Consider the following 144179-nt stretch of genomic DNA (forward strand, 5'->3'; position numbering starts at 1 on the left):
CCAGCGAATCGGGCAGTCACAAATCAGATGTCTGACGGGCAGGTGGTATCTCCACTAAACGTCTGCAAGGCGAGCCATGGCCGTGTAAGATCTTCAAAATGGCCAGAGATTTTACTGGCCTGATGCAAGACATTCTGGGCCCCATGGTATTTGGCAACGAATCGCTGCACAACTAAATTGTGTGATTTTGCTCTAGTTCAGCACACTCAGCAGATTGGCACCGTTGTCACACACCACTTTACCAACTGACAAATTGAGCCATTGATTGGCCTGTGGCCACAAAGCTGAAAGAGTGCAGGACCGATGTGGTTGTTGGCTTCCTGACACAACAACCGAAGCACAGAATGGCAACGTCTCACCTGGCACATCGAATAGGTTCTGGGGAGCTTGAGGGGCGCAGCGGAAGAGGCAGTAGCAGTGGAAAAGGAGGAGTCAGCAGAGGAGGAGACAGAGGATGGAGTAGGAGGAGAAGAATAAGAGGCAGGCCTGCATGCAATCCGTGGCGGTAACACCAAATCCACACGGTGCCACGGGTTGCATAATTTTTTTTAAAGGCCTCCGAGTCCACTAGTTTATATGGCAGTAGTTGGCGGGCTAGCAGTTCCGACAAGCCAGCGGTCAGGCGTTGGGCAAGAGGGTTATCCGGCGTCATCATCTTTTTTCGCGTGAACATTTAGGCCACGGAAGCCTGCCTTTTGCCAGATGAACGCACTGTGGAAGGTGGAGTGGAGGACGCACTGTGGAGGAGTGGAGTGGAGTGGAGGTGAGAGGAGAAGGAGAAGAGGCAGGACGTGGAGCACCGGGAGTGTGGCTTTGTGGGTTCTGGCATTCTGGCTCCCATTGGGCTCAGTGATGGGAGGCCAAGTGCCTTCTTAAGGCGGTCGTCCCTAGTTGAGTGTTGGGCTTACCGTGACTCATGTGTTGACAGCACAGGCTGCAGATGGCAACGCTATTGTCAGCAGCGGATACGTTCAAAAAAGCCCACACTACAGAGCGATGTGTCGGCAACCTGGGAGTGCCAGATGTGACTGTGCATGGTGGATGGCTCATTCCAGATACATTAGCAGTCTGCTTTTTGCCTCCTGTGCACTGTAAGTTCTGCCTGCTTCTCCTCCTTCTCCTCCCTATCTGCCTCTCTGTCTCTCCCTCTGAACTGTCTTCATCTTCCTGTCTTGTGGGCACCCACGTGACGTCCATAGACACGTCATCATCGTCACCTTCACCACCACTGACATTAGAGATCTCGGAGTAGGCAGCAACAGCGTGGACCATCCTCCTTGGACTGATCTGGGTACTGTTATCAGACTGCTGGGTGGCAACCGTTGATACCGCCTCTTCCTGATATGATGCCAAGAATGGCTATGCATCGGTAAGGTCTGAGAATTGATGGCAAAATAATTCCTCTGACTCAAGTGGAGGGGAAATGGTGGTGGTGGTGTCTTTGGGGGTGCAAACAGCAGAGAGTGAAGAGGGTGCAGATAGAGAGGATGAGGAGGGTGTAGAAGCGTAAGGCTGAGTTAGCCACTCAAGCAAGTCTGATGCGTCCATTGATATAATTACATGCACCTTCTGAAACTTCCCACTTAGGCTCCGGCCTGGTGCACCTGCGGGACCCCTACCACCCCTGCGGAATGACCTGCCTCTTCCTCTGCCTGTGCTTTTCAAAATGACCCTGTGACAAAAGTCCCTATAAAAAAGCAGTATTTGTGCAAGAAGATATATCACACCCCTTCCTCAATCTGTTTTTTTGGGGGGCAACTGGTATATCACACCAGTAGAACTTATTTGTTCCAATAGCGTTTGTCACTCTGTGTTGCTGAGGTAACGCAGCAAAACCACAAACAAATGCTGCACTACCTGAAATGCACTATATAGAAAGTATATTATTGGTATATCGCACTCCTGTTTAAATCAGTTTTCTTGGGGGGCAATTGCTATTTTGCACCAGTAGAAATTATTTGTTCCAATAGCGTTTGGCACTCTGTGTAGCTGCAGTTTCGCAGCAGAACCGCACACAACCGCTGCACAATACAAATGCACTATAATATACTTTCTATGTTAGAAAGTATATTATAACAAAAATTTACTCACTGAACATTTTGTTTCCTGGATTCCGTAGGCAGCACACACCAAAGGGTTAAGTCCCCTAGGCACAATCAGAATAGAGACCAATTAGTAATCAATAAATTGATTAATTTCCATGGTACCTCCCAGTATAAAGCACCACAGAACACACAGAGCCATGTATTGTATGCAGCAATAATTTTTTTAAGGTTGGGCATTTTGTGCTGCCTACGGACTCCAGGAAACAAAAATTTCAGTGAGTAAAGTTTTGTTTTCCTGATCGTCTCTGGCAGCACACCAAAGGGATTTAAAGCAGTACTCAAAGAGAGGGAGCATTGGCCGCCAACTGTAGCCCTCGTTTGCCAAAAGAAGCCTCTTCTGCTGCCTGGATGTCTAGCCTGTAGTGTTTAATGAAGGTCGATGATGTAGACCATGTTGCAGCCCTGCTAATCTGCTCCAATGGGACTTGTGCCAGCTCAGCCCACAAAGAAGCTGTAGACTTTGTTGAATGAGCCATTAATAATAAACGACACTGTAACTCAGCCATTGAGTAGGCCAACTCTATTGTCTGTTTGATCCACCTTGCCAAAGTTGCTTTACTGGTGTCACGGCGGATGTACACTTTGTACAAAAGATAACACACCAACCAGGCTCTGGACGAGAGACAGGGGAAGGGTCACCTCCTAGCTTATCCCTGACCTCTTTTCCTGCACTGCTCAGCCCACAGCAGACCTTGAAGGTAGGTGTGCTAGTGTCCTCCAGCCTGGGCTAACAAAAATCTTGAACTCCCTAAGATGGTGAAGTGGGGAGATAGGAGCAGTCTGCTCGCACAGAACCTGGATGGACAAGAAGACACAAACTACTGAACTAGCAATGACACTTATCTCTGAGAGCAGGAAATGACAGCCAACCTTCTCTCCAAGCTTCCCAGACCAGAATGAACAGTATAATCCGCTCAGGACACTGGGCAGTGTGCTATTTAAACTAAAGACCCCACCCAGTGCACCTGAGAGAGGCGGATCCAGCACGGCTCCAAAGCAATCACTAAACTCGTGCTGCTATCCTGGCTGACCTCCGCACATCATCAGAGTGGGGCATGACAGTACCCCCCCTTCTACGGGTGACCTCCGGACACCCCAGACCAAACTTATCCGGATGGGACCTATGAAAGGCCCTCACCAGTCGGCTGGTGTTGACATCCGACGCCGGAACCCACATCCTCTCTTCAGGACCGTATCCCCTCCAGTGCACCAGGTACTGGAGGGAGCCCCGAAGAACTCTCGAGTCAAGAATCCTGGAGATCTCGAACTCCAAGTTTCCCTCGACTAGAACAGGAGGAGGAGGCAATGGCGATGGTACCACCGGTTTAACATATTTTTTTAGCAAAGACCTGTGGAAGACATCATGGATCCTCCAAGTCTGCGGAAGTTCCAGCCGAATCGTCACCTAAATGATCACCGCAGAAATCTTATACGGACCAACAAATCTTGGACCCAGTTTCCAAGATGGCACTCTCATCTTGATATTCTTAGTGGACAACCACACCAGATCACCCACACAGAGGTCCGGACTAGTCACACGTCTCCTGTCAGCCATTCGTTTATACCTTTCACCCATCCTCTCCAAATTCCCTTGAATCCTCCGCCAGATAGAGGACAAGGCAGAAGAGAATCTCTCCTCCTCTGGCATCCCAGAGGAACCAGACCCAGAAAAGGTACCAAACTGAGGATGGAAACCGTATGCGCCCAAAAATGGCGACTTACCCGTGGACTCCTGCCTACAGTTATTCAATGCAAATTCTGCTAAGGACAAGAATGAGGACCAGTTCCTCCTGATTCTCAGCCACAAAGCACCTCAAGTAGGTCTCCAGGTTTTGATTGGTACGCTCCGTCTGACCATTCGACTGTGGATGAAAAGCCGACGAGAAAAAAAGTTGAATGCCAAGCCGCGAGCAGAACGCCCTCTAAAACCTGGAGACAAACTGCGAGCCCCTATCAGAGACCACATCCGAAGGAATACCGTGCAATTTCACAATATTATCCACAAAGATTTGCGCAAGAGTCTTAGCGTTAGGCAGACTCGTTAGTGGTATAAAGTGAGCCATTTTACTGAAACGGTCGACTACCACCAAAATCACTGTTCTCCCGGAGGAACTCGGCAGGTCCGTAATAAAGTCCATGGACAAATGCGTCCAAGGACGAGATGGAATAGACAATGGAAGAAGTGAACCAGGAGGTTGAGTATGGGCAACCTTTGACCGAGTGCAGGTTTCACAAGCTGTCACGTAATTCTCAATACTCTTACGTAACCCTGGCCACCAGAACCTCCGGGACACCAGATCACAGGTGGACTTACCACCAGGATGTCCAGCGAGAACAGTATTGTGATGTTCCTTGAACACCTTGTATCGTAGGCCTTCAGGAACAAACAACCTCCCTAGAGGACACGAACCAGGAGCCCCCTCCTGAGCTCCCAATACCTCCATCTCCAATTCAGGGTACAGAGCGGAGACCACCACCCCATCCGCCAAAATCGGGACCTGGATCTTCTGAATCACCTCCCCCAGGGAAGCTGCGAGACAAGGCATCTGCCTTGACGTTCTTGACCCCTGGGCGAAAGGTAACCACAAAATTAAACCTGGTAAAAAACAATGCCCATCTGGCCTGTCTAGGGTTCAGACGCTTGGCAGATTGCAGGTAGGCCAAATTCTTATGGTCTGTATACTCCGTAACGGGGTGGTACGCCCCCTCTAACCAGTGACGCCATTCCTCAAAGGCCAACTTGATAACCAACAACTCCCTATCTCCAACATCATAATTCCTCTCGTCGACCAAGAGCTTCCTGGAGAAGAAGGCACACGGGATCCACTTGCAAGGAGAAGAACCCTGCGAAAGCACCGCCCCAACCCCCACCTCTGATGCATCAACCTCCACCACGAATGGCTGAGATACATCCGGCTGCACCAGAATGGGAGCAGACGCAAAACGCTCCTTAATAGCCGAAAAGGCCTGCAATGCCTCATCCGACCAGACAGAGACATCAGCGCCCTTCTTGGTCATATCAGTAAGGGGTTTGACTAGGGTGGAATAATTCAAAATACATTTTCTATAATAATTCGTAAACCCCAAGAACCGCATCAAAGCTTTTTGATTCCCCGGTCGGTCCCACTCCAGAACTGCCCGGACCTTTTCGGGGTCCATATGAAAACCGGAATCAGAAAGCACGTATCCCAAGAACGGAAGCTCTTGCACCGCAAACAAACACCTCTCCAGTTTAGCATATAACTTATTCTCCCGAAGGATCGTCAAAACCTGTCTCACATGATCCTGATGGGTCTTCAGATCAGGAGAATAAATTAAGATGTTATCTAGGTAAACTACTACGAACCTCCCCACCAAGTGATGAAAAATATCATTGACGAATCGCTGAAATACCGCTGGCGCATTCGTCAACCCAAAAGGCATTACCAGGTTCTCAAAATGACCCTCGTGCATATTGAAGGCCGTCTTCCACTCATCCCCCTCCTTGATCCTGATCAGATTGTATGCTCCCCTCAAATCCAACTTGGAAAACACCTTGGCTCCAACAATCTGATCAAAAAGATCAGAGATCAAAGGCAGGGGATATGGATCCCGGACTGTAATACGGTTCAACTCCCGGAAGTCCAAACACGGTCTCAGTGATCCATCTTTCTTCTTCACGAAGAACAAACCTACTGCCACTGGAGACTTAGATGGTCTGATATGACCCTTTGCCAAACTCTCGGCGACATACTTTCGCATGACCTCTCTCTCGGGTTGAGAGAGGTTGTAAAGCCGAGACTTAGGCAACTTAGCCCCTGGAATGAGATTCACTGGACAATCATAGTCTTGATGAGGGGGCAATTCCTGAGCCCCACCCTCCGAAAAGACATCCGAAAAATCCGAGAGATACTGAGGCAAGGCCGTAATGGACACTTCAGCGATAGATGTGACAAGACAATTATCCAAACAAAACTTGCTCCAACCAATGATTTGTCTTGCTCGCCAGTCAATAATTGCATGATTTTCCTAGTTTATGACGTAAAGTCATGATTTTATGAACGACATCGGAGGCGAATATTGCATTCTCAATCTTTACTGAAACCATAGCAGCAAAGAGAAAAAATACATCAAATCCAGTAACCCATCCCACAAGGATAACCCCTCCCATGGTCCAGTCCATAAGTAGAACCTCCCACCGGAAATCTTCCTCTTTCTTTGTCATGAAGAACTCCCAAACAGAATAACTGGACCGGAACAACCTTTAACTCAGGTCCAACGGGAAACTCAACCGAGCCGGGCAGGAACGCAAAAGGAACCATCCGGAACACCGCCATAAACGACAATCCTTGGAGGCTGCAGACAAAACCGCCACAGGAAAAACCCTTGACAACAGCAAGGCAGGACCTCAACCTAAAAGAGGGAAATATAAGGGCACATGGTAATCCGCCAGAAATCAAAGGACACCGGTATCATAGAATGACTGTAATAAATAAACAAACAATCAATGATCAAACGTAAATCAGAGCACGCAACAGAACCCAGAATAATGTTAAACATAAAAACAACAAACAATAAAACGATGATAAGAAAATTAACAATAACATTATTATTATTATTATTATTATTATTAATATTAATAATAATAATAACCACCGAACACCAGGGAGGGAACAAAACTTTATTAATGGAAGAAGTAATAAAGATAAGCCAAATCGGGAGGGGCAATACTCGCCTCCGTGTCGTTCATAAAATCATGACTTTACGTCATAAACTAGGAAAATCATGCAATTTTATGTCACGACACGGAGGCTCCTATTGCAAGTTTAAAGTGTAGACATAACAGACTCAAAAGCGTGAGGAGCTGGCAGAAAATAAAACTCCCGGAAAGTGGAAGATCTAGACCAGTCCGCCAACCTCATGATATCCTCCAAGCGAGCCCCCGCCATCGCCATAGAAGTAGCAGAGGCACCTCGAACCGAGTGGGCAGAAAACACAGCAGTGTCCACCCCGGATAAGGTAAGGCTCCATTTCACCCAGCGGGACAGGGTGACACTAGCTACCGGGCGGAAAGGTCTACGAAAAGAAATGAATAATTGTGGAGAAGAAGAAGAAGAACGGAGGGACGAAGTGCGAGATAAATATTCCCTCAGGCAACCCACCGGGCAAAGGGCCGGAGAATTAGGGAACTCCGGATAAGAGACCGACTTTATGTTAGTTTTAGTACGGCGGGAAATGTTGAAGGAAACTCCATGTGGGGAAAAAGAGAGAGCATTGAAGTCTAGCGCTCTGACGTCCGAAACTCTCTTGCAAGAAACAAGACAGAGTAACGACACTAGTTTGGCAGATAGCTGTCTGAGCGAAAGATCCGAATTGGCAGGCCACTGCGAAAAGAAATCCAGAACCAAATGGACATCCCAAGAAGAGGAGAAACGGGGCTGAGGGGGCCGGGAAAGGCGAGAGCCCTTGAGGAGACGACAAACCAGGGGATGCTGGCCAATTGGACAACCAGCAATACCCTGGTGGCGAGAAGAGATAGCCGACCTGAAGACATTCATAGTCCTGTAAGCTTTACCCTCGTCGAAGAGAGAGGACAAGAACATAAGAACCTCGGTAACAGGGGCCGAAACGGGATCCAAACTCCGTCCAGTGCACCAACGAGACCAGATGCCCCAAGCTGATCGATATGCCCTCCTGGTACCGGGCGCCCAAGCGCTCTCCAAGAGGAACTTAGCCGTTCCCGATACTCCAGCGACCTCCCATTGCGGCCCGATAACCTGCATCCCAGGAGACGGAGGGAGCCGTCCAACACGAGAGGATGATGCTGGCCCGTCGGGCCGAGGAGAAGACTCCGGGAAAACGGGAGGAGGCGAGGATCCTCCGTCAGAAGTTCCAGGAGCTGAGGAAACCAAACCTGAGCCCGCCAGAAGGGAACTATCAGGACCACCTCTGCCAACTGGCGACGAATCTGTGACAGAACTCGAGGGATCAGCATGAAAGGAGGAAAAGCATACGAAAGGCTCCCTGACCAGTCCTGCAGTAGGGCGTCCACGGCCTCCGACAGCGGGTCCGGTCTCCAGCTGTAGAACCTGAGGAGTTGGGAATTCCATCGCGAGGCGAAGAGGTCTAGGGTAAACGGGCCCCAAAGAGAAACGATAGAGGCAAACACCGCCGGATCCAACCTCCAATCGCTGAAATCCGAGGTGTACCGAGAACTCCAATCCGCGAAGGTATTGTGAAGACCCAGGGATATATTCCGCGACCACTTTGAAACCATTGTCCAGGCAATATGTCCAGAACTCTTTCGCCAACTGAGTCAGAACTGCTGAGTGAGTACCCCCCATGGCGTTGACGTATCGGACCGCCGATACGTTGTCCATCCGGAGCTTGATGCAAGCCGAGATCCTGTTGCTGGCAAAGCTGCGAATGGCGAACGACCCCGCCAAGAGTTCCAGAGCATTTATGTGAAGAAAGGACTCGTCCGCCGCCCACGGACCCCCCGTGGAGACTCCCTCGCAATGGGCACCCCAGCCGAGAAGGCTGGCATCCGCCTCTATGATGAGATCCGGTTGAGGGCCCACGATGGCTCTGCCGTTCCATGCATCGAGGTTGGAAATCCACCACACCAGCTCGTCCCTCGTTTCCTGATCCAGGGTCACCAAGTCCGCATACGCTGCTCCTGACTGAAGGTGAGCGATCTTCAGCCGTTGAAGGGCCCGATAGTGTAACGGAGCCGGGAAAATCGCCTGGATGGAGGCCGACAAAAGGCCTATAACTCGAGCCAGATGACGGAGCGAGACCTGGGGAAGCCACAGAGTATGACGTTAAACTTTGCGGATAGACCTGACTTTGGAACCCGGAAGACAGAGACTCTGAGTGGACGAATCCACCACAAACCCCAAAAATTCAAAGGACTTGGCAGGCTGAAGGGATAACTTCTCTGTGTTGATGATAAATCCCAGGTCCGTGAGCAAGGATACTGACATCCGCAAGTGAGACCGGAGGATGTCGGGGGATTGGGCCAGAATCAGGATGTTGTCCAAGTAAATTATTAGACGAACCCCCTGGAGGCGGAGCCAAGCCACCACCGGTTTCATCCGCTTGGTGAAGCACCAAGGAGCCGATGACAGACCAAAAGGAAGGCAGGTGAACCGCCAAACCTGACCGTCCCACAGGAATCGAAGGAGGTCCCTGGAAGTCGGAGCAATGGGGACCGTCAGGTACGCGTCCTTCAAGTCCAACTTTACTATCCAATCGTCCGGAATCAGAAGGTCTCTGAGCAGATGAATACCCTCCATTTTGAAATGGCGGTATCGTACAAAGTGGTTGAGATGTTTGAGGTTTATGACCGGCCGAAACTGTCCTCCTTTTCTCTGCACTAAGAAAGCGTCGCTGACGATTCCTCCATCCGGATGAGGGGCACGCTCTATCGCCCCCTTCAAATGGAGGGACAACAACTTGAAAGTACCCTCGGCTGCGGATAGGGAAGGAACAGAGGGGATACGGTCAGTTTGATGTGAAACCCCCGGATCGTGGATAGGATTCAAGGGTCGGACGTGATGCGAGACCAAGCATCCAAAAAATACTGGAGTCTGCCCCCTATGCAATGGTCGGAAAAAGACATTAGGTTCTGGTGACTTACCGAGGGGACGTCTTGTTCCTGAGAATCCTCTGAAGGACCGAGATCTAGCGGATGAACCTCTGGAAGGGAAAAAGGAGGATTGTGGCCTCTGGTCCTGGAACATCTGCTGCTGGTTGAAGGCGCCTCGACCGCCACGGGTCTGGAAGTGGGCACGGCCGGACAGACAGCCCCTGAAGCTGCCGGCCCTGGAAGAGACTCGTCCGTGAAAAACCTTCCGCATGGAGCTTTGAGCCTTATCCAACGCGGTGAAGGCCCCGACAAACTTGCCCAGATCTTTGATGAAAGTATCACCAAATAAGAGGCCCTGAGCCTCTTTGTCCGATTCCGTAAGAGCCATGTTGGACAACTTTGGCTCAAATTTGATGAGGATAGCTTTCCTCCATTCCATGGAAAGTGAAGCATTCACATTTCCTACCATACAGATGGCGCGCTGAGCCCAGCCGCGCAGTTCATCTGGGTCAATGGTGGTGCCGTCGGATCTGGCAGATTCCGCCAATTCGGAAATTTTTGTTAGTGGGCCTAAGCTATCCAATAATTTATCTTGGCAGGCACGAAGTGCCGAGTCAAGTCCTCTGCGAGGATTAAAGCCAGTCTTGGCCAAGAATTGGATCATTTTCGGATCCACATTGGGGGTTTCACAAACCTTATTAGGGACTAAGGGGCGCGGGCACTCGGCCTTTAGTTTACTGCGCGTCTCCTTAGAGAGGGGTTTTCTAACCCTGTCCTTCAAATACTGGGCCACATGTGGTGAGGGCAACAACTCAGCTGACCGCGGATGGTGTAAAGTATCCGGGTCGAACAACGGTTCGCCTAGAGGGTCCATAAGGGCTGTGGATGACCCTTGGGCCTCAGGGGCAGAACTATTTGATGGGCGTGACAAAGGAATTTCCGGATCAAAATCCTCATCCTCAACCAGTACCTCCTCTAGGTCTGGGTCAGAAGCACTATTGCCATCACTATACGCCTCCTCCTCGGACTCCAACTCTGAGTCTGAACTAGGGACGGGCTGAGCCCGTGCTGACTTCCAGGGGCGCGCTTTTTCTGCCTGGCGCGTGCAGGCTCGTTTGCGTGAACCAAGCACGCGGTCCTGTGATAGAACTAAGCTATCTGATTTAATAATTCTGGAGGCAGTAGCAGCAGAGGGATTAGGGGCAGGGTTCTGAGCCCTTAGCTCCTGAGCAATGGACTGAGAGATCACTGAGGACATAGAGCCCATAGCATTATTAATGGCCTCTGCGATGGACTGTTGTAAACTAGCCTGTGGTAAGGCAGGTGAGGGGCATGGCTGTGCAGCAGTAGGAACAGAAGCAGGTAATATGGGTGGGGCAGGGGCATCAGAAGCTGGCTGCTGAGGCAAGGACATGATGGGAGTTAGTCACTCCAGAGGACGCAAACCTGTGGGGCAAACAATGCTGGCTGATGGCGGCGGTCGGAACGAAGAAAAAAAAACAAAAACAAAAAAACTCCGCCCCCAAATCGCGCATGAGACAGATTAGACACGCCCCCGATCCGGCCTAAAGTGAAGTCGGCCGGAGGGAGGCGTAAGATGGCGCCCGAGAATGTCGGGGATGCCGGGACACGTAGTAGACGCCGAGATCTCGTTATCGTGAGATCTCGGGAGCCGAAGAGAAGAAGAAGCGCACAGCCCAGGAAATGGCGCCGGCGCGAAACGAGGTATAGGGGAAGAGAGGGGGGGAATGGGGAGGGGAGAGGAGGGCGCAGCAGACCGCACGGACGTAGCGGCGCACAGCCCAGGCAAACCAGAGAATACCTCACAAGATGATGACAGGGAGGGAACCCGATACACCCTAGGGAAAAAACGCAGGATTAACACAATAACCCCCCAAAACGGCAGTAGACGAATATATAAATATATAAATCACCCAGAATACAACTGAAAACTAAGCAACAAAATACAAGGGAAGAAAAAATCCAAAACCTAAGTTATGAAAAACGAATAATATCAGTCACAAAGAACCACACTTATCTTGCCATGGAAGCAGCAAAGAAAGAGGAAGATTTCCGGTGGGAGGTTCTACTTATGGACTGGACCATGGGAGGGGTTATCCTTGTGGGATGGGTTACTGGATTTGATGTATTTTTTCTCTTTGCTTCTATGCTTTCAGTAAAGATTGAGAATGCAATAGGAGCCTCCGTGTCGTGACATAAAATTGGGTTATGTCTAGAGAACCATGGCAACCCCAACACTATTGGCGCTGACAAATCCTTCATGACAAAACAAGAAATAATCTCAGCATTTGAATCACCCACCCTTAAATGAATACCATGAACAATGTGAGTAAGGCTCCTTTGAGAAAGAGGGGAAGAATCAATTGCAAAAACAGGAATCTTGTTCTCTAACGTGAAAGTACTTAGTCCCAGGCCCTGAAGAAAAAGAAAGTCAATTAAATTCACCCCAGCACCACAATCAAGGAAAACATGAACAAACACATTTCTAGACTCTAGCGCCACCATAGCTGAAAGGAGAAAACGGGAACTGCTCCACCACACCATCCATACAAGTGTGAGGGGAGTTTTTTTTTTCCTTTTTTCTTTTTCTCTTCCACCTGTGGTTTAACATAAGGACAAGAAAAAATAAAATGACCCTTCTTCCCACAATAGAAACATAGATTGTGCACTCTTCGAAAGTCTCTACTATCAGAATGGCCAGAAATCTGACCTAACTGCATGGGTTCCTCCCCTACCCCAGAGTAACAAGCAATATCATCCTGGGCAGCTGGTGAAACAAAACCACACGCAGGAGGAATCCCCTGCACAGAGGGACCCTTACACCTCTCTCTGATACGTCTATCCAAACAGTATAGCCAAAGACATTGCATTCTCCAAAGTATCTGGGTATTCATGAAAAGCCAGGGCATCTTTCAACCTTTCAGATAACCCCTGACAAAACTGACTACGTAACGCGGGGTCGTTCCACCTCGACTCAGTAGCCTACCTCCTAAACTCTGTGCAGTAAACCTCAGCAGTATGTTTACCCTGTAGTAAGTTATGTAATTTTGATTCTGCCATCGAAACTCGATCTGGGTCATCGTAAATCAATCCCAGGGCTTTAAAAAATTCCTCCACCGACCGGAGGGCCAGAGAACCGGGCGGCAGAGAAAAAGCCCAGGATTGCGCGTCCCCTTTAAGCAAAGACATGATGATACCCACCCTCTGATCTTCATTACCTGAAGAAAATGGGCACAATCTAAAGTACAACTTGCATGACTCTTTGAAACTGAAAAAATCATCAGTACCCCCTGCAAATTTGTCAGGAAGAGCGACTTTAGGCTCCCCAACAATTTGACCTGTACCTGTTGCCAGCACCTTCTGACACTGTGTGACTGAACTACGCAGATCCACAACCTCTAGGGATAAACCCTGCATGCGGTCAACCAGTGCATCAATTGACGCCATCACAAAAGCGCTGAGCAATGGCCGTCACAGTATGATGGATTATAATGTCACGGCAGACCTACACTTTGTACCAAAGATAACACACCAACCAGTCTCTGGACGAGAGACAGGGGAAGGGTCACCTCCTAGCTTATCCCTGACCTCTTTCCCTGCACTGCTCAGCCCACAGCAGACCTTGAAGGTAGGTGTGCTAGTGTCCTCCAGCCTGGGCTAACAAAAACCTTGAACTCCCTAAGATGGTGAAGTGGGGAGATAGGAGCAGTCTGCTGGCACAGAACCTGGGTGGACAAGAAGACACAAACAACCGAACTAGCAATGACACTTATCTCTGAGAGCAGGAACTGACAGCCAACCTTCTCTCCAAGCTTCCCAGACCAGAATGAACAGTATAATCCGCTCAGGACACTGGACAGTGTGCTATTTAAACTAAAGACCCCACCCAGTGCACCTGAGAGAGGTGGATCCAGCACGGCTCCAAAGCAATCACTAAACTCGTGCTGCTATCCTGGCTGACCTCCGCACATCGTCAGAGTGGGGCATGACAACTGGCCCTTTTACCCTTATTTGGGCCTTGATGCTGTAAAAAGAGATTTTCACATTCCCTGAGTAACAAAGTGACCTGCAGGTAGAACAGAAGTACTCTTCTGACATCCAGGAGATTACTTTGATCCTGGTCTTGAGTATTCACCTGGATTACTGGAAGCTATATCTCTTGGTTAATGTTAGTAGTTGAAGCAACCTTGGGTAAAAATCCTGGCATAGTGCGTAGAACCAAAGAATGGCCTAAGTCCCTAAAATATGGTTCTCTGCAGGATAGGGCTTGTAGGTCACTTATATGTCTTGCTGATGCAATTGCTAGTAAGAACAAGGCTTTTGCAGACAGATGTTTTATGGATGCTTCTTCTAGCGGCTCGAATGGAGCTTTACACAAGGCGGGCAATACCACCGACAGGTCTCAGGATGGAACTGGAGAATGGAAAGACAGATTAATATTCTTCAAGGCTTTAAAGAAAGTGCGGATCAACTGATTATTTGTAAACCTCCCTTGCTGCTGCGCATTTATCACAGTAAAAAGAACCTTCAAAGTGTTGGTTTTCAGACCTTTTTTGAAGCCTTCATGAAGTAAATGTATGACAGTATTTAGATATTTTCGGTCTTCTGAGCTGTTTTGACACCAGGTTTTAAAAATATGCCAAACTCTATTGCAAACTTTAACCGTAGCTGGTTTTGGTTTTCGAGCTGCCAGGAGTGTATCGATCACTTTCGCGGGAAGAACTAAATGAACTAAAGAATCCCGCTCAGTCTTCAAACAGACAATTTGAGGTTGCTGGGGTTTGGATGGAGAAGACCGTTTTGACTGAGGAGATCCCGTCTGGGCGGAATCTTCCAAATTCTCCCTTTGGATAGACGGAGAGCTTAGGAAAACCACGTTCTTCATGGCCAATAAGGCAGGACAACAATTGCTTCCGTTTGGTCTTGCTGAATTTTCTTGAGCACCTTTGGAATCATTGGAGCTGGTGGAAAGATGTATATCACATCTTTCTTCCAGCTGATTGATAATCTGTCGATTCCATACGCTTGAGTGGAGCGGTAACTGTAACAGAATATTTTGGTCTTGTTGTTCTGTTCTGTTGCCATAACATCTATACGAGGTTTCCCCCATCAATTCTCGATTTCTGGAAAAACTGCTGGATTGAGACTCCATTCTCCCGGATGAATTTTCTTGCGTCTGAGCAGGTCGGCCATGACGTTCAATGAACCTTTTATGTGGACTGCTGTTATTTCTTGGGTCCATACTTCGTCTCACTTCATCAGAAGACTGCATTCGCTGGAGAGATCGCTGTTTCTTGTCCCTCCCTGCTTGTCTATGTAGTACACTTGTAGATATTGTCTGACTGGATTAGGACACTGTGGATTTTCAGCTGGTCCTGAAAATGAATAAATGCTAGGCATACTGCCCTTAATTCCCTCCAGTTGGAGGACCTTTTGGAGTCTGCTGTGCTCCACTTCTTCTGCACCCACAGAGTGCCGACATGGGCACCCCAACCCCAGGAGGAGGCATCCGTAGTGAGGTGAATCTGGGTCTGAGGTTGCAGACTTCTTCCCTTTTGAAGGTGATTAGGTGAGATCCATGATGTTGACGCATTGACTCTGGTACCACAAACTTCCTGTTCAGGGAGTGATAACTCTTGTCCCTCGCTGTTAGGATGGCATGTTGTATCCCTCTGAAGTGGGCTCTTGCCCAAGGAACTGCATCCACAGACATGGCCCGTCGAAACAATACCCTAGGAAAGGAGATGCTAGTATCCTTTCTGCGGATAGCCTGACATTCATTTAATTCAAGTTTAGTCTGAATCCCAGATACTTTATCTACTGAGAAGGAAAAAGTTGAGACTTCTTGTGATTTACCAGAAACCCATGATTCTGGAGCATTAGCAGAGCCTCTTTGAAATCTTCTGATAGTTGAGCTGCAGATTTCGCTATCAGAAGCCAGTCATCTAGATACGGTATGCCACATATTCCTTTGAGGTGTAATGCTTCTGTCAGGACTACTGCTACCTTTGAGAACACCCTGGGAGATGACGATATCCCGAAGGGTAAACAGGTGAACTGAAGATGAGATGTTCCGTGTTGAGTTTGAATCGCTATTCTCAGATACTTGCGATGTGTGGGAAGGATTGAAATGTATAAATAGGCATCTTGGAGATCTATCGATGCCATGTAGCTGTTCTCCTCTAATAATGAGATCACTGATCGGATTGATTCCATTCTGAACTTCTTGGCAATATATTTGTTTAGGTATGTTAGATCCACTACTAGCCTCCACTTGGTTCCTGGTTTGGGTACCAGGAAGACTTTTGAATAAATGCCTTTCCCTGCTTCCACATACGGAACCGGCTCCTATGCCGCTTTCTCTATAAATTCTTCTAGTAGTTGAAGGATCACTGGATTTGTTTGATTTATAAGAAATCAATCTAGAGGGTATTTTGTAAACTACAGGACATAACCCCTCTGAATAGTGGAAATGACCCAGGAATCGCTCAACGTGTTCCTTCACACTATGGTGAACTCTTTTAATCTTGCTCCTACCCGGGGCTGAGTCCTGGGGTCATTGTTCTGCGGGCTTCTTATTTTTTCTGAAGTCAGGTCTCTCTTGCCTATTCCAAAATCTTCTTTGTCTGTCAAACTGCTGTCTGTTCTGAAAACTAGGGGAAGGCTTCTTTTTTGTTTCTGAAAATTTAGAAGCTTTCCCATCATTTAATGACTATAGAATCTTTTCCAACTGTGGACCAAACAAAGACGTGGGCTGGAATGGAAGGTTACAGAAGTAGAACTTCGACAAGAGGTCACCTGACCACTGCTTAATCCATAAGGATCTTCTGGCGGCATTAATAAGTGCCAATGAACATTATGCAAATTTTAACAAATCTAGTGGAGAATCACACAAGAATTCAGATGCATGTTTCATAACCAGAATACTTTTTAGAATTTACTTCCTTGGAACCCCATCTTCTAGGTCATGGGATAATTGCGAAAGCCAGATCCGCAGAGATCTTGCCACTGGTACAGAGGCTAGGGCCGATACACAGGAAGATGAAGTGGACGCATATGCTTTTTTAAGGAGGGACTCTGTCTTTTTGTCAACCGGATCCCTGATCAGGGAAGACTCTTCAGAGGGAAAAAGCACCCTTTTTGACAATCTACTACAAGGCTACTGGAAGATCTACTTTACAGACTGACATCCATTATTTGCATGTGTCGTCTGCTAACTTAGTCCTCATGCACACAGACTTTTTTTTTGCGGTCCGCAAAAACGTTTTCCGTTGTTCCGTCATCCATGTCCGTTTTTTCTTCAGTGGGTCTTCCTTGATTTTTGCTGGATCCACGGACATGAAAATAAAATCGAAGTCAAGTTTGCCTTTGAAATGATAGGAAAAAACGGACACGGATCACGGGCACGGACAATCTGGTTTCTTATCTGGCCTGTCCCAATCCTGCTTTAGCCAATCATTAAGCAGCGGATGCCCTGGTGAAGCATTGCCTCCTGATTTAGGAAAATAAAACAGTTTGTCACATTTTGACCGAATATCTGTCGGATTCAATAGTGTCCTTGACTGCTTTTTAGAAGACCCCCTAGTTTCTCTTTACGGAACAGCATAGTATCCTCCATATCCTCAGAATCTGAGTCTATTTCTCCCTCAGAAAAGGAGCTGTCAGAAGATAAGACAAACTGTGGCCCTGAACTTTTATGATATGTTTTTGTGTTCTTATTTGAGGCCCAGACTTCATAAAAAATAGAGGACAACTGATCTTTAAACCAGTCCAGAAAGTCATTATTCCGGAAGGGAGGAGACTCAGATTGCACAGAAGTGCAGCCCTGACACAGATCAGAAATAGCATCATCTGGCATAGGTTGTTCGCAAATCCTGCAGGAGCGGTGTTTGGATTTTCTTTTTCTCTTAAGAGATTCCTCTCAGGAGACAGACATCTGATAAATAAATAAGGAGTATCAGTAAAAGTAAAAAAAAAACTTTTTATACACCCAAACACCACCGAAGAGTGTGCTCAGAGGAAGAGACAGCAGCATTCAAACCTATGCCAGATCTTGCCAAGCATGTTATCACCGTACACTAACCTTACTTACCTCAGCATGCAGTGGGAGTAGCATCCTAGCAAGCGCACATGGTTACTGTGCCACGGAGTTAAATACTTCCGGGACGCGCCAGCGAGAGTGCGCATGCACGAGACGTTGCGCTTCCCCAGTATCATCTCGCGCCTGCGCCTCCGCCACAGCGCGCGTCTCTGCTGCATCAACCTCAACCCACATCCATGCAGAGGAAGGCAAGCAGAGAATGGAGCGAGGTGCTGCATGATGCACTGGGGAAAACACTCTCGCCTCCATCTTCAGGGTGAGGGACAAAAGTGTCCTGGGTATAACTGTGGGAGATGACTATTCGAGTTGTTACCTAGAGAAAAATAAAATACATGGCACTATGTGTTCTGTGGTGCTTTATACTGGGAGGTACCATGCAAATTAATCAATCTATTTCTTACTAATTGGTCTCTATTCTGATTGTACCTAGGAGACTTAACCCTTTGGTGTGTGCTGCCAAGGACGATCAGGAAAAGTATACACCCTTAAGTAAGTACACCCAGTGGCGTACCAAGGGGGGGGGGCGGGGGGGGGGCCGCCCCGGGTGCCACTCACAAGGGGGGTGCCAGGCCGCCTGTCTTTAAAAAAAATATATATATTTTTTATTCTTCAGGGCCGCACCGCCGATCGCCACAGGCGGCGAGGCCCTAGATGTAATTGCGGCCGTGCTGTGGGGCAGGGGAGGGAGAGGCGTGTCCCTCCCCTGTTCTTCTGATAGGCCGCAGGCACTAATGCCTGCAGCCTATCAGAGGCCGGCTCAGGCAGCGCGATGATGTCATTATCATCGCGACACCTGACTCCGGCAGCACACAGCAGGGACACAGGCCGGAAAAGGCTTGCATCGCTGCTGAGCTGATGGAGGTAAGTATTCTTTTTTTTTTTTTTTTTTTTCCTCTTTGCGGGGGGGGGCTGGCACTATGGGGGGGAGATCTGGCACTATGGGGGGAGGAGCTGGCACTATGGGGGAAATAGCACTATGGAGGGGCACTGTGGGGGAACTAGCACTATGGGGGGCACTATAGGGGGAGCTGGCACTATAGGGGGAGATGGCACTATAGAGGGAGCTGGCACTATAGGGGGGGCTGGCACTATGGGGGGAGATCTGGCCCTATGGGGGGAGATCTGGCACTATGGGGCAGCTGGCACTATAGGGGGAGCTGACACTATAGAGGGATCTGGCACTTTGGGGGGGAGCTGGCACTATGGGGGGGGAGCTGGCACTATGGGGGAGATCTGGCACTATGGGGGAACTAGCACTATGGGGGGGCACTATAGGGACAGCTGGCACTATAGGGGGAGCTGACACTATAGAGGGAGCTGGCACTATAGGGGGGGCTGGCACTATGGGGGAGATCTGGCACTATGGGGGGGGCTGACACTATGGGGGAACTAGCACTAGGGGGAGCTGGCACTATAGGGGGAGCTGGCACTATGGGGGGAGCTGGCACTATGGGGGGGCTGGCACTATGGGGGGGGAGCTGGCACTATCGGGGGGGAGCTGGCACTATGGGGGGGGAGCTGGCACTATGGGGGCATTTCTTACTGGCACATTATGGGGGGGCACCATGGGGGAGAAGAGCACTATGGGGGTATCTTTGGGCTTTTTTTTAATTATTGGCACATTCTGGGGGGCACTATAGGGGAGAGCAGCACTATGGGGCATCTGGTGTTACTATAGGGGCATTATTTGGGGGCACTATGGGGAAGTGGGGGCTCTAAAGTGGTCTTTTGTATTGGAACATTATGGGGGGGCGCTGGCATTTGGTGGCACTAAGGGGGCATTTTTTACTGGCACATTATGGGAGGCACTATAGGGGAGAGCGGCACTATGGGGGAGTGGAGCACTATTGAGGCATATGGTGGCACTAAGAAGGGGCATTTTTTTACTGGCACATTGTGGGGGAGGAGCACTATAGGGGCATCTGCTGGGGGCACTAAGGGGCATTTTTTTACTGGCATATTATGGGGGACACTATGGGGAAGGGGGAGAGGAGCAGTATGAGGGCATTTACTGGGGCACTATATAGGGGTATTTTATACTGGCATACATTATGGGGACATTAGCTCAACTGCGGGCACTAAGTGGGGGTATTTCATGTACTGTCATATTATAGGGAAAATTAGTACCACTAGGGGGTATTATGGGGAGCTTTACTACTACAAAGGGTTCGCCCCGGGTGCCAAATGCTCTAGGTACGCCCCTGAGTACACCCCTCAGTAAGTCACACCTATCAATAGCACACCTATACCAGTCCTTAAAAGGACTTTTATGGCCCTATTAGCTAGAGCTTTGGTGTCCCTAACAGTCTGTCCCTGCTCCACACAGCAACCTCTCCCTACACTGGCAAAAGACTGAATGTAAAATGTCAGCCAAATCGTTTTTTTTTTATAAGGTGAATGTGCTGAAACGTCTCAATTGGCTGTCCTGTAACACCTGATGATGTGTCATGGGTCAAAGTTCTTTACAATGTAAAATAATAATAATAATATTGCGCCGGCGGACATCAACAAGCAAAGTTTGCAGCGAAACGACGGCAAAGCCATCTTTACTTGCAAACAATTTACCTCATTGCAGGTATAAAAGTTGCTCTAGAATTGTTATTTCCCACAGAATATACATTTTTACTAATGCAGACGTATCATGAGAGGCGAAAAGTTTTGTCTAGGGGTCATCTCAGTAAAAACATTCATGATGTATCAATAGTGTTTCGTGAATGTACCGTTGTGGAGGAGGAGGTGGAATGATGGTGGCTCACATTGATTGGTAAAGCCTCCATTTATCTAGACGTTTCTGGGTGGCTCTGCTTGTGTTTTTTCAAGGACCCCTTTGTCACCCCCCAAAGCACAATGTTTTTTTGTTATTTTTTTCACTTATGAATCATGTGTGCATTCATATTTCTGCCCTATCTAGATAAATTCATCGAAAGTACTTTAACATAAGTGTCTTATCCTATCATACACTTGTGTACAACAACAAATGTATATGACAAGTACTAGTCTACAGAACATCAACAATATCACCTAAAACTATTACTGTAGCAGCTGCATCCTCTGCTTTTCACCAGAACACATTGAAAACACAATGTAATTATGATTCCTTTCAATGTCATCAAAAGATGAAGAGGAAATGGATATTCAGTAGCCGTTTCATTTGCTGTACTTGTAAGACCGATGCCTCATATGAAAAAATTGAGGTCAGTGAGTGGCAGCGTAATGAAGCTAGTTGTTGATACCCAGTAAAAGCTTTATGGTATCATATATATTTAGTATGATCCAAGTATCCCACATGTATCATATTTGGAGGACGTCCACGAGCTGCCACACACAGATTTGGCAGATGCCTGCAGCTTGTGGACAATGTTCCATCACAGCAGCACGGCAATCACAAAATCACATAGTAGCTTGGAGCCAAGACTCATCCCTGGGTTATGTGCTTGAGACGTGGACCATTAGTCAATTTCCCTAGAAATTTAATGATTATAAATGTAAATTTCACTTCAGGAGTGACGGTGTGTTTCTAAACTCTCTGGCATTTGGGCACGCTCCAGTTGTAATAAGCTTGCCCACATTCAGCTTTAATTTCCTTAAACCACTCAGGGCAAAAGCTGTTTAGAAAATTCTTGGCAGCTTGTACTAGCAAAAATGAAAGGAGTGGGGGAAAATGGAAAATGCCTTCAAAGTTCCCTCAACCACTGATATAAACTAATGGTAGTTTGCGGCAAAGAGATGAATGATGTCATTGACAGATTCCTCCTGCAGATCTGTCATCTTCTGGTGGCATGGATGGATAGAGACCAGGTTGAATTATGCACCCACACAGAAGAAACCTTTGTAATATGTCCATATTAAATGTAGAAGATTTTTTTTATTTTTTATTTGCACTCTTTCTACATACATATATAATAGCTTTTTTGAAGTCTTTTACCATAGTATAGCTTCTAGATAGGGCCAGGGACATTTTGATGGGGATTATGTATGGTTTCTGGCAAATGCCTTTCTATTACTCACCCTGCTGTGATTGCACTGAAAGATCCATTGCTTTTTGCCTCACTCCTCACTGAGATGTATGTGCAGCTATCTGTCAGTCATCTCATACCCTGCTCTGCACACAGCCTCTGTAATGTAAATGCTTTAGCCTCGCTTAACTTTGTAGAGTAAGGGACTTTAGTCAGCTGTAAATAAGTCCAAAGTAGTCTTTTTCAAGGATACAGACACATATTAATATAATATATCAGTTCAAAGGAATCGGTATTGAACCACTGCTATCAGCAGTTTTTTGTTGTGTAAATATATGTACATCAAATCTCTCCCAATTCACCATGCTCAGCTCTTGGAGTCTGTTCACATCCGCATCAAGTTTTCCATTCATAATGGAAACTACAACACACTGCCAGTTCTGTATTTCTGCGTGATGGATTGTTTTGCTTGTAATGGAATCCGTTGGCTTCCACCATTTTGACAGAAGTAGAAATGCTGCATCCAGTCCTATTTTTCCATCAAATATTATGAAATCTGCAATGGAGCAATCGAGATTATACCTCCACTACAGGTCTTAACAGAGCCATAGATGTACTGACAAAATGATTACTGTTTAACCCCTTAGTGACCACCCATATGCCTTTTTACGGCAGTCAATAAGGGGCCTTAGGCTAGGCCGCCGCTTTTTTACAGGGGAGTGGAGGCTCAGCTCTAAAAGCCTGTATTGGCAGGAGTTCTGATCCGGACTGTTTAATGCTTAACATGCCAGGTTCAATTGCTCGGTCTCCCTCTGTCTCTCATCAGCAGACTGCAAATGCAATTGCAGGGTGCAAATGCATTTAAAGGCTTGCTGGGGTCTGATATAGGCCCCAAATCAGCCTTGAGTAGTTTCCAGCAGTCTGTGTCTCTCTGGTGCAGCCTGCTCGTCAATGTCAGTATAGCACTGACATTAAAATGCAATGTACTATAGGGATAGTGCATTGTATTTTAAAATCAATCAAAATGTTGTCAGATATAGTCCCCTTGCGGGACTATTAAGTGGTAAAGAAAAATACATTTATTAAATAAAAAAATACAGTTAAAAAAACACCTATTCCATTGAATATACAATTTTCAATGAAAAAAATTGCAAAATAAAAATATCCCCCATATGTTTTGTATCGCCATGTCCATAACCACCCACAATACATAAACATTGTGTAAATTGTCACCCCTGGTTAATGCCGTAAAAAAAAAAAAAGAAAGTTACAGAATTGGCAATTTATACTTAGTTAAAAAACAAGCGATCAAAAAGCGTCATTTACTCCAAAATGATACTATTGAAAACTACAAGTTGTCCTGCAAAAATCAAGCCCCCACACAACTCCATAGAAAGAAAAATAAAAAAGTTATGGGTCTTGGGAAGCGACAAAGCAAAAAGATTTTCTTTCTTTCACAAAATGTGGTAGTAAAACACAAAAAATATATATTTATTTAGTATGTCAGTAATTGTACTGACCCATAGAATAAAGATATTATGTTATTTATACTGAAAAATTAACGCCATAACATTTATAATGTAAAAACTTGGTGGCAGTATTGCTGTTTTTCTCATCTCCCTACCAGAAAGAGTTAATAAAAATTAATCAGAAAGTGATGTGTACCCCAAAATGGCGCCATTAAAAACTACAACTTGTCCTGCAAAAAATAAGTTTTCATACAGGTAAATAGACAGAAAAATAAAAAAGTTATAGCTATTGGAAGGTGACAATGAAAAAAGGAAGAAAAACGCTTAGTCAGTAAGGTCCAAAACAGGCTGGTCACTAAGGGGTTAATATTGAATTGTAGGGGTGTGCTGAAAAATACCAGTCATCCCTATGTTTACATTAACCTCTTTCTGCCCAACGTCGTACATGTACGGCGCAGGAAGGGTCTTTGCAGACGGAGCCTACTTACGAGTGCAGTGGGCACCATAGCTTCCAGGTGCCTGCTGTTTTAAACACTAAAACACCTAGGGCTAATGTCTGCTATCAACAATAATAGTGATTGCAGACATTTAACCCTTTAGCTGCAATGGTTAAATGTGACCACTTCATCTGGGAGCTAAAGAAACCGGGAGTACAGGGATTGGGGAATCCAGAAAGTGTGTGGTGCAGTCTTGGTTTTCATGAATGATCCAAGGCTGCCTCAGATAAGTTCCTGCGGCAAAACTCCATAAGAACAGAGTGAAATTGTCATAAGCTAATGTGTTGGAGTCTACGAGAAAGAAGCAAGCTAACAAGTGCATGTTCAAGTTCCCTATGGAAACTTTAAAAAAGTTTGAAAAAGTTTGAAAAAAAAATAAAATAAAACTAATTCAAATAACCCCATTTCCCCCCAAATTAAAATAGATGAATTTAAAAAATAAACATCATGGGCATCACTGCATATGAAAACACCTATAATATTAAAATATACAAATATTCACCTCGCCTTCACCTCTCACAAAGAAAAAAAAATTAATAAAAAGTGATCAAAAAGCTATACAGCAGTGTTCCTCAACTCCAGTCCTCAAGGCCCACTTGCCAGTCATGTTTTTAGAATTCTCTTAGTATCGATCAGGTGATTAATGCATTAGGACTTGTCACAGATATCGCTCTGTGGGATGTTCTCAAATCATGACCGGCAGGTCGGTCCTGAGGATTGGAATTTAGGAACACTGCTATACTCACCCCAAAATGATATGAGTCTCAGAATATAGAGATGAAAAGAAAAAAATATTTTCTTTCAAACTTTTTATTTTTTCAGTACCAAAACACAAGAAAAACTATAGAAATTTGTATTTTAGTAACCATAGTGACCTGTAGAATGAAGGGAACAGGTGAGTTTTACCACATAGAGAACGCCATAAAAATAAAGCACTGTGGTAGAATTGCATTTTTTTTTTTTATTCCACACCATTTGCATTTTTTTGCAGCTTCCTAAATCATATACAAGTTTAAATGGTGTCATTAGAAAGTACAAAAAAAAAACAAAAAAAACAATTCATCATATGGCAATGTGAAGGGAAAAATAAAAAAAAGTTATAGCCCCAGAAAGCCAGGGAGAGAAAAAATGAAAATGGAAAAATGAAAAATGTTCCAGAGGTGAAGGGGTTAAATTAAAAATAATATTCACTATTGGCATCAATTTTGAGTGCCTTTACAATTGTTGCCCCAAAGAGTATATGTACCCCTTTTTATGTCCCACACAGAGCTTCCTAAACATTATGAGGGGCCAGTCAGATGCTGTAAAAATCTGCTGCATATACCATGTAAGAAACCACAGCAGTTTCTGCCATAGTTGTTCCCATCAGATGCTGCTGACCTGCTCACAGCTTAACTCCACTGAATGGAACAAAGCCACAAGAAGATTACAACAGCAGCTTCAAGCCATGGCCGTACACACACAGCACCAAGAACGGACTTGCTCAGCATATTAATTGCTGGCTCTTGAGTTTTGGAAGCAGCAGAAGATCCATTGCACAAGCACCGAGTCAGCTTATTGACTTGGATTGCACAGTGGATCTGATTAGCGCTGTTTCCTGAGCTTATCAGATCCACTGTGCAGGTGTTAAGTCACTGAACCTCGATGCTGGAATAAGAACATGGGGCTAGATGAAATGTCTAGCCATGTCACTCAAAGGGGAGGAGGGAAGTAAAAAGAGCATGGGGCATTGCATTAGTGGTGCTCCTAGTGCTATGGCCAGCCCTCTGGTTCTCTAAATAGGTAAATTAAATAAATATAAAAATGTAAATATATCTCATCAACTGTTAACCCTACAAAGAAAATAAATGTATTATTTCACCCAACATGATGAACCCTACCATAATAGGGTTGATTATGCTTACAAATGCTCTTTAACCAGTTCCTGGTGGTCAGGACTCTGGTTAAAATACATTTAATGATTTCTTATTAACCTTGCACTTCATTCCCAGATATAGAAAATTACTTGCCCAGACCAATTAACCCCTTAAGGACTGGGCTCATTTTCACCTTTATGCCTCATTCACATATCAGTGTTCGGTCAGTGTTTTTTCGTCAGTGATTGTGAGCCAAAATCCACAGATATAAAGTATAAGGGAAAGATCTGCACCTGTTCTGTGTTTAGAGCCTCACCTGGCTTCGGCCCAAAATCACTGATGGAAATCACTGATGGAACACTGACTGTGTGAACGAAGCCTAAGGACCAGGCCATTTTTTGCAAATCTGACCAGTGTCACTTTATGTGTGAATAACTTTAAAATGCATTAACTTATCCAGGCCATTCTGAAATTGTAATTTCGTCACATGTTGTACTTTATGACACTGGTAAAATGGAGTAAAAAAAAAATCATTTTTACTTATAAAAAATACCAAATTTACCAAAAATTTGGGAAACATTTGCAAATTTCCAAGTTTTACATTTCTCTACTTCTATAATACATAGTAATACCTCTAAAAATAGTTATTAATTTACATTCCCCATATGTCTACTTCATGTTTAGATCATTTTGGGAATGCAATTTTATTTTTTGGGGATGTTACAAGGCTTAGAAGTTTAGAAGCAAATATTGACATTTTTCAGAAATTTTCCAAAACCAACTTTTTAAGGACCAGTTCAGGTCTGAAGTCTAATAGAAACCACCCAAAAATGACCCTGTTTGGGAAGCTACACCCCTCAAGGTATTCAAAACTGATTTAACAAACATTGTTAACCCTTTAGGTGTCCCTCAAGAGTTATTGGCAAATGGAGATTACATTTCAAAATTTCAAATTTTTGGGCAAATTTTCCATTTTAATCTATTTTTTACAGTAACAAAGTAAGGGTTAACAGCCAAACAAAACTCAATATTTATTGCCCTGATTCGGTAGTTTATAGAAACACCCCATATGTGGTTGTAAACTACTGTACAGTCCTGGCCAAAAGTTTTGAGAATGACACAAAGTTTCCTGCTAAACTGCTTTTAGATCTTTGTTTCAGTTGTTTCTGTGATGTAGTGAAATATAATTACACAAACTTCATACGTTTCAAAGACTTTTATCGACAATTACATGACATTTATGCAAAGAGTCAGTAATTGCAGTGTTGGCCCTTCTTTTTCAGGACCTCTGCAATTCGACTGGGCATGCTCTCAATCAACTTCTGGGCCAATTCCTGACTGATAGCAACCCATTCTTTCATAATCACAGTTTGATTGTTTTCAGTTTGTCAGATTTAGTGGGTTTTTGTTTGTCCATCCGCCTCTTGAGGATTGACCACAAGTTCTCAATGGGATTAAGATCTGGGGAGTTTCCAGACCATGGACCCAAAATGTCAACGTTTTGGTCCCCGAGCCACTTAGTTATCACTTTTGCCTTATGGCATGGTGCTCTATGGTGCTGAAAAATGCATTGTTATTCACCAAACTGTTGTTGGATTGTTGGAAGAAGTTGCTGTAGGAGGGTGTTTTGGTACCATTCTTTATTCATGGCTGTGTTTTTGGGCAAAATTGTGAGTGAGCCCACTCCCTTGGATGATAAGCAACCCCACACATGAATGGTCTCAGGATGCTTTACTGTTGGCATGACACAGGACTGATGGTAGCGCTCACCTTTTCTTCTCCGGACAAGCCTTCTTCCTGATGCCCCAAACAATTGGAAAGAGGCTTTATCGGAGAATATGACTTTGCCCCAGTCCTCAGCAGTCCATTCACCATATTTTCTGCAGAAGATCAATCTGTCCCTGATGTTTTTTTTTTGAGAGAAATGGCTTCTTTGCTGCCTTTCTTGACACCAGGCCATCTTCCAAAAGTCTTCGCCTCAGTGTGCGTGCAGATGCGCTCACACCTGCCTGCTGTCATTCCTGAGCAAGCTCTGCACTGGTGGCACTCCGATCCCACAGCTGAATCCTCTTTAGGAGATGATCCTGGCGCTTGCTGGACTTTCTTGGATGCCCTAAAGCCTTCTTAACAAGAATTGAACCTCTTTCCTTGAAGTTCTTGATGATCCTATAAATTGTTGATTGAGGTGCAATCTTAGTAGCAACAATATCCTTGCCTTTGAAGCCATTTTTATGCAACGCAATGATAGCTGCATGCGTTTATTTGCAGGTCACCATGGTAACAATGGAAGAACAATGATTTCAAGCATCACCCTCCTTTTAACAGGTCAAGTCTGCCATTTTAACCCAATCAGCCTGACATAATGATCTCCAGCCTTGTGCTCGTCAACATTCTCACCTGAGTTAACAAGAAAATTACTGAAATGATCTCAGCAGGTCCTTTAATGACGGCAATTAAATGCAGTGGAAAGTTTTTTTTTTTTTTAATTAAGTTCATTTTCATGGCAAAGAAGGGCTATACAATTCATCTGATCACTCTTCATAACATTCTGGAGTATAGGCAAATTGCTATTATAAAAACTTAAGCAGCACCTTTTCAAATTTCCAATATTTATGTAATTGTCAAAACTTTTGGCCACGACTGTACAGGCACACTGCAGGGCGCAGAAGGAAAGGAACACTATATGGTTTCTGGAAGGCAGATTTTGCTGGATTGGTTTTTAGACACCATGTCCCATTTGAAGCCCCCTGATGCACCCCTAGAGTAGAAACTCCCAAAAAGTGACCCCATTTTGGAAACTAAAAGATAAGGTGGCATTTTTTTGGTACTATTTTAGGGTACATATGATTTTTGGTTGCTCTATATTACACTTTTTTTAGGCAAAGTAACAAAAAATGGAAATTCTGAAATTTCACCTCTATTTGCCATTAACTCCTGAGGAACACTTAAAGTGTTAACAAAGTTTGTAAAATCAGTTTTGAATACCTTGAGGGGTGTTGTTTCTCAAATGGGGTAACTTTTTGGAGTTTCTACTCTAGGGATGCATCAGGGAGGGCATCAAATGGTACATGGTGTTAAAAAAACCAGTCCAGCAAAAACTGCCTTCCAAAAACAATATGGCGTTCCTTTCCTTCTGCGCCCTGTCGTGTGGCCATACAGCAGTTTACAACCACATATGGGGAATTTCTGTAAACTACATAATCAGGGCAATAAATATTGAGTTTTCGTTAACCCTTGCTTTGTTACAGGAAAAAATGGATTAAAATGGAAAATTTGCCCAAAAATTGCTTTGGCACAGTTTTTTATATTTTTTATTATTTACAACGTTCATGCTTTTTTTTATAGAGTAGGTTCTTATGGATGTGGTGATACCTAATATTTATACCTTTTTTTATTTATTTAGGTTTTACACAATAATATCATATATATATATATATATATATATATATATATTTTTTTTTTTATTACATTTTCTTTATTGAGAAAATCAGTATACATGAGGATCATGGAGGATGCAACCTCCAGGCGAAAGCAACAAATAACAATGACGTCACTATAAAAATATAGCTGAGTACATAGGCTTAAGTTATCTTAGTAAATTAGACCAGACATAGGTCAGACAACCATATGGAGGCGGTATGGATGCGTCATGGAGTCAGATTAATAAAGAATGCAGAGCAAAATTGTATGATGCTAAATGGTGCTAAATGCGAAGGGGTGAAGTGAGAGCCATTATTGGGGGTTTATCTAAAAAATAATTAAACTGATAAATTCCTGAATAATTTCCAATCAAGCCAAATTTTTGCGAAAGATTGGAAATTTCTCAGTTCCCAAGAGGAGATTTCTTCAAATATTTGGATTTGGTTGACTTTTGCAAGCCATTGCTCAATAGGAGGGACATCCTTGGAGTGCCAGAGTCTTGGGATGAGGAACCTGGCCGCGCATATCAGGTGTTTGAAGAGGCTCAGATTAGAGTTTTTATGTTTGGACGGATAAATGTTTAAAAGCGCTATCTCCGGAGAAGGGAGGAAATCAGTTCCACAGACATGGTTGCTGATTTGGAAAACTTTTTCCCACCATGCTAAAAGATTGGGACACTCCCACCATATGTGTAAGTAGGAGCCTCTGTCATCTGAGCATCTCCAGCACCTATCACAGCCAGAAGCCGAGTATCTGGAGACAATATCCGGTGTCTTGTACCATCTAGTGATAATCTTATACCCGTTTTCCTGGAGTCTCACACACCTCGACGATTTGTGGGGGGAATTCAAGATAGTCACAATTTCTTTGGATGAAAAGGTACGATTGAAGTCTCTTTCCCAGAGACCAACATAAGGGGGTGAAACAGATGGGGATCTAATTCTGCTATAGAGTTGTGATATCACTTTCGGAGGATCCTGCGAGCTGCTGATCAAACCTTCAAACCAACTCAGCGGTCTCAGTAGGTCCACAAAGAAGATATGTTGAGATAGGTAAGCCTTAATGAAATATACTGGGTTCTTAAGTGTAAGTGAAGGGGAGATTGAAAGGCTTTCCCTTAACCCGTTAATTGACAAGGGTGTATTGTCATAAAAAAGCTCTCTCAGAAATGTAAGGGAATCTCTGAGGCGTGTGGGTAAGCTGTCAAGGAGAGCTTTGGGAGCTATTTGTATAATATCCCGTACCTGGAGAAGTGGCGAAGGGAATAAGATCTGTAAATGAGTGAACTGGAACAATTTCCAGGTATTGATCGTAGCTTTAATCAGAGGGGTTGCATCCAGAGGCAAAGGGGGATGGGGGGGGGGCATTTGTGTTCTAGAAGGAGAGCTCTGAAGGAGGACTTGACCAGAGATTGTTGTATCTGAACCCAGGATTTATGAGTCTGGAAAGGAGAACGGCTTTACCGTACAATTCCGGATCTGGAAGGGCAATAATATCATTTTTGAAACAACAAAAAAATCATGTTTTAGTGTCTCCATAGTCTGAGAGCCATAGTTTTTCAGTTTTTAGGCGATTGTCTCTGGTTGGGTATCATTTTTGTGGGATGAGATAACTGTTAGATTGGCACTATTTTGGGGGGCATATGACTTTTTGATCGCTTGCTATTACACTTTTTGTGATGTAAGGTGATAAATAATTGCTTTTTTTACACCTTTTTTTTATTTTATTTTTACGGTGTTTACTTCAGGGTTTAGTTAGATCATGTGGTATTTTTATAGAGCAGGTTCTTACAAATGCAGCAATACCTAAAATGTCAACTTTTTTATAATTTTTTTACGTTTAACATGGGGTTAATACATCCCAATCCCGCAAAGAACTGGCCGGCAACACCACGTTATCTGCACATTCATGCCACCCACCCCACACCATCCGCAACATTCCAAAGGGAGAACTGATTCGGGCACGCTGCAATTGCTCTGGTATTGATACTTACAACAGGGAAGCTTCTGAAATACAAACCAGACTGTTGCCAGGGCATATACCCCAAGTAACATAGAATGAGCGAACATATTTGTCTCGGATATGGATAGACATCAGCTAGTATTTCCCAAGCTGCCCTCCGGTCATGCATGTACTAGTGCTCCCAATACAGGAAAACGTACCACCTATTTCGTTACACAGTACAGTCATGAATTTCCTGAGATCTGCAAAATCATGAAAAATATTTTAATGTTTTAGACTTTGATGGACAGTGGGCCAAAGTTGTATCCGATGGCATGAGGTGTGTTGCTAGAAGAGCTCCCACTGTGGGTAATCTAATCAGCCCGAGTTTTTTCACAGAAGAAAAACGTACACAACCCACATGGCTTAATTTTAAGGGTAGCTTTAAATGTGTATTTGCTGTGAGCATACGGTCACTGGTAAGGCTTTCAGGTCCACAGCATGTGGTAAAACATTTAACATACAGTCATACATCACCTGTGAAATATGCTCATTGCAATATGTAGGCTGCACAATCAATCCAGTAAAAAACAGGATACGTAAGCACATTTCGGATATACCACATTACAAGAGCCGCAACGTTTCAGCTGCCAGTCTACATTTTGCGGTTTTGCACGCAGGGTACATATCTGGCCTAAAAGTGCAAGGTATAGAAAGAGTCTTTTTACCACCAAGAGGGGGGGACCATAGACAGAAACTCCTTAATAGACAGGGCTTCTGGATCTTCCAACTGCGATCCCGCCAGTCAGAAGGTCTTAACAAATGTCATGACCTTATTTTGCAATACTGAATGTGCCGTTGTTATTATTATTTTCTGCCCTCTGTACTTACAGTATTCCTGTCCGCATTCTTGCTTTTGTACCTGTATTGACATTTATATTCACTTTCTAAAATATCCATGAACACATTACTCCCTACTATTATTTTAATCACTAAGCTACACTTTGTATCTTTTAACTGAGGACATTGCGGGACCTCCCTCTGATACCTCCCTCTCCCAGGTGATATTCATCAGTCTGCGATTGGACAGGCATTTATCAGAGGGGGCTCCCATTGCATTTTTGTGTTTGTCATGAAGAAGGACCCTTATGTTGTAGAGGTCTGAAACGCGTCACTGCATACACCTTGCCGTATGGAAATGTTAAAATCGCTGGAATAAAAGAGTCATCTATTTGCACCCGAGCTGAGCTGGACTTCTTCTTTTTTCTATTGGATTCTATTCATTCCCGCATCCAGGTGCGGTGTCCGTGCCCAGAGGGTGTTGTGTAGCAGGTGAGAGCTGCCTTACGCTTGCTTCCTTGGTTGTCACATATTTGTATGGTCAATAACCTTTCGCTCAACTTTGCATATATCTATTGTACAAGTAACCAACTTTTTATTATGTTTTATCAGTGGGAAATGTCTAGTTTCCCTGACTTTGTGTGGCTGTCATGGCCCATAACGGGTAGGAACTAGTGTTAGGGACCACTCATGAAGGCGACCTTGACGTGGTGAGTGGCTTATTACGCTTTGGCCAAAATGTACACCAATGCCTTATCCAACATCCAGCATAGTGGCAGGGCAGAGTGCTGGTTTGCAGAGTGCGATTGCATTTGTGTTTTTGCGTTAAATGTCTAGTTATCCTGTTATCAGCTGTTTACTAACTCCCTTCCTCCTTCACTTTTAAAAATGTATTTTACTCATTCAGGATGTGATCATCTCTGCAGGAAGCTCATACTGTATTACACATGACTATACATGTCTATGGAGAGGGGAGGAGTGAGCAGAAGCACACACAGACTGCACAAAATTACAGGTCAGCACTTCTCTGAAATGTCCTCCATTATCCTAGGGCTGCTTCTGAGTGACTGTGAGACAGTTAGAAAGGAGTTTTTCCTCTACTTTCTGTGTGAGCATTGCATGGTAGCTATTCTCCACTATGTCTGAGAAAACTGCAAACCAAGTCATATAATGTCCAGAAATTGTTTTATTCCTCATGTACAGACAATGTAGTATGGATTATTATTGATCAAATCATTTGTTGAAAGCTTAGTGATGCTTCAAAGGGAATAATGTAAATAGGAAATTCATTTTTAAAACAGGCACAATGCTTTGCAGTAAGAACTCATCTGAATTTAATGATAACTTTCATTTAGCGATCCACTGCTTCATTCTAGAGAAAATGTACTGTTAATCCATATGCAAATGTCAAGTTAAGTACACAGAGGGCATGACTAAGATGCTCTGTGCACCCTTGCTCCTCTGGCTTCCCCTTCGAGCCCCTACCTCTCGTTATTGAATAGCAGGACCAGATGACATGACTGTGCAGGATCCTGCCTTGCTGACTCCAAATCTCTAATTTATGTATATGCTTCCAATTATCCCATGCCCCTGTTGTGTGCCAACAAATCGTTGCTGAAAAACATTGAAAGGACTCATCCTGGAGTCATGTCTGTTATGCACATGCGGTCATGAGTCCTCGCAATGTATTACAGTAGGAGAACAGGGGTGAGTATGGACATATAACCTAGTGATCCAGAATCAGTCGAGCAGTACTATTCACATAATACTTCTCTTAATATAGCATGGTAATAAGAGTGGTAAATTCCTTAAATTGTCCTTTTATAGGGTTATTCCCAATGATATGCCGCAAATTTAAGATATATCAGGGTCCCACTGCTGACACTTCCACCTATGTGGAGAATGAGGGTCCCCCAAATGGTCATCTTGTCCAGTTTGTGAAAGAATGAAGAAGTGGCTCATGTTTTTTTCTATTCACTGAAACAGTTGAGCATGCCAATATGGCAACAATGCTTTTGGCGAGACAACCCCTCTTTCAGTTTTTATTTGGATTACATCTTCTTTCAGTTAATACTGGAATTTCACAACATGACATTAACCTTACTGACACAATTAGAAGATGTTTCTTCCTTTTTTTTTACATTGGAGTAATCCAAGTCCCAGAAAATGGACATCTATGATGATCAGTCAACTATTGTGTTGACAATGACCTTTATGCCCTTGGGGTGCTGTGCTTCTTTCCCTATTAATTTACATAAATTAAGCCTTTGCAAGCAGTTTGAAGTTGGCATGCACTGAGGCTGTATTGTTAAACATTGTGCAGTACTGCCTAATTGACATGACACCAAATGTTGTCTATCAGGAGAGACGAACGGTTGCCAGTAAGATAACTTGCAAAGTCATTGTGCTCAAAGCAGGGTCACAGATCAAAAGAGGAAAGTGTCTACAAAGGAAGCCGAACTTAGGCAGCAGTTTCAGATTGGCAAAGATACTGAAGTGATGGTATAAAAAGGCTGTATTACAGTATCCAAGCTTAAAATAATGTTTTCCTTCTGTTGATCAATTTTCTTTGATTTTACAGAAGAGATAAAGTGGTTCTGCTATCCCACTGATCAGACATTGATAACCCAACCTGATGATAGGTCATCGATATTTATCCACTTACAGACCAGGCAATTTCCTGATCAAGCTTAATTTTGCAAATCTGACATGTGTCACTTTATGTGGTAATATTTGTGGACTGCTTTTACTTATCCAAGTCATTCTGGAACTGTTTTTTTGTGACAAGTTGCACTTCATGTGATTGGTAAATTTGCATCAATATGTTTTACCTTAATTTAAAAAAAAGGGATTTTTTTTATTTTAATCTCTGCTTTTTTCATGTACATATACATAAATTAGAAATTTGGAGTTAGCAAGGCAGGTTCCTGCACAGTCATGTCATCTGGTCCTGCCATTCAATAGCGAGGAGCAAGGGTGCACCTTAGTCCTGCCATCTGTGTACTTAACTTTTCATTTGCATATGGATTAACAGTACATTTTCTCTAGAATGAAGCAGTGGATTGCTAAATGAAAGTTTTCATTACATTCAGATGAGTTCTTACTGCAAAGCATTGTGCCTGTTTTAAAAGTGAATTTTCTATTTACATTATTCCCTTTAAAGGGTCACTAAGATTTCAACAAATGATGTGATCAATACTAATCCATAATACAGTGTCTGTACATGAGGAATAAAACTATTTCTGGACATTAAATGACTTGGTTTGCAGTTTTCTCAGACATAGTGGAGAATAGCTACCATGCAATGCTCACACAGAAAGTAGAGGAAACACTCCTTCCTAACTGTCTCACAGTCACTCAGAAGCAGCCCCAGGATAATGGAGAACATTTCAGAGAAGTGCTAACCTAATTTTGTGCAGTCTGTCTGTGTGTGCTTCTGCTCACTCCTCCCCTCTCCATAGACATGTATTCTCATGTGTAATACAGTATGATCTTCCTGCAGAGATGATCACATCCTGGATGAGTAAAATACATTTTTAATAGTGAAGGAGGAGGGACGTTAGTAAACAGCTGATAACAGGATAACCAGACATTTCCCACTGATAAAACACAATAACAAGTTTCCTCTGGTTACTTGAACAATAGATATATGCAAAGTTGAGTGAAAAGTTATTGACCATACAAATATGTGACAACGTACAAGCTGATATACAGCATATGACATAGTTGCTATCTTCTCTCCAAGCAGAGAACCTTATGACAGGACAAGGTTATCAACCAGTGAATCTTGTTTCATGAAGTTGAAACTAGGCAGAAAAGTTTAATTGGTTTGGGCAAGTCATTTTCAATATCTGGGAATGAAGTGCAAGGTTAATTAGAAAGCATTAAATAAGAGCTGCATAAGACAAAAATCATCTTATCAAGTTATGAATTTGTATGGATGTGATTTGCATTATACAATAGGGTTGCCTTCGTTTGTTTTACTTTTTGCTTTATTTGCTGTGAGCAAAGAATAGCAAAGAATACAATCATTTAGAAAGTATAAAATGTGTGGGTGTTCAGCACTTTTTCTTTTGTCTATGTTTTCTCTCACAAATGTACATAAGAAGAAACTTTCAATTTTGAAGTTGTCTGAGTCTGTATAAACTTTGCCATAATCTTTGTTAGAACTTAGCTGCTTTTGTGGGTCCAACTGTAACTACAAAATGTGGAAAGAGTAAAATATTAAAGTAATAAGTTGACAACAATACTATAGACAAAGCAAAGAGAGCTAAAAAAAAAAAAAGGCTGATCGGATAGACAGCCTCAGTTTCTCAATTTGTGGTAAACAGCACAGAACTATGGTATACCAATGGTGCCACCGGAAAATAGTTCTTTTACTCACTTTTCAACAGTTGATCTTCCTGTAATAATGGAAACTGATGCAAGCTGGCTCAGTTATGGAGATGCTGTTGGAGGATACCTGGGGCACTGTCACAGATATTTTCTTTTTTTTATGAGGAAACGGTTGCAGGTTATCAATGTTGAGTTGGTATTATTGTAGGTTGGCTCTCTTATAGTGCCACTTTAGGTTGCTTCTGTTATAGGTGCAGTGCGTCGGCCTGACTTTGTTTTGGGGGTTATATTGCAGACTGACTTTGTTAGGACACTGACTAGCACGGTAGTGAGAATCAAAGCATCCAAAAACAGTCCAAGACAAAGACAAAAGAAACAAAAATGTGACTTAAATATATCTAAAACAATGCCAAATATTCTTATTCTACTTGTACACAATTATGTGTTGGATAGGTCTTCCGGGGCACCATGGGATCCTTTGGTAAGCCTAACAAGTAGAGGTTCTACCCACTTGTTGCCAGCATGTTAGCATGTTGTGGACCGGCTGGACCCCTGCGTCACAAAATTTCACCCATGACGCTTCCCTCACGACAGCTCTACATAGTACAGTGCAAATAGAGATTGCAGAGTTAAAGTCTCCCTCCCACTCCTGGTAACTTACAGCCACAGTTCTAGCCTGCTGTTGTAACATGATACAGTCTGCTGCAAGATAGGAGCCACAAAAAAGGAGGGAGTCTGCAGACAGTAAAAACAATGGAGCAGATGAAAACACAGGCTGTTAGCACTGTCTTTAGGGGCAGACTGGCTATTTATACTACAGGGAAAGTTAACTGTTGGCTGATGTCCAGGGGGCCTCTCAAGCCCTCCTCATGGCCACTGGCCAGGTACGTAACAATCTGATGATCTCAGTATTAATTACTGCTAGGAACATCAAATACTTATGCACCTGGCCAGTAGCTGCAGGTGTGTTCCTGAATTCAACTGTGTCACTGTCCTCAGAGCGGTGATACTTCAGTATTCTATGTTGCACTATGGTATTTGATTTTGCTGGGGTGGTATTTTGTGCTGCACTAAGGTATTGCTGGCCCCACCTGCTTCTATTGTTGCTGCCTACCTATGGCTTGTGTTGGTCCTGCCTACTTGTGTTGTCCTGCTTTCTTCCAATTTGTGCTCACCTACATAGGGCCACTTTTATTTTTATTTTTTTCAGGGCCTTTTTTATGATTGCATTTTAATAATTTTGGGCTAAAAATCTTTTTTACTCCAATTGATATTTACCTAAAATGCTCAGCCATTTGTGAGTTAGAAGAGTTAAAAAAAAAAACTGTCTATTTGCAAGTTGTGACTTTCTGTTTTCTTTGGATCACATTTGCTGATGGCTCATGTAGAGCTCTTATCTCTGAACTCCTGATCTCATAAATAATCATTATACTTCAATTTTATAACGATGATAGGAATATTGCTTAAATTTTTGAGGTCAGGAGATCATAGATAAGAACTCTACATGATCCTTCAGCTGAATGGGATTCAAATAACACAGAAAGTCACAACTTGTAGATTGCTATTTATAGCTTGCATTTCTGAAATGGCTGAACATCCCTAATAATTAACAATTGAAAAAATGAGGGCAAACAAGAATAGGCATATATATCATAGGGTTGGCTGTTCCATTCTGCAAAATGCGGAACACACACAGCAGGCAATCATGTTTTGTGGATCCACAATTTGCGGACCGCAAAGATGAATATGGTCATCTGAATAATCCTTAAGTGTGTGCAAAATGTGTCTGCTGTGTACATATGCCCAAAGTATTGTAGGAAGGCGCAAGGGTCTGTCGTTGACGGAAGGTATGTGTTACCGAGGTTCCTGGCCTCAGTGAAGTAAGAGCCGGTATTTTCAGGTGTCAGCGTTAGCTAATGCTGATTGACACTTAGCTGTTTTAGTATGGCTGTATAGCTGATCCGGGACGGCTCTTACTTGGAATAGTCAAAGTGATGGGTGGTTGACTACTGCCTACGTTCCAGGCCGGGTCTTGACTGGCCTATAAAAAACCCAGCTAGCAGTGGACAGAGAAGCTCTGGCAAGCGCTGGTGTGGGAACTCAGCCCTGTGCTGGGCTGAAAAGCTGAGACCTGTGTGTTGGGAGGGCAGGCCTAAACCTAAAGCCTGCATTTTGACCGCTGGAGGCAGAACCGCCGGCAAGGTGATGTTTTTTTGTTATGCACAAACTCTCTACTTGGTGTGAACTAACACCAACCTTGCAAAGAGTGTTTTTTATTTGACCTTATATGTGAATAAACACGTACATTTGAATTATGAACTTGTACTTTGCCTCTGTACGGCACCCGCTTATTCCAAACCTACCAGAGCGAATCCCCACAGTATATATCTTTGATGTAGCCAAAAACAAGATGTGAACAGAGCCTTGTAAGTACAGTTATGGTTTGATTAATTATATGTAATGAAAGGTAGCCCCTCCCAGTCAATTGATCTGGTGGACCAAATGTACCCCAGTCAAACATTACAAGTGCCTAACTACTGAGGGACCAAGTACCAAACTTCTGTCACTGAGGTACATTTAAAAAGCTATTTATTGCGGCGTACAAAACTCGCAAAATATGGCGTGCTGCCTATGCGCACCATAATTAGCAAATTTTTAAGCATAGAAAAGTGGCGAGAAAAGGGGCAGAGCTTGGCAGGAGGGGTGAGGCTTAGTGCAGCACATTGGATTTACTATAACTTGCTGCAGAAACTGGCATAAGTTACAGCTGAAGTCTACACCAGTCCTGATAAAAGTCCCTCACTATTCTTTGCTTTCATCTTTTGTAGAAATTATTGTCACCATACTTGCAGGGAGCTTTGTTGTAGTGATCACCCGCTTTCATTTCAAGTAAAATATGAGATGTTTCTGCTAAACGAAACAGTATTTTTCCTTACTATTATTGCATCTCCAGCCAAAAATGATAATGCTTTCCAAAATAAATTGCAAAATGTTCTATCTGCATTTCAATGGCTTTAACATTCCTGCCTAGTGGCCACAGTGTGTATAAATCTATGTTATTAGAGCACCTACCAGAGGCATTTCTTCCAGATATTACAGTGCAATTAGAATACAGAGGTTATAATGATACACATGGATGAACAGTAATGTGTTACTGGGGACATATGCAAAGATGAATGCTATTTTTAAAACACTTCACTCTAAGAAATGCCACTTTTTCCTCTTTATTAATGTGTCCACAATAACACCTGTGGGTGCTCGGTATCTCAAAGATATGCTTTTATATATACAGTATTAACATGCAGAAACTGAAGTGTAAGTTATGATTGACTTGACAGGACTCCTGTAGAAAGAGCTAAAACATAACTATTATTTCAAATTTTATATAAAAATTACATATTACAACCCTCAACTAAGACTTACCACACACTGGTTAGAATAAGCAAAAACTGGGCAACATTACCCCTCCCACCTAGGCAATGTACACATTTACCACTTCACTGTTTGCACATTTTGTAGCCACTGTGCCTTATATTAACACTTACACCCGCTCAATACCATTTGGGCAAATGGGACTTATCTGCAGTCTGCAGCTTTAGTACCAAGCACAGCTACTACTAAATGTACAGCACAGTGTTTGGTAATTATTGAAAAGGACATGGTAGTCTCCAGACCACCAAAGCCCCTGTAGTCAGCTGATAAAAAGGATTACCATGAGTTGGACCCTCAAAGAACTGATATTGTTTGCAGCATATAATGTGTTGTGAGGGAACCTTCTCCCTGAGGGAACCTGTTAAACACCTTAGATACCATGGTCATGATTGGCAGCAGCATCTAACAGGTTAAACTATTATGATCAGAGACTCATCTGATCCCCACCATTGGAGCAGGGCTGTAGCTGTATGCAGTGAGTAACTGAGGAACCGGTGCAGGCGATGGGAGTGTTAGTGGACCTGATGACATCTTGTATCAAGGTGTATTCCCTCGGGCAGTTTCTCCCTGCTGATCGGTACAGTGGAAATGTAGTTTAATGAATCAGGCCAGAAGTGAATTTATAATAACTTGCGGTTAGAGTTGAGCGAACACCTGGATGTTCGGGTTCGAGAAGTTCGGCCGAACTTCCCGGAAATGTTCGGGTTCGGGATCCGAACCCGATCCGAACTTCGTCCCGAACCCCATTGAAGTCAATGGGGACCCGAACTTTTCGGCACTAAAACGGCTGTAAAACAGCCCAGGAAAGGGCTAGAGGGCTGCAAAAGGCAGCAACATGTAGGTAAATCCCCTGCAAACAAATGTGGATAGGGAAATGAATTAAAATTAAAATTAAATAAATAAAAATTAACCAAAATCAATTGGAGAGAGGTCCCATAGCAGAGAATCTGGCTTCCCGTCACCCACCACTGGAACAGTCCATTCCCAGATATTTAGGCCCCGGCACCCAGGCAGAGGAGAGAGGTCCCGTAACAGAGAATCTGGCTTCATGTCAGCAGAGAATCAGTCTTCATATCATAGCAGAGAATCAGGCTTCACGTCACCCACCACTGCAACAGTCCATTTTCATAAATTTAGGCCCAGCACCCAGGCAGAGGAGAGAGGTCCCGTAACAGACAATCTGGCTTCATGTCAGCAGAGAATCAGTCTTCATGTCATAGCAGAGAATCAGGCTTCACTTCACCCACCACTGTAAGAGTCCATTTTCATAAATTTAGGCCCAGCACCCAGGCAGAGGAGAGAGGTCCCGTAACAGACAATCTGGCTTCATGTCAGCAGAGAATTAGTCTGCATGTCATAGCAGAGAATGAGGCTTCACGTCAGCCACCACTGCAACAGTCCATTGGCAATATTTAGGCCCAGCACCCAGGCAGAGGAGATAGGTCCCGTAACAGACAATCTGGCTTCATGTCAGCAGAGAATCAGTCTTCATGTCATAGCAGAGAATCAGGCTTCACGTCACCCACCACTGTCAGAGTCCATTTTCATAAATTTAGGCCCAGCACCCAGGCAGAGGAGAGAGGTCCTGTAACAGACAATCTGGCTTCATGTCAGCAGAGAATCAGTCTTCATGTCATAGCAGAGAATCAGGCTTCACGTCACCCACCACTGTAAGAGTCCATTTTCATAAATTTAGGCCCAGCACCCAGGCAGAGGGCAGAGGTCCCGTAACAGACAATCTGGCTTCATGTCAGCAGAGAATTAGCCTGCATGTCATAGCAGAGAATGAGGCTTCACGTCAGCCACCACTGCAACAGTCTATTGGCATATATTTAGGCCCAGCACCCAGGCAGAGGAGAGAGGTCCCGTAACAGACAATCTGGCTTCATGTCAGCAGGGAATCAGTCTTCATGTCATAGCAGAGAATCAGGCTTCACGTCACCCACCACTGTAAGAGTCCATTTTCATAAATTTAGGCCCAGCACCCAGGCAGAGGAGAGAGGTCCCGTAACAGAGGATCTGGCTTCATGTCAGCAGAGAATCAGTCTGCATGTCATAGCAGAGAATCAGGCTTCACGTCACCCACCACTGCAACAGTCCATTGTCATATATTTAGGCCCAGCACCCAGGCAGAGGAGAGAGGTCCCGTAACAGACAATCTGGCTTCATGTCAGCAGAGAATTAGTCTGCATGTCATAGCAGAGAATGAGGCTTCACGTCAGCCACCACTGCAACAGTCCATTGGCATATATTTAGGCCCAGCACCCAGGCAGAGGAGAGAGGTCCCGTAACAGAATCTGGCTTCATGTCAGCAGAGAATCAGTCTGCATGTCATAGCAGAGAATCAGGCTTCACGTCACCCACCACTGTAAGAGTCAATTTTCATAAATTTAGGCCCAGCACCCAGGCAGAGGAGAGAGGTCCCGTAACAGACAATCTGGCTTCATGTCAGCAGAGAATTAGTCTGCATGTCATAGCAGAGAATGAGGCTTCACGTCAGCCACCACTGCAACAGTCCATTGTCAGATATTTAGGCCCAGCACCCAGGCAGAGGAGAGAGGTCCCGTAACAGACAATCTGGCTTCATGTCAGCAGAGAATCAGTCTGCATGTCATAGCAGAGAATCAGGCTTCACGTCACCCACCACTGTAAGAGTCCATTTTCATAAATTTAGGCCCAGCACCCAGGCAGAGGAGAGAGGTCCCGTAACAGACAATCTGGCTTCATGTCAGCAGAGAATTAGTCTGCATGTCATAGCAGAGAATGAGGCTTCACGTCAGCCACCACTGCAACAGTCCATTGTCAGATATTTAGGCCCAGCACCCAGGCAGAGGAGAGAGGTCCCGTAACAGACAATCTGGCTTCATGTCAGCAGAGAATCAGACTGCATGTCATAGCAGAGAATCAGGCTTCACGTCACCCACCACTGTAAGAGTCCATTTTCATAAATTTAGGCCCAGCACCCAGGCAGAGGAGAGAGGTCCCGTAACAGACAATCTGGCTTCATGTCAGCAGAGAATTAGTCTGCATGTCATAGCAGAGAATGAGGCTTCACGTCAGCCACCACTGCAACAGTCCATTGTCAGATATTTAGGCCCAGCACCCAGGCAGAGGAGAGAGGTCCCGTAACAGAGAATCTGTCTTCATGTCAGCAGAGAATTAGTCTGCATGTCATAGCAGAGAATCAGGCTTCACGTCAACCAACATTGGAACAGTCCATTGGCATATATTTAGGCCCCGGCACCCAGACAGAGGAGAAGTTCATTCAACTTTGGGTAGCCTCGCAATATAATGGTAAAATGAAAATAAAAATAGGATTGAATGAGGAAGTGCCCTGGAGTCCAATAATATATGGTTAAGGGGAGGTAGTTAATTTCTAATCTGGACAAGGGACGGACAGATCCTGTGGGATCCATGCCTGGTTCATTTTTATGAACGTCAGCTTGTCCACATTGGCTGTAGACAGGCGGCTGCGTTTGTCTGTAATGACGCCCCCTGCCGTGCTGAATACACGTTCAGACAAAACGCTAGCCGCCGGGCAGGCCAGCACCTCCAAGGCATAAAAGGCTAGCTCTGGCCACGTGGACAATTTAGAGACCCAGAAGTTGAATGGGGCCGAACCATCAGTCAGTACGTGGAGGGGTGTCCACACGTACTGTTCCACCATGTTAGTGAAATGTTGCCTCCTGCTAACACGTTGCGTATCAGGTGGTGGTGCAGTTAGCTGTGGCGTGTTGACAAAAGTTTTCAACATCTCTGCCATGCTAACCCTACCCTCAGAGGAGCTGGCCGTGACACAGCTGCCTTGGCGACCTCTTGCTCCTCTTCTGCCTTGGCCTTGGGCTTCCACTTGTTCCCCTGTGACATTTGGGAATGCTCTCAGTAGCGCGTCTACCAACGTGCGCTTGTACTCGCGCATCTTCCTATCACGCTCCAGTGCAGGAATTAAGGTGGGCACATTGTCTTTGTAGCGTGGATCCAGCAGGGTGGCAACCCAGTAGTCCGCACAGGTTAAAATGTGGGCAACTCTGCTGTCGTTGCGCAGGCACTGCAGCATGTAGTCGCTCATGTGTGCCAGGCTGCCCAGGGGTAAGGACAAGCTGTCCTCTGTGGGAGGCGTATCGTCATTGTCCTGCCTTTCCCCCCAGCCACGCACCAGTGATGGACCCGAGCTGCGTTGGGTGCCACCCCGCTGTGACCATGCTTCATCCTCATCCTCCTCCACCTCCTCCTCATCCTCGTCCTCCTCGTCCTCCAGTAGTGGGCCCTGTCTGGCCACATTTGTACCTGGCCTCTGCTGTTGCCAAAAACCTCCCTCTGAGTCACTTCGAAGAGACTGGCCTGAAAGTGCTAAAAATGACCCCTCTTCCTCCTCCTCCTCCTCCTGGGCCACCTCCTCTTCCATCATCGCCCTAAGTGTTTTCTCAAGGAGACATAGAAGTGGTATTGTAACGCTGATAACGGCGTCATCGCCACTGGCCATGTTGGTGGAGTACTCGAAACAGCGCAACAGGGCACACAGGTCTCGCATGGAGGCCCAGTCATTGGTGGTGAAGTGGTGCTGTTCTGTAGTGCGACTGACCCGTGCGTGCTGCAGCTGAAACTCCACTATGGCCTGCTGCTGCTCGCACAGTCTGTCCAGCATGTGCAAGGTGGAGTTCCACCTGGTGGGCACGTCGCATATGAGGCGGTGAGCGGGAAGGCCGAAGTTACGCTGTAGCGCAGACAGGCGAGCAGCAGCAGGATGTGAACGCCGGAAGCGCGAACAGACGGCCCGCACTTTATGCAGCAGCTCTAACATGTCGGGGTAGTTGTGAATGAACTTCTGCACCACCAAATTCAGCACATGCGCCAAGCAAGGGATGTGCGTCAAATTGGCTAGTCCCAGAGCTGCAACGAGATTTCGCCCATTATCACACACCACCAGGCCGGGCTTGAGGCTCACCGGCAGCAACCACTCGTCGGTCTGTTGTTCTATACCACGCCACAACTCCTGTGCGGTGTGGGGCCTGTCCCCCAAACATATGAGTTTCAGAATGGCCTGCTGAGGTTTACCCCGGGCTGTGCTAAAGTTGGTGGTGAAGGTGTGTGGCTGACTGGATGAGCAGGTGGAAGAAGAGGAGGAGGAAGCCGAGAAGGAGGAGGTGGCAACAGGAGGCAAAGAATGTTGCCCTGCGATCCTTGGCGGCGGAAGGACGTGCGCTAAACAGCTCTCCGCCTGGGGCCCAGCTGCCACTACATTTACCCAGTGTGCAGTTAGGGAGATATAGCGTCCCTGGCCGTGCTTACTGGTCCACGTATCTGTGGTTAGGTGGACCTTGCTACAGATGGCGTTGCGCAGTGCACACTTGATTTTATCGGATACTTGGTTGTGCAGGGAAGGCACGGCTCTCTTGGAGAAGTAGTGGCGGCTGGGAACAACATACTGTGGGACAGCAAGCGACATGAGCTGTTTGAAGCTGTCTGTGTCCACCAGCCTAAATGACAGCATTTCATAGGCCAGTAGTTTAGAAATGCTGGCATTCAGGGCCAGAGATCGAGGGTGGCTAGGTGGGAATTTACGCTTTCTCTCAAATGTTTGTGAGATGGAGAGCTGAACGCTGCCGTGTGACATGGTTGAGACGCTTGGTGACGGAGGTGGTGGTGTTGGTGGTACATTCCCTGTTTGCTGGGCGGCAGGTTCCAACGTTCCTCCAGAGGCAGAGGAAGAGGCCGATGCGGCAGCAGCAGAAGAGGTAGCATGGGGAGCCTGAGTGACTTCCTTGGTTTTAAGGTGTTTACTCCACTGCAGTTCATGCTTTGCATGCAGGTGACTGGTCATGCAGGTTGTGCTCAGGTTCAGAACGTTAATGCCTCGCTTCAGGCTCTGATGGCACAGCGTGCAAACCACTCGGGTCTTGTCGTCAGCACATTGTTTGAAGAAGTGCCATGCCAGGGAACTCCTTGAAGCTGCCTTTGGGGTGCTCGGTCCCAGATGGCGGCGGTCAGTAGCAGGCGGAGTCTCTTGGCGGCGGGTGTTCTGCTTTTGCCCACTGCTCCCTCTTTTGCTACGCTGTTGGCTCGGTCTCACCACTGCCTCTTCCTCCGAACTGTGAAAGTCAGTGGCACGACCTTCATTCCATGTGGGGTCTAGGACCTCATCGTCCCCTGCATCGTCTTCCACCCAGTCTTGATCCCTGACCTCCTGTTCAGTCTGCACACTGCAGAAAGACGCAGCAGTTGGCACCTGTGTTTCGTCATCATCAGAGACATGCTGAGGTGGTATTCCCATGTCCTCATCATCAGGAAACATAAGTGGTTGTGCGTCAGTGCATTCTATGTCTTTCACCGCTGGGGAAGGGCTAGGTGGATGCCCTTGGGAAACCTTGCCAGCGGAGTCTTCAAACAGCATAAGAGACTGCTGCATAACTTGAGGCTGAGACAGTTTCCCTGGTATGCATGGGGGTGATGTGACAGACTGATGGGGTTGGTTTTCAGGCGCCATCTGTGTGCTTTCTGCAGAAGACTGGGTGGGAGATAATGTGAACGTGCTGGATCCACTGTCGGCCACCCAATTGACTAATACCTGTACCTGCTCAGGCCTTACCATCCTTAGAACGGCATTGGGCCCCACCATATATCGCTGTAAATTCTGGCGGCTACTGGGACCTGATGTAGTTGGTACACTAGGACGTGTGGATGTGGCAGAACGGCCACGTCCTCTCCCAGCACCAGAGGGTCCACTAACACCACCACGACCATGTCCACGTCCGCGTCCCTTACTAGATGTTTTCCTCATTGTTATGGTTCACCACAACAACAAAAATATTATTTGGCCCAATGTATTGTATTCAAATTCAGCTGAATATAAATTTGAGGCCTAGTATTTAGGCGCTGGGTGACCGGTATGGATTTACTAACAGAATTAGACTTGGAAATGCACAGTAGCGTGTGTGTGAAGTTATTCTGAATGACCCTATGTGCACCTTGAATATTATATACCCTTTTAGGGATAGATTTCAAATAGCTCTGATATAGCAGAAACCACTAAATTATGAAATTGCTAAATTGGGAATTGTATTTCAACCCAGAACAAAAAATGTGCTTTGGCGGACACTAAATAACTTGCCCATCCACAACAGGACAGCGGTAACGACAGATTTAGCGGGATATAAATTTGAGGCCCACTATTTAGGCGCTGGGTGACCGGTATGGATTTAGTGACAGAATTAGACTTGGAAATGCACAGTAGCGTGTGTGTGAAGTTATTCTGAATGACCCTATGTGCACCTTGAATATTATATACCCTTTTAGGGATAGATTTCAAATAGCTCTGATATAGCAGAAACCACTAAATTATGAAATTGCTAAATTGGGAATTGTATTTCAACCCTGAACAAAAAATGTGCTTTGACGGACACTAAATAACTTGCCCAGCCACAACAGTACAGCGGTAACGACAGATTTAGCGGGATATAAATTTGAGGCCTAGTATTTAGGCGCTGGGTGACCGGTATGGATTTAGTGACAGAATTAGACTGGGATATGGCTAAACAATAACCACACTATTGCTGGTTAAATGCACTTGGTGTGACAGCTTGACCAACCACACTACTGAGGGTTAAATGCACTTGGTGACGGGCGCAGCTTGCCCCTGATGTAGTATATATATGGCCAAAAAATGAACAGACTATTGCTGGTTAAATGCACTTGGTGTGACAGCTCCACCCTGATGTAGGCTTTAGCCAAAAAACAACCACACCATTGAGGGTTAAATGCACTTGGTGACAGGCGCAGCTTGCCCCTGATGTAGTATATGGCCAAAAAATGAACAGACTATTGCTGGTTAAATGCACTTGGTGTGACAGCTTGACCAACCACACTACTGAGGGTTAAATGCACTTGGTGACGGGCGCAGCTTGCCCCTGATGTAGTATATGGCCAAAAAATGAACAGACTATTGCTGGTTAAATGCACTTGGTGACGGGCGCAGCTTGCCCCTGATGTAGTATATGGCCAAAAAATAAACAGACTATTGCTGGTTAAATGCACTTGGTGTGACAGCTTCACCCTGATGTAGGCTTTAGCCAAAAAACAACCACACCATTGAGGGTTAAATGCACTTGGTCGCAGCTTGGATGCACTTGGTCGCAGCACCGCACAAGACACAAAATGGCCGCCGATCACCCCAGAAAAAAGTGACTGACAAACGGTCTGGGCAGCCTAAAAACAGTGAGCATTTGAATTTCAGCAGCTCAATGATGCACAGCTGCAGATCGATCGATAAATCAAGTCCTTTGGAGGAGTTGATCTGCCTAATCTCGCCCTACTGTCGCAGCCGCAACCTCTCCCTACGCTAATCAGAGCAGAGTGACGGGCGGCGCTATGTGACTCCAGCTTAAATAGAGGCTGGGTCACATGGTGCTCTGGCCAATCACAGCCATGCCAATAGTAGGCATGGCTGTGACGGCCTCTTGGGGCAAGTAGTATGACGCTTGTTGATTGGCTGCTTTGCAGCCTTTCAAAAAGCGCCAAGAAAGCGTCACAAAAGCGCCAAGAAAGCGACGAACACCGAACCCGAACCCGAACCCGGACTTTTACGAAAATGTCCGGGTTCGGGTCCGTGTCACGGACACCCCAAAATTCGGTACGAACCCGAACTATACAGTTCGAGTTCGCTCATCCCTACTTGCGGTACATCTGGAAACAATTGGATTCTGGAAACAATTGGGAATAGGTGTCCACTGTAAGGTTAAGACTTTAGTTTTATTTGGCCTAGTGTTGGTATAGGTGATGGGTGTCTGAGCCGCAGCATGAGTATGCTTATCCTAATGCAGCAACTAATTATCACTCAAATAATCATTATCATCCTGCTTCACCAACAAGTAAAAAAAAAAAATCCCAAGATATAAACACATCCCCTTTAACCCTTAGGATACCAGCGCCGTACATGTACGGAGCTGGAAACTGGAATATAAATCCCAGCGCTGTACAGCTACAGCGCTCTGATAAGGCAGGTGCAGGAGCTGCGCCCTCCCGATCAGCAGCAGGGGTTGGCAGTCACTGATAGCCGGACCCCTGCTGTATGCACCAGCATCAGTGAAAACACCTATGCCGGCGAATTAACTTTTGCACGTGCGGTATCCTGCCGGGTGCGGGGTGTCCATCGGGTCTCCTCGCTGCTGTGACAGGGACCTGATGGCAGGGAAGGCAGCCCAATGCCTTCCTTAGGCATCGTGGTTTACTTCCATGTGAGCCTGTGAGATCCAGCCCTCTGGATCTCACAGGTAGAAAGCTGTAAGTGTATTACATTGAGTAATACACTTACAGTCAATGCATTACAATACAGAAGTATTGTAATGCATTATAAAGGGGATCAGACCACCAAAAATTGAAGTCCCAAATTGGTACAAAGAATAAAGTGAAAAAATAAGTTACTTTTTTTCAAAAAAAAAAAAAAAGTTTCAAGTAAAAATACAATAAAATAAGCTTTCTTTTCCCAAAATAAGGTAAAAAAAGGAAAAAATAGAAAAAAAATAAACGTAGACATTTTAGGTATTGCCACATATGACAGGCTCTATAAAAATATCACATGATCCACCCCATCAGGTAAATGGCGTATTTTTTTTTTTTCTATAAAAACAGTGTCAAAAAGCCATTTTCTGGTCACCTTGCCTTAAAAAAAAGTGTAATATCAAACGATAAAAAAGGCATATTTATCCCAAAATGGTACCAATCAAACAGTCATCTCATCCGACAAAAAATGAGCCCCTACCTAAGACCATCGCCCAAAAAAATTTATAAAATAGGGCGATTTTGTTCTGTTCAACAATGTTTAACTGTGTAAAACTTAATAAAAATAAAAATGATAGACGTATTAGGTATCGCCATGTCCATAAAAACCTGCTTTATAAAAATATCACATTATTTTCCCCCTCAGGTGAATGCTGTAAAAAGAAAATTAAAAAAATGATGCCTTTTTTTTTATCTTGCCTCACAAAAATTTGAATACCAAGTGATCAAAAAGTGTACCATAAAATGGTACCAATAAAACCATCACCTCATCCCATAAAAAATGAGTTCCTACATAAGACAATCACTTAGAAAATAAAAACCAATGGCACCCGTAAACCAATCCATCAAAATCTGCGCTGCAAAAGCCATATGGCGCCCCTTCCATTCTGAATCCTTCCATGTGCCCCCACGGTAGTTTACCACCACATATGGGGTGTTGCCGTATTCAATAGAAAATGGGTAACAAATTATAGGGCGATTTTTCTCCTGTTACCCCTTGTGAAAATGAAAAATTTGGGGCTAAAGCAACACTTTCTTGGAAGAAACAAAACTTTCATTTTCACAGCCAAGTGTTTCCAACTTCCGTAAAATGCTTAGTGAGTCAAAGTGGTCAGTAACCTCTTTAATATATTCTTTGAAGGGTGTAGTTTCCAAAACGGGGTAACTTTTTGAGGGTTTCCACAGTAGGGGTACATCAGGGCCTCTTTAACCACCTCCCGTCCGCATGTTGACTATAAACGTCCGGGAGGTGGTTCTCTATCTCTGAATGGACGTTTCTGAACGTCCATTCTAAGATCACAGCTGCACGCTAATCGTGCAGCTGCAGAGCGGGTTGCCCACTGTCAGTGACAGCAAAGCAACTCTGAGAGAAGGCAGTGACAGTTCCCATGTGTCCCTGCCTTCTAGATCGCTGTATACAGAGCAGGAAGCAAGATGCGCTTCTTGCTCCTGCCCGGCAGTCATGTGACCGCCAGGATCGGGAGAGTTCAGGAGCTGTCGGATCTTACACTGGGGGTATATTTTCCCTGTTTCTGGGGCTACTATGTCAGCCCCAGTTACAGGAGAAATCAATAGTGGGAAAAAAAGGTGAAGTTAAATGTCCCCCAGATGTCTTGTATGACATTATGGGGGACACAAAGTGCAAAATTAAAAATAAAAAAATAAAGTGTTAAAAAAAAAAAGTAAGGAATAAAAAAATAGAAAAATAGAAAAAATAAATAAAATAGACATATTTGGTATTGCCGCGTCCGTAACGGTTGACTCCATAAATATATCACATGATCCACCCAGTCTGATAAACACCAGAAAAAATAAGTAAAAACTGTGTCAAAAAAAGCCATTTTTGACATCTTACATCACAGAAAGTGCAACACCAAGTATTCAAAAAGGCGTATGTCCCACAAAATGGTACCCATAAAACCATCACCTCATCTCGCAAAAAATGAGCCCCTACATAAGAAAATGGCTCAAAAAAAAAAAAAAAACTATAGTTCTCAGAACAAGGACACATTAAAACATATTTTTTTGTTTAAAAACCAGCTCTATAAAAACATCACAAGACCTAACCCTTCGGGTGAACACCCTAAAAAAAAATAAAAAATAGAGGTGGGACGTCGAATCCGTTGACTCCCTCGAATCCCGACCTCATTTACTAAATTTGAATCCGATGAATTCATGACAGTGGGGACCGGTGTAGTCCCTGTATTCTAATGCACTGGCCCCGCTCACTGTAGTATAATCTTATGATATAACCTGCATTGTTAAGATATAATAATCCATCTGTATTACTTACATTACAACATTAATTTCCGTAGCAGAGAAGAGGGAGGAGGCAGGGCGGGACGAAGGGCGGGCAGCGCGTCACTCACTACGTCACGTGCCTGCACCGCCCACTTTATGAATGAAGCAGGCGGCACGGGCGCTTGACGTATTGAGCGATGCGCCGCCCGCCGCTCCTCCCTACTCTCTGCTACGGAACTTAATGTTGTAATGTAAATAATACAGATGGATTATTATATCTTGACAATGCAGGTTAGATCATAAGATTATACTACAGTGAGCGGGGCCAGTGCATTAGAATACAGGGACTACACCGGTCCCCACTGTCATTCCTAATCCAGATGCTGGCCCCCAGCCCCTGTATTGAGGGTCATTCACACTGCAGTGACACTGTTATAGGGGAGGATCTGTGGATGGCACATAGCATAAGATGCTATATATGTGTCATCCACAGATCCCCCCATCACAGTGCCATCCAGAGATCCCCCATACCAGTGCCATTCAGAGATCTCCCTTAACAGTGCCATCCAGAGATCCCCCATAACAGTGCCATCCAGAGATCCCATAACAGTGTCATCCAGAAATCCCTCATAACAGTGCCATCCACAGATCCCCCCCATAACAGTGCCATCCACAGATCCCCCATAACAGTGCCATCCACAGATCCCCCATAACAGTGCCATCCAGAGATCCCCCATAACAGTGCCATCAAGAGATCCTCCATAACAGTGCCATCCACAGATCCCCCATAACAGTGCCATCCACAGATTCCCCCTTAAAAGTGCCATCCACAGATCCCCCCATAAAAGTGCCATCCACAGACCCCCCCTATAACAGTGCCATCCACAGGTCCCCCCATAACAATGCCATCCACAGATCCCCCCAATAACAGTGCCATCCACAGATTCCCCCCTCATAACAGTGCCATTCAGAGATCCCTCATAACAGTGTCATCCAGAGATCCCCCATAACAGTGCCATCCAGAGATCCCCTCATAACAGTGCCACCCACAGATCCCCCATAACAGTGCCATCCACAGATCCCCCCATAACAGTGCCATTTACAGATCCCCCCCATAAAAGTGCCATCCAAAGACCCCCTATAACAGTGCCATCCACAGATCCCCCCCTCATAACAGTGCCATCCACAGATCCCCCCCATAACAGTGCCATCCACAGATTACCCCCATAAGTATTTAGATCACTTTGTTCCTTACACAATTCTTATGTACAGGATTTGTAGGATTCGGGATTCAAAGGATTCAATAGATTTGAGAACCTTTTCGGATTCAGATTTGACAAAAATTGGATTTGTCCCACCTCTAAAAAAGAAAAAAAACCTGTGTAAAATTTTTTTTGTCACCTTACACCTTGTCACAACACCAAGTAATCAAAAAGGTGTATGTCCCACAAAATGGTACTAATAAAACCGTCATCTCTTCCCGCAAAAAATTTGCCCCTAAATCGCAAAAAAAATAAATAATATGTAGCTCTTAGAACATGGACACATTAAAATATCATTTTTTTTCTTTCAAAAATTATATTATTCTGTCTGAATGTACTGGTACTCAAAAGAAAACATTTGTCAAATCAATCACAGTGGAGTGGGTAGGGGTAGTGGGAACCTGAGCCAACAAGGTGTGTATTGAGCACAATGGGGCTGTTACAAACTGCAGCTTCATTGACAGCACGTAGGTCACGTACCATCTGGTATTGGGTTGGCTTGCCCATCTCACTTTTCTTTTCACAGGGTACAAAAGAGTGTTAGAAGGGGATGCAATATCCTTGATAACTCCTTTTTCAAAAAGTCTCGGACTGTTTGAGATATAGAAACATAGAATGTGTCGGCAGATAAGAACCATTTGACCCATCTAGTCTGCCCAATATACTGAATACTATGAATAACCCCTTGCCCTATCTTATATGAAGGATGGCCGTATGCCTATCCCATGCATGCTTAAACTCCTTCACTGTATTTGCAGCTACCACTTCTGCAGGAAGGCTATTCCATGCATCCACTACTCTCTCAGTAAAGTAATACTTCCTTATATTACTTTTAAACCTTTGCCCCTCTAATTTTAAACTATGTCCTCTTGTAGCAGTTTTTCTTATTTTAAATATTCTCTCCTCTTTTACCTTGTTGATTCTCTTTATGTATTAAAAAGTTTCTATCATATCACCTCTGTCTCGTCTTTCTTCCAAGCTATACATGTTAAGGTCCTTTAATCTTTCCAGGTAAGTTTTATCCTGCAATCCATGTACTAGTTTAGTAGCTCTTCTCTGAACTCTCTCGAAAGTATCAATATCCTTCTGGAGATATGGTTTCCAGTACTGAGCACAATACTCCAAATGAGGTCTCACTAGTGCTTTGCAGAGCGGCATGAGCATCTCCCTCTTTCTACTGGTAATGCCTCTCCCTATAGCATTCTGCTAGCATTTCCTGCTGCTCTATGACATTGTCTGCCTACTTTTAAGTCTTCTGAAATAATGACCCCTAAATCCCTTTCCTCGAATACTGAGGTTAGGACTGTATCACTGATTTTATATTCTGCTCTTGGGTTTTTACGCCCCAGGTACATTATAGTGCACTTAACATTAAATTTTAGTTGCCAGATTTTACAGAAGTATACATATTAGGTATTGCCGCGTCTGTAACAACCAGCTCTATAAAAATATCACATGACCTAACCCCTCGGATGAACACCCTAAAAAAAAAAAAAACATTTTTGTCACCTTGCATCCCAAAAAGTGCAACACCAAGTGATCAAAAAGGCGTATGTCCCACAAAATGGTACCAATAAAACAGTCTTGCAAAAAATTAGATCCTAACTAAGACAATCGGTCAAAAAATAAAAAAATCTATGGCTCTCAGACTATGGAGCCAATAAAACATAATTTTTTTGGTTTAAAAAACTTAATATAGCGGTGTTAAAAATACTATGTACCCCAAAATAGTACCAATGAAACTGGCACCTTATCCCATAGTTTCCAAAATGGGGTCACTTTTTGGGAGTTTCTACTGTAAGGGTGCATCAGGGGGGCTTCAAATGGGACATGGCATCAAAAAAACATTTCAGCAAAATCTGCCTTCCAAAAACCATATGACGCTCCTTTTCTTCTGTGCCCTGGCATGTGGCCATACAGCAGTTTACGACCACATGTGGGGTCTTTCCGTAAACCACAGAAAAAAAATGGTTTAAATTGGAAAGCTGCCAAAAAAGTGAAATTTAAAAATTTGATCTCCATCGTCTTTAATTCTTGTGGAACACCTAAAGAGTTAACAAAGTTTGTAAAATCAGTTTTGAGCAACTTGAGGGTGTAGTTTCTACAATGGGGTCATCCACTATGTAAGACCCACTTCAGACCTGAACTGGTCCTTAAAAAGTGGGTTTTGGCAATTTTCTTAAACATTTTAAGAATTGCTTCTAAATTTCTAAGCCTTCTAACATCCTAAAAAAATAAATTGACATTTACAAAATAATGCCAACATAAAGTAGACATATGGGAAATGTTAAGTAATAAATATTTTATGAGGTATCACTTTCTGTTTTAAAAGCAGAGAAATAGAAAAATTTAAAATTGCAAATTTTTCAAAATTTGTGGTACATTTTTGGCTTTGTTCATAAATAAAGGTGAAATATATTGACTCAAATTTATGACTATCATGAAGTACAATGTGTCATGAGAAAACAATCTCTGAATGGCTTTGATAAGTAAAAGTGTTCCAAAGCTGTTACTACATAAAGTGAAGTGGTGAAGTGGTTAAATGCAGAATGGTGCCTAAAAACAATTTTAGCAAAATCTGCCTCCAAAATCCATATTTTGTTCTGACCACTGCCACGTGCCCATAGAGCAATTTACAGCCACATATGGGGTATTTCTGTAAACTGCAGAATCAGAGAAATGTATATTGAGGTTTATTTTGCTGTTAACCCTTGCTTTGTTGAAAGAAAAATTGATTAACATTAAAAAAATGTACCAAAACTTCTTGTGGAACTCCTCTAGGGTTAACAAAGTTTGTAACATCAGTTTTGAATAATTTGAGAAAAATTACCATCTTCTTAGTCAAAGTCCCAAAAGTCTGTCAGTATTCATTAACGCTTTCCACAGAGCCTCACAAATACAGTGCAAATTAACAACATTTATACATCACAACTAGAGATGAGCAAATTTCTCAAAAATTCAATTCAGCCGGTTCGCCGAATTTTCCGAAAAGATTCACTTCGATCTGAATTTATTAGCGTCGAATCGCGCAAAAAAACCTGCTATTTCCAAGCTGCAGAGAGCCTTTATAGGGGTGTAGAACACTGTGCCTTGAAGTAACACGCATAAGGAGTGTGCTGTGGTTGTAAAATAATACTGTGAGTCAATATTACATGTAGATGACAGACGTCACTCTTAGAATCACTGAACACTTCACTTATTTGGGCAGTCACCGGGCCAAAACCGACAAAATAACTCAAGTATGAACTCAAGTATTGATGCAAGTGCAATATAGGCTGCTCATCGAGACAGATATTTCTGGGAGAACCTGCCTGGCATGAACAGGCCTCTAGTAGCTACAGACAATGAGAAGACAAAGCTTCAAGATAGCTTGGAGCACGGAAGAGTCGCAAAGTTCACAAAGATTGAAACCATAACTACTAGCCCCTTGTCTCTTTGTCAGGGAAAACCTCACAAGTTCCCAGTCATCATGGATGGGAAGGAGGGCATCCTGTGGTGAATGGAGATGGAGAGGGTCTTCGGATTCCCCCCCGCACTATACGGACGTCTCGGTCCTCCGGCATCTATTCGCCCTGCTGAAGGATTATTTTGAAAGTGTGTAGATGCCACTAGTGATAAGCAGCATAGGCAATATTCAAATTCGCCATATTTTTGCAAATTTTTGGCTGAATATTCGCTATAAATTAGCAAATTTGAGAATTCGTGATCTTCAGTCATTGTTTACTTGATTGTAAAAATCGGCTGTGGCGACAGCCACTTCGCTACAGTGTTTTGGAGGGGGCTATTTGCCTGCCTCCTGCCCCTGGATTACGGGCCCTCTCATCAGCCAGGCCTCCTTTGTTCACAAAGGACTTGTACTAACTTGAACCCCTGGTCTAATTCGTGCCATTTTGGGATGTTAAATGTCTATGTGTATTGTAAAGGGTGGGACATTGTATACGTTGAGTAGTGCGGTCTGTTCCATTGTCTCTCTGTGTGTATTGGCGATGTCCCTTTGTCCTGAGAGATAATTGAATTACGTCTCGGTTGTCTCCAGGACAGAAGACTATTGTGTATTCTCCTGCCTGTGATGGGTGCATCAACCCAGTGTGAGGTAATTGTATCACAGGCAGAGGGGAGGATTTTGTGTGGGAGTGTCTGAGTGTATTGTACGTGGTTATTGGCTGTTTTTACAAAACCCTGTGGGTGGTAACCTTGTTGGAAGATATGTATAAATCAATGCTTGTGTGTTCAAATAAAGAGTTCCTGCTTTATCCCTTCATGAAGTTTTGGCTCATGTTTGGGGAATGGGATAACTACACTCTTGGGGATTGCTATATCACAATACTCCCCTGAGTATAAGCCCTTGTAAGAGCTTGTTCATGGTTCCTGCTCTCTGGATTTAGGAGAGGTTCACCCACTGGAAGCTGAAGCCCAGTCTTGGGTCCAGCGTGGGTGGAGGATGGTGAGACCCCAACCAAGTTGCAGCGGTTCGTTGGGTCTAGGGTGGTTATGGTGTCAAGTGGAGTGCTTGGAGTCCTCGGAAAGCACAAAGAGCATCTATTGACGGAGGTACCCGGTCAGGGTGCCAGGAGATCCATTACATTGGTGGCAGCGGTAGGATGGCGTCCTAGTGAGAGGAGAAGCAGCTCCGAGACACCGTTTGTGGATTTACAAAATTGAGGGCAACGCTAGTATCCGTACAGCGCCCCTGGCTACAGCAGGATGGAATCGGCTAGTCTTCAAACGGCGTTCCATTACGAGGAGGAGGATGAACCGGACTGGAGGGATGCAGTCCAGAAAGGCGTCTGGCACGAGGCCCTAGAAGATGTACAGCGTCGGCAGGGTGAGTGTCTCCCCAGTGAGGAGCAGCAGTTGCGGATGAGTGGCCCCTATGAATGCCCCTTCTGGGAGAGCAGCCCCTGGATGAGTGTGTGACAGAACTGGAGAGCCTGGTATGGAAGGAGCTTTGGCTAGACAACGCTTATCAGGCACTCTGGTGGTATGTGATTCGGCACTCCCCCTGGATTGCTGAGCATGACAGACCCGAGAGTGAGGGTCATGATGGCCCTGGCCTGTTGTTTGAGGCCTTCGCAGAACCGGAGTTCGGAGATGCTGGAGAGTCCCAGTTCTGGGATATCTATGACTACAGGGAGGCTATGCATGATTGGGCTACAGCAAGAGAGGTGAGACAAGACCTGACATCTCTAGTGACAAAGGAGTGGGAGCTGGAGCAGGATTACCAATACCTCTTCAGCTCAATTCGGTCCAAATATACACTGCCAGAGAGCTGGGTGGCAGTCCCAGATCTACAACTCTACAGCTGGGAAGACCCGACTGAAGTATCCCCTGCTTCAGTAGCAGCTACAGAGGTAGGGGACCTCATAGACTGGTCCTGGGGGGAAACTCATATGGCAGGTGGAGATGGGACCGAGATCTCTCCACCGGCCCAACAGGGATGCCGGGCAGTCAGCCCAGATCCCCAATGGCAGCCTGAGTTTCAGGCAGTAGAGACAGTTGGTTCTGCTCCCCAGCAGAACCAACTGGTCTCTCTCCCCAACCACAGGGGGACAACACCCCTAACTCCAATGGTGCAGATGGGACCGCAGTCTATGCACCAGGCCGACCAGGATGCTGGACGGCCGGTACAGATTCCCCACCAACCTCGCAGGAATGCCAGGAGGAGGAAGTAAGCGATACCTCCTCTCCACAGCTGATCCACAACAAGGTCCTGGGGATAGGATTCCCTGACCCCATCCCAGTGGAAGAGCTGGCATCTGGGCAGAGTGCTGCTGGCCTCTGCCCTAACTTTCCCTTTCCGGTTGCTCCAGTGGAAGAGTGGCAACGGGGCAGAGCACAGTTGGCCTCTGCCCTCTTTTTGTCCCCTTGTCCCAGGCTTGTCTATCTGCAGGTCCCCCCAGCTGAAGCGCTGGCACCAGGGCAGAGTACCGCCGGTCTCTGCTCACTCAGCGACCCACAAAGCCAAGAGACCGGTGCCCATCACAGCCATGGTGAAGCCATGGGACCGAAACAAGCTACAAAATTGCCCGGGTACAGTAACCAAGTGTTGGGGGGGACTGCACTGCGGATTGTATATTATTGTGGGGGGGCTGCCTTGTTGATTGTAATTTACTGTGGGTGGATGACTCGACTAACTCAGGCACTGACCGACAGAAGGTCAGCTACCTGGTTAGTCTCCCCCCGAATGGGAAGATATGTGGCGAACTTCGCTACAGTGTTTTGGAGGGGGCTGTTTGCCCGACTCCTGCCCCTGGATTACGGGCCCTCTCATCAGCCAGGCCTCCTTTGTTCACAAAGGACTTGTACAAACTTAAACCCCTGGTCTAATTCGTGCCATTTTGGGATGTTAAATGTCTATGTGTATTGTAAAGGGTGCGACATTGTATACGTTGAGTAGTGAGGTCTGTTCCATTGTCTCTCTGTGTGTTTTGGTGATGTCCCTTTGTCCTGAGAGATAATTGAATTACGTCTCGGTTGTCTCCAGGACAGAAGACTATTGTGTATTCTCCTGCCTGTGATGATTGCATCAACCCAGTGTGAGGTAATTGTATCACAGGCAGAGGGGAGTTTTGGCTCATGTTTGGGGAATGGGATAACTACACTCTTGGGGATTGCTATATCACAATACTCCCCTGAGTATAAGCTCTTTTAAGACCTTGTTCATGGTTCCTCCTCTCTGGATTTAGGATAGGTTCACCCACTGGAAGCTGAAGCCCGGTCTTGGGTCCAGCGTGGGTGGAGGACGGTAAGACCCCAACCAAGCTGCAGCGGTTCGTGGGGTCTGTGGTGGTTATGGTGTCAAGTGGAGTGCTTGGAGTCCTCGGAAAGCACTAGGAGCATCTATTGACTGAGGTCCCCGGTCGGGGTGCCAGGAGATCCATTACATCGGCAATGTAATATATTCTGGATAAATTTGCGATAAATTCACAATTAGAATATTCAACACTATTCGCAAATACGAATATATAGCACTATATTCGAAATAAAATTTGCGATTCGAATATTTGCGCTCAACACTAGATGCCACATGGGGCTCCCACACTGCAGATTTATCACGGAGACATCATGGAGATTTTACCACATATAACTGCAGCGCTGAACGCTGAATAAAATTAGTTTTTCGACCGAAATACGTCAATAAAGATTTCACCACATATAACTGCAGCGCTGAACGCTGAATAAAATTTGTTTTTCAACCGAAATACGTCACTTAAGATTTTACCACATATAACTGCAATGCTGAACGCTGAACAAATTAGTTTTTCGACCGAAATACATCACAAAATGTTTTACCACATATAACTGCATCGCTGAACGCTGAATAAAATTTGTTTTTCAACCGAAATACATCAATAAAGATTTTATCACATATAACTGCAGTGCTGAACGCTGAATAAAATTATTTTTTGCGATCGAAATACATCAATAAAGATTTTAACACATATAACTGCAGTGCTGAACGCTGAATAATGAATAAAATTTGTTTTTCGACCAAAATACGTCAAAAAAGGTTCTACCACATATAACCGCAGCGCATAATGCTGAATATTTATTTTTTTTGCTACTGAAATAGGTCACCAAAGGCTTGGGACTCTCCACCTTGGCTCGCCACAAGCAATCAGTTATTTGAAAGGTGCAGAGTCCACCACTTGGAAAGGGAGGGACTGCAGCACCATCAACTTGGACAGTAGCAGGTTTAGCTTCTGCGCCGTTGGATGCGTGCACGCATACTGTTGTCTATTGGCAATCGCTTCAGTGATCGATTGCTGATGGAATGACTGAAGAGGATGGGAATGACAGAAAGCTCCCTTTGAAATCGGGTATGGCGTGCCACTGGGTGATGCAGCAAATTCTGCGGCAGGCTGGACCACCACATTGGAGCCTCGGGTTCTCCCAGGCCGCTTTATGGTGCCAACATTGGCACACTGGCCACGCTTCACATTCTGCCCACAGATTCTACATATGGCCAAGTTCAACAACTCCGGAGACTGTACAAAAAACTGCCACACTGCAGAGTAGGTGATTTTACAGACAACACTATGCACTGACTGACTGCTACTGCCGCTGCTTCTGTGAACCCGTGGCCCACTCCTTAATAAGGATAAATTTTTATAAGAATACATTTTTCACTTTCTATTAAAATACGCAACTAAAGGCTTTGCCATGCTTAATTGCGGTGCTGAACGCAGAATAAGTGTACAGTTTTCTACCGAAATACGTCACTAAAGATTTTACCACAAATATTACTGCAGCACTGAACGCTGAATATATTTCATTTTTCGACCGAAATACGTCACTAAAGGTTTTACCACATATAACTGCAAAAGTGAATGCTGAATATATTTGGTTTTTGTACTGAAATAAAAATAACTACAGAAGTGAAATGCGTATATATTTTTCGTTTTGCACTGAAATAGGTCACAAATAGGCCACAAATAAATGCAACAGTGAAGTGCGTATATTTTTTCCTTTTTGTACTGAAATAGGACACTGAACGCTTTCACCACATATAACTGCAGAAGTGAAATGTGTACATATTTTTCGTTTTGTACTGAAATAGGTCACTAAACTCTTTCACCACAAATAAATGCAACAGTGAAGTGCGAATATTTTTTTCCTTTTTGTACTGAAATAGGACACTGAACGCTTTCACCACACATAACTGCTTAAGTGGAATGCGTATATATTTTGCTTTTTGTACTAAAATAGGCCACTAAACTCTTTCACCACAGATAAATGCAACTGTGAAGTGCATATATTATTTTCCTTTTTGTACTGAAATTGGACACTGAACGCTTTCACCACATAAAACTGCAGAAGTCAAATGTGCATATATTTTTTGTTTTGTACTGAAATAGGCCACTAAAGGCTTTTCAATATAACACTTGTACCCCAATAACAAGAACAAATTGCTGGAATGACAGAGCTGTATAATGGCTATTTGTATCCCCAAAAAATGTTTCCCTGCACTTGTAAATCACAATTTTTTCACAATGAGGTTTTTCTAGCACTGTCCCTAGCGAATTCAGACGTCTCTCCCGCACTAAGATGCTGTGAAATGATTCCTCCCTATCGTTTCCCTGCAATTTGAATAAATTTTCCCTGCACTTATAAATCGCTAATCGATAGTCAGTATAACTGCACCTAGCTCCTGCAATGTCTGTCCCTGCTCTCAGAACGCTGGAAAATGTCTGAATCCAAGATGGCTGCAGGTATTTATAAGGCTGTGACATCACAGAGCTGGCTGTCTGCTGATTGGCTGCATACATGGCATTATGGGTCAGCCCACCTTCCCAGAGTTCCTTGCCCCATGTTGAAATTTGCATTTGTTGCTAATTGAATTTTTCCTGAAACTCGGATCGAATTCTACTATGTCAGCTTCAATTTGCTCATCTCTAATCACAACATACATATAAATTGCAGTTACACCGTATTAAACAGTATAAGTCAATTCAAGTTAACCCTTTCAAATGAAATAAAGTAAGAAGTTTTTAACTTTGCATAGCGAATGTAACAGTGGCTGCTGTGCGCCTCTGTTCCTCTGCTTACCGCCGTGGTACTGGGCGCCTGTTCAGCTGTGATCTACTGCCAGTGTTTCCCTTCAGCCCTGGCCACAGCATGCTTGCTGCTTGTTCCCTGCAGCATTTCCTTCAGGGCCACGTCACTTCCTGTGTTTATGGGTTGGATCATGTGACCTCGCCAACCAATCCTAGCCCTCCTGCACATATATAAGTGGCTCAGCCCCCTTCCCAGATGCGTCAATGTCAAGGTCCAAGTGTCCTGCTTAGGTTCCTGATATCTGCTTGTGGTCCTGTGTTCCTGACTGGTACTTGTATTACTGGATTCTGCTACCTGTTTGATCCCTGCCTGTTTGCCTTGACTCTCTTGTTGCCAATTCGGATTGCCTGACCTGTACCTGTGCCGCCTGCCCTGACCTATTGCCTGTCTGACTTTGCCTCTGGCTCATCCTTTGGTCCTGCACTGTTGCTCTTGGTTATGACTCAGCCAGCTGACAATGCCTATACCTCTGGTACCTTTCTCAGGTACCTCCTGGTGCCCCCGACCAGCTGCCTCGTGTGCTGATCCTCCATAAGTGGTAGCGACCTGGTGTTCCCCTCGTGAAGGTCTATCCCCACCATAAGGAGTACTGTGAAGATCGAGGGGCTCACTTAGACAACACACTTAGAGGAGGTAGGACATGTGGCATGGTCTGTTCATACCCACTGGTTCGTGACAGGGAAAATAGGCAAATGTCCACGAATGTCCAGACTTAAAGGTATCCCTGCTCCAGGGGACTACACAGTATATAGAAGTGTCTTTCTCTCCTCTCTCTCATTCACTACATATGCATGTTTATCAATATGTATGGGAATCGGCAAATAGAATCAGGAAAGATAACCTTCAGCAGAGCAATAATTTGGCCAACAGCAATTTTATGTGTATGTCCAGTTTCCAGCTGTAGGATCATCTTCATCAAGATACAATAATGGTTAAACAGAAGAGGGTGTCACACAAGGGATGTTGGGCCAGGCACTTGATGTAAGGTCAACTGTACTACATGAAACTTAGGAACAATAAAGGATAAGATCAAGTTTTAATGTGCTATTATAGAGCTCCTCTTTAGCTGGTAAATAGTTAGTGTCAGACTGAGGTTCCTTGAACCCTTCAGAAGTAATGATTCTCCATTTATACAGAAAATATGTGTGTCCACTTTTAATTGCATTGTAAATTTTGTAACATACGTATGACTAAAGGCAAAATAAACCCACAAGAAATATAGGAGACTCTAGAGACTAGTGAATATTTGAGATTTTCCCCTAGAACTGTTCACAGCAGAATCCTCTGGTACCCTGTTGGGCCAGTATGGCCTTGCAAAAAACATAAGCGACCTCAAAGGCACTCTAGTCATGGCTACAGTGACTTTGGCTCAGTCTAAAGACACTCAATGAAGCATAGCTCGGTAAGTTTATTATGTTGTGTGTTTTAACCATCTTTTTATTATTAACCAGGTTTTAGATAATGCAGCCAATGTCTTTCTTGTACATAGAATACGGTCTGATCACTAGGGATATCCAGCATACTGTAGGTTAACAGAGACCTGCAGAAAGTGCTGCATTGCAGCCAAATACTGACTGGCAGTGACGGCATTACACAGCTCTCTCTTTCTATTGAAAAAATATATAAAAAATTAGAATTCTAGTTTTTCTTCTAACCCATCAAGTAGAATATGCAGAGAACATAAAAACATGAAGCCAATTACAATCACAAAACCTATTTCCTTCCTGCTCTCTTGTTGTTGTATTTTTTTTAATGTATAAAGAGGAATTTATTAACGGCTTCTCGACTTGGCAGTTTATTATGTAAATTGATTCCGAATAATGAAATCATAGGGCCATTTATTAAACTTACAACTGCCGTAATTATAAGCCTTTCACTGCCAATACCACGTCTTGGACTGACTGACAGATGGCAAGGAATGCCCGCTCGTTGGTAGCAGGAAGGTTTCTTAATTATCTCATTATTTCAACAAGTCGTTGGTATTTGAGCCTGACACGTGGGATATGAGAGTGGGCTAGGATAGAATTTTATTAATGCTGCATAAGCGCCTGAGAATATACTGAACAAGGCAATAGCATCCTTCATGCCGGAGCATTTATGGTCCACTGTATATCCTCCCCCACGGTTATTAAGAGAAATTACAGGAAGCAAAGTAATTAAAGGAGCAGTTTAGGAAATCACTTTGTCCTCCCCCGTTCACAATTTAAATATTCTAAACTGCACAGAGATGAGCTTCTAGTAGACTCTAAATGATGAACAACACAATTAATATTCTTTACTGCAGTTTAAAATTAAAAGCAACATTGATTCGGTGCAAAAATACAGATTTTTTTCCTCCACAGCAGCAGTTTTGTGCTTTAATATATTTTATTACAGATGGGGCTTTAAAGAGACAATACCTAATCAGGCTGCCCTTTACCAGGCAAAGATTCAGCTCGCTGCATTAGCCATGTTTCCAAATGTCTTGGCCAATGCAAGGTGGTCTTTTAGTGCCCCACCACTTTTATATGCCTCACTATCCACCAACATATTATTAGCTGTTCCCCCTCTATGCATGTGGCCAACTGGGGTATTCTAGTGCAAAAACATTTCTTCTAGAAATGGTGAAATGTTGTATTTACCTGTTAAAGGGCATCTGACAGATTTGTGCCAATGATACTGGTTGACCTGTTGCATGTGGAAGCAACATATATGATATATCCCTGCTTAGCTGAGAAATAATTTTTAATGTATGCACGTGAGCCTCTAGGAGCAACTGGGGCGTTGTCCATTACTCACCTCTCTCTGCAACTGCTGCGCCCTCTCTACTTTGATTGACAGGCCATGCATGGTCACGTTTACACTTCCTGGCCCTGTGAATCAAAGTGGAGAGAGTACGGCAGTTGCAGTGAGAGCTGAGTGTCTAGGTGTAACAGCAATGCCTCAGTTGCTCCTAGAAGCTCATTTGCAGGTAGGGACTAGAGATGAGTGAATTATTGAAAAGTTCGAATCGGCTGATTTGCTGAATTTTACAAAAAAAATTAGCTTTGTGATGAATTACTGCGTCACTAAGAGCATTTTCTTGTAGCGGGTGCAATGACAGGGAGCTGAGATAGCAATGCTCCCCATCATTGTACCCCTCAAATGCCGCGTTCATATAAGATCGCGGCATCTGAGTGTAAAAACTGTGTAAAACTAACATAACACATTTTTTTATCAAACATACTGCTTCCATTTGCTCACGATGGGCCGACCGCCGCCATCTTGCTTGAAGATCTTGTGCAAAATCTCGCACGGCACGAGCTGACTTCACCACGCATGGGATTTTGGACAAGATCTTCAATCAAGGTGGCACCTGGCAGCCTGTCGAGAGCAAATGAAGGTGGTAAGTTTTAATTTTTTTGTTTTTTACAGTTAAATAAGATTTGAGGCAAATCGAATTTATCATGAAATTCGGATCGAATTCCACTTTGTGGGTTTCGATTTGCTCATCTCTAGTAGGGACAAAACCCTAAAGGAAACAGTTGTGAAATTGTTCATAGCTTTGTAGTACAAATAATAGAGGAGCAGCACATTGCAGTGTTCAAAATAATGTTCTATAATTGTTATTTCATAGGGACTATACATTCCATTAAATGGTATAATCATTTTCACATAAAAGTAATGATACAGAGAATGTTGGATATATGATATTTGAAAAATATGTATCAGGGATAAAGCTGCTAATTTTGTTATGTACTCAAATACAGTATGCATCTCAGCATCCTAGGCTAGTTAGGGTTATAAATATCTTAAATGAAAACAAAGTTCATACAAAGATAAAAAGAAGTGTGAGAAAAAAAAAGAACCTGTCACATTATGCATGCTGTCTGCAGCAGGGTAATGTAATTGCCAGGTGCCTGTTGTTTCTCAAAGCTGACTCACCGGGCTAATGTCTAACATTGGCGATAACGCAGATCACAGACATTTAACCCGTCAGATGCAGTGGTCAAATCCAGAAATGCATGCTTCCAAAGCATAAACACCTCCCCCTGGCTGAGATGGAGATACTTGTTGCTTTGCAGTAATAGGCCAGATCTTCCAGACCTAATAACGGTATATTACAAAGCAGACCTGCAGGTGGCAGCACTGCATTGGAATATACAGATATTTGCATTCAGTAATGAATAAAAATCCATTAGTGAATATGTCTAATAAGTGCATGTTGGTGTCCCCTTGGGGGCCTAAAAAAGTTAGAAAAAAGTTTTACAAATATAAAAAATAAAAATAAAGTAAAATCACGCCTTTTCCCAAAAATTAAAACAAAAATAAATAAGCAATAAAACAAATAAACAAAGGCATGACCGTATCAAAAAATGCCTGTCCTATTAAAATGTAAAAATATTAAGATAAATAAAAATGTCCAATTCAAAATTCTTTTGTTGCTTCACCTCCCCCCAAAGTTGAATAAAAAGTGATCAAGTCATATACACCCCAATACTAATACTGATAAAAACTGCAGATTGTCCTGCAAAAAATGAGCCCTCACACCGTTCTGTAGAATATAACTATAAAAAAGTTATGGGGGTCAGAATATGGTGATGAAAAGAAAAAAAAATAATAATAACATTTTTATTTATTATTTTTTGCAGTATTAAAAAATAAATAAAACTACATTAAAGTGGTCTTATTAGAACCATTCTGACCCAGAGATTGAGAACATGGGTCAGTATTACCGCATAAGGAGCATGTATTTTTTTATTGCCATTTCATGGAAAATGTATTATTTTACACAAAGCACTAGGAAATTCGGCTTCACTTGGAATCGAATTGTCCCTGAAGTTTGTATTGAAGTCTACTTGATTGACTGAACCCTAGTAGGCACCAAAGCTCTATTAAACCACATAAAGTGGCATGACCCCATCCCATGGGCAGAAGTGACAGTCAGCCACTGTGGCAGGATTTTCTTCCTTCTGTTGGTCCACCTTGCAGCAGCCAGGCTGCATCCACAAGCAGCATGGCGTATTTCACATTGTCATCATCCCTTTCCGTTTCTCCCACTCAGACTTCACCTTTTCCTCCTCAGCTCCATTGTCAGCCATTGATAACAGAACGCATGGCCAGGAAACAACTGGGCGCATTCAACAATCCGACGGTGCGCAAAACTAATTCCCACCTGGCGGTGCAGTTGCTGTACTTAGTTGAGTCTGCTGCCTTTAGGAAGCTAATGACATGCATGTAGCCTAACTGGAAGATTCCTAGCCAGCATTATTTTTCCAAAAAAGCCATTGGTGCCTTGTACTCTCATTTGGCAGGCAACGTGGGCTGCTCCCTGCAATTCTAACTGTGAAGCAAGTTTCATGGTATGGTAGACACTTGGAGCAGCTCTTACGGGCAGGGACAGTACATGTCTTTCATGGCCACAGGGTGAATGTTTTTTTCTGGCAGAGGTGAGGCAGCACTCTGGCAACAAGGCCAGGGCCTTTTGACCTCCCCATGATTGTGTCGGCCTGGCTCCCACACCAGGCACTTATAAGCCTCTTTCTCCATGGACATATTCCTGTCCCCAACAGCAGCTGGGCACAGGGTCGCTTGCACTACCCCTCCTTCCTATCACATGCATCAGGTAAAGCGTTGCCTCACCGCGTGGGAGATAATCGGCCTGGGAGAGAGTAACCACACTGGCGAGCAGTTCATCAGTACATCAAGCAGCAAACATCCCGCTGGCTGTCACTCTGCCAAATCCAACTGGGCAAGGTGGTCAGTGATCCTGGGCAAAATAACACATGTTCCCTGCATGGCACATCAACCTGGTGGTACAGTGCTTTCTAAATAAGTACACTGGCTTGCGTAAGGTGCTGTCAAAGTACAGGAGACTGTCCAAGCACTTCAGCCACTCTTATTTGGAGAGGAATGCTCTGCTGGACCTGCAGTGACAGAACGGCCTGCCACCACACTGTTTAATCCGCGACGTGCCAACTTGCTGTAATTTGACATTGCACATTATTGAGCGTCTGTACGAGCAGAAGAAATCCGTGAACGATTTTGTCATGTACCAGGGACAACTGTGCCATGAATGATATCCTCCCTGTCATATTTATCTTAGAACAGATGTTGATGCTGATGTAGCAGGGGTCCACGGTGGAAGTAGAGCAGCTGACGCATCTTGCTGTCTGCCCTATAGCTGTTGCGGAGCCCCCCTCCCTGGCAGAGTCAAACCCTCCACCCACCGCCACAACAGCAGTAGCAGCAACAGCATCCATTTTAGTTTACTCAATATGATCGAGAAATTTTTCCATGTGCTGAGGCCAGTCAGCCAGTCAGCAAGCCAACAGCTCCTATGGCCAATCTCTGTGGCAAACCCAGTTCTCTGACCCCATGGATTTTTGGGCAGGCAGTCTGGAACAGTGGCCCGAACTGGCACAGCATGCTCTCTATCTTCTTTCTTGCCATGCCTCCAGTTTTATCTTGAAGAGGGTTTTCAGTTCTGTGGGTGGAGTGGTGACACCCAAACAGACCAAGTTGTCCTCTGCCAGTGTCCAAAACATCACTTTTGTCAAAATGAACCAAGCCTGGATTCAGGAGAATTTTCACACTTCTCCGGCTGATTTCAATGTATAGACCTCATCCGCTTCACCTTGCTGGCAGTGTCCCATCTTACCACTGTTGCTGTCTGTCTGTCTATTATCACATTCTGAACGGCTGCTGCTTCGGCTTTCATCATGCTACTAATGCCTCTCAATCATTAATTTACGTGTATTCAGTTTCCACACGGTTGAAATTTTAAAATGACGTCATTGCTTACAGATCAAAAGAAATAAAAATTGGGTGCAGCATAAGAATATTTCATTACTGATTCAATACCAACATTTTTGGCCAGGTAATTCTGGGGGGGCCTGCATCATTCCCCTAATGCCTGAGGGTCATTTTCTGTGTACTCACTTTCCACATGGTAGAAATATATAAAAAAAAATATATATACTTAATCTGTTCAGTTAAAGTCCAACAGGCGGTGTAATATATATATATATATATATATATATATATATATATACAGTACAGACCAAAAGTTTGGACACAGCTTCTCATTCAAAGAGTTTTCTTTATTTTCATGACTATGAAAATTATAAATTCACACTGAAGGCATCAAAACTATGAATTAACACATGTGGAATTATATACATAACAAAAAAGTGTGAAACAGAAAATATGTCATATTCTAGGTTCTTCAAAGTAGCCACCTTTTGCTTTGATTAGTGCTTTGCACACTCTTGGCCTTCTCTTGATGAGCTTCAAGAGGTAGTCACCTGAAATGGTCTTCCAACAGTCTTGAAGGAGTTCCCAGAGATGCTTAGCACTTGTTGGCCCTTTTGCCTTTACTCTGCGGTCCAGCTCACCCTAAACCATCTCGATTGGGTTCAGGTCATCTGGCGCAGCACCCCATCACTCTCTTTCATGGTCAAATAGCCCTTACACAGCCTGGAGGTGTGTTTGGGGTCATTGTCCTGTTGAAAAATAAATGATGGTCCAACTAAACGCAAACCGGATGGAATAGCATGCCGCTGCAAGATGCTGTGGTAGCCATGCTGGTTCGGTATGCCTTCAATTTTGAATAAATCCCCAACAGTGTCACCAGCAAAGCACCCCCACACCATCACACCTCCTCCTCCATGCTTCATGGTGGGAACCAGGCATGTAGAGTCCATCCGTTCACCTTTTCTGCGTCGCACAAAGACACGGTGGTTGGAGCCAAAGATCTCAAATTTGGACTCATCAGACCAAAGCACAGATTTCCACTGGTCTAATGTCCATTCCTTGTGTTCTTTAGCCCAAACAAGTCTCTTCTGCTTGTTGCCTGTCCTTAGCAGTGGTTTCCTAGCAGATATTCTACCATGAAGGCCTGATTCACACAGTCTCCTCTTAGCAGTTGTTCTAGAAATGTGTCTGCTGCTAGAACTCTGTGTGGCATTGACCTGGTCTCTAATCTGAGCTGCTGTTAACCTGCGATTTCTTCGGCTGGTGACTCGGATGGACTTATCCTCCGCAGCAGAGGTGACTCTTGGTCTTCCTTTCCTGGGGCGGTCCGCATGTGAGCCGGTTTCTTTGTAGCGCTTGATGGTTTTTGTGACTGCACTTGGGGACACTTTCAAAGTTTTCCCAATTTTTCAGACTGACTGACCTTCATTTCTTAAAGTAATGATGGCCACTCGTTTTTCTTTACTTAGCTGCTTTTTTCTTGCCATAATACAAATTCTAACAGTCTATTCGGTAAGACTGTGTTTCCACCTGACTTCTCCACAACGCAACTGATGGTCCCAACCCCATTTATAAGGCAAGAAATCCCACTTATTAAACCTGACAGGGCACACCTGTGAAGTGAAAACCATTTCAGGTGACTACCTCTTGAAGCTCATCAAGAGAATGCCAAGAGTGTGCAAAGCAGTAATCAAAGCAAAAGGTGGCTACTTTGAAGAACCTAGAATATGACATATTTTCAGTTGTTTCACACTTTTTTGTTATGTATATAATTTCACATGTGTTAATTCATAGTTTTGAAGCCTTCAGTGTGAATCTACAATTTTCATAGTCATGAAAATAAAGAAAACTCTTTGAATGAGAAGGTGTGTCCAAACTTTTGGTCTGTACTGTATATATGTATATATATAAGACCAAGAAAAATCCAGCTTCCAAGATTTAAAAGGTGAAATCTTTATTGTGCGTTTAAAACATCACAGGTTACAGTAACGCGTTTCAGACCACAAGTAAATTAGGGTTCTTCATCATGACAAAGACTTCTTGGTCTTGAATATTCACAGCAATCAAGTCCGGAGGTTGCCATCCGTGCTCAAAGCAGGTGGACGGTGGGTGAGAGCTGCTTTACCTTCCTTGTTTCATATATATATATATATTGGCACCAGTGATGATCGAGCATGTTTGGCCGAACACCACGGCACATTGCAGTGTTTGGCCGAATACCACGTGTGCTCGAGCACCATACTCGAGTCTACTACCCACACGTTTGTTGGCTGCCAATTAACGTGCAGGTAAGTACTGCCACTCACTGTAATGCCATAGCCATGGTAACTGGCATTACAGTGATTGGCCGGCCGGATAGCGTCATCAGGTGCTATAAAGCACCGGATTACACGTGGTTCAGCAAGTCTTAGTCAGGAAGAGCTGTGCTGTAGAAGGGACAGATAGTGTAGGGAATTTAATTTTATTTTTTGGTTAGGCAGGGTTGGTGTTAGAGACCCAAAAGTCCTTTTAAGGACTATTGTTGTGTCTGGCAGCAATATATATGTTTAGCACAACCTGCGCTAAATTGCGTGTGATTAGAGACCCAAAAGTCCTTTTAAGGACTATTGTTGTATCTGGCAGCAATATATATTTTTAGCGCAACCTATGCTAAATAGCTTGCAATTATTTGGCTGCTGCAGACAGCGACATTATCTGCGCTACACCTCTTGTGTAATGTGTGCGCAGCCTAAAAATAACTGTGACATCCAGTGTACTTTTTCCGTAGACAGTGTCCACTGTGGACAGTTACATTACCTGCGCTACATCTCCTATATAACGTGTGCGCATACAAAAAATATCTGTGACATCCAGTGTACATTTTCCGTAGACGGTGTCCGCTGCGGACAGATACATTATCTGCACTACATCTCCTGTATAACGTTTGCGCATCATAAATATCAGGGACATTCCTTGTAATTTTTTATTAACTGCTGGTGACAGCGACATTACCTGCGCTACATCTCCTGTATATTGTTTGCGCATCCTAAATATCAGTGATATTCAGTCAAATTTTTTCGATGCTGGTGGCAGCGACACTACCTGCACTATATCTCCTGTATACCGTTTGCGCATCATAAATATCAGTGACATTCAGTAAAAAAAAATTGGCGCTGGTGACAGCGACATTACCTGCGCTACATCTCCAGTATAACATTTGCACATCCTAAATATCAGTGACATTCAGTTTAATTCATTTGCGCATACACTTACAAAACCTGCACTACTGTACTTGTGACATACTTGCAAGCATATATACTATTTAATATGCAGAAGGCGAGCAGTAAGGGACGGGGGAAGTGGTGTGCTGCTGATGGTGCACGCAGAGGTTGTGCTCCTTGGCACGGTGAAACTGTGCCTGCTGCCAGAGCACAAGAAACACACTCATCTATAATACCTAGCTTCATGTCCCAGTTTGTAGGACGGCGCAGGACACCACTCACAAAGTCACACCAGTGCGACCAGGTGGTCGGTTGGATTGCAGCAGATAATGCTTCCAGTCGGTTAAGCACCACCCTGTCTTCCGCAAAGTCCAGTATCAGTAGCCAAAAGTCTGGTTAACAGAATCCTCACCCTGACCCTCCTTCCTCCCACTATGGAGAGTCTTGGCAAACAAGTGATCCCACACTCAGATATTCCGAGGAGCTCTTTTCATCGCCATTCCTTGATTTGGGCCTCTTGCCAAACCCGCTTGAAGAGAGACATGAGTAGATTGTGTGCAATGATGCCCAAACTCTTGAGCATCCATAGTGACAAGAAGATGACGGTGTGGAAAGGCAATTAGTGTTTCAAGAGGTTGACGATGAGGATGAGACACAGTTGTCAATAAGTGAGGTTGTTGTTAGAAGGGTGACCAGAAGGATGACCAGAGTGAGGAAGTGCAAGGGGAGGTGATGGATGATGAAATCACTGATCCAACCTGGGAAGGTGGCAAGCCGAACGAGGACAGCAGTACAGAGAGGGAGGGATCCGCAGCACCGCAACAGGCTTGAATAGGCAGTGGGGTGGCAAAAGGGAGAAGGTGGGCCACGCCTAGCAGGCCCGCAACTGTTCCCTGGAGCACCCCCTTGCTGCAATCTCCCTTGCCAAGGGCTAGGTGTTCCGCAGTTCCGGACTATAGAAAAAATTGTCATTTGCAACCTGTGCCGTACCAAAATAAGCAGGGCATGAACACTAGCAACCTTACCACCACCAGCATGATTCGCCACATGGCATCAAAGCACCCTAATAGGTGGACCGAACACCTGGGTCCACAATCTGTGTCTGCAGGTCACACCACTGCCTCATCTTCCCCTGTGTTATGTGCTGACCAATCCTCTGTCTAAGACGCAGTCCCGGATGCCTCCCACCCTGCACCTGGACCTTCGCAAGCACCATCAGCTAGCACATCCACTTCTGTCACACAGATTTCCATACCACAGGCCTTTAAACGAAAGCGCAAATACCCAGCCACCCACCCACAGGCCATAACATTAAATGTGCACCTTTCTAAATTGCTGGCCCTAGAAATGTTGCCATTTAGGCTTTTGAACACTGAGACCTTCCGCAGCCCGATGTCGGTGGCCGTCCCTCGGTACGCAGTCCCCAGCCGCCACTATTTTTCACAGTGTACCGTGCCCGCCTTACACCAGCATGTGTCCCAGAACACATGCTGGCCAGGGATGCTACATTTTTCTGATGGAATACTGGGTGAATGTTGTGGAGGTCAGGAGTAATTCGTACCCTGGGATGGCACAGGTGCTACCAACGCCAAGGATTGCGGGCCCTACTGTACTTCCATCAGGATTTCTGACACCACCTACATTAGTGGCTGCAACCCCCCCCCCCCCCTTTTCCTCCTCCTCCTCCACTTTCACCTGTGAATTCTCATCTTGCAGCACCAGTCAGTAGCTGGAAGCAGTGTAGCACGTCAGTGGGGAAGCGGCAACAGGCCGTGCTTAAAATAATATGTTTAGGTGACAAACAGCACACGCCGCAGAGCTATGGCAGGGTATTACGGACTAGACTGAGCTGTGGATCTTGCCACTCAATCTAGAACCAGACATGGTTGTGTCTGATAATGGCCGTAACTTAGTGGCGGCTTTGGAGCTAGGCAAGCTCACACACATGCCATGCCTAGCCCAAGTGTTTAACTTGTGGTTCAGCGGTTTCTCAAAACCTACCCCAATTTGCCTGAGCAACTGGTGCGCTAGAACTCCACGTTACACATGTTAACCAGGCTTTGTGAGCAGTAGAGGGCAGTAGTGGAATAACATTTGCAACATGGTCGTCGCCTTTCCAGTCAGCTTCTGCTCTTCACAAGTGACAAAAGGGCATGGATACTGTGTGATGAAGTCAGGCGGCACAGCATACTGGTTAAGGGGTGCTCGGTTTGTGTGGACGTAATCCCAAAATCAGAAAAATGAAAGAAAACCGGCACTCCCAAAAATCTTGGCTGGTGATAGATTTATTGGTCACTCATATTAGGGTGACGCGTGGCGTTTCGGCACTCACAGGTGCCTTTTTCAAACAAGAAGTGAGCAGCAATATGAGCACTCATATTGCTGCTCACTTCTTGTTTGAAAAAGGCACCTGTGAGTGCCAAAACGCCACGTGTCACCCTAATATGAGTGACCAATAAATCTATCATCAGCAAAGATTTTTGGGAGTGCTGGTTTTCTTTCATTTTTCTGAAAAAGGGCAAGGATGTCTGACCTCTGTGAGGTTTTACGCAACTTTGAAGAATCAACACAGATGGTGAGTGGCAATAGCGCTATTATCAGCGTAACCATCCCACTTCTGTGTCTACTGAAACGCTCGCTGCTCACAATGAAGGAGGACGCTTTGCATGTGGAAGAGTTGGAAATGGGGGAATACAGTACATAGGGTAATAGCCAGACCACCCTCCGTTTGTCTTCTCAGCGCAAATTGGATGATGAGGAGGAGAAGGAGCAGGGGACAGTTGCCTCCGCTACAGAGGGTAGTACCCACAGCAGGTTTATTCTATCTTTTCAGCATGGATGGGCCAAAGGGGAGGAAGAAGATGAGGAAATTGAGAGTCATCCTCCTGATGAGGACATCAAGGTCTTGTCTGTTGGGACTCTGGCACACATTACTGACTTTATGTTATGCTGCCTTTCTCGTGAACCTCGCGTTATATGCATTTTGGCCAACACGGATTACTGGTTGTTCACCCTTCTCAACCCCCACTACAAAGAGAACTTCTCATCTCTCATTCCTGTTGGGGAGATGACTAGCAAAATGGTGTAACACCAGAAGGTCCTTGTGGAAAAATTGCTCCAAAAATTTCCAGCTAACAACGCTGACAGCAGAGTACGTAATTCCTTCGGCAACCAAGGAGGGGAGATGAGGGGAACACACAGTGGTTCCAACAGAGGCAAGATAACACTCTCCAAGATCTGGGACAATTTCATGACACCCCGCCAGCAACCTCATCCTGATGCGTGGCCTAGTGTCACAATGAGAGAAAAGTTTCAGAAGATGCTGAAGGAGTACATAGCAGACCGTGTCAGCGTCCTTAATAATCCCTCAGTGCCTTACAACTATTGGGTGTCCAAGCTGGACACATGGCACGAACTGGCGCTCTACACCTTGGATGTGCTGGCCTGCCCCGCTGTCAGCGTTTTGTCAGAGCTGTTATTTAGTGCTGCTGGGGGCATAACAACTGATAAGCACATCTGCCTGTCAACTGAAAATGCTGACAGGTTGACTCATCAAAATGAACAAGGCCTGGATTGCCCCTGACTTCTCTACTCCACCAGAGGAATGCGGCTGAACATAAAGGCACTCTAAATGTGGCTTTTATGGTGTATTGAATACACTGTATTCCCATGCGTCCCTTCCACCACAAAAAAGGGTATATGGTTCAATCTTCCTTTTATCGTCCTCCTCCTACATCATATCAACATGCCTATTAGGCTGCCCTCGCTACTGATGTTTTTGAGGGTCAGCTCTGTAGAAAGCCCTCAACCATAATTTTTTCGATGGTCAGCTCAGCAACAGGCCCTCAACCATAATTTCTTTGATGGTAAGCTCAGCAACACGCCCTCAACCATAATTTTTTCGATGGTAGCTCAGCAGCAGACCCTTAACCATAATTTTTTTGATGGTCAGCTCAGCAGCAGGCACTCTCCCCTAATGTTTTAGAGAGTCAGCTCAGCAGCATGCCCTCAACCATATTTTTTTCCATGGTCAGATCAGCAGCAGGCCCTCGCCCATAATGTTTTAGATGGTCAGCTTAGCAGCAGGCCCTAGCCTATAATGTTTTAGATGGTAAGCTCAGCAGCAGACCCTCATCCCTAATGTTTTAGCTGCTCAGATCAGCAGCAGGCCCTTGCCCCTAATGCTTTAGAGGGTCCTCAGCAGGCCCTTGCTCTTAATGTTTTTGAGGATCACCAGCAGTCCATCAATCATAATTTTTCAAGGGTGTGTATGATGCCCTCCTTTATGTGTAACAAAGGGTGTATTGGAGTGCCGGCTCCTTGTAATTTTTGGCATCCCCTTCACTTAAAGGGGTTATCCCACTAAGCGTTTTCATACTTACCTGCTGCCACCGCGAGTTCACTTCCTGGATTCTGGCTGGGGGCGGGCTTCATCTTGATTGAAGTCTTCTCCCGGCCGTGCCGCGCGCTGGACTGAATGCGCACGCCGCCGCGCATGCGCAATGGTGACTTATTCCTACAGAGCCGGCGTGCGCGTTCGCAGCTCTGTACTATTCTGGCCGGGAAGAAGTCACCGTCGCGCATGCGCGGCAGCGTGCGCGTTCAGAACAGCGAGCGGACCGGCCGGGAGAAAAGAAGGAGTCTTCTGGGCAAGCGCGACCTTCCGGCTTTTGGAGAAGAGCGGAGGTCGTAACCAGGGGAGACCGAGTCACAACAATCAGGTAAGTGGGGATGAATTTTATCCTAATCGGTGGGGATTTGTTAATAAAGTATATTTACAAAAATGATCACTGTCAAATCATTAACAGATTTAACAGTGATCATTATGATGGGATAACCCCTTTAAGCTTTATGAGTGTAGGAGTCCCACTACCTGAACAATTGTACCACAATGTAAATGAGGCCCTCCTTTATGTGATATACAGGTTGTATTGGAGTGCCTCTTCCTTGTAATTTTTGGCAGCACTTGCACTTTATATACAAGTAAATATACAGGAAAGAATGTTTCCTAACAATTTAAAATCGATTTTATCTTCGGATTTGAGAATATTATTGTCAGTCTGTAAAATTGGCATACTACTCGGCCAATATCTTTCCCAGCAGCGACCTGGGAGTCCAATATGCATCCAGACATCCTCCCCATGCTGTTCCCAAACCATTTTAGTGGTGTTTCCATCAATATTTGACCTTTTCATGTGAACCAGACACCCTCCCCTCTTCAGAGCACGGGGAGCCTGGTTTAATGCTCGGGTTCTCCAATTGACTTCCCGAGGTGTTCTACCCGAGCGCCCGAGCACTTTGGTGCTCGATCAACACTAATAGGCACGTTAATCTAGTCTATCTTCTACACTATTCATACAGTACTTCATCTGTTACATTACTGATTCAGTTACTATACACTATGGCCAACAGAGAGTTGCCTGGACCCTCAAAAGGGCCGGGCAGTGGTAAAAATGTTACTGTAGCTGGCACAAGTAGCAGCAGAAGAAAGGGTGGTGTTAGCAGCAGCTGGAGGAGACAGAATGATGCTATGCTATCACTGAGAGCAATAATGGTGAGCAATGGAGGTGATGTACAGGGATTGAAAAGTCATCTCGACATAAAAGTACTGAGAACAGGAAAGTCTTTCCTAAAACCTTTCTTTGGGAAAGGCTTTCCTGATTTCCCAGGAAGAAATTGCTAGGAATTGCCTATTGCTGGTTTCACTTTTCCGTTATATGGGGACCTAACCATTTTTAAGGGGGCGGGTGGGGGGATGCATTGTAAATGTTTTCTGCAGAACAGGCCAAAGTTTTAAATATTCAATATACATTATATATTAAATCTATTTTGCACAGGTTTCTTTAAGCCTGATGTGTGTTCTCATCCAATTGTGTACATTCTTTGTTTGCCTTGTTGGGGAATAAATTAGAGCTCTGTAAATGAATAATAATACTATTAATAATGGTCTGCTGGCGTATGACAGTGCTTCTATTGCTTTAGAAATACTAAAACTGACTTTAATTAAAATCTTGTTTAAAGGTAACCAACCAGAAAAAAATATAATATCTTCCTTTTAATGACTTGCTACAAAGCCGTGCTTTATACCAAGGTTAGCAGTTCTTGCTGTATTGGTTTATAAATTGTCAAAGAGAAACGAGAGTGATTCTCACTTGGCTAGAGCACCTTCTGACTCCAATGTAAACATATGATTTGGTATATTAACCCTTTCAGGACCCTGCCATATTTCACCTTAAGGACCAGGCCGTTTTTGGGAAATTTGACAAGTATGACTTTATGTTTTAATATCTTTGGAATGCTTTTACTTATCCAAGCCATTCCGAGACTGTTTTCTCATGACACATTTTACTTCATGATAGTGGTGAATTTCAGTCAATATTTTATTTTAAAAAAATAAAAAATCCAAAATGTAAATTTTTTGAAAAAATTTTTGCAACTTTCCAAATTTTTATTTGTCTGCTTTTAAAACAGATAGTGATACCTTATAATAGTTATTACTTTCAATTTCCCATACATCTACTTTATGTTTTGATCAGTGAAATATCACAACTTTTGTTGGTTGTTTATTTCAGTTTTACATAATAAAACATTTTTGCAAAAAAAATATTTTTGGGTCTCCATTATCTAAAAGCCATAGTTTATTTTTTGGGGCGACTGTCTTATGTGTTTTCACAGATGCCGGCGTATGCAGCGGGGGCCCGGTTGTCAGTAACTGCCGGGTCCTTGCTACTGATCGGACCGGCGCAGCTCCTTCACCAGCCCGATAGGCCTGCGGTACATGTATGGCGCTGGTCCTTAAGTCACGTCCACCAGTGCCATACGTGTACAGTGCATGTCCTCTACGGGTTAAAATAAGTTTGTTTTCATTCTGCAATTTTGTTTAAGGCTGGTAGATACTCATGGAACCCATAACAAATTATTGAAATGGTCCTTGTCATTTATTATGGCTATACAAAGTACTCACTGTTTTAGTACAACATATTAACAAGGAATGTTATGTTACATTATTTCTTGTCATGGCTTAAAACGAAAGCTTTGCATTATGTCTGTTTATAAACTAATTGGAACATGGCCTACAAAAAATTTGAAAAAAAGTTGAAAGAGTAAAATAGTTTGTATATCAGTCTCTTACGTGTGAGCGCTGCAGGGTCAATGTGAAGTAGGTCTTCTTCATCAAATCAGTAAAAGTAAAAATTCGGATCCGTTCCACTCCTTTCATGGAAGTTGTGATTTTCGTGCACAGGTTTCCACTCCAAACCACCTTGAGGATTCTCAATACATTCTCCAGATGACCAACACCATTGAGGCAAACCAATGCCTGTCTCCATTGTTATAAGTGATATCCTTCTCCCTGATCCCAGAGTTACAAACCTGCGTTATGCCCCTGATGAAGCGAAAGTGAATACCCAAACCATTTATGACTGATATCCAACATAATCCGAACCTCTTACTTCTGGTTTCAAGACTTCTTCCATGCTGCACCAGTTCTCTGAAATACCTACCTGAAGAAATTAGGTTAAATCCCAATATACAGAGTTTTAGGTGCTCCCTAAAAACACATCTTTTTAGGGTGGCCTATCACATCCCATGATGTAACTAAACCTCATATATACTTGTAGCCCATTTATTATCATTTTTCTGGACCTGATCCTCCACCAAACTTTCCATCGCACCCATGCACCCAGAAGCACTACAGACTGGCTCATGCAGCTTTATATCTGCACTCCTATTTTCCCAAGATGGCTGGACCATTGTACAAAACTGCACTTATACCTTTTGTGTCACCCCTATCTCCTCATAGATTGTAAGCTCTTGCAAGCAGGGGCTTCATTCCTCTTGTTCTAATTATTGACTTGTCTATTGCTATGTTATTTAAGACTGTTTGTACATCAAGCTATGTATCATCTATGGTACCATCCAACTGGAGGTAAGGGGCTGTTGCATACGCACTCTGGCTCCCCCAAACCCCACCGAGAGATGAGGGAGCACACCCGGATGACCACACTATCTGAAGGGTTAAAGGTCCACAACCGGCATTACCGCCAGTCACAGACATTAGTACCGGGTATCTGCTCTTTAAAACAGCACACACCATGCGGCCATGGCTCTCACTGCACGTGCCAGTAAGAGCCATTTTTAAATGCCCAGCGGTTGATGTAAATTTACTGTTGGCGGTCAGGAAAGGATTACCTTCCAAGCCTTCACACTTAGATTGGGAAGAATATGATTAGGCATAGTTGCCTGGGTATACCTGATTTATAGCGATTTGTGACAAATTAATTCGAAACAATGCCTCACTGGGGTCCTAGGTTTGAATCTGACCATGGACAATATCTGCATGGAGTTTGTATGTTCTCCCTGTGTTTGTGTGGGTTTCCTCTGGTTACTCCGGTTTCCTCCCACACTCCAAAGACATACTGATAGGGACTAATGATATTGTCTGTAAAGTGTTGTGGAATATGTCAGTGCTATATAAGTAAATAGAATAAATAAATCAAACTTCTTGGTGAATCAGCCGAATCAAATTTTTCTAAACTTTTCTCATCTCTAGACATAACTATTGGAGTTTACAAGAGGAAAAAGCCAGTTCTCTACATCTACTCCATTAAAAAAAGGCAGATTGATGGACAGTGGGGAAAAAGGAGTAAACTAGCAGAAGCTGAGTTTTTTCATTAACTTAAGACAGACTGAGGTCAGGGTGATAGCAGACAAACATATGGTGAAAATCAAAACCCAGGTCAATGCTAAACAAGACGCACAGGTTACTGGAACCAAATTGACATAATGCTCAGGAGAGAGGATTTGGTGAGAACAAGCCCTTTAAGAAGCCAGCACATATGCATGAGAATCACTCTTGGGGAAGTCAAGCGAAAGAGAGGCCGTGGAGAGTAGGCCGTCTCCATGAAGAAATGTGAGCCAGGCAAATGTGACACAGATTACAAATGGGACCAACAAAGCTAGGTACACTTTAGTTCTACTTTATTGCCTTTTGGCAGCTTGTGGTAAAACAGTTTTGGAGCTACTGTACTGCATGATGCAGCAACACGATCAGCAATGCTGCAGGTGTTGGATGTCACCATGTAATTCCAGTCATGTAATCTTGTAGACAGATTGCACAGTAAAAGACCAATGGGATGGAAGAATTTCCACTGGCTATTCTTACCCACCCCGTTCCCTTTTCCAATAACCACACCGACACCTTCTTGCTTTTGGTAAAATGACCATTACGGCCAAACTTTATTATACACACAAAATAATAATAATAACAGGGACTTTAACACATCCTTTAACATTATGAGCCACTGCACCGTAACAAGGATCCTGGAGGGCAACTCAACAAGCGGTATCTTCCTTAACCATCTCTCCTTATACTTCAAACTTACCCTTGGCCGCACTCAATGACCCAAGGGCACCAAATCCTTGAAGTATCCAAGTATCTCCTCCTGTAGGCCTTTTAGCCCAAACAGGAGCCCCATCCTGAGCATTCAAAAACCACATGAGATACAGGCTCCAACATGTCCTGCATCTCTTAAACCATTGTATTGCTCCCCCAGGATCCCATATCAATCAGCCCTAACTAAACATCCATCAACTACCTAGCTCTTCAAACAAAAGGGGCGGGTGGGTGGGAAACACTCTGCCTTACACTGGCAACTGCCCCCAGATCCCTCCCACCAACCCTATATGCTGCCCGCGAAAATGCTACTCCTCCCCTTCCAAGCTTAATCAACCCCCCAGCACATTTCCTAACCTTAACCCCTTTCTAGCCTGCGGTCTTCCCCCCAAGTCAATGCGCACTCCACTATGTCTACGCCTCGCTCCGTTGCTATTATGACTTAATAGGATGGAAGAATTTCCTACAGCTACTCTTACCAAATCCGTTCCCTTTTCCAATAACCACACCGACACCTTCTTGCTTTTGGTAAAATGACCATTACGGCCAAACTTTATTATACACACAAAATAATAATAATAACAGGCACTTTAACACATCCTTTAACATTATGAGCCACTGCACCATAACAAGGATCCTGGAGGGCAACCCAACAAGTATCTTCCTTAACCATCTCTCTTTATACTTCAAACTTACCCTTGGCCGCACTCACTGACCCAATGGCACCAAATCCTTGAAGTATCCAAGTATCTCCTCCTGTAGGCCTTTTAGCCCAAACAGGAGCCCCATCCTCGGCATTCACAAACCACATGAGATACAGGCTCCAACATGTCCTGCATCTCTTAAACCATTGTATTGCTCCCCCAGGATCCCATATCAATCAGCCACCAGACGACCACCGTTGACACCTCACCTGTGGACGTCCTGCCACACCTTAAGGGCCGTTTCCAAACCCTCCTGAATACCTAATGCCCACATGTCAATTCCCACATCGTTAAGATGTACGCCATCGGCTCTCAAGAATTGAGGTGACGCCGCCTCCAATTCCCGATGGCGAACCACCAAACCGCCTTGCCTGCGAACAAAACGTCCCACCTCCTTGTTCAACTTCGCCCGAGCCTTGTTGATCTGGTCCACTGATCTTGCAAACCGCCAACTACTCCTCGCAACTACCTCAGACCACACCAACAGTAAATCCGTAAAATCAGACAACAAACGCAACACGTCCAACTTAATATCCCGAATCACATCACGGGACCGATGCACCCCCAAATTGTTGCCACCCACATGCAGAACTAAAATATCATGCGGGCAATCTAACAGGAAATTTGTATGGATCTCAGGTAAAACCCGCCCCCAGAGTAGCCCCCTCAAACCAATCCACCGGATTAGCAGCTCCTCCATCGGAAAACCCAATTGACGGCCGTTTCGCCGAATGTCAGCTCGCAAGGGCCACAATAGACGTAAGAGTGCCTGGAAATCCATGCAAGACAAGGAGCCACCCCTGAAACAAAACAAACAGAGTTAAGACCTTAACTGCCAACACCAACTCAATACATAACAGCCAACGCAACCCCTCCCCGCACCAATCACAACAGGTGAGGCCTAATATATGATCGATAACAATCAGACTCCCAGCGCCTGATACGCTTTATAACCTCCTCCCCCAGGCCCCACCTGGAAGCCTCGGTCGCGGCCCCGATCCTAAATGAGTGCGATGCAAAATACCTTGCAGGCAAACCCGCGGCGGACAAGCATTTCCTAAAAACAGCTACAAGTTGAAAGCGAGACAACCGCGAACCATCCTGGTGAACCAACAACACACCCGGGCCGCCTGGACGCAACTCCAAAAATTCCTCCACGCAGCGCACAGGACAAAACATCGACCCCACAAGCGGCCTAAGCCACACAACAACGCCTCTTGATCAGTCTTAGACTTACGGAGCATACATCTCAAGGCACCATCTACTAGCCCAACGTCTTCCCACAACAAACCTCCACCACCCGTGCGACTTGCTGACACTAATTTCGATATACGAAGGCCCCAATAAAGGCTAACGCAAATGCCGCCATAAACAAACACACCTCAAACGCCAACACACAAACCGACTCAGCCTCTTTCCACAACATCTGCAACACTGCAAACAAAACTGGCCTTCTACTGTCCTTCCGTACCACACCACGACGGTAAGCCTTTTAAGCCTGCCACATCATAAAACACCTAGACACGTCATCCAGGCCCCGCAAGCGCAACCAGAAGGCAACAGCCGCGACCCTCTTTGATGCCACCGAAAATGACAAACCCGCAGCATAAGACTGTCCCACCCAAAAAAACAATAACACCCGAAAATCCTCTAATGAACTGCAACCACCCACCTGGTCAATCAACTCCTCCCACAACGACCACAATGAGGAGTAGGCCGACCACGTACCTCTACTAAGCGATTGCCTAGTCAGGTCTGCTGACACCCCAAGGCCACGCTCCAGAGCCACTGGGGACAGGGCAATCCCTGGACCTTGGCACCAAGCCGCAGAAATGATCCCACTAAAAGCGAGAAAGGGAATCAGCAAGTGAGTTATCTACACCAGGCACATGTACCGCAACAAAATATGCATTCAACCACAAACCCCGCAATGCAAGATGCCTCAGTAAATTCAACACCGGAGGCGAGTAGAAACGAACCCGCCGATTCCTAGGCCAGTCCCCCCCCCGTAACTCAGTAGCCAGAACAATAGGAAAAAGCTCCAACAACACCAAGTTGATAAGGAAACTGTCCTGCCTACACTCAACCGGCCACGCACCCGCACTCCATTGACCCCTACAAAAAATACCACATCCAAAAGAACCCAAGGCATCCGAGAACAATTCCAAATCTTCACTACTAATCACCGCCTCCATCCACATAGACCGGCCATTATACTCTGCCAGAAAAGCCTCCCACACCACTAAATCATCCTTCACTGCTGCAGGTAAACACAAGTAATGAAAAGGGGCAGTAACCCCCGCTGTCGCAAGCGCCAAACGACGACAATAAACCCGCCCCATCTGCAAGACGCAACAAACAAAATTAAATTTGCCCAAAACCGATTGATCCCGTTCGAGCCAGACCTTCTTCACCTTCCGTAAGAACACAACCTCACTCACCAAATCAGACACCTTATTGTCAAGCAAACAACATTCCATGGCCACATTGCCAACCTCGATCCCTAAAAACTTTATAACCGTGGACGGACCCTCCGTCTTCTCTCCTGCCAGCCGAATACTGAAGCGCACTGCAACTGCTTTCCATGGTACGCAGCAAAACAGCACACACCCTGAATCTGGATGGACCCACAAACAAAAAATCATCCAGGTAGTGTAGAACCGAACTCCATCCCGCCTCCTACTTTCACCACCCATTCTTAAAAAGAACTAAACTAAATCGCACAACCCCTCGGCAAACAGCAATCAACGTAGTAACAACCGTCCCACTGGAAACCAATTAAATGCAAGCTATCAGGGTGAATTGGCAACAACCGAAAAGCGGCCTCAATATCCGTTTTTGCAAGCAGGGCGCCTTGCCCAAAATGCCGGACCCACCGTACCGCCTTATCGAAAGACGTGTACGAAACAGAGCACAACTCATCCGCTATACTATCATTCACCGACCCACCCAGCGGATAAGACAAATGATGAATGAGCCGGAATTTATTGGGCTCCTTCTTAGGGACTAAACCCAAAGGAGAAACCCACAAATCCAGCAAAGGACACTCCGCAAAGGGACCTACAACCTTGCCAGAAGCAACCTCCCCTTCAATCTTATCCCTAACCACGGCCGGATGGCGAGACGCCGAGGACAAGTTCCGGGGTGCCCTTCTCGCCCCAACCGAACTACACGGAATAACGAAACCCCCTGTAAACCCTGCCAACAGCAACTGTGCTACCTCCCTATTTGGATACATCCTTAAATAGGGCTCCATCTCTTCCACCCTCACCGGCGTCACCCCTCTTCTGCACAACCTCGAATCCCTTACCTTTGCCTCGCTTGAAACACCGAGACAAACTATGGGAGCCACCACAACCGGAGCACTCATGCTTATACCGGCAATCAGACAAGAACCTGCAATGCCCCTCGTTGTATTGCCAGCAACAACCCCTCCTATTTCCTCCATGAGATTCCGAGGCCGAGGTACCCCCGGCCGCTCCACGAAAGGGCTGAGAGCCCCCCCCCAGGTGCCGCCATCAACCGCATCCACAGACCAATATCCTTATGGTCCCAACGAATGCTAGGCCTGACCGCCTTCCACTGCCGGAACTCCTCATCATACCTAAGCCACGCCACACCCCCATATGTGACGTGTAGCGCCTTTTCCCAAACTACGCTAGCCAAAATTGCAAAAGCTTGAAAGCCAATTTTGAAATGTAAGCAGAATCAGTCTGTACCGCTGCCTCTCTTTCTCCTCCTTGTTACTCTCGTCCGGCTTTCCCCTATCCAAATTAATTTTTTCCAATGGAAGCAACGAAAAAATATCCACATAGTCATCCTTCCATATCATTTCCTTAATCTCCTGCTTCAAGTGAGCCCCCAGCGGCCCCTCAAAACACACATAAATCTCCCCTTTCACTGCATCCTCCAACCGAACACCATCACCCACGTCACCCCTAACACCCGCTACCACACCCAACCCAGCTGCCTGAGCACCCACCGCAATGCCGTCCTCACCAGCCCCTGCTAAACCCCGTGCTGGCCCCTGTTCCAGCGCCAACGCTGGTGCCGGAGCCCAGACAGGCACCGGGGACGCAGCGGATCCATTACCCAACCATGACAACAAGGACAGCATGCCCGACAGCACATCCCGCACCAAAGCCTCAGAACCCCCCACATTATGCAAAACAGCACCCCACTACCCAAACATGATTCTGACACGTCGATCTCTCACGTGGCCGCCCCCGAATGGAATCTCCGGCAGCCGCAGACCTCCTTCCAGATGTCATCAACAGCGTGGCCATCCTGCACGGCACAGCGTCTTCCCCCAGAGAGACGTCCATAGCGCCTGCCGCTGAATCTTTACCTGGCTCGACCTCCCCCTCCTCTAATGGAGACAGCTCCCCGGCACCCTGCAAATGCAGGTGACCTATATCAGATACATCCCCTGTAGCATCGGCCTCATCACATGGCCGCAGACAGCCCCCTCCGTCATCCATCACCAGTACAGGCTCCCCAGCAGAGACGCTGTAAGCTGCGTCACATTGCAGGTCAGGGGGAGGTGCCACCGCCACAGTCCCAGCAGTGCTGCTAAGTCTCCGACCCACCACTAGGGACCGCGACAGACTCTCATCCCCTTCAATTCTCTCGCCACACCGATCCCAGAACGCTGTGACCGCTGCCCGGAAGACTCCGGCCATGGGGCAGAAGACCTCCCATCCCCGCCAGCCGAAAGGCCCAGGCTGCAGGACAGCCCGACCGCACCACTCCTCTGCGCTGACGGTAAGGACACCAGGGTTCGCTCCCCGCACCGATCCTCCTGCTAGGAGACACCCGCCCGCACGCGATCTCTTCCTCTCGCAGCATGGGAGACGGGACTAGGTATAGTCCACCCCTCTCCCACCAACCTGCCTAGCGCTGACAAAGTCCTCCCGCTGTGCCTGGGCACCGAACAGGGCACGGGCACCGCAGACCGCAGCGGAGGGTACCTAGGGGGGCTCCGGAGGCGACAACAGATCCTGGGGGTAAACTCCGGAATCAGGCGTTCTGGTGGGACCGACCTCCTGGCCCTGTTGGGACACGCAGCCACCGCAACCGTAGAAGGGGGGGTCAAAGCAGACTGAATAGTCTGCTGCAAACGCTCGGCACCGTGCACCTGGACCGCAGCCCTAACCGCTTCCAAAAGTTCCTCCAGCGACGACATCTTGCACCCTAAACACTCTGCCTTACACTAGCAACTGCCCCCAGACCCCTCCCACCAACCCTATATGCTGCCCGCGAAAATGCTACTCCTCCCCTTCCAAGCTAAACCAACCCCCCAGCACACTTCCTAACCTTAACCCCTTCCTAGCCTGCGGTCTTTCCCCCCAAGTCAATGCGCACTCCACTATGTCTGCGCCTCGCTCCGTTGCTATTATTTTTGCCAACAATACTACATGAATACCGATCAATACAGCACATCGCTGCCAATTTTTTGACATTAATAAGATGTTTATTAGAACCAAATAAATTAAAAAACATGTCAAGTGTAAGACACACTATCCACAAAAGGGGGTGCCATAATATATAATAATCACAAGGATAATATAAAAGGAAGGAAAGAGTCATATAAACAGAGTAATGGCTAATGGCTGCAAAAGGTATACAAAGTCCAATCCAAAAGCAATAGATAAATACAGACCAAGAAAGATGGCACACCGTCACCCCAACACATGTTTTGCGTTGCTTGCTCACTTTTACACCACTCCTTAAATACCTCTGATACCTAATCAGAAAATGAGGACCCAGCAAATGTTCATTTATTTTAATAGAGATGTAATGGCAGCTAAGTATATAGGTGACTGCATCTAAAAATTGGCAGCAGTGTGGTGTATTGATTAGTAATATTGATTTTACCTTAAAATGCCCCATGTGAATAGTGGTAACAATACTACAAATTAAAATAAGGTAATTAATACAAAAGACATGGAAATGTGTGCAGAGAAGTGGAAAATAAGGTTTAATACTGACAAATGTAAGGTTATGCACATGGGAAGGAATAATGCAAGTCACCAGTACATACTAAATGGAAAAGCACTGGGTAACACTGACATGGAAAAGGACATAGGAATTTTAGCTGATAATAAGCTTAACTGTATCAGCTAGTGTCGGGCAGGTGCTGCTAAAGCTAATGAGATCATAGAGTGCATCAAAAGCGGTATAGATGTACATGACAAGAACATATTTCTATCACTTTTTATTTATAAACCTATTTTATTGAAAGCACTTGTATGCAATATTACATCATGGAATTGGAAATCAAATGACTGTCATGTTATATTTCTATCATTTTAACCCCTTAATGACTCCTAGTGAAATTGTGAAATTCTCATCTACAATACAATATTTGTTTTTGCCCCTCATCAGTACTGGCTGGGTAAGAGTACTTTGATGTGGATCTGTTTCTCCTTTTGAGAACAAAAAAGTTGGCCCATGGAGCCTTATAGGGCAGACAATTCCCCCTTGGAAAAGCAAATGTAAATAAACTTATATCCAAGATGAGAAATGCTGGCTCTATATTGCCACTTGTTGGACTGCTGTACTGAAGTTTGATGTCTGGCCCTTTAAACAGGATCTGGAGCAATGACTTGGGATATAAGCCAAAATCAAAATATCATTAGAAAAAGACCCATCCAAACACAGCTGTTTCAGGGTATTTGCCACGATCACTGCAGAGCACTTGCATGGTCCACCATTATCAACATAGCCAAATACTGTAATAACATGGATGTTCATGAACATAATACTTGAAAATTCAGAAAGCAGAAGCTACACTTTGCGTAGTAAGTGTGAAGTCTGATAAGCTGAGCACCATCTGGTGACTTAAATTAAGACTGCATTTTTCTTTCTCTTTGTTTTCTCGACTTTGGGCACCTATACGAGTCAGGAAGGAGAGGAAATACAATAAGCACAGTTTAGCAGAGTGGTACAAATAATTATTTTGGAAGAGAAAAATCTGTCCGCAAAGAAAACATTTTGCAGTCTCAAGGTCATGGCTTCTCTGTCAGCTGTACCAGACCTTCAGAAGCCCTGAGATATAACCCTCTGCTGTCAGCCAAACCTCTAGGACTCCTCTTAATCCATTTGTTTTTCCATTTCATTCTTGGCACTAGCTTACACCAAGCAGTGAGCTGCCACCTCTTGATACTCCTAAGCAATTAGTCCCCAACGCTTACTGGAAACTGCATAGCACAAACCTTAATGATTCCTGATTTCTCGATTCAGCTCTTTTCTTTCTGTCTCATTACTCTAGCTGTTTCATCATTTTTTTTTTTTTCTTAAATAAAACTGGGCCATGTCTGATCTCAAAGTATAAGATTAATTCCTGCTCACTCTGCACCGCTTCCTTCATTCTGTCTTTTACAATGACAAACACATCCCCTCCCTCCCTATTCTCTGCAACGCACAATGTGTCCTTTACTGGCAACTGATTTTCAGCTTAAAATACATTTCGAAGAGCTTTGCAGCAATGGGAGCTCAGCAAGGAGCAATGACAATCACTTTAGCCCTATTTTGTTCCCCATAGGACAGAAGGATGAACATCCCAAATGTATCAACAGGGAATATTAGTGTGTGGCCTGAGCTGGCCTGTCCTCTGAACAGCTGTGTACAAGATGATCATAATGGCTAAGAGTACTACAAATATAAGAGTTTTACTCTATGCTTGACATTGTGATTAAAATTTCATGGTCAACTCTATGATAGGACCCTGATAAGCCAACTTGAAGATTAGGGACTTCTTAATCCCCAAACAGGCAAACACACTATGCTCTAACTGCAAAAGCTACAGGGAAATAATCTAAACATAATGATATGAGACAGTGGCTTCGCAATAGAGGACAATACGATGGTGGCAATCAGAGCTGGGCCCTGAGCCTGGAGCCAATATACATCATTTCACATATAGGGGAAGATTTATCAAGACAGGCGCTTTCTGATATCGCATGCACCTAATTTATGATGAGGCACACATCTCGTCTGTGTGCCTAAGCAGAAATCTAGAACAGCTTAGAGCTGCGTAGATATCTGGCTTTATTTGCACCATAAGAGTGGCGTAAATGGAGATAAATTTGTCAGAGCTGCTTGCCATGCCCCCTTTCTACCCTTGCCAAGCCCCATTTAGAAAAACGTGGTGAGGGTGGAGTAAAATTGATAGATGTGACAATTTATTTTTTATTTTTTTAAGTTTCACTTTTAAAAATGACACTTTTTAGACCCAAGGGGGATAATAAATCTTTCCTATAGTTGCTATATCTAAGATGAGTTAGGTTTTAAAAAATCTCCGAACTTCGACAAGATTTTTGATTTGTTATAAATGACTTTGTAACGAATCAGCGTTCCATTGTATGCAGTGGGTGCAATGACGGAGAACAGGCGCTGCCCCCAGTCATTTAACCACTCAGATTCCGCGTTCAATGCTGATCGCGGCATCTGAGAGTCACAGTTGAAACAGTGACAGTCATACAGCTTGGGACACAGAACAATACAGGGCTCTGCCTCAGAGTCCAATTAGAGGTGCAGGCAAGCACTAGGTCAATGCCTTTGATTGTGTATAGTGTCCTGGCTCTTTTTTGAGCTTATGTGCTCTGTGGCTGAACTCAAGACCTGCTTGTTAACACTCTGTATACCAACCTTAGCTTCTTCCACTGATTAACCTCTTGTCTACTGAGTTAGCTACCTGTGTATTCTCCAGAATGTATGATGACAGGTAGCTTTTTATCAGTTTGTTGGCTGTGGTTAAAGTCATCAATCTCTGTAGTTAACAATACAAAGTCATCTAAAGCATAAACCTTGCCAAGTGCCATGTACAGACTGATATTTTCCAAAACCATGGTGGAAATACTAATTTAGATGGTTCAAAGAGAAGTAGCCAGTGGCATAATAAGAGGTAGGAAGAGTAAACGGTCTCCTAAGGCATTATTGTGGAGGAGATTCAATGTATGGATTGTTTCTATATTCGTTAAAAAAAAAAAAAGTAGCATTCTGCATTTTTCTTTTTCTCAATCAGTGTTTCCCTGCATGAAAAAGAAATGTAGGACTGGTCGTGAAAATTGCAATGTGGATAACTAAATGAATGATTGTCCATCCAAAAACTGCTGAGCTTCAGGGTGAAAGGTGATGAAACCTCTGCCTTGGGCACCAAAAGAGATTGTCCTATTCCTGAGTGGAGTGTAACCTTTGCAATCTTGTGCTTTCATATGAAAAATGTCAAGTATTCTTCATGCACCTAGATGCCCCATCTAGGTCAGGGCTCAATAAGTAATGTCATGTCACTTGAATTGGTCTGTATCTCTCCAATATTGATACATACCTCTATGGTATCTTTGACCCTTTCTAAGCAGAAGAAGCCATGTGGAGAAAAAACTAGTCTATTCTACCTCAATCTCCAGACTATTAATCTTACAGAAGAACTGCCTGGCCACTATATAATACATTTATTGGTTTCACACTCTAGATTAACAGCAACCGATAAAGCACGCTTCATGACGGATGAACAGCAGGAAGAGCTCAGCACTCTCATCAGAACGATGGAGATAAAACTGACAGACCACTCAGGAGAAAAAACAGAAAAGGGAAATTGTGGCATCATCTATGATTGAGTTTTCACTTACCGCCTTGTGGCATATGAGAAGCATTGCCTCAAGTGAAACAAGTAGTGACACATGGTTTAGGAGATTCAAAAACAGTTCTGTAACCAACAAAGACCCCCCATGTAGTCAAGTTATATCACATTTACATTTCTGTTTCTGATCTCTCTTTGAGATCTCTTATTAAAGTGGTTTTACTAGAGTTATACACTAATGACCTATCATCAGGATAGGTCATTAGTATGTTATTTATGGGGTATGACCCCTGCACCCCCACCAGTCAGCTTTTTGAAGAGGCTGCAGCACTCTCAGGAGCACCGCGGTGTAACAACCTTGGTGTTGTGCGTCGTGACACGGTTGCCGTGTATGCTGTTACCTGGGGCAACATGTTTATGCAGCATGTATGTGCTCTGCCCCTCATATCATGTTTCCTCCCTATCTGGTGCTGGAGGGGTCAACTACTTGGCTTGGTGTGGCCACTTGGTGTGTATCTTGCCTGTGGCTACCAGGCAGGAGTTAGTTGTACTCCAGCTCCTGTTTGTGCTGGAACTATGCTTCTGCCCTGGGTGTGTTATTTGCCCAGTCTTTGAGGGCCTCCTTGTGGTCTTTGGCAATGTCATCCCAATGTTTACCCGTGTCCCCTTACCCTTCCTCATCTGTTTATGATGTTTGGTGTGGGTTTATGTACAGGGTGTTTGTTGTATGTCATTTGGTGTTCCATGTCTGGTCTATTTGGTGTTTGTAGTCCAGCATGGTTGTTTGAGATTTCCCTTGTATATCTGTGCCTGCAGAAGTGCACTCAATGGTTTCTTAGAAGGGTGAACCACAAGTCAGCAAGCTGTAGTTGTTCCACCCAGTCGTTGTGGCAGGTAAGTGGTGGTTTTTCTAGTGCGTGTCGTTTGCACTGGGCTCTTACCTGCCATTATGCGTTTATGATTGCTCTCTTCTCCTTTATTGTTGCTTGGCCTGTGGGAGACTCCGATTCTTCCGTGTCTTGGAGGAACCGGTTGTCTCTTTCTCCTGAAAATGCCATCAGGGATCATCAGGGCGAATTAGGGTTTAAGGTTCCGGATATGAGCCCTCCCACCATCAGGGTTGGCTCATACAGTCAAGAGGTCAGGGATTGTATTTAGGGATGCATAGGAGGTGAACTGCTCCCTTATCCTGGCTTTCAGGCCTAGTGGCATGGGCTTTATATACATTGTACAGTGGGGTTTCCCCATATCCCCACCGTGTTACACTGCCTTTCTGCAGCTTAACAAGTCCAGCACCGTCCATTGGATAGCAGATGCACTTTGTTTCGCAGCTCAGCCTTATTTACTTCAATTAGACTGAGCTGCACCTAGGCCATGTAACCAATGAAAATTGTGTCACTGGCCTAGGGAGAGGCCATGGTTTAACTGAGTGGTGCAGCTGATCAGCAGGGGTGCTAGGAGTTGGACCTCCAACGATCATATACCGATTACCTATGTGGAGGATAAGTCACATAAGAAACCACCCCTAGATGCCACTTTTATAGAGAGTAACTGTCCATCATTCTATTGTAGAGCAATACAAACGACTGTCTGGCCAGGCAGAGAACAGAGGCTCATTACAACTGTTTGGTGGCAGTTGTATTAGTTAATATTCTGTACCTTACTTTTGTCCTGTTTCTACGCACATGGTTCATTAATTAAAGCACATTTTTCCCAGATTAATTGACAGCACTATGAGTTTTTGACCACCTGTACCTACAAATGTATCCTGCTTTACGTTTCTTTTTGGGTGGACATATCATGGGATGTTTGTCATCTTTTCAATACCACATGATGTTTTGATTTGTTTTCTATCATATTTTATGTGTTCTTCTGCAACCACCTGGTGGCTATTTGGTTTTGCTACCATGTGGAGATATTGCATTGAATTGGTTTGATAAAAAATGTGTGTTCTTAAACAAATTACAACCAAAGTGCAGGTGAACACATCTGTACTTAGGCTTTACCTTTGTTTGAATTTGTTAGTTTTTGCCTAATGTGCTGATCAATTGGCTCCTATGCTTCTCAACTGTAACTCAGGCTGGTTTTGACTAAATTTTTGGTGTATCCATTGGAATCCAACTGAATTGTTGGTCTGGATAGATGATTACTAGAGAAAAGCAAATTTTCCAACAATTTGATTTGGTGGCTTTGCCCAATTTCTCCAAGATATTTGCTTCATTCCAAAATAATTTATCACAAAGTGCATTATCAGCTAGCTACAGTCAGGTCCATAAATATTGGGACATCAAAACAGTTCTAACATTATTGGCTCTATACACCACCACAATGGATTTGAAATGAAACAAACAAGATGTGCTTTAACTGCAGACTGTCAGCTTTAATTTCAGTGTATTTGCATCCAAATCAGGTGAACGGTGTAGGAATTACAACAGTTTGCATATGTGCCTCCCACTTGTTAAGGAACCAAAAGTAATGGGACAGAATAATAATCATAAATCAAACTTTTTCACTTTTTAATACTTGATTGCAAATCCTTTGCAGTCAATTACAGCCTGAAGTCTGGAATGCATAGACATCACCAGATGCTGGGTTTCATCCCTGGTGATGCTCTGACAGGCCTCTCCTGCAACTGTTTTCAGTTCCTACTTGTTCTTGGGGCATTTTCGCTTCAGCTTTGTCCTCAGCAAGTGAAAAGCATGGTCAATTGGATTCAGGTCAGGTGATTGACTTGGCCATTACAAAACATTCAACTCTTTGGTTGCTTTTGCAGTATGCTTTGGGTCATTGTCCTTCTGCACTGTGAAGTGCCATCCAATGAGTTCTGAAGCATTTGGCTGAATATGAGCAGATAATATTGCCCGAAACACTTCAGAATTCATCCTGCTGCTTTTGTCAGCAGTCACACCATCAATAAATACAAGAGAACCAGTTCCATTGGCAGCCATACATGCCCATGCCATGACACTACCACCACCATGCTTCACTGATGAGGTGGTATGCTTAGGATGATGAGCAGTTCAATTCCTACTACATACTCTTCTCTTCCCATCACTCTGGTACAAGTTGATCTTGGTCTCATCTGTCCATGGGATGTTGTTCCAGAACTGTGAAGGCTTTTTTAGATGTTGTTTGGCAAACTCTAATCTGGCCTTCCTGTTTTTGAGGCTTACCAATGGTTTACATCTTGTGGTGAACCATCTGTATTCAGTCTTGCGAAGTCTTCTCTTGATTGTTGACTTTGACACACATATAACAGCTGGACAATGTTCTTGATCTGGACAACTGTTGTGAAGGGTGTATTCTTCTACAGTGAAATAATTCTTCGGTCATCCACCACAGTTGTTTTCCTTGGTCTTCCGGGTCTTTTTGTGTTGCTGAGCTCACCGGTGCGTTCCTTCTTTTTAAGAATGTTCCAAACAGTTGTTTTTGTCACGCCTAATGTTTTTGCTATCTCTCTGATGTTTTTTTTTTTTTTTTTTTTAGCCTAATGATGGCTTGCTTCACTGATAGTGACAGCTCTATGGATCTTATCTTGAGAGTTGACAGCAAAAGATTCCAAATGCAAATAGCACACTTGAAATGAACTCTGGACCTTTTATCTGCTTGGGATAATCAGGAAATAACACACACCTGGTCATGGAACGGCTGAGAAGTCTCATTACTTTTGGTTCCTTAGCAAGTGGGAGGCACATGTGCAAACTGTTGTAATTCCTACACCGTTCACCTGATTTGGATGTAAATACCCTCAAATTAAAGCTGACGGTCTGCAGTTAAAGCACATCTTGTTCATTTAATTTCAAATCCATTGTGATGGTGTATAGAGCCAAAAATGTTACAAAGATGTCCCAATATTTATGGACCTGAATGTATATCTCAGACTGCAGGTAGAGTGTATCTCGATCTACATGCATAGCTTCTTTATGGCAATGAAACAGTTACTGTGAGTCAGTATGACAGGGAGGTCAGCGTTAGGTATAATGTACTTAACCGTGTAGTGGCTTAGGATTCTAATACAGCGGGAAACAGCGGTCTCATTTCACTGTTGGTGGGATGTCCAAATTGATTGATAAATAACCTGTTATGTTAGCCACCGATTCTTCTATAGTAGAAAAGAGCCGTCTCATTTTTCACCATCTGCTGTTTCCACATAGATTTATAGATAACCTAATTTGTTAGCCTCTGATACAATTAGTGGCCCTATGAGTGGAGAGGGTGAGTTTGTGTTGATGCCACTGTTTATTTTTCCATTCTTCTGATATGTCAGAAGAACAACCACCCCCCCTCCCCCCAAAAAAAGAAAAAATAATAAACAAAAAAAAATGTTTCCTGTATTTTGAGCTTCCAGCTTCACACGGTCAGTATTTAGTAAGTATTTGTAAGGCAAAAACAGGAGTGGGTCCAAATAGAGATGACATGTGATGGATTTGCATGTCTTCTATGTTTTTGACCCACGTCTGCTTTTTGCTTCCAAATCTTGATCAAATCCTAAAGCAAAATACTAACCATATGATCGGGGGCTTATGGATGCTCCAAAGACAGCAATCGTAGTGTTTTCTATTTTACATTTCTTTACTAGTGATGACCGGGCACCAAAGTATTCGGGTGTTCGTCCCAAACGCATTGCTATATTCATATGCTCGGCCAGGCACCCGAGTATAATGGAAGTCAATGGGAGACAACCAGGCATCCCCTGCTCTGAAGAGGGGAGGGTGCCTGGTCCATTGGAAAAAGTCAGAAAGTGACAGAAACACCACCAAAATGGATCAGGAACAGCATGGGGACGATGTCCGGATGCATCTTGGACTCCCAGATCGCTGCTGGGAACCATGTTGTCTGAGTTGTACGCCACTTTTACAGACTGCCAAAAATATGCACAAAACCCCCCAAAAATCTATTTTACAGGAAAAATTGTTAGGAAACATGCTTTCCTGTATATTCAATTGTATATAAAGTGCAAGTGCTGCAAAAAATTACAAGCAAGAGGCACTCTGAAACAGCCTGTATATCACATAAAGGAGGGCCTCATTCACATTGTGGTACAATTGTTCAGGTAGTGGGAATCCTACACTCATAAAGCCTATGCACTAAGTAAAAGGGCTGCTAAAAATTACAAGGAACCGTCACTCCAAAACACCCTTTGTTACACATAAGAGGGCATCATACACACCCTTGAAAAATTATGATTGATGGCTTGCTGATGACCCTCAAACATTTGGAGTAAGGGTCTGCTGATCTGGCCATCTAAAACCTTGGGGGCGAGGGCCTGCTGCCACATTGGTTACTCTAGATAACCTCTGGTCGATTGCATGTCGCCGTGATGGCGACGATCCATTTGGATGTCTGCCGTATCAACTTTCGATGTTCTTTTCTGCGCCTACCACGGTGATCATGGGTAATGGGGAATCAGAAAGAAATACCACATTCAAGGGAGGTCAGTGGCTGAAATCTGATTGGCTATTGTTGCCTTTCCCCTTTTTTTTCCCTAATTATGAACCACCCAGAGAGGGTGGGTCAAGTTATTAAAGCAGAAGAATCCAAGGAAGGCAGCAGGTGCGCAGCCAGTACCCACTCCCGATTCGGGGAGGTAGTGATGATAAATAACAATACAGCACTACTAAGCGGCCCTGTTATTGGAATAAGTACACTTTCCATTAACAAGGATCTATTGGAGGGCAGGTCTGGTGCCAGCAGCCAACTTGCTCCCAGCCTTTACAATGTTCACCCCGTGTGCCATCATGGTGAGGATTATGTTGACCAGACTCTTGGCTACTGAGACTGGACTTGTAGGCGAGGGCCTGTGGCCGCTTTGCTGACTCTAGATAACTTCTATGTGATCGTACCCCGTGATGGTGACGATCCATTTGGATGTATGTCCTATCAACTTTGGAGCAATTTATCAAAAAGGACCTTCTGGTATAGCACCTTTTTGCTTGTCCTCTCCACCAGAGGAATGAGAGATGAGAAGTTCTCTTTGTAGCGGAGGTCGAGAAGGGTGAACAACCAGTAATCTGTGTTGTCTAAAATGCGTATAACAGGCAAGACTTTACTGTCTTCTTTAGAAGGTGAGCTGACCCTGTAAAAGATTGTAGATGAGTGCCTTCAGGTGATCTGACCCTGTAAATTTTTTTAGGTGAGGGCCTGTAGTTGTGCTGACCCTGTAAAACATTATATGCAAGGGACTACAGTTAAGCTGATCCTGTAAAACATTATATGTGAGGGCCTGCAGTTGAGCTGACCCTGTAAAAGATTTTAGGTGAGGGCCTGCAGGTAACCTGACCCTGTAAAACATTATATGCAGGGGCCTGCAGGAGGGCTGACCCTGTAAGACATTATATGCGAGGGCCTGCAGTTGAGCTGACCCTGTAAAACATTATATCCGAGGGCCTGCTGCTGAGCTGACCCTCTAAAACATTAGCGGCGAGGGCCTGCTGGTGAGCTGATGCTCTAAAACATTATATGTGTGTGCATGCTGTTCAAATGACGCTCTAAAACATTATATGCGAGTGCATGCGGTACAGCTGACGCTCTAAATCATTATTTTCAATTGCATGTTGTTCAGCTGATGCTCTAAAACATTATATGCAAGTGCATGCTGTACAGCTGATGCTCTAAAACATTATGCGAGTGCATGCTGTTCAGCTGACCCTATAAAATAATTTGAGTTAAGGGCCTGCAGTTGAGCTGATCCTATTTAAAAAATTAGTGGAGGGAATATATACAATCTGGATGAGGAGGAGAAAACAAGATTCAACCATATACTCTTTTTTTTTTGTGGTGGAAAAGGTGCATAGGAATACACTACAGTAGATTGAGTATATTATAAATGATATATTGAAATTGCCTTTTTGTTCATCATCAGCTCAGCTCTCCTCTGGTGGAGCTGAGAAGTCAGGGGCAATCCAGGCCTTGTTCATTTTTTTCTGAGTCAACCTCTCAGCATTGCCAGGGGACAAGCAGATACGCTTATCTGTTATAATGCCACCAGCAGCACTAAATACACGCTCAGACAAAACGCTGGCGGCAGGGCAGGCCAGAACCTCCAAGGTGTAGAGTGCAAGTTTGTGCCACGTGTCCAGCTTCGACACCCAGTGTAAGGCACTGAGAGATCATTTAGGACGCTGACATGGTCTGCTATGTATTCCTTTACCATCTTCCAAAACGTTTCCCTCCTTGTACCACTAGGCCACGCTTCAGGGTGAGGGCGGGGGGGTCATAAAAGTGTTCCATGCCTTGGAGAGTGTTGCCCTGCCTTTGTTGGAACTGCTGTGGGTTCCCCTTGTCTCCCTTCCTTGGTTGCCTAAGGAACTATGGACTCTGCCGGCCGCGTTGTCAGATTGAAAATTTTGGAGCAATCTCTCAACAAGTACCTTCTGGTATTGCACCGTTTTACTCGTCCTCTCCACCACAGGAATTAGAGATGAGAAGTTCTCTTTGTAGTGGGGGTAGAGAAGGGTGAACACCCAGTAATCCGTGTTATCTAAAATGCGTATAACGCGAGGGTCGCGGGTAAGGCAGCCGAACATGAAGTCAGCCATGTGTGCCAGAGTACCAACAGGCAAGATGTCGATGTTCACATCAGAATGACTCTCTATCTCCTCCTCCTCCTCTTCTGTCCATCCACTCTGAACAGATGGAATTAAAGTTTCATGGGTACTACCCTCTGTAGCAGAGGCAACTGTCTCCAGCTCCTCCTCCTTTTCCTCCACTTCATGGTCCAATCCGCGCTGAGAAGACGAACTGTGGGTGGTCTGGCTATCACCCTGTGTAATTTCCTCCCCCATTTACTTGCCACATTCAGAGTGTCATCCTTAATTGTGAGCAGCGACCGTTTGAGAAGACACAGCAGTGGGATAGATACGCTGATAATGGCGTTATCGCCACTAACCATCTGTGTGGATTCATCAACGTTTTTTAAAACCTCACAGGGGTCTGATATCAATGCCCACTCCTCGCTTGTGAAAAATGGCAGTTGACTCGAAAGGCGATGACCATGTTGCAGCTAGTATTCCACAACTGCCCTCTGCTGCTCACAAACCCTGGCTAACATGTGGAACGTAGAGTTCCAGCGCGTGCTCACGTCGCACAACAGTCAGTCAGTTAGCTGGAAGCCGCAAGCGCTGCTGCAGCGTTTACAGACCGGCTGAAGCTTTGGACTAGTAGCTCTGGCAAATTGGGGTAGGTTTTGATAAACCACTGAACCACTAAGTTTAAGATGTGGTCTAGGCATTGGATGTGTGTCGGGTTGTCGAGCTCCAAAGCCGCCACCAAGTTACGGCCATTGTCTGACATAACCATGCCTGGTTGTAGGTTGAGTGGCGAGAGCCATAGCTTGGTCTGGTCCCTTATACCCTGCCACAGCTCTGTGGTGGTGTGCTGTTTGTCCCCTAAGCAGATCAACTTCAGCACGGCCTGTTGACGCATCCCCACAGCAGTGCTACACTGCTTCTAGCTAGCGACTGATGGCTGGAGGTGGAAGTGGAGGAGGAGGCGGCGGAGGAGGAGAAGTGGGGGTTGGAGCCAGTAACATAGCTGTGTACGGAGACCCTGATGGGCGTATGTACCGCAATCCTGGGCGTGGGTAGCACCTGTGCCATACCAGGGTACGACTCACTCCCGGCCTCCATAACATTCACCCAGTGTGAGGTCAGGGAAATGTAGTGTCCCTGGCCACCAGAACTTGTCCATGTGTCCGTGTTAAGTGGACCTTCCCAGTAACTGCATTGGTCAGTGCACAGGTGATATTCTGGGACACATGCTGGCGTAAGGCAGGCACGGCACACCGTGAAAAATAGTGGCGACTGGGGACTGAGTACCGAGGGACGGCCTCCAACATCAGGCTGCGGAAGGCCTCAGTGTCCACAAGCCTAAATGGCAACATTTCAAGGGCCAGTCATTTCAAAAGTTGCGCATTTAGTGCTATGGCCTGTGGGTGGGTGGGTATTTGCGCTTGCGTTCAAATAACTGTGTTATGGACATTTGGACGCTGTGCTGGGACAGGGAAGTGGATGTTATTGCTGATGGTTCATGCGAAGGTCCAGGTGCAAGGCGAGGGGCATTCGGGCCTGCGACTTCGACAGGGGATTGGCCAGCAGTGCGTAACATAGGGGAAGAGGAGGCAGTGGTGTGACCCACAGACCCAGATTGTGGACCCAGGCGTTCGGCCCTCTTATGAGGGTGCTTGGATGCCATGAGGCGGATCATTTTCATAGAGCACAGGTTGCAAACCACCACTCTTTTGTCGTCTGCACTTTCATCAAAAAAGCACCATACTGTGGAACACCTACCCCTTGGCAGGGTAGATTTACGCATAAAGGTGCTCGGTGTAATGGTTGCAGGCCTGTTTGGTGTGGGCCGACTTCTCCCTTTACCAACCCCACTGCCTCTTCCAGCCTATTGCAGTGCTGCGGATCCCTCCCCCTCTGTACTGCTGTCCTCGCTCGGCTTTTCATCATCCCATGTTGGGTCAGTGACCTCATCGTCAACCACATCCTCTTCCACTTCCTCACTCTGCTCATCCTCCTGAATTCACCTAACCACAACATTAGTGATTGATAGCTGTGTCTCATCACCCTCCTTGTGAACGAATGATTGCCATTCACCACCGTCATCTTCTTGAGACTGTGAGGGCTAAAGAGGTTGGGAATCAGGGCACAATATCTCAGGTCCGTCTTCAAGCGTGCTGGGCGCGAAGGCCAAATGTAATAGTGGCGCTGGAAAGAGCTCCTCGGAATATACGAGTGTGGGATCACTCGTTTGGCAAGCCTCTCCATGGTGGGAGGAAGGATGATCACAGTGAGGGATTGATACAAACTGCCCTATCTCCTATGGATCCCTTCAGCTTCACATTACAATGACTAGATTACAGAACTATCCCTGCACTGTCCCTGCAGTCTCCCTATGCTCTTACTACAGTGTCTGAAAAGTCTACCTACTATCTCACTACACTGTTCCTGCACTCTCTTTATCCAATATTCTACAATTAAAGGTGTTCTTGAACACAGTCCCTAACGCTTGTCATGTCTCTCCCTATGCTCAGCTCTAAGTGAAATGGTGAATACCATGCGAGATTATGTTTTTAACTGCTGACTGACCAAGCGCTTTTCTTCATTTTTTTTTATTATCGCTAGTGTTAATCGAGCACCATAGTGCTCGGGGGCTCGGGCCAAACACATCGGGATGCTCGGGTGCTCTACCGAGCACACGAGTATAATGGAAATCAATGGGAAAACCGAAGCATTAAACAAGGCACCCCCTGCTCTGAAGTAGTGTTGAGCGCGAATATTCAAATTGCAAAAAATTTTCTCGAATATCGCGATTTCGCGAATATTTAGAATATAGTGCTATATATTCGCGAAATCGAATATATATATATATATATATATATATATTTTTTTATGCTCCAGTCAGTGCCCGTTGCCGCTTCTGTCGACTTCCGTGCTCATGGAGCGTCCCCATCACCATGGGAACGTCTCCATATACTAGAATGTACTGTCGGATTTGAGAATTACGTTGAAATCGCAATTCGATTATTTCAAGTTATAATAATCGAATTGCGATTTCAACTTAACACTGCTATATTCCATATTCGTTAATTCTAGCCTAATATGGAATATAGCAGTGCTAAGTTGAAATCGCAATTCGATTATTACAACTTGAAATAATCGAATTGCGATTTCAACGTAATTCTTAAATCCAACAGTACATTCTAGTATATGGAGACGTTCCCATGGTGATGGGGACGCTCCATGAGCATGAAATATAGCATTACTAAGTTGAAATCGCAATGCGATTACTTCGAGTTATATTAATCGCATTGCGATTTCAACTTGGACCTGGTTTACTATGGTTGGCTTCAATGGCTTGGTAGAATTAGCGAATATGACGAATGTATTTGTCATATTCCAAAAAACTAATATACAAATGTATTCGTCATATTCCACAAAACGAAGATATTCTCCATCTTCGTTTTAGCTACCTATTCATCAACTTCGCGAATTCTAGCAATCATATAGGAAAGTTGACTATAGAGACAGCTAAGTTTAATTCGCTATGCGATTATATTACTTAGCTTTTTTTTTTTAAATAAATATAATAATTATAATAATTATCAGGTATTATAATTATTCTATTTATTTAAAAAAAAAGCTAAGTAATATAATCGCATAGCGAATTAAACTTAGCTGTCTCTATAGTCAACTTTTCTATTTGCGAAGTTGATGAATAGGTAGCTAAAATGAAGATGGAGAATATCTTCGTTTTGTGGAATATGACGAATACATTCTTATATTCGTTTTGTGGAATATGATGAATACATTTGTCATATTCGCTAATTCTACCAAGCCATTGAAGCCAACCATAGTAAACCAGGTCCAAGTTGAAATCGCAATGGGATTAATATAACTCGAAGTAATCGCATTGCGATTTCAACTTAGCACTGCTATATTCCATATTAGGCTAGAATTAACGAATATGGAATATAGCAGTGCTTAAGTTGAAATCGCAATTCGATTATTATAACTTAAATTAATCAAATTGCGATTTCAACTTAGTACTGCTATATTCCATATTCGTTAATGCTAGCCTAATATGGAATATAGCAGTGCTAAGTTGAAATCGCAATGCAAATAATATAACTCGAAGAAATCGCATGGCGATTTCAACTTAGCACTGCTATATTCCATATTAGGCTAGAATTAACGAATATGGAATATAGCAGCAACCATAGTAAACCAGGTCCAAGTTGAAATCACAATTCGATTAATTCAAGTTATAATAATCGAATTGCAATTTCAACTTTTTACGCATATTCTTAATATTGCTATCACTTCGTCTTTTAGAATATTCGTAATATTGCTCTAACTTCATCTTTTAGAATATGACGAATATTCTAAAAGACGAAGTTAGAGCAATATTACGAAATTTCGTAAAATACACATATAGACTGTAATTTAGCTAATACACTGCTACAGGGAGTGCAGAATTATTAGGCAAATGAGTATTTTGACCACATCATCCTCTTTATGCATGTTGTCTTACTCCAAGCTGTATAGGCTAGAAAGCCTACTACCAATTAAGCATATTAGGTGATGTGCATCTCTGTAATGAGAAGGGGTGTGGTCTAATGACATCAACACCCTATATCAGGTGTGCATAATTATTAGGCAACTTCCTTTCCTTTGGCAAAATGGGTCAAAAGAAGGACTTGACAGGCTCAGAAAAGTCAAAAATAGTGAGATATCTTGCAGAGGGATGCAGCACTCTTAAAATTGCAAAGCTTCTGAAGCGTGATCATCGAACAATCAAGCGTTTCATTCAAAATAGTCAACAGGGTCGCAAGAAGCGTGTGGAAAAACCAAGGAGCAAAATAACTGCCCATGAACTGAGAAAAGTCAAGCGTGCAGCTGCCAAGATGCCACTTGCCACCAGTTTGGCCATATTTCAGAGCTGCAACATCACTGGAGTGCCCAAAAGCCCAAGGTGCGCAATACTCAGAGACATGGCCAAGGTAAGAAGGCTGAAAGACGACCACCACTGAACAAGACACACAAGCTGAAACGTCAAGACTGGGCCAAGAAATATCTCAAGACTGATTTTTCTAAGGTTTTATGGACTGATGAAATGAGAGTGAGTCTTGATGGGCCAGATGGATGGGCCCGTGGCTGGATTGGTAAAGGGCAGAGAGCTCCAGTCCGACTCAGACGCCAGCAAGGTGGAGGTGGAGTACTGGTTTGGGCTGGTATCATCAAAGATGAGCTTGTGGGGCCTTTTCGGGTTGAGGATGGAGTCAAGCTCAACTCCCAGTCCTACTGCCAGTTTCTGGAAGACACCTTCTTCAAGCAGTGGTACAGGAAGAAGTCTGCATCCTTCCAGAAAAACATGATTTTCATGCAGGACAATGCTCCATCACACGCGTCCAAGTACTCCACAGCGTGGCTGGCAAGAAAGGGTATAAAAGAAGAAAATCTAATGACATGGCCTCCTTGTTCACCTGATCTGAACCCCATTGAGAACCTGTGGTCCATCATCAAATGTGAGATTTACAAGGAGGGAAAACAGTACACCTCTCTGAACAGTGTCTGGGAGGCTGTGGTTGCTGCTGCACGCAATGTTGATGGTGAACAGATCAAAACACTGACAGAATCCATGGATGGCAGGCTTTTGAGTGTCCTTGCAAAGAAAGGGGGCTATATTGGTCACTGATTTGTTTTTGTTTTGTTTTTGAATGTCAGAAATGTATATTTGTGAATGTTGAGATGTTATATTGGTTTCACTGGTAAAAATAAATAATTGAAATGGGTATATATTTGTTTTTTGTTAAGTTGCCTAATAATTATGCACAGTAATAGTCACCTGCACACACAGATATCCCCCTAAAATAGCTAAAACTAAAAACAAACTAAAAACTACTTCCAAAAATATTCAGCTTTGATATTAATGAGTTTTTTGGGTTCATTGAGAACATGGTTGTTGTTCAATAATAAAATTAATCCTCAAAAATACAACTTGCCTAATAATTCTGCACTCCCTGTATAGTAATTTTTTTAACAGTGTACATATTTTACAAAACTTAAGTTCAGAAGAGGCAAAAAAAAATAGAGAAAAAACAAATGATTATAGCACTATATTAGCTAAATTACAATCTATGTGTATTTTACGAAATTTCGTAATATTGCTCTAACTTCGTCTTTTAGAATATTCGGCATATTCTAAAAGACGAAGTTAGAGCAATATTACGAAATTTCATAAAATACCGTTGCCTTATACTATTAAAAGAAGAAAATCGCAATACGCGATTAATTATATCGCATATTATTCGTGATAATTGGAAAAATTACGAATATTCGATTTCGACGAATATAACACGAATATTCAATCGAATATTCGTGAAATATCGCGAAATCGAATATGGCACCTCCCGCTCATCACTACTCTGAAGAGGGGAGGGTGCCTGGTTCATAGGAAAAGGTCAGAAATTGATGGAAACACCACCAAAATGGTTTGGGAAAAGCATGGGGAGGATGTCTGGATACATCTTGGACTCTCAGGTCGCTGCTGGGAACAATGTTGCCCGATTAGTACCCCACTTTTACAGACTGAAAATAATACGCACCAAACCGAAGATAAAATTGATTTTAGAGGAAAAATTGTTAGGAAACATTCTTTCCTGTATATTTACTTGTATATAAAGTGCAAGTGCTGCAAAAAATTACAAGGAAGAGGCACTCCGCTACAACCTGTATATCATATAAAGGAAGGCCTCATTCACATTGTGGTACAATTATTCATGTAGTGGGACTCCTACACTCATAAAGAATATGCACTAAGTAAAAAGGCTGCCAAAAATTACTAGGAACCCGCACTCCAATACACCCTTTGTTACATATAAAGGAGGGCATCATACACAGCCTTGAAAAATTATGATTGATGGCCTGCTGGTGACCCTCAAAAACATTTGGAGCAAGTGCCTGCTGATCTGACCATCTAAAACATTATGGGCGAGGGCCTGCTGCCGCTTTGGTGACTGTAGATAAGCTGGGGCCGATCGCACCTCCGAATGTCCGCCCGATCAATTTTTTATGTTATTTTCAGCCCAAACCATGTAGACCATGGGTAATGGGGGAATCATGGTTCCATTCCAGACAGGGAGCCTGAGAAACAGCTACCACATCCAAGCAAGGCAGCATGCACGCAAATTACCTATTAGGTATAATTAGGTGAGGGCCTGCAGGTGATCTGACCCTGTAAAAGATTTTAGGTGTGGGCCTGCAGGTGAGCTGACCCTGAAAAAGATTTTAGGTGCGGGCCTGCTAGTGAGCTGACCCTGTAAAAGATTGTAGGTGAAGGCCTGCTGGTGAGCTAACCCTGTAAAAAATTATATGTGAGGGCCTAAAGGTGAGCTTACCCTATAAAAAATTATATACAAGGACCTGCTGGTGAGCTGACCCTGTAAAATATTTTAGGTGCCGGCCTGCTGGTGAGCTGATCCTGTAAAAGATTTTAGGTGCGGGCCTGCTGGTGAGCTGACCCTCTAAAAGGTTGTAGGTGAGGTCCTGCAGGTGAGCTGACCCTGTAAAACATTATGCTATAATCTAGTCACTTGTAAAGCTGAAGTGATCCATAGGAGATAGGGCAGTTTGTATCAATCCCTATGTTGGACACAGAGATTTGAGGTGCGGGCCTGCTTGTGAGCTGACCCTGTAAAAGATGTACTGAGAAGATGAACTGAGGGTAGTCTGGCTATCATCCTGTGTAATGTCTTCCCCCATTTCCACCTCTTCCACATGCAAAGCGTTGTCCTTATTTGTGAGCAGCAAGTGCTTGAGTAGACACAGAAGTGGGATGGTTACGCTGATAATAGCGTTATCGCCGCTCACCATCTGTGTTGATTCCTCAAAGTTTCTTAAAGAGGACCTTTCACTGATTATGACAATATGAACCAAGTATACAGACATGGAGAGCGGTGCCCGGGGATCTCACTGCACTTACTATTATCCATGGGCGCCTCTCCGTTCTCCCGCTATGCCCTCCGGTATCTTCGGTCACAAAGTTATGGTAGGCGGAGTATGCCCTTGTTCTGCTGTAGCGCTGGCCAATTGCAGCGCAGAGCTCACAGCCTGGGAGGTTATTTTCTCACAGGCTGTGAGCCCTGCAATGTGATTGGCCAGCGCTACAGCAGAACAAGGCCAGACTCCGCCTACCATAACTTAGTTACTGAAATCTCCGCCTGCTATAACTTAGTGAGTGAAGATACCGGAGGGCATAGCGGGAGAATGGAGCGGCGCCCATGGATAATAGTAAGTGCAGTGAGATCCCCGGGTTCCGCTCTCCATGTCTGTATACTTAGTTCACATTGTCATAATCGGTGAAAGGTCCTCTTTAAAACCACACAGAGGTCAGACATCCATGCCCACTCCTCGCTTGTGAATAGCGGAAGCTGACTGGAAAGGCAACGACCATGTTGCAGCTGAAATTCCACTACTCTCCTCTGCTGCTCACAAAGCCTGGCCAACATATGGAACGTGAAGTTTCAGCGTGTGCTCAAGTCGATGACTTGCAGAAATGTGCACACATGCGGCGCACCTTCACCAGTAGCTCAGGCAAATTGGGCTAGGTTTTGAGAAACCGCTGAAACACAAGGTTGAACAAGTGGTCTAGGCATGGGATGTGTTTAAGCTTGCCGAGGTCCAAAGCCGCCACAAAGTTATGCCCATTATCAGACACAACCATTCCTGGTTGTAGGTTGAGTGGCAAGAGCCACAGCTTAGCCTGGTCTCTTATCCCCTGCCACAGCTCTGCGGCGGTGTGCTGTTTGTTCCCTAAGCATATCAGCTTCAGAACGACCTGTTGGCGCTTCCCCATTGCAGTGCTACACTGCTTCCAGCTACTGACTGATGACTGACTGGTGCTGCACGCGGATAAATCGGAGGTGGAAGTGAAGCAGGAGGTGGAGATGAGAAGTGGGGTTTAGAGCCACTAAGTTGGGTGCTGGAGGAAACCCTGACTGACATAGGGCCCGCAATCCTTGGCGTCGGTTCCACCTGTGCCATCCCAGGGTACGACTCACTCCCGGCCTCCACAACATTCACCCAGTGTGCCGTCAGGGAAATGCAGCGTTCCTGGCCGAATGCACTTGTCTATGTGTCCGTGGTTAAGTGGACCTTCCCAGTAACTGCGTTGGTTAGGGCACGTGTCATGTTAAGAGACATATGTTGCTGTAAGGCGGGCACAGCACAACTTGAAAAATAGTGGCGGCTGGGGACTGCGTAACGGGGGATCGGCTGCTGATATTATGCAGCGGAAAGCCTCAGTGTCCACAAGCCTAAATGGCAACATTTCCAGGGCCAGCAATTTGGAAAGCTGTGCATTTAGTGCTATGGCCTGTTTGTTGGTTCCTGGATAATTTCGCTTGGGGTAAGGAGCTTTGTACGCTGCGCTGGGACACGGAAGTGGATGTGGTCACTGATTGTGCTTGCGAAGGTCCAGGTCAGGAGGCATCCGAGCCTGTGCCTTTAACAGGAGATTGGCCAGCTTGTAACATAGGGGAAGAGGAGGCAGTGGTGTGACCCGCAGACACAGATTGTGGACCCAGGCGTTAGTCCCACTTATTACGGTGCTTGGATGCCATGTGGCGGATAATGCTGGTGGTGGCAAGGTTGCGAGTGTTCACGCCCCAGCTCATTTTCATATATTGCACAGGTTGAAAACTACTATTCTTTTGTCGTCCTCCATACTGCGGAACATCTACCCATTGGCAAGGGAGATTTCCGCAAAGGGGTGCTCTGTGGAACAATTACGGGGCTGTTTGGTGTGGCCCACCTTCTCCTTTTTGCCACCCACTGCCTCTTCTAGCCTGTTGCGGTGCTGAAGATCCCTCCCCCTCTGTACTGCTGCCCTCGCTCGGCTTTCCACCTTTCCAGGTTGGGTCAGTGACCTCATCGTCCACCACCTCCTCTTCCACTTCCTCACTCTGATCATCCTCCTGATTTGTTGACCTAACCACAACCTCAGTGATTGACAACTGTGTCTCATCCTCTTCATTAACCTCTTGAGACAGTAATTGCGGTTGACTTATTGTCAACTGTGTCTCATCATCATCCACCTCATTAAACACTATTTGCCGTTCCCCATCGTCATGTTCTTTTGACTGTGGATGCTCAAGAGGTTGGGAATCAGGGCACAAGATCTCATGTCCCTCTTCAAGCGTGCTTGGCAAGAGGGCCAAATCAAGTAATGGTGATGAAAAAGGTCCTCGGTATAGCCGAGTGTGGGATCACTTGTTTAGCAAGACTGTACATGGTGGGACAAAGGAGGATCAGGGTGAGGATTGTGTTGACCAGACTTCTGGCTACTGAGACTGGACTTGGTGGAAGACGGGGTGGTGCTTAACCGACTGGAAACTGCTGCAATCCAACCAACCTCCTGGTCGCACTGGTCTGACTTCAAGAGTGGTGTCCTGTGCTGCCCTGCAAACTAGGACATGAAGCTAGGTATCGTGGATGATTGTTTTTCTTGTGCTCTGGCAGCAGGCACAGTTTCTCCGCTCCCAGGGCTACGGCCTCTACGTTCACCATTAGCATCATGGCCACTTCCCCGTCCCTTACGTCTTGCCTTTTTCATTTTAAATGTGATATATGCTTGAAAGTATGTCACACGTACAGTAGCACAGGATTTGGAAGTGTATGCGCAAAAAAGATTAACAAAGGTATTTGTGATTAGGAAACATTTTACAGGACAGGTTCCACAGGTAATGTCACTGTTCGCAGTGTCTACAGAAAAAGGTACACTGGATGTCACTGATATTTTTGGGGATGCGCACACTTTAAACAGGACATGTGGCGCGGATAATTTAACTGTCCGCAGCGGACACCATCTACGGAAAAAGTGCACTGGATGTCACTGATATTTTAGGGATGCGCACACTTTACAAAGGAGATGTGGTGCAAATAATTTAACTGTCCGCAGCTGCCTATTACACGGTATTTAGCGCAGGATGTGCTACAAAAAAATATTGCTACTGTCACACACAATAGTCCTTACGAGGACTGTTGGGTCTCTAAAACGTTTTTGTACAAAAAAAATATATTCTATTACACTTCCTACACTCTCTGTCCCTTCATATGCTCAGCTCTCCCTGACTACGAATGAGCTGAACATGAGTCATCGGGTGCTATTTAGCACCCGATGACACGTTCAGGCCAGCCAATCACTGTAATGCCAGTAGCCAACATAGCTACTGGCATTACAATGAAGGCAGTACTTATTTTCTGCGTAGCAGCCAAGAAACGTGCGGGGAGGAGACTCGAGCTTGGCACTCAAGCACATGCGGTACTCGGCCCCCGCTCCTCACTGCACTAATGGGTTAAAAGACTGTGACATCACAGGGGCTGGATATTGATTGACTGGCTGCACTGCTTTTTGGGTGATCTTGTGTTCCTGGGCTTTTTACTTTCATTCTGTGTAGCCTACTTATTATAAAAAAAAAACTATTCATTACTAGTGATGAGCGGCAGGAGCAATATTCGAATTTGCGATATTTTGCAAATATTTTGTAGAATATTCATCATATATTTGCGAATTTAAGAATTCGAGATTATATTCTTGATTGCGAAATACAGCAATGTAATATTTGCGTAATGTGCGTGAAATACAGGCGTGGGTCACTTATGCTACATTTTTCAATCTGGTAGAAGTTTCCTGAGACTGAAGAAAATGGTTGGCACAGCAGAACATTAGAATAGCTTTATATGCTCTGATATATTTGTGCTTGTGAATTTTCGGCAATAATAATGGGTAGGCAACTTCTCTTTTGATTGCTAGGGATGTTGCTAAGCTGTGACAGTCTTCTCATTGGCCCACAAGCTAGAAGAAGGGAGGGATGATCACCTGATGTGTACTGTGCTAAAAAAAAAAAAAAAAAAAAATATTTGATTTTATGAATATATAGCGCTATATTCTAAATATTCGCAAATTCTCGAAGTGACTATATTCGCGATTAAAATTTGCTAATGTAAATTAGGATAGAATTACACTTTAGATGCTTCACTTCCAGCATCCTTATCTAGGATAACCACAATATAGTTAAGTCCTAGGGCCCACAAAGTATCTTTTCCAAATGCTATCATGTCGCCATTTTAACATTTGTATTGTAGACATGGATCTGTCAAGATTATACTAAAATGGATATAAAGAGGACCTTTCACTGGTCCTAACATTACAATGATAATGACAAGAGGATGTGTGTCCAGATCTCCAGGTGGAAAGATTTGCTTGCTTGTTCCTGCACGGATCCAGAGTCGCCCAGGCTCTACAAATATAATCAGTAAAAGTAAGCTTAGCAAAGGATCCAGAGGAGGAAATCCAAAATTCTTTTATTTCTTCTTTTAAAAATAGATTACAGCATAATGATCCATCTTTCGCTGACGTGCTTTGACCTGTATGGTCCTAGTCATAGAGTCACTCTAAGTACAGTCTTAGTCATAGGGTCACTCTATAACTAAGACCGTATTGGTTGAAACACGTCAGAGAAATATAGATTATTATGCTGTAATCTATTTTTAAAAGAAGAAATAAAAGAATTTTGGATTTTACCCTCTGGATCCTTTGCCTTTCTTTTACTGATTACAAAATTAATATATGACAGTGTAGGGCTTTATTAGGAGATGTCAGGGCACTTTTTCTTTTTCCCATTGGCTGCTCCATTCACCCGCTGTGCATCCTGTTAATTTTTGCTGCCTTGTATGCTAATTAGCAGCATCAATACAGGTAGGAGGAGACGGCTGGGTTTCTCAAGGGGCGTCTCCTTCTTCCTGGCTGTGAGCTGTCCAATCACAGCGGAGAGTGTAACAGACAGGGAGAAAAAAAAGCTCACCTTCTCCCTGGCTGTGACTCTCTCCACTGCAAATCGTCAGCTCACAGCCAGGGAGAAGGAGACGCCCATTAAGAAACCCAGCCATCTCCTCCCTGTACCGATGCTACTAATTAGCATACAGAGCGGCAAAAGTGAACAGGGGGCACAGCAGGGGGATGGAGCAGCCAATGTGATAATCAAAAAGCACCCTGACATCTCTTAAGAAAGCCTTACACTGTCAGGTAATAATATTGTAATGTTAGGACCTGTTAAAGGTCGTCTTTAAGGATTTAAGGGCCCTTTACATTGGCCAACTGAACATGTAAATATCTTTCATTCCTGATAATTGCCTGACTGTGAGCGGAGGTGAGAGCTGCTTTTACATGCATCAGTTACCTTTGCTCTACGGAAGAGTGGGATTGGTACTCAGATCACTCTTCCCCATACAGAATGATTTTGATTGGCTGATAAGTGAAACCTTAATTCGGGCAATTATTGGGAACAAGCGTTTATATGAATGTTCGCTCCTGATAATTGGCCTAGTGTGGGGACCTAAACATTAAACTAGGACCCAGGGCTGGCGTCAGCACCCGGCACACCTGGGAGAGTGGGTCACACTGCTCCTGGGAGGGGGGGGCCACTGTGCCCGCTCACTCGTGCAGCTGTATCCTGGTCTTTATTAAACTGCCTGTTCTGAATTCAAGGGCAGCTTACCCCAGCAATGCAGAATTTTTTTTGCGGAGTGTACTGCTGGAATGGGCGGCCTCAGGACTCAGAACAGGGTAGATGGAGTTTTCTACTGGCCTAAAGGACCTTCCTGATGTCATCATACCATGTGACGTGTGGGGGAGGAGCCGGAGGAGCAGAGAGCTGTGTTCCTGTATGAAAAGGAGCCAGGCCTGGATGTGTCTGTCTGTCTGTCCCTGTGTGTATGTCTGTTCCTATGTGTGTGTCTGTTCCTGTGTGTGTGTTTAAGAGACATTGCTTAGACTCCATACCACAGTCTAGCCAGTGCCTAATGGCTTACAATTTAGACCACCTTCTGGTACATGTTGATAATTCACTTTTAAACCCCAGTCCATGTCCCCTCAGTACAGGGAATCAGTGGGAGTCATATTAGAAGGTAACAAAAGGTTGGAGCATAATTAAAGGTTTTAATGCCGCCTTAAGGTGGCCACACATTAGACAGAAGTTGGTTGATGATCTCACCATTGCACAGGTGTCTGCCCATATGTGTGTGTATGTTCCTGTGTTTGTGTGTCCATCCCTGTGTGTATGTGTGTCCCTATGTGTATTTGACCACCCCAGTGTGTGTGTCTGTCCCTGTGTATGTGTGTCTGTCCCTGTGTATGTGTGCCTGTCCCTGTGTGTGTGTCTGTCCCTGTGTGTGTGTGTCTGTCCCTGTGTGTGTGTGTCTGTCCCTGTTTGTGTGTCTGTCCCTGTTTGTGTGTCTGTCCCTGTGTGTGTGTGTCTGTCCCTGTTTGTGTGTCTGTCCCTGTTTGTACATCTGCCCCTGTATGTGTGTCTGTCCCTGTGTGTATTTGACCATCCCAGTGTGTTTCTCTGCGTGTATGTGTCGGCCCCTGTGTGTGTCTGTCCCTGTGTGTGTTTGTCTGTCCCTGTGTGTTTGTGTCTGTCCCTGTGTGTGTGTGTCTGTCCCTGTGTGTGTTTGTCTGTCCCTGTGTGTTTGTGTCTGTCCCTTTGTGTGTTACCGTCCCTGTGTGTGTCCCTGTGTATGTGCTTGTCCCTGTGTGTGTTTATGTGTCTGTCTGTCCCTCTGTTTGTGTCTCTCCCTGTGTGTCTGCCCCTTGTGTGTGTGTCTGTCCCTATGTGTGTGTGTGTCTGTCCCTGTGTGTGTGTGTGTGTCTGTCTGTCTGTGTGTGTGTGTCTGTCCCTGTGTGTGTCTGTTCCTGTGTGTGTCTGTTCCTGTATGTGTGTCTGTCCCTGGGTGTCTGGGTGTCACCATCACCATGCCCACAGTGTTCCTATTTCTTGACACAGCTGCATCAGAACGTTCTGTGCGGGACAAGAAGAAGAAGATGTAAGAGGAGGCAGTGCCACCAACATGAAATCCATGGGAGAAGCACAGGGAGGCACACTAAGGACGTAGGTAACACTACCACATTATTAGCACTAGTGTTATCTGTGGTTTAACATAGGACTGCATGTAACACTACCACATTATAAGCACTAGTGTTATCTGTGGTTTAACATAGGACTGCAAGTAACACTACCACATTATCAGCACTAGTGTTATCTGTGGTTTAACATAGGACTGCAAGTAACACTACCACATTATCAGCACTAGTGTAATCTGTGGTATTACATAGGACTGCAGGTAAGACTACTACATTTTCTGTACTCAGATAGCTATCACTGTGTTATCTGTGTTGTTACATAGGATTGCAGGGGACAGCTACTATATTATCTGTACTCAGAAAGTTATCACTGTGTAAGGGGGCCCACTGAGATTTTATCGCCCAAGGACCGTGCTAGGATCTTATAGAGCTCTAACTCCAATTCAGTAGGCTTGTGGTGGTTCTGAAAACAGCCTAGAGTGTTGGTCAAAGAACCAGATAATATGTCTTCCATAGTAAAAGAAACAAAAAAGGCAGATATTCTAATAATTAGAAAAGTAGTGTTAGCAATAAAGTCTCAGTAAATGAGGAGTCCAAGCCAAACTGTTATAAACTATTCCATTCACTAACATTTCTATACCCATGGGTCCTGGGTCTCCTAGGTGGTTAGAAGTTACATGCGCTAGTAATACGCTGCTATAGTTACAATCTTGGGTGAAAGGAAATGTCATGTAAAATTCTTTAGAAATTCCACGTTTTATAACCTTGTCAACTACATCAGAGAAAACAATTAAAATTGACCTAGACACGTACATTTCTTCCACCACATTACCTCAAATCGCTCATCTTCCTCCCTCTAAGATCAAGGCAATAAAATATGCAGCTCAACTCAGCAATTACAAATCAGAAGTATATGTGTTCTCCGCTTATATTTCTCTATACCAGAGGCGAATGTTATCAGTCACGGCAGTCAAGGCAAGTGGCATCGCACTAGTACGGAGGAGGGAGCATGGAGGCATCTGTTGAGGGACTTAGCAGCTTTTTTTTGCCTTCTGTTCAGCTAAATGTTAGGATGATGGTCACAGTTGTGAAGTGCTGGCATGTTCACTAACATGCTTCCACGTTGGATATTTAATCGGGAGCAGAGCAGACGAGAGTCTGATAGTTTTTCATCCTGTTTACTGAAACAATATCTGTCATGAGACGTCTCATACCAATTCTTGTTTGCTCTCTGTCAGTTTAGTTGAGGGGGTAAGTTAGAGAAGTGTGAATCATTTGGAGAACACAGCGAGAGAAATTTCAGGATAATGAACCTCTAAATGTTGGATCCACATGAGAAATCTGATAGACCAGCAATTCATTACTAAAGCTGTTTTGCTGCTATGCCCATCGCCCACCTCGTGAACTGAACTTCTGTCAGTATAGACTGGGGTGTGCATGAAAAATCAGTTCTTTAGTTCCTTACTCTTAGTAAATGCCTAATTCCTCTCCATGGTCATGTTATAGACACTGATGCACAGCCCATTCTGGTCTGACACAGTACGGATATAGTAAGGGTTAATTTTATATATCTGTTATGTCAATTTAAAGTTTTAATAGCATAAGTAGTGTATTTAACAACTTAATGGGGTTGACCTCATTTGGAGTATTGTGAGCAGTACTGGAGACCATATCTCCAGAAGGATATTGATACTTTGGAGAGAGTTCAGAGAAGAGCTACTAAACTGGTACATGGATTGCAGGATAAACCTTACCAGGAAAGATTAAAGGACCTTAACATGAATAGCTTGGAAGAAAGACGAGACAGAGGGGATATGATAGAAACTTTTAAATACATAAAGGGAATCAACAAGGTAAAAGAGGAGAGAATATTTAAAAGAAGAAAAACTGCTACAAGAGGACATAGTTTTAAATTAGAGGGGCAAAGGTTTAAAAGTAATATCAGGAAGTATTACTTTACTGAGAGAGTAGTGGATGCATGGAATAGCCTTCCTGCAGAAGTGGTAGCTGCAAATACAGGGAAGGAGTTTAAGCATGCATGGGATAGGCATAAGGCCATCCTTCATATAACATAGGGCCAGGGGCTATTCATAGTATTCAGTATATTGGGCAGACTAGATGGGCCAAATGGTTCTTATCTGCCGATACATTCTATGTTTCTATGTTTGTCAAAATATTCAGCTGTTTTTAAACCAGCACCTCTATCTGAATACTTTTGTGATTGTACATAATCAAAAATTTAGTATAGCCACACACTAGAGTTATTTAATAAATGTATCTGTACTGCGCCACCTGCTGTTTGTTTCTTTTCTTATTTCTCTGTCCACCTTGCTGAGGTGGACGCACCTACTCAGTTCCATCCTTCAACTGCCTCCTGAGCTGTCATAGGGAGATCGCTACAGCAGAAAAGCCATGCCCCTGAGCTGTGATAGGGATAGAGCTACAGCAGAAAGGGCATACCCCTGAGCTGTTAGCTTACTGTAAATCTAGCAGAGCAGATTGGAGCAATAAATGGGGAGATCTCTTGATCCACGTGAGGAACAGGGATGGTTCTAGCTTTGTTAGAAAGAGATATAGGTCATATTATATGTGATAATTGATTTTTATATTTATATTAATCATGGAATAACCCATTTAAAAGAACCCTGTCAGTGGTTTTGACAATGCTAAACTGTTGACAGCACTAGGTAGGAGCTGGGGGAGCAGTAAAAACATACCTTTTGTGGAAATGTTATCATCAGGAAAAGAGTGCATATGAACTTTTATTCATCCAGATTCTGCTCCTGTTACAGCTGTTTAGTCTGCTTCTTAAGTGCACTAAAGGCGAGGTGCACTGTGAAGGGCTCTCTGCATTGAGCTGCATCACAGCCCCTCCCATTTTCTCCAAGTGGCAGTTTTAGCATCCAACCAGCAAACCCCTGCAGATGTCATTTAGACCACAGGGGAGTGGCTATGAAGAGCACAATGTAGATATCAGAGTGCACTGCACAATGAAGCTCCACCTCCAGTGCACTTAAGGAGCAGACTCTGGTACAATAAAACAGTTTGCTACATCTGTACTGTGTCTTGAGATCTGAATTCTTAGATCTAACATTAATGTTTATATAGAAAATTCCGTTTCCCGCTCCTTTTCCCTTAATTCACACCCTGTCTAGTGATGAGCGTCAGGGGTCATATTTGAATTTGTGATATCTTGCAAATATTTAGTAGAATATTCGTTGAATATTCACAAATTCGAATATTCCTTATATTCAACTTTTTTTTTTTTTTACTCGAAAATCGGCATGGTAGTGATTGCGTAATATGCTAATATTACGCAATCAATACAGGCGTGGGTCAAAAACGAATATATAGCACTATATTCACTGATCAATTCAGATGGAAAAAAATGACGACTATTCTAAAATCCGAATATATAGCACTATATTGAATATATTGCTATATATTCGTTTTTAGAATATTCTGCATTTTTTCCATCTGAAGTCATGATTCACAAGCAAGAAGCAGGGAGTAATCATGTGTTGAGATGGAAAAAATGACAAATATTTGATATAACAAATATATAGTACTATATAATTCTCGAAGGTTCGATATTCGAGATAAAAAATCGCTTTTCCAATATATTAATGCTCAACACTAATCCTCTCCCATCCCCTGGTTCAACTTTATTGACATATGTCTTTTGTCAACTGTACTAACTATGGAACTGTGATTTATAATCAATCCAACACTTGTGTTTCCATCAGTTACCATCACGTGATCAGGGCAGATTGATGCAGGAAGTAAACTGATAAGTTATAGAACCTTTCATTATATTAATAATAATATTATTGTGCCAAAACCAGAATACCCCTTTAATGACCTGGACTCTCGTAGTAATTTTGATTGCATGGTTGTTTAATGATTTGGGTTATTTCAACTATTATAGAGACTGTTTCATGCTGGCAGAGAAGAATTTAGCTATTTTTATGCTATCAGGTAGAACAAATACACTTATATATAGTTGTACATTTATACATTTGTATTTAAAGAGGCACTCCATGATTTTTTTTTGCCCCATCCCTCATTTGTAAGTGAGCTGGTATACATAGTTGTCTTTTAACAAATGTATATATGGATTTATTGATGTATTTTCCTCCTCTGTATCTTACGGTGACCTAACGTCGGCTGTGTGGACCGGATGTCATATTCTCTAGACTCAAATTGATGTTCTCATAAAAATAAATAGAGGAACTGACTTCCTATCCAGGCAGAAGACACTGTGGGATCAATGGAGTCTTATCGGGGGGGGTCAAATAATCTAATTGGCAAAAGTGAAAATATATGAAAATATAATATCAATAAATTGATGTAAGTTTATTAATCAGTTATGTATTCCAGCTCATTTACATACATAGGGAACAAAAAATTCAGAGATTGCCTCTTTAAATCACTTAACGTTCCAAAATCTCACAAGAAGAAATCGTTTTTCATTGGCTCATTTTTCCAATGTTGTCATTTTCCTGCGTGATGTATATTTTCAAGTGGGTTTTTACTTTTATTACTTTCTATAATTATTCATGTATTTTCTATTTGCTAAAAAAATACTTTGTGAATGTCAGACTTCCATTTTAAATAGTAGAGCCTTAGGAGCTAGGCTAAAAGGAAAATAGCCTGGTGGGGACATTATAATTCTTATCCTAGCAGTATTATCCTACCTTAGTTCACATATCTCCTGGTGAGGCAGTGCTACATTTTTGTACATTTGTCTTTTTGTATACTTTCTGTGTGCCACCAAACAATTGCTTGATTTTCCTCCCGTAGAAATCACTGAATAAGGAAATATCACATTTGTGTAGCTACCTCTATAAATGTTGATTCCCCTTTTTTCTGAGTTGTGGTGAAGCAGACAATTCTGACAAGGTTAACCTTTAGGAAACACCTTATGGTATAGTCATACAGTCAAAAATATGGCACTATATACAGTAACTATCATATACATAAAACTAACATGCAGAATGCAGACTAAAAACGTATTACAGCACAGTGCGCTCCCATACGTATATTGTTTGCTGTCTGCATGTTAGGTTTACGCATTTGCACCTGTGACTTGTGATATGCTAGTCTAAATTTTCTTGCAGTGTGTTTGGAGGATAGCTCCCTTTTAGATTAAGCACTCCGCGCCCATCTTCCCAGGGCTTCTGAGCAGAGTATAAATGTAGCTGGTTCCTACACCTCCCTGAACATTGTAGGCTTAGGTTAGGCCCGGAGAGGCAGTTCTGTTAGTGTTAGGTACTCATCTGCAGAAGCCACCTTGACGTTTGTAAATGGGCCCGACACATGTTGCGCAAAGTGCTTTAATTTTTCATGTATCATAGGTAGCCTTGAGCGAATCGACCTTCGGATCATAGATCTGAAGTCGATTTATTCAAATACTTCAATTTGAATGCTATATCCGTACAGTATTAAAACGTATTGGCTCCGTGAAGCCAAAGTTCGTTTTACCCTAAGTCGTGCAATACTTCAGTTATTCCTACTGTATTCATATCTGCGTATTTAAAAACAATTTAAAATAGCAAACCGAAGTGGTCTTTGGTACTGGCTGGTACCTAGGTACTAAAGCCCTGTTCGGATTGTATGAATATAGTAGGAATTAACTGAAGTCTCGAGCAACGTCGGGCAAGAAGAACTTTGGCTCCACGGAGCCAATACATTTTAATGCTTCATGGACTCAGCATTAAAAATCAAATGATTGATGATCTGAAGGTTGATTCACTCAAGCCTCATAGTAGGTATAGTACCACTGTAATCTAGATTAATCTCCAGTTCTTTTGTTTGCATGTATAACAGTGTGGTGCCATACATATTTTGTTTACTGCCTGCATGCTAGCTTTATGGATGTGCTAGTCTAAGTTTTCTTGCAGTGTGTTTGGAGGGTAGCCCCCTCCTTTAGATTAAGCACTCCCCGCCCGTCTGCCCAGGGCTTCTGAGCAGAGTATAAATATAGCTGGTTCCTACACCGCCCTGAACATTGTAGTCTTAGGTTAGGAGGAGGCAGTTATTTTAGTGTTAGGTACTCTTCTGCAGAAGCCACCATGATGTTGGTAGATGGTCCCAACACACATTTGATCAAAAATGTAGGCAAAGAGCTTCAATTTTTCATGTATGGTAGGTATAGTACAACTGTAATCCAGAATAATCTCTAATCCCTAACAGTGCGCTACCATATACAATATGTCATATAAGTACTAATTGGGGAAGATTTTCATACAGTTGTGTGTCTGATGGCAGATCAAAAACACTTTTACAGCAGAAACTGCGCATAATCAGTCAGTGTGGGGCTGCCTAAATTAGATTTTCTCATCTGAACTTTTTAAGGTCCAGATGGGAATAACCGGATAAAACATTGACCAGAGGTGACCAGAGTTGCAGAAATGGTTGACTAGGCTGCGCTCTTCTGTTTCCATAACTGCCATAGCAGTGAATGGGATCTACAGAAAAACGCACTGAAATCTGCATTGTTTCGGGTATGCTGTTACAGACACAATATAGCTAGCTATGCTGACATGTTTGCATAGCGCCTTTTCACTACTACGAGGGTTATGGAAACAGCAGAGGTCAGCCTGCTTTGCCATTTCCATAACTGTGCCTATCCCCGGCTAACACTCTGGTCATCCCCATCTCAGCCATGAACGAGTAAGATGACCATAACCCTACAAAACCGTTATATCAGCTCTCAAAAACAAATCTCATGGGTTGCTTCTAAATCAATGTTAGGAGGTGTCTAACAAGTGCTCGCCCATTATTAGATATGGCAATGGAGGAGATGGGGGTCATAATTAGAGTTGAGCGAACACCTGGATGTTCGGGTTCGAGAAGTTCGGCCGAACATCCCGGAAATGTTCGGGTTCGGGATCCGAACCCGATCCGAACTTCGTCCCGAACCCGAACCCCATTGAAGTCAATGGGGACCCGAACTTTTCGGCACTAAAAAGGCTGTAAAACAGCCCAGGAAAGAGCTAGAGGGCTGCAAAAGGCAGCAACATGTAGGTAAATCCCCTGCAAACAAATGTGGATAGGGAAATGAATTAAAATAAAAATTAAATAAATAAAAATTAACCAAAATCAATTGGAGAGAGGTTCCATAGCAGAGAATCTGGCTTCCCGTCACCCACCACTGGAACAGTCCATTCTCAGATATTTAGGCCCCGGCACCCAGGCAGAGGAGAGAGGTCCCGTAACAGAGAATCTGTCTTCATGTCAGCAGAGAATTAGTCTGCATGTCATAGCAGAGAATGAGGCTTCACGTCAGCCACCACTGCAACAGTCCATTGGCATATATTTAGGCCCAGCACCCAGGCAGAGGAGGGAGGTCCCGTAACAGAGAATCTGTCTTCATGTCAGCAGAGAATTAGTCTGCATGTCATAGCAGAGAATGAGGCTTCACGTCAGCCACCACTGCAACAGTCCATTGGCATATATTTAGGCCCAGCACACACACAGGCAGAGGAGAGAGGTCCCGTAACAGAGAATCTGGCTTCATGTCAGCAGAGAATCAGTCTGCATGTCATAGCAGAGAATGAGGCTTCACGTCAGCCACCACTGCAACAGTCCATTGGCATATATTTAGGCCCAGCACACACACAGGCAGAGGAGAGAGGTCCCGTAACAGAGGATCTGGCTTCATGTCAGCAGAGAATCAGTCTGCATGTCATAGCAGAGAATCAGGCTTCACGTCAGCCACCACTGCAACAGTCCATTGTCATAAATTTAGGCCCAGCACCCAGGCAGAGGAGAGAGGTCCCGTAACAGACAATCTGGCTTCATGTCAGCAGAGAATTAGTCTGCATGTCATAGCAGAGAATGAGGCTTCACGTCAGCCACCACTGCAACAGTCCATTGGCATATATTTAGGCCTAGCACACAGGCAGAGGAGAGAGGTCCCGTAACAGACAATCTGGCTTCATGTCAGCAGAGAATCAGTCTGCATGTCATAGCAGAGAATGAGGCTTCACGTCACCCACCATGTCCGACCATGTCCACGACCATGTCCACGTCCGCGTCCCTTACTAGATGTTTTTCTCATTGTTATGGTTCACCACAACAACAAATATATTATTTGGCCCAATGTATTGTATTCAAATTCAGCGGGATATAAATTTGAGGCCTAGTATTTAGGCGCTGGGTGACCGGTATGGATTTAGTGACAGAATTAGACTTGGAAATGCACAGAAGCGTGTGTGTGTGAAGTTATTCTGAATGACCCAATGTGCACCTTGAATATTATATACCCTTTTAGGGATAGATTTCAAATAGCTCTGATATAGCAGAAACCACTAAATTATGAAATTGCTAAATTGGGAATTGTATTTCAACCCAGAACAAGAAATGTGCTTGAACGGACACTAAATAACTCGCCCAGCTACAGCACTAGGGACAGATTTAGCGGGATATAAATTTGAGGCCTAGTATTTAGGCGCTGGGTGACAGGTATGGGTTTAGTGACAGAATTAGACTTGGAAATACACAGTAGCGGGTGTGTGTGAAGTTATTCTGAATGACCCAATGTGCACCTTGAATATTATATACCCTTTTAGGGATAGATTTCAAATAGCTCTGATATAGCAGAAACCACTAAATTATGAAATTGCTAAATTGGGAATTGTATTTCAACCCAGAACAAGAAATGTGCTTGAACGGACACTAAATAACTCGCCCAGCTACAGCACTAGGGACAGATTTAGCGGGATATAAATTTGAGGCCTAGTATTTAGGCGCTGGGTGACAGGTATGGGTTTAGTGCCAGAATTAGACTTGGAAATACACAGTAGCGGGTGTGTGTGAAGTTATTCTGAATGACCCAATGTGCACCTTGAATATTATATACCCTTTTAGGGATAGATTTCAAATAGCTCTGATATAGCAGAAACCACTAAATTATGAAATTGCTAAATTGGGAATTGTATTTCAACCCAGAACAAGAAATGTGCTTGAACGGACACTAAATAACTCGCCCAGCTACAGCACTAAGGACAGATTTAGCGGGATATAAATTTGAGGCCTAGTATTTAGGCGCTGGGTGACCGGTATGGATTTAGTGACAGAATTAGACTGGGATATGGCCAAAAAATAAACAGACTATTGCTGGTTAAATGCACTTGGTGTGACAGCTTCACCCTGATGTAGGCTTTAGCCAAAAAACAACCACACCATTGAGGGTTAAATGCACTTGGTGACAGGCGCAGCTTGCCCCTGATTTTGTATATGGCCAAAAAATGAACAGACTATTGCTGGTTAAATGCACTTGGTGTGACAGCTTCACCCTGATGTAGGCTTTAGCCAAAAACAACCACACCATTGAGGGTTAAATGCACTTGGTCGCAGCTTGTGCTGGCGCACCACAAGACACAAAATGGCCGCCGATCACCCCAGAAAAATGTGACTGACAAACGGTCTGTGCAGCCTAAAAACAGTGAGCAATTGAGGATCAGCAGCTCAATGATCCACAGCTGCAGATCGATCAGTTAATCAAGTCCTTTGGAGGAGTTAATCTGCCTAATCTCGCCCTACTGTCGCAGCCGCAACCTCTCCCTACGCTAATCAGAGCAGAGTGACGGGCGGCGCTATGTGACTCCAGCTTAAATAGAGGCTGGGTCACATGGTGCTCTGGCCAATCACAGCCATGCCAATAGTAGGCATGGCTGTGATGGCCTCTTGGGGCAAGTAGTATGACGCTTGTTGATTGGCTGCTTTGCAGCCTTTCAAAAAGCGCCAAGAAAGCGTCACAAAAGCGCGAAGAAAGCGACGAACACCGAACCCGAACCCGGACTTTTACGAAAATGTCCGGGTTCGGGTCCGTGTCACGGACACCCCAAAATTCGGTACGAACCCGAACTATACAGTTCGAGTTCGCTCATCCCTAGTCATAATCTCTTGGCTGGAAATCTGCCTGTAGTCAGCTCAATCTGACAGCAATATAAAGCTTTGCTGTGGCTGGAGTTGTGCTCACATTAGTCATAGAAATAGTCACATTAATGTATTTCTCAATAATTTTATATTTCCCTTGAGATTCCAAATGGACAGCCATCTTTATCTTAAACCAGTAATGATCTAAGGATAGGGCGCATTGCTTCCTTCTAGAAATGGTGTCGTCTCATTCTGAGAAATGTAAAAGGCATTATCATTTGACCCATTAACAGAAGAAAACGGGATGCCCGTTGTAATATTGTGCGACGTGTGGTGTTTGTTTCATGAATTTGCGCACTCTGTATTTAAGGCTGCGTTGGTCATCATTTATCATCAATTACAAGCAGTATTCCCTGGAGAGAGCACTGGGAACATGGAGAATAACCCTGTCTCAATAGTTCTGGAGCTCATAAGTAAGCTGTCTGCATACATTAGGTAATGCAAATGGAATTAGACAGAGATTTAGCACAGCGTCGTGTGATGGTTCAAATCCAGAGAGACAGTTTAATGGCAGCAGTGAGACACATGAAAAAAATTGATCTAAATGTGCATTTATTTTATTAGGTGGTTATCCAGTCATAGTCGAAACATTTACCATTAGCTGTATAACGCGATCCGAGTATTGGTTTATACCGCTATATACATCGCTGTGCAGAAAAAGTAAAAATGCAAAAAAAATAACATCCGAATATACAGTATATAGAGAGATACATGTCAGCTTTGGAGTTTATTCTTTTGTCACGAGATAGCGCTATGACATGTGTTAGAGTCAAGTTTAGCTCAGCTACATCTGTAAGCACACCAACGCCTTATCTCTCTAATCTCTCAACACATCCTAACATAAGAATTTTTCTCATGAGGCCCATATGAAATTAGCTTACACTAACAGTGGAAGTACGTTAAGTGAAATCCAAAGAAACGTCAATACTAATCAGTGGTTTTAATTACATAGGGATCAAGTCTACAAAATGCAATTGAATGGTAATATATGGATCACAAATATAATATACTCCAAATGCTCCTTCCACAGTAAGTTACTTAAAGGGCACCGGTCACCACGGAATTGGACTGGAATCTGTAGACATCATGTTATAGAGCATGAGGGGCTGATCAGATTGATATAAAGTTTTATAGAAAAAGATTCTGTAAAAGTTGTATTATAGTCATTAAAATCTCTGCTCGTTATGGGCTTAGCGGTCATGTGGGCGGTCCTACCAGTGACTGACAAGCTGCCAACCAGTGAGTAGAAACGCCCACATGATTCCTCAGAATAAAAAGTGCAGAGATTTAAAGGAATAAATTACAGATTTTACTGAATCTTTTCCGATAAATCGATAGAAATCAATCTGACCAGCTCGTCCTGATCAGCGGTGACAGGTTATCTTTGTTGGGGTTGTTCACTCCTTTTAGAGGATAGGTCCCCATTACCCCCCATCCCCACCAATTACCTGTTTCAGATTAGCATAGTGCTGGCCGGAACCACACAGTTCTATCCATCAGGGGGTGATTGGCCATCAACTCTACAGAGAAACTTCCCGGTGGGCCAATGCCCATGGGACAACCTGGGCCCTCTTTTTGCCCAACCAGTGGCAGTCTTTAGGGATGTATTTTGTGCTTCTGGGGCAGTATATTGTAATGCACTGTGGTATTTGACTCGGTTGGGGTGGTATAATGTGCTGCAATATGATACTGCTGGCCCTACCTTCTGTCAATTTGGACCCGACTACAAAATGGGGTCCATTTTTTTCCAGGGCCACTTTACGTTCCCAGTCCACCCCTGCTATCCATTGTGCGGTGCTGCTCCCATTCACTACACAGTTTGTGTGTGGTTTTGTTGCTCAAGACCATTCACTTCAATAAAGCTGAGCTGCAATACCAGACATGGACAGGTGTGGCACTGTTTGAAAGCAGTAATGTATTTTAAGGGTCCATTCACACGTCCGTCTGTGTTTTGCGGATCCACAAAATATGAACATTTTGCGGACCGCACATCGCCAGCACTCATAGAAAATGCCTTTTCTTGTCTGCGATTGCGGACAAGAATAGGACATGTTCTATTTTTTGGCAGAACGGAATTGCGGATCTGCAAATGCGGATGCGGACAGCACATTCCAGCCCCATTGAAAATAAATGGACCCGCACCTGTTCCGCAAAATTGCGGAACGGATGCGGACCCATTTTGCGGACGTGTGAATGGATCCTAATTGCGTACAACAGTTTTAACTTGGGGCTAAGTTGATTGCTGTAGAGCAAAAGGAGACCCTGAAAGAAGATAAGGGCAGGAATGAGTCTTTAACTAAAACATTACAACATAATAATTTCGCAAGTGGATTGTCAGACGAAGACTCTACTATGGAAATGTAGCGCATATTAGATAGGGTTGGATTTCTATAAGGACTAATCATGGGAAACTAGTAATCACTTTACATTGTTTTATGAACTGCTCTCTTTTTTATTGTTTTCATATACAGTACATTTATGTGTTAGTCATGCAACACATTTTATGTCCCCCATTTTATGTCACCAACATTTTACATTGGACAGAAAATTTTGATCATAATCCACAATTCCATTCAATTTAAAGTTTTGTTGTATTCTTATATTCTTTTATTATATCTTAAGTAGCAAAAAATAGACATGACTGATTTTTTTTAATTATATGTATGTACATCTGTAATATGTTTTTTAATCATTCACATCATAAAAATATATATAAAAACATTGCATCATTTAATGTATAAGATTTTAAATTGAACGGTAAAATGCCAGTGGGAGTCCCTGGTTTAATCCAAATTTTGCAGTACAGTTACAAAACGTTCACTAGCAAAGTGACCTGATGAGCTTTTCTCTGTAAAGTCTTTTTCCGTACCTTTTATTTTGAGGACATTCACTTTATGAAGCTACATTTGGACATCTTGATCTCATGCCAAACACATGAAGTACTTTGCAGAACAGTTAATATTAGTCAACCTACAGTTAAGACAAAGTAGGCATAAAACAGAGATCATAGGATACATACCGATACAGATGGCGGTACAATACAGTAGCCATTTCATATTGAGGCCTTCCCTTTTTCAGTCAGGGAAGTGTTCATTACACCGCTAACAAGGTTTTTTTGCTCTCTTTAAGGCCTCATGCATATGACCGTGGGGCCGCGATGCCTGTATTGTAGACTGCAAATTGCGGGTCCGCAAAACACGGCGCCAGTCATGTGCATTCCAACCACTGACTTCAATGGGTCCATGATCCACAAGATGTGACAAAAGATAGGGCATGTAGGGCAGAGGCATGGACACAGAAGCCCACAGAAACACATGTAGGCCCAAAGAAGGACATGTCCTATCTTTTGCCATATCCTAGTGGATCCAGGACCCATTGAAGTTAATGGGTCCACACTGCAATGCGGAGTACACACGGCCGGTGCCTGTGTTTTGCAGACCTGAGGTTTGCTGTCCGCAACACGGGCATGGTGGCCCCACGGTCATGTGCATGAGGCTTGTCACCATGGAATTGCAGTGAAATCTGCAAGCAGCATGTTATAGAGCAGGAGGAGCTGAGCAGATTAATTTATAGTTTTATAAAAATGATTCAGCAAAACTTGTAATTTATTCATTTAAACCAAAAATATCTTAGTACAGCACAAAATACCACCCCGGCAAAACCAGAAATCACAGTGTAGCATAAAATACTGCCACCCCCACTGCAGTGTTCCACCGTATCACCAGCCTGAGGATGGCAATACAGTTGAATTCAAGAGGGACCTGCGGCTGCTGGTCAGATGCATAAGTACCTGATGATCCAATATTAATTAATGCTGAGAGTATCAGATTGTTATGTATCCAGCTGGCAGCCATAAGAAGGGCTTGGACGGCCCTCTTGGCATCAGCCCACCGGAGAATTTTCCTGTAGGGTCTATGGCCAGTTCGCTTCTGTTTAAACCTCTGCTCTTTCTATGCTTAGGAATAGAGATGCAGATTAGTGATGAGCCGCAGGGGTCATATTCGAATTCGCGATATTTCACGAATATTTTTTAGAATATTCGTCGAATATTCGAATATTTGAAAATTCGCGATTTTTTTCTTTCAAAAAATCGGCAAGGTAATGATGGTGTAATATGCAAATTTTCAGATTTGAATTTTTATTGCGAATTTTTCAACTTGCAACTATTAGACAAAGAAGATTATAGCACTATATTAGCTAAATTGCTCTATATTCGATTTTTTGAATATTCGCTATATTGCTATAACTTCGTTTTTTCGAATATTTGTAATATTCTAAAACAAGAATATATTAAAACAAGAATATAGCAATATAGCGAATATTCGAAAAAACGACAAAAGAAAAAAAAAATCGTGCATTTTCGAATATGACCCCTGCCGCTCATCACTACTCCTAAAGTCAAGTATATTGCAGCCTTCTTATTGGCCCACAAGCTAGAAGCAGGAAGGGATCATGTGTTCTGATTAAAAAAAAAAATCGGGAAAAAATCGAATATTCGAAATTACGAATATATAACTATATTCGAAATATTCGCGAATTTTCGAAGTACCTATATTCACGATAAAAATTCGAAATTCTAATATTCGTGATCAACACTAATGCAGATCAGACAATTACAAAATACGATTGTTTGCACTAGGCCTTACTCTTGCTTAACTGTCTGTTAACACTCAGACCCATACCTTCTGCTGGGGATCAAAGATACTGTAATGACAGTTTAATAGAACCATGGGGGGGAGGTGATACATCTAGACAGTCATAGACCGGTACATTATACCCATCTGAATAAGGCCTCATTTGTATTTTGGTTGCTACTCATGCCACATGTATAAGATGTGGCCTCTTTCTTCAGTTATTGTGTTATCCCTTGCTCAGTAATGAGTCTGCTTTAATACTTTGCAAACTGCTTAATCTACATGAAGAAGAATCTGCAGAAGAAAACTTTTCTCTTGTGGCAAAAGAGATTAAAGAAACAGCAGGTTGATGTGCTTTAACGTTCTTCCCACAGCTGTTTTTTAATTTTTTTTCAAAAGTGTGTGGATCTCAAAAAAGTTCATAGACATTTTTAGATGCCCTTTTTCATATGCTATAGAAAGTAATGTTTATCTAACAGAGTGGTACGGAGAGATGGCGGCACGTGTGGCTCTCTCCCTTTACTTCTAAGGGAGAATTGGACTACTGTGGATATGCCATAAAAGTGTTACCTGCAGTCCTATGTAACACCACAGATAACAATGGAAAAACTCTATGAATGCAGATAATGCAGTAGATGATCATACTTCCAACTTTTAAAATCCCCAAAGGGGAACCTCAATTTTTTTTTTAACATTACACTAAGCCTCTAAATCCACTTAATAGCCATCTTTACATTCCCAATTCTCACCCAGTCCTCTTTGTGCCCCCAAACAGTAAAATGCCCCCTTACATTAGAAGGCCTACTTGAGTGTCCCTACAGAGTAGAATGCCCCTTTTAGTACCGCCATACAGTAGAATGTCCCTTTTAATGCCCCCATACAATAGAATACCTATTATAGTACTCCCATACAATAGAATGTCCTTTTTAGTACCCCCATACAGTAGAATACCCCTTCTAGTGCCCGCATACAGAAGAATGCCCCTTTTAGTGCCCTCACACATGCCCCCATACAGTAGAATCCCCTTTTTAGTGCCCTCATACATGCCCCATACAGTAGAATCCCCTTTTTAGTGCCCTCATACATGCCCCCATACAGTAGAATGTTCCCTTTAGTGACCCTTACAATAATGCTGACAGCATTTTTGCTCGCCAGGTATATTCTTATTCAGTAAACTGCGAGTTGTTTATATCTTAAAATTTTAAGTGTGTGTGTGTGTGTGAAAAATCTCACAACAAAAAAATATGTAAAAGAAACAGTTCTTTGTTTATCAGGTAACAGAAATTAACCAAACGTTTGGCATATATTTCAGTTATTACGGGTACTTTTCTCCAAGCTGCTCCGGATCAGTGCTCTGGGCAGCTGGGCTCCGGGCTGGAAGTGGGCACAATAAGAAAAAAATATTTTTAATTACACCTCAGGTCAGACCACCAATCAGACCACCAATGTTAATCAGACCTCATCTAACAGCCCCAATAAGATCCCCAATGTTAATAAGACCTCAGATCACACCTCAGCTCAGACCTCAATATGAATGACCCCCAATCAGACCTCAGATAAGAGCCCCATGCCTCATAGCAGCCCCCAGTGCCTCTCATCAGCCCCCCAGTGCCTCTCATCAGCCAGTAATAACAGCCCCCCAATCATGTGCCAGTAATAACAGCCCCCCAATCATGTGCCAGTAATAACAGCCCCCCAATATGTGCCAGTAATAACAGCCCCCCCAATCATGTGCCAGTAATAATAGCCCCCCCAATCATGTGCCAGTAATAACATCCCCCCCAATCATGTGCCAATAATAACAGGCCCCCGAAGCATTTGCCAGTAATAACTGCCCCCTCCAATCATGTGCCAGTAATAACAGCCCCCTCCAATCATGTGCCAGTAATAATAGACCCCCCAATCATGTGCCAGTAATAACAGCTCCCTCAATCATGTGCCAGTAATAATACCCACCCAATCATGTGCCAGTAATAACAGCCACCCCAATCATGTGCCAATAATAACAGCCCCCCCAATCATGTGCCAGCAATAACAGCCCCCCCCAATCATCCAATCATGTGCCAGTAATAACAGCCCCCCCAATCATGTGCCAGTAATAACAGCCCCCCAATCATGTGCCAGTAAAAACAGCCCCCTTAATCATGTGCCAGTAATAATACCCTCCCAATCATCCAATCATGTGCCAGTAATAACAGCCCCCCAATCATGTGCCAGTAATAACAGCCCCTCCAATCATGTGCCAGTAATAATAGCCCCCCCAATCATGTGCCAGTAATAACAGCCCCCCCAATCATGTGCCAGTAATAACAATCCCCCAATCATGTGCCAGTAATAATAGCCGCCCCCAATCATCCAATCATGTGCCAGTAATAACAGCACCCCCAATCATGTGCCAATGAAAAAAGGGGCCCCCCCAATCATGTGCCAGTAATAACAGCCCCCCAAATCATGACCAGTAATAACAGCCCCCTCCAATCATGTGTCAGTAATAACAGCCCCCTCCAATCATGTGCCAGTAATAACAGCCCCCCCAATCATGTGCCAGTAATAACAGCCCCCCCCAGAGAAAGTACCTGGAATAACTGAAATATATGCCAAACGTTTGGTTAATTTCTGTGACCTGATAAACAAAGAACTGTTCCTTTCGCATATTTTTTTGTTGTGAGATTTTTCACACACACACTTAAAATTTAACAATATAAACAACTCACAGTTTACTAAATAAGAATATACCTGGCGATCCCCCCCCCAGATTTTTTGGGGTTCCTACACCCATGCTATGGAGATGAGCGCTTCCACAATGAAAGCGCTCATCTCAGAACCCCGCCGCCGCCACGCACACATTGCCCCGCTGTGCTGCCGCTGGGGGGGGGGGTTTCACCATACCTGTCCCCCCCCGCATTATTTCCTGGGGGGATCCGTTCCCCCCGGTTCCTACGCCCATGCCTGAATTAATAAAACTAAAGATAACACACTTCGTCCTGTTCCCTCAAGGAGAATATAGCACACATGCTCTCCCCAGCAGCAGACACAATGAAGTTGCATTTTCATGCCGGCTGCACTAAGCACAAGAGGGAATCATCATTATTCCCCGGCCTCTGAGCTCTGTTATTCAGTCCTTCAGGCATGACGAGAGCGCCGTCAATTAAATGGTAAAGACGCTACAGAATTGTGATTTTGGCTCCATGCTTCACTATTGCACTCATCTATCTCTTCAATCTAAGGATGTAGAGACAGAGAGCAGGATATGCCACAGCTGTACCAGGACTACTGTACTGCCAATGAACTCTGGGACTGTCCGAAGCTGAGATGGTTGGGGGGCGAACAGCAGCATTCACTATGGAACAGGACGTACTGCAGTAGCTGTAGGACCTGTGATGACCTCACAGTCATGTGATCTGCGCAAGAGGCAGGGCTCAGTGGTGGAGAAGGACCTGCAAATATGTCAAAGTCATGATCAGTGCAGGAGAGGATGGAGTTCAGCTGTGAAGAGTGGAACTAGGGTCGAAGAACCTGTGATGATGTCTGTAACATGAGAGAAGTAAATGAACGTATGGATTCCGTGTGAGAGCCGAAGTAATGCTGGGATTTGTAGTTCTCCTCTGTTACACCCCCTCCCTGCTTGGTTGCTATTTACCTGGGAATGTATGTTGGAGGAGGTGGATGGATGAAGTTATTTATATGGGACTGCATGTTGGAGGGAGTGATGTTATTTATATGGAACTGTATGTTGGATGGGAGTAGAGAGAGTGATGTTATTTGCATAGGACTGAATTAGAATTGCCACCTATCCAGTTATCTATCTATCTACAGCAGGGGTAGGCAACCTCCGGCACTCCAGCTGTTGTGAAACTACAACTCCCAGCATGCATACTTGCTCTTCTCAGAACTCCCATATAAATGAATTGAGCATGCTGGGAATTGTAGTTTCACAACAGCTGGAGTGCCGAAGGTTGCTGATCTCTGATCTACAGTATACTATGCCTATGTTTGCCTATGTATGTATGCATTCTGTATTTTTTGCCCTATAAGATGCACTTTTTCCCCCTCCAAAATGGGGGGGGGGGATGTCAGTGTGTCTTATTGGGCGAATACTATTGAGCACTTTCATTATGGAAGCGCTCATTAGCACAGTGGGCCCTGGGAGTGGTGAATGCACCACTCCCCATGTGGCCTCTGTACTTACCACTTCCTGGTGTCACTACCAGAGCTTTGAGACGTTCTCACAGCTCTGTTTCTCCACCCCTGTGATGATGTCACTATTAGAGCTTGGAGGAGTTCCCTCTGCCCTGTTTCTCCGCCCCTGTGATGAGGTCTTTACCTTCTATTTCCTTCCTCCCAGCTGTCTCTCCTGTGTTTGATTTTGTTGCCTTTAAATCACCCCTCCTCCTTTGTAGAGGTGCGGATTATACTTTTCATTTGAGCTGTATCTCTCGTTTGAGTATCTTCACCTGTGTGATATCTTTTCACTGGATCTGTGTTCTGCTGAAGCAAGTACTTCGGATATTGTCTGCTGACTTTGGATCTGTTTTCACTGCAGCCGCACCTCCTTCAGTTAAGTGTTCAGACATTGTGTGTTTCTGTTTCTTTGCTGACTGGATCCGAGGCGACCCCGGTTCCGTCCATATACTGAGCAGGGCACCGGTGGCCGTGCCCCTTCCACTATTGTAGGGGTTTCAGTGGTCATCAGCCTAAGGTACGCGGGCATGTCTCGATCCACCATATGGATCCGGACATGTGCATAGCAGCTTAGGGAGAGCTTTTAGGGTCTGACAGGGGTCACCCTTTATCCTCCCTAGTTTGGGTCCGGTCAGTTGCTTTTCACTGTGTGTTGCTCACTTACAGCCGTGACATTATAATCCGCCAAACCGTCCTTTTTTTAACATGGATCCGCTTTCTGACCTGGTTGACCGCATGCAGGGTCTTTCTTTGGAGGTAGGTGCGCTCCGTCAATCTATGACTCAGCTTCAAGCATTGGACTCTGCTCCGGCCCATGGAGTCTATTGCGAGAATTTTGTTCGTTTCAGAGAGGCATGCAAACTCCATTTTTGCTTGTGTCCCCATTCCTCTGGTAATGAGGAACAGAGGGTGAGGATTGTCATCTCCCTGCTCAGGGGTAATGCTCAGACTTGGGCTTTTTCGTTGCCATCGGGGGATCCCTCCCTTCGATCCGTGGAAAGATTTTTTGTGGCCCTGGGGCAGATATATGATGACCCGGATCATGTTGCTCTGGCCGAATCTAACTTACGTTCTTTATGCCAGAACAAACTGTCTGCGGAGCTTTATTGTTCTGAATTTCGGAGATGGGCAGCTGATTCAGGTTGGAATGATGCTGCACTCCAGAGTCAGTTCTCTCTTGGTCTCTCAGAGAGATTGAAAATGCGTTTGCTTTCCATGAGAGACAAACGTCCTTAGAGTCTGCCATGTCATTGGCGGTACGCCTTGACAGGCGTCTAAGAGAAAGAAACGAGACCTCTCTGTCCAGTCATTTTCAGTCTAGGGGCAGTGGTGCGGACTCATTCACTGTGCAGGGGCCTCATCCTCTCTCGGTTCTCTCTGTGGAGGAGCCCATGCAGCTAGGTCGACTTGCCCCTGATAAAAGAGAATTTAGTCCTCAGAGAATGGTGTGTTTTTGTTGTGGGGGCATAGGTCATTTGGCAAATGTTTGTCCGTCTAGGAAATTCTTGAACTGTACTAAGAGTTATAATAAGAGAAAAACCTCAAAAGGTAAATCATCAAACTCTGCTTCATCTGCTACTTTGGGCAAAGTTGATGTAGGAATTGATGCTTTTACTCTGACCTGCAGTTCCCGTTTTCTCCTTTCTGCCAGGGTAGCGCTAGGGAGCAGAGTCATTTCTCGTGAAATTTTTGTCGATAGTGGAGCAGCCGTCAATCTTATTGATACTCAATTTGTAGCCATGCATGGTTTTCAGGTTTGCACATTAGAAAAGGATATACCTGTTTTTGCTATTGACTCTGCTCCATTCTCACAGAGATCCCTGAAGGGCATTGTTCACAATATCCAGTTAGCGGTAGGTGACATTCATGTGGAGGATATATCTTGTTTTGTCCTTAACGGATTGCCTTCTCCTCTAGTTTTGGGGTTACCCTGGCTTACTAGAGACATAACCCCACTGTTGATTGGCAAGGAAGGCAAATAAATGAGTGGAGTGAGATTTGTAGAGAGAATTGTCTCACAGCGATTTTTGCAGAGGTGTCTACTAAAACGGTGCCATCATTTCTCTCTGATTTCTTGGACGTGTTTTCCGAGAGCGGTGTTCAGGAGCTACCTCCTCACCGGGAGTTTGACTGTCCCATTAACCTCATTCCCGGCGCCAAGCTGCCAAAAGCACGCCTCTACAATCTCTCACAACCGGAAAGAATCGCAATGCGAACTTATATCTCTGAGAGTCTCGATAAGGGGCATATTCGTCCCTCAAAATCACCTGTTGCCGCTGTTTTTTATTTTGTTAAAAAGAAAGATGTCTCTCTGAGACCTTGCCTAGATTTTAGGGAGCTGAACCGTATCACGATTCGCGATCCCTATCCCCTTCCTCTGATCCCGGACCTCTTCAACCAAATTGTTGGGGCCAAGGTTTTTTTCCAAATTGGATTTGAGAGGCGTGTACAACCTGGTCAGGGTCAGAGAGGGGGATGAATGGAAAACGGCCTTTAATACCCCTAACGGGCATTTTGAGAATCTCGTTATGCCTTTCGGCCTGATGACTGCTCCGGCCGTCTCTCAGCATTTTGTTAACAGTATTTTCTACCATTTAATGGGGAAATTTGTATTGGTGTATCTTGATGATATTTTGATTTTTTTTTCCCTGATGTTCAGACCCATCAGGATCATCTTTTTCAGGTTCTGCGGATTCTGCGGGAGAATAAATTGTACGCTAAGCTGGAGAAATGTGTTTTTATGGCATCGGAGATTCAATTTCTGGGTTTTCTCCTCTCTGCTTGTGGTTTTCGCATGGATCCGGAGAAGGTCCGTGCTGTGCTGGAGTGGGAGCTTCCTGAGAATCAGAAGGCATTGATGCGCTTTCTGGGTTTTGTGAACTATTACAGAAAGTTCATTTTGAATTATTCCTCTGTTGTCAAACCCCTCACTGACATGACAAAAAAGGGGGCAGATTTTTCCTCTTGGTCGGAGGAGGCGCTTGCAGCTTTTTCTAAGATTAAAGAGAGTTTTGCGTCTGCTCCCGTCTTGGTGCATCCCGATGTTTCCATACCTTTTATTGTTGAGGTGGATGCTTCCGAGGTGGGTGTGGGTGCGGTTTTGTCCCAGGGCCCTTCTCCTGCCAAGTGGCGACCCTGTGCCTTTTTCTCTAAAAAAACTCTCCCCGGCAGAGAGAAACTATGATGTGGGAGATAGAGAGTTGTTGGCCATCAAGTTGGCTTTCGAGGAATGGCGCCATTGGTTGGAGGGGGCCAGGCACCCTATCACCGTTTTTACCGACCATAAGAATCTGGCGTACTTGGAGTCGGCCAGGCGTATGAATCCGAGACAGGCCAGATGGTCTCTGTTCTTCTCCAGATTCAATTTTGTCGTTACATTCCGCCCTGGGATCAAAAATGTGAAGGCTGATGCTCTCTCTCACTGTTTTCCGGGAGGAGGAAACTCCGAGGACCCGGGTCCCATTTTGGCGGAGGGGGTGGTTGTTTCTGCTCTGTATTCTGATTTGGAGGCCAAGGTCCAGGCTGCCCAGACTGAGGTACCTGCCCGTTGTCCTCCTGGGAAGTTGTTTGTGCCTCCTGAGTTACGTCACAAACTCTTCAAGGAGCATCATGATACTGTTCTTGCTGGTCACCCCGAGTGTAGAGCCACGGTAGATCTCATTGCTCGGAGATTTTGGTGGCCGGCTCTTCGTAAGTCGGTGGAGGGTTTTGTGGCTGCTTGTGAGACGTGCGCTCGCGCTAAGGTCCCTCGTTCACGGCCTTCAGGTCCACTTCTCCCGTTACCCATACCTTCCTGTCCTTGGACACACCTCTCCATGGACTTTATCACGGATCTTCCTCATTCCTCAGGGAAGTCGGTGATCCTGGTGGTGGTGGACCGTTTTAGCAAGATGGCTCATTTTGTACCCTTCCCTGGTTTACCCAGTGCTAAAACGTTGGCGCAAGCTTTTGTCGACCATATTGTTAAATTGCATGGCATTCCCTCGGATATTGTTTCCGATAGAGGCACGTAGTTTGTGTCCAGATTCTGGAAGGCTTTCTGTTCTCGCCTGGGGGTTCGGCTGTCCTTTTCTTCTGCTTTTCACCCGCAGTCGAATGGTCAGACTGAACGTGTCAACCAGAATCTGGAGACATACTTGCGCTGTTTTGTGGCAAAGAACCAGGAGGATTGGTGTTCATTTCTCCCTCTTGCTGAGTTTGCTCTGAACAACCGTCGTCAGGAATCTTCTGATAAGTCACCATTCTTTGGTGCATATGGGTTCCATCCGCAGTTTGGGACATTCTCGGGAGGGGCTCCCTCTGGTTTGCCTGAGGAGGAGAGATTTTCCTCGTCTTTGCCTACCATTTGGCAAAAGATTCAGAGTAATCTTAGAAAGATGAGTGAGAAATATAAGCGTGTGGCTGATAAGAGACGTGTGCCTGGTCCGGACCTGAATGTGGGTGATCTGGTGTGGTTGTCTACAAGAAATATTAAACTGAAGGTTCCCTCCTGGAAATTGGGTCCCAAGTTTATTGGGCCTTATAAAATCTTGTCAGTCGTCAATCCTGTTGCCTTCCGTCTTGATCTTCCACGGGTTTGGAAGATACATAATGTATTTCACAGGGCTCTTTTAAAACCATATGTCCAGCCCACGGTACCCTCCTCTTTGCCTCCTCCTCCGATTTTGGTTGATGGCAATCTGGAGTTTGAGGTTTCCAGAATTGTGGACTCTCGCATTGTCCGCGGTTCTCTTCAGTACCTCGTTCATTGGAAGGGTTATGGTCCTGAGGAGAGGATGTGGGTTCCGGTGTCGGACATTAAAGCCACTCGCCTCATCAGGGCATTTCATAGGGCTCATCCTGAGAAGGTGGGTCCTGGGTGTCTGGAGTCCACCCGTTGAGGGGGGGTACTGTCACTACCAGAGCTTTGAGACGTTCTCACAGCTCTGTTTCTCCACCCCTGTGATGATGTCACTATTAGAGCTTGGAGGAGTTCCCTCTGCACTGTTTCTCCGCCCCTGTGATGAGGTCTTTACCTTCTGTTTCCTTCCTCCCAGCTGTCTCTCCTGTGTTTGATTTCGCTGCCTTTAAATCACCCCTCCTCCTTTGTAGAGGTGCGGATTATACTTTTCATTTGAGCTGTATCTCTCGTTTGAGTATCTTCACCTGTGTGATATCTTTTCACTGGATCTGTGTTCTGCTGAAGCAAGTACTTCGGATATTGTCTGCTGGCTTTGGATCTGTTTTCACTGCAGCCGCACCTCCTTCAGTTAAGTGTTCAGACATTGTGTGTTTCTGTTTCTTTGCTGACTGGATCCGAGGCGACCCCGGTTCCGTCCATATACTAAGCAGGGCACCGGTTGTAGGGGTTTCAGTGGTCGTCAGCCTAAGGTACGTGGGCATGTCTCGATCCACCATATGGATCCGGACATGTGCATAGCAGCTTAGGGAGAGCTTTTAGGGTCTGACAGGGGTCACCCTTTATCCTCCCTAGTTTGGGTCCGGTCATTTGCTATTCACTGTGTGTTGCTCACTTACAGCCGTGACACCTGGCCTTCTCCTGCAGGGCTCTGCATGTTGTACTGTGATCTACACACAATGTGAGGACATCAGCGCATTCTGTTACCTCACGCTGTACAACATCGGGTCACAGAAAGCTGGAACTCAGGAATTGTGGCATCCAGAGCAGGAGAGGTGAGTTGATTTATAATTTTTTTCTCTGAACTGAGGTCTGGGGGTCTCATAAATATTGGGGGTGTGATCTGGTGTCTGATTGTGGATTTGATCTGAGGTCTGAATATGGGTCATAATGACATTGGGGGTCTAATCTGAGACCCGTTAGTAGGGAAATTGATGACAGTAGGAAAATAAAACATTATGATCTGGACTCCTTATCTGCAGGACTTCATGTATTACTTCAGATAATAGTCCAAAACTGGGACAGATTCCTTCTTTTAAAAGGGGGGGGGGGATTATTTAAAAAATAGAGTGGAAAATCTCAATATGATCAAACCATTGGTGTCAAATAGCTCACTGCAAACCAAATAAAGTACAAAATTGCATCATAGTTGCAAATGCAATACTAATAAGTTATAGATGCTTGGCAAATCATTTTGTACAAAATTATTTGAGCCCGTCTGCCACACGTCAAGGCGATCTCTAGTTAGACAGGTTCCTAACAATAAATTTTACCTGTTATGTTATGCCAAGCATCTATAACTTATTAGTATAGCATTTGCAACTATGATGCAATTTTGTACTTTATTTGGTTTGCAGTGAGCTGTTGCATTGCATGTTTTGTTTAACAGTCTTGTTCTCAGCCATAGCATCGTGCCCCTGCGCTTTGGGATGTGCTGACTGACCCCCTTTTTCTATGCAGCTTGTGCTGGAGGTGTGGCTGCGTCCTTAGTCGTGCATTCCTGACCAGCTTGTCTGCCCCATTGGCAGATTTTAATTAATGTTAGTATATAGCTTGGCCTGCTCCCCCTCACTCACTGAGGCAATATGGCACCAGGAGAGAGATAGTGTGTGGACTCTCATTGCAGTCCCTGGTGGCCATGTGGCGCCGGGAGTGGTGTGGAGTGGGCCCAGCATGCATGCTGGTAACTGCTTTCCGTGGATATAATGGAGGCCATTTTGGCACCAAAAATGACAGAAATTCAGGCGGATCCAGCATGCATGTGGAACCTGCACTTTCTGAATTATATGGTAGCCGTCATGGCACATAACAGGTAAAATTTAGTGTTTGGAAACCCGTCTAACTAGAGATCGCCTTGACATGTGGCAGATGGGCTCAAATAATTTTGTATAAAACGATTTGCCAAACATCTCTAACTTATTAGTATAGCATTTGCAACTATGATGCAATTTTGTACTTTATTTGGTTTGCAGTGAGCTGTTGCATTGCATGTTTTGTATAACAGTCTTGTTCTCAGCCGTAGCAACGTGCCCCTGCGCTTTGGGATGTGCTGACTGACCCCCTATCAGGCCTAATGCAGACGACCGTTCAGTTTTTTTCTCGGAACTGCCTGCTCCCGGAGACCGCTTTTCATTTCAGACCGTCTCGCGCACAGGCACAGGTAAGGACTTACCTGTGCCTCGCCGGACTTGTCAGTTAAGATGGCAGATTGCATGTGTTCGCGTGCGAACACTGCGAACTGGCCATCACTATTCCTCACTGTTAACTTGTTCGCAAGCGACATTGCAGTGGCCATATAGTGTAATTACAACTCCTTCATCCCATTAACTTCTATTCTGTTCATTTCTGTTCATTTCTGTTCAAGTGAATGTATTGAAATAATTCTGCAGGTAGTTGGACCTCTGCTGATCTGATATTGATGACTTATCCTTGTGAATGAACTGAAGCATTTGAAGAAGAATTCGGTCCAACGTTTAGGAAAACTTTGATTTGCAAAAAATCTGAATTTTATCGCACTTCGTGGTAACAAATCAGGTTTTCCTAAAATGGTGGCTGCGTGTGTTACAAAGCAAAACTAAGTGTAGAGCAGACAAGCCCGGGAATGCAAGATCACCCATAATGCCCAGCCAATCCACAGATAGCCACCCCCTGTGATGTCACAGCTAAGCAGAGTCCTATAAAACCCTCATCCCACATGGTCTCCGCCATTGTCATGTGAGCTGAGCATAGGAAGAGGCGTGGCAAGCGCTCATGCGCTAGGGACAGTGAGGGAGATTTATCAAACTGGTGTAAAGTAGAACTGGCTTAGTTACCCATATCAACCAATTAGATTCAACCTTTAATTTTTCATAACTCCTTTGGAAAATGAAACGTGGGATCTAATTAGTTGCTATGGGCAACTAAGCCAGTACTACTTTACACCAATTTGATAAAGCTCCTCCAGTGTTGCTGAAAAGGATTATCAAAATAATTCAATACCAATAAGATGGAAGCCTTTATTATTCCAGTGCCCAGTGTGCCAACCAATACCATCCAGTCTGCAATGCTTAGGCGAGCCCAGGTCTTAATGATGACATCTTAATCTTTTACTGGCTTTACTTCCTAGAAAAGTTAGCAAGATGAAGAGAGAAGAGGAGCTGGATGTTCCTGATGACATATTCTAATCAATATTAAATGATGTGGAAAAGCAGGAGAAGCAGATGGCAGAAGATGAGCTCCCACCTGTAGGACAGGAGAGGGCAGGAGTTGGAGAAGTCAGTATGCCAGAGCTGATTAACATTCTGTGCCAGATTTATCATTACTCTGACAGCTCACTCCACTTTCACATATGGCTAAAGTCAGTTTTAGCCAAGTCAGATTTATGATCGGCCTTTTAAGACTGTAATAAATGTGGTTTGACTGTAGAAGTTTATCCGTCAGTAAGAAGCTTTACAAAAGTCGCACATCTTTACGAAAAAGTTGCAAGTTTTTATGAAAAAGTTGCATGTTCTATTAAAAAGTCTCATAAGATAAGCATGGAGTGAAATTGCACATTTTTTTGTGACTTTTTTTATGACTTTTTAAATAGTCCCAATAGTAAATCTGTCTAGAGATTCATTTACATAAGAAAACATGCCCACTTTCAGAAAACTAGCGAGCATAGTTCAGAGCAGAAAAAAGTCACAAATTTGTGCGCAGTTTTAGCGTTTGCGCATTTTTTTTTGTGACTTTTTCACTCCATTATTCTGATTTCAGCTAATGATAAATCTGGCCCTCTGTTTACAGTAAAATAACCAGCAGGAGATTGCAGACAAGAACAGCAATAATATATATCTAACCAGCCAAACCACATACGAGCAACAGTCCCTTTTTATAGGTGCATTAAAGGTGCCATGTGGCCATTACCAATGTAGAAGGACTATACAGTGCAGTCTTCATTATTAAATGAAAGGCAGCTGCTGGCTAATTGGCTGTGTGGTTCTTCACAGCAGCATGGCCGCAACTCGCCTGCAGCACCGAAGCTCTATGTTGCCTTACCATAAGGCAGAGTGGTCGGGGTATACCTGATTTATAGCAATTTCTGGCAAATTACGGTCATTTGTAATGAAGTGCATTTTTTGGGGAACTTCAGCGAAGCTACAGAATCAGAATTTTCAAAACTTCACTCATCAATATTAAACCACTGTTCAACCCCTTTGAAGAGAATCTGTCACCCTGATTCTGGACCATTATCTACAGTAATAGAGGAGTAATACTGCAGATATGGAGTCCAGATCACAAATTTTAATGTTCCTACTGCCTTTTATTCCCCCGCTGTTAGTTCTCAAAGTTGCACAGGAGTCCCCTCCACTATGCACAGGAGTCCCCTCCACTATGCACAGGAGTCCCCTCCACTATGCACAGGAGTCCCCTCCATTATGCACAGGAGTCCCCTCCACTATGCACAGGAGTCCCCTCCACTATGTTAGAACAGCACAACAGTCCAGACAATGTATTTCTGCACAGTTTTGAGACAGGATAGTAGGGAAATGGAGGACAGTAGGAAAATAAAAGAGTGATCTGGACTCCTTATCTGCAGGACTTCATGTATTACTTCAGATAATAGTCCAAAACTGGGACAGATTCCTTTGTTTTAAAAGGAAAAAAAAAAGGGTGGCAAAATGCAATATGATCAAACCATTGGTGTCAAATAACTCTCTGTGTTAAGCTACACCACCACATCCACACCACTTTTGGGGTGTGGTTCATTTGGTTGGTATTTTTGTTGGGAAAGGTGGCAACTAGTGTTCGTCGAGCATCAAAGTGCTCGGGTGCTCAAGTACAACACCTCGGGATGCTGGGGTGCTCTACCAAGCACCCGAGCACAATGGAAGTCAATGGGAGAACCCGAGCATTAAACCAGGCACCCCCTGCTATGAAGAGGGGAGGGTGTCTGTTCATAGGAAAAGGTCATAAATTGATGGAAACCAATGAAATGGTTCAGAAACAGCATGGGAAAGATGTCTGGATGCATCTTGGACTCCCAGGTCGCTGCTGGGAACGATGTTGTCCGAGTAGTACGACACTTTTACAGACTGACAATAATACGCACCAAACCGAAGATAAAATAGATTTTAGAGGAAAAATTATTAGTAAACATTCTTTCCTGTATATTTACTTGTATATAAAGTGCAAGTGCTGCCAAAAACTTACAAGGAAGAGGCACTCCGATACAACCTGTATATCACATAACGGACTTTCTTACAATTAAATTGTTGTACAATTGTAAATTGTTCTACAATTGTTCGGGTAGTGGAACTCCTACACTCATAGAGCCTATGCATTAAGGGAAAGGGCTGCCAAAAATTACAAGGAACCGGCACTCCAATACTCCTTTTATTACACATAAAGGAGGGCATCATACACACCCTTGAAAGATTATGATTGATGGCCTGCTGGTGACCCTCAAAAACTTTAGGAGCAAGGGCCTGCTGGTGACCCTCTAAAACATTAGGAGCAAGGGCCTGCTGCTGATCTGACAATCTAAAACATTAGGGGTGAGGGCCTGCTGCCGAGCTAACCATCTAAAACATTATGGGCGAAGACCTACTACCGAGCAGACCATCTGAAAATTTTTGTGGGCGAGGGCCTGCTGCCGAGATGACCATCTAAAAATGTTGTGGGCGAGGGCCTGCTGCTGCTGACCATCTAAAAATCTAGAGGTGAGAGTCTGCTGCTGAGCTGACCCTCTAAAACATTATGGTTCAGATTATGGTTGAGGGCCTGCGGGTGACCCTTAAAAACATTATGGATGCGGGCCTGCTGGTGACCCTCTAAAACATTATGGGTGAGGGGCCGCTGCTAAGCAGACCCTCTAAAACATTAGGAGAGAGGGCAGCCTAATAAGCATGTTTATATGATGGAGGAGGATGAGAAAAGGGAGATTGAACATACACGTATACCTTTTTTAGTGGTGGAAGAGGTGCATGGGAATACAGTGTATTCAATACACCATAAAAGACACATTTAGAATGCCTTTATGTTGAGCCGCTTTCCTCTGGTGGTGTAGAGAAGTCAGGGGCAATCCAGGCCTTGTTTTTATAAGAGTCAACCGTTCAGCATGGCGGCGGGGTAGTCCAGCATCTCCAAGGTGTTGAGAGCCAGTTCGTGCCATGTGTCCAGATTGGACACCCAATAGTTGTAAGGCACACAGGAATCACTGAGGACGCTGACATGGTCTGCTACGTACTCCTTCACTATCATCCCAAAATTTTCCCTCCTTGTGATACTAGGCCGGAGAAGTGAAACTGGAGTAGGAGGAGAAGGGGGGTTGCAGCCACTAACATAGGCGGTGGCGGAAACCAAGTGGAGAGGGTGGCAAAAGCATGAGGAGTCCACACAGTGGCCCAGAGACAATGGTGAGGGTGGCAACAGCATGAGGAGTGAACACAGTGGCCTAGTCATAGAGTGGTGAGGGTGAGAATCGCATGAGGAGTCAACACAGTGGCCCATTCATTCCTATGGGGCAACACGATGTGCTGCCCGGACACGGAATTGCGGATCCGCACTTCCGGGTCCGCACTTCCGTTCCACCAAAAAATAGAACATGTCCTATTCTTGTCTGCAATTGCAGACAAGAACAGGCATATTCTATTAGTGCCG

This window comes from Bufo gargarizans, chromosome 2 (genome assembly GCF_014858855.1).
Source record: "Bufo gargarizans isolate SCDJY-AF-19 chromosome 2, ASM1485885v1, whole genome shotgun sequence".
Classification (NCBI taxonomy): Eukaryota; Metazoa; Chordata; class Amphibia; order Anura; family Bufonidae; genus Bufo; species Bufo gargarizans.